The following is a 144179-nucleotide window of genomic DNA, read 5'->3' as shown; positions in this document are numbered from 1 at the left end:
TTATTTCACCTAATGAATATGCCAGCTTTCTGTTAATTTTTTCCACTAATATCAAAAGAAAATATATTCTTTGAAAACATAAATTTATATAGGTAAGTCAGTCATTTGTCCTAAAACCTGCCTTGAAATGATAGGAGTATTGTGATGGTCATCTAATTGTGTATTAGTCATTATTTTAGGAAGTGTAATTGTTATTTCTCATTGTTTCTTTTCAAAACAAAACTCCCACATATTGAAGTGCTGTAGTAAGTATTAAAAATAATGAACTAAGATACAGCATATGCAAAGTAACTGATACTGTAAGGGTATTCAAAAAATATTACCCTTATTTTGCATTTTCCTCACTGAGTTGTTCTGGTTGGAAAATATATGCAACTAGAACAACTCAATGTACTGTTGGTTAGAATAAATTTAACTGATCATCATGGTCATATATAAGTAAAAGCCATCCATCATACCTAATACAAATTATTCTCATTAGTAATCAGTTTAATTTAAAATTTTCTATATTTGTGATACACATGGGTAATGGCTTTTTTCCCCATTGTTGCCTTCCATGATGTTTACTGAATCATTCTAAATTAACCTTTGAAAAACTCTCATCAGATTTAATGGCTTCTGGGGTTCAAATATAAGAACCGTTTTTATATTTCAATTAAATTTCTTACATTTTTAATTTAAAATTTTAATGCTTCACTTATTGAAAAAAATGTTATGTTCTAGTTAAATGTAAAACATTGATTCTGGATGCTTTTCAAAGCTTCTCCTCAACCCAGATTGGAACTCAATTTGGTACAGGCACCGACAGTAAAATAATTGGAAATGGTCTGTTTTTTAAATTAATTTTTTTGTCTCTCATTTCTGGTTATTTCCAGGTTGAGGCAGTATTGTGTTGAGTTGATTAAAGGAAGGACTTATATTGTAATCATATTTGAATTTCTCTTCTGACTGCCAGAGTCCTGTTTATGGAAGCTGTCCAAACATAACTGTAGGCACATAGATAATTTGGAATGTCCTTATGGCAAACCATGCTTTTCACATATGCAGGGCATGGCTTTCCTTCCAGGGTGAACTTTTCTGACATGTCCATTAACTTTCAGCCCTAGTGGTATACCCCATGTCCTCTGATTAATGGTGCCTCCAAAATCTCTTAAGTGGATTTTTTAAAAGATATGTTATCAAAGAACCAACAGTCTCCTCTTGGCTCAGAAAAGACTCCTAAGATATTTTAGACTATATAAAAAGACAAAAGTGCAACCTGTCTTTGTTTTGTCACTATTTTTTGTGACATTGCAAACTGTTCAAGAGACAGTAAGATAACAGCCTTCTTCTCTTGCTGAGAAAGAAATAGCCTTCCTTTCTAACAGAAATGGTCAGTTAGTCTGAGTAGTTCTCAAGGAAAACCACCTCACTTTGAAATTAACCATATATTTAATACACAATTGAACTATTTATGAAATACATACATATATATACACACACAAATACATGCTCTTCAAATTTCTAGTCTTGATGTTCACAAGTTGCCTGAGGACTGTCCCACCACTCCCATCAAAGCTAATGCATGTACCCTCTAATGAAGAGTATAAGTGCAAGTTTTCCTTGTTTACATCTACCCAACTTTGTCCCTGCTCTGAGTCAGAGAATAAGATCCAGGCTTCTGGGGGTTCTGCAACCTAATCCAACACCTGAAACACCTGACCACTTCTACCAGGGAACACAAGTCAGGCATAAATCCCATCACAACCATTAAGCTGAATTTTACCTGCAAGCACCAAGTAGTTGCCTAGAGGCAAGCCTACATACCCATTGCAACAACTGCTAGCACAAGAGCATAATCCATGGTAACTAGAAGAGCTTCTCATGACTACTGCCATCACCCATGCCCACCCAGATGCCACAGGAGGTTGAGGGCCTGCTCCCCTGACTAGTACACTCCTAGCAATGACTACAATTGGCATCCAAGAAAGTTACCCAGAAGGCCAATAATCTGCCTGCTTAAAACTGTCAACGCAGGTGCCAGAATATGCTGCCCAAAGGCACAAGGATAGACAGACTTATCCCACCACTCCTACCACTGGAACCTGAGGAAGGACCCATCACGCATTCAGTCCCCAGCACAACCTTACCACAGCCCCTACCAATAACCACACTCTAACACACCAAAGAATGCACAGAAACCACTAAGGCTATTTACAGCAAATGAAATTACAGAGAATTATACAGCGTCACACACCCAAAAGCCAAGTCAGACAGCTCTACCCAACCAATATTATAGTAATATCGTCAAGAAAAAGTTCCCCTCAACAAAAGTAAATTCAAAAATAAAAAGAATATGCTGCTCTAGTTGTGCAGAAATCCACATAAAGATAAAGGAAACATAAAGCAAGGTACTATGAATGGCAAGTTTATCAAAGAGACAGATATAGTCTTAAAAAATCAGACAACAATTCTGGTAATAAAAATTTTTTAGAGGAATTATAAAGTATACTTGAAAGATTAGACAATAAACTATACCAAGCAGAAGAAAACAACAGCAGAATTTGAAGACAAGTGTTTTGAAATAATACAGTCATATTTTTAATACACATTTTTAAATAAAGCTTTCAAGAAATTTGAAACTACATAAAGTAATAAAACTTAAGAATCATTAGTATTCCAAAGGGGAGAAATTATGAAAAAAGTTTAGAAAACCTATTAACGAAATCATTGAAAAAACTTCCCAAATCTATCAAGAGCTTTAGATACTCCAACAGAGATGCCTAGCAATTTCTAGAAACAATACATTGCAAAAAAAGGACATCACCAAAAGTCATTGTTGCAGGACTTTTCCTTAGTTCAGCTAAAGACAGGGTCCTTGTTTCTCCCACAGCCACAAAAATTTATGCTTGCAGGTGTTTGAAGGGTGAGGAAAGCAGGGTTTTATTGGGTGAAAAGGAAGAAAAGGGGGAAACAGGGACTCTTGCTAGGCCAAAGTCCCTGCTACAGTGCTTCCCACCTAGCCGTTTGAATCCCAGGTTTCACACAGGAGGAGAAGGGACTCGTCCTTGCTGCAGATAGCATGAATTTCTGTGGCTCCACCCTAGCATGCATTTCCAGTGTGCAGGTCAGCTGGAGTATTTCTGGGGACCCCTCTCCCACCTGGCTGTCTCATTCCCCCGCTAAAGAAGTACATCTTACTGCAATTAAATCAAGTGTAAGAACAAAGATGGATCTTACCTGTTTCCTGTTGATAGGTGGCGCTGTCCTGGGGAAACGGCAGTCAGATCTCCCTCGGAGGCCTATCTAAGGGTTCCCAGCAGAAGGGACCATCATCAGAACCAGTTTCATGACTGTTTGGGTTCTCTTCCCCTGAGCCCAATACTAAGCCAACCAGTTTAAGGTTTAGGAAATTAACTCTTTCCAGATTGGAGGATGCACCCAATAGGAGTGTCACATAGTACAGAGACACAATTACCTATCAGTGAAGAGAGGAAAGAGGAGAAAAAATTAAAAAAAAAAAAAAAAAAAAAGGAAGGCATTTTTTCAAAGGAGTCCCACGGGTTCAGGATGCATTCTAAAGGTATACAAACTGAAGATAAATGGCTACCCATTTAGAAAGAGGGGAGTGGGCATCCCTGGTTTCCTTTTCTTTCAAGCAGATACCCAGGGAGCATGAGGGAGAGAAGGAAGAACATTCTTTTTTCCTTCTTCCACCCTTGCATTCCCGAATTCAAGCGACCTAGGCAGGTGCTGCCATGGTTGTTAAAGCAGCTTGCACCCATGAAGCAAGGAGGGCCTAGAGAATAGGAATTATCCACTCTAACCTATGTCTCTTACCTACCTACTGTCAGTAGCCTTAGAGTTCCCTAGATCTCATTTTTACCGTGGATACTAATGTGGTCTTTATCCATGAAACAGGAAGATTGGGGTTGGCTTATTGGCAGGAATCAGCCATGGTCAACTGTGCTGTGCCTTTAAACCTCTGTTGTCATTTGCCTCTGAATACCTCACATCCAGTTTTCCTTCCTAGGGCTTTGACCCGAAGCTTGGAATTGAGTTTGGGAAAAAATGTGCCTCAGGGGGTTGCATGGTCTTATCATAAGCTGAATGATAAGGTGAAACTGTGGAACTGAGTCCTTCTCCAACAAGGGAGAGGAAAAGATGTCTTGTGACCCACCCAGATAACTGGTGTCTATAGTTATGCCTGCTAAGATTTGGATGCATGAGGCTTAGCTCTGATTAGCTCCCTTGGTCTTACTTTCCCAAAAAGAAAAACTCCAAGTAATAGGCATCGCGTTTATTCTCATCAACTGTCAGGATTTGCAGGATAATTGTTCAGAACTAGAATATTGATCCAGATTTTTATATTACCCATTTCTTTTGTACTTTCTGAGTTCCAGCTGGAGATTGCTGGTAGGTTCACAGGAACAAGCAAGGTTAGTCTGAAATGTAGGTTAAAACTTAAAAACAACTAGTGAGTTTAGAATTTAATGAAAAATATATGATAAATTTTGACACATGATTTCTCTCTCTCCAGTCGTGTTTATTAAAACACAAATCATCATAGGACTGAGTGGCTTGCAAAATAGACTTTCGTTTTATACTTGGTCTGATTATTTGCAGAAAGTGCAGCAATAATAATTATCTCTACATAGGCTTTTGGGATTGGCTTTGATGGAAGTTCATTCCATAAGTAATCTCAGAAAAGGCCTTTTAAAGCCAAGCCCAACTGTGGGTTTGCATCCTTAGTTACCTGTGAGTTGGGTGATCCTTTCCTCTTAAGGCCCCATAATAAACTTGGAGCTCCTGGGCCTGTTAGAAAGTGACATTCTTTACTGACCACAGGTCAGACTCCCTGTACAGAGACTTCGTAAACAAGGGTTAGATGCCAATCTCCCCACGGGGCTTTTATTTAGTCTGCAAGTTGACATTGACTCCTTAAAAGGAAGCATATTTTTCCAGTAGAAGCCTTGGTAAAATAACCACTTTCTCCAATTCTGTTCCATAGCAAAAGAAAAAATGGATTCTTATTGCACTGATGTAAACAACTATATTTCCATAATAATACTCACAGGTAGTTTTCAAATTCTAGAGGAACAGGCAGAGAGAAACAAACATGCTCCAAATCTTGATCACAGGAGTATATGTTACTTATTTATTAAAGGCCATAAATAGTTCAAAACAAGTTTCCTTGAGTGTGAAAAACAAAACATGGATCAGCAATATTCCAAGCAAAAGTCAGAAAGTTTACTTTAGCTTCCTGAGTTCAGTTCACTTAGTTAACTCTTGTTTTGCTTGATATTCCTTAACATTTCAGCTCTTCATTAGTCCTGTATATTTTCCTTTATTCTAATGTTTCAATTTCCAATGTTATTGGAAGTCTGTATTTGAAAGCACCTTTTAAAGTTCTATAGTTTATTATAAACCATCTTTTGAAAATAATTAAAACAAGACAACAATTTTCTGTGTATAGCAAAATGTCCAGGGTAGTTGCAGTTATGAACACAATTGATAAAGAAGTTTAGTTACCTCTGTGGTTTAAAATAACGTAAAAACCTTAATTATGATTGACAGCATATACTCAGATATTAGAATTTTAGAAATCCCATACAATTTTGGAACATACATCAGCATTATTTACCAAGATATAACCTAAAAAAGATTGAGCATCATTTTGGCCATCCCGTGTACCTAAATGTGTCAGCTAATCCTGTTTAGTTCTCTTTTATGGACACTTCAGGGGCCATGTGACATATTCGAAAAGCCAGCTACAAGGAAAGACAATTTTGAAACTGAAGTTAGCTTTTGGGAAGGCTGCTAAATGTTTGAGGTTTGAAACACTTGATATTATAAAATAGGATTTCAGATTACCATAAATTATTTTGCCAAAATGATGACTCAGATATTTGAAAGAAGCATAAACCTTTTATAACCCTTTACAAATTTTGCCAAAGAGCACATTAGTGCCTTAGGAAAACCTTGTTATGCTTTTATTTGAATGCTTAATTTACAGAAAATACATATAATACCTTTTTAAAAAAAATTTAGTCAATATGTTCCCACGGAGAACCTCTTCTGCAAGATTAACTTCCACAGTTCTTCCATCTCTTCTTTGAACCTTCAGCTTTTTCCTAATTTAACTCAAAACAATTCTTTAATCCTGGGCAAAAGTTTACATTTCCATGCCTTCTTATAACCTTTTATTAAAAAACACATTTCAGTCAGGCGTGTTGGCTCATGCCTATAATCCCAGCACTTTGAGAGGCCAAGGTGGGTGGATCACTGATGTCAGGAGATCAAGACCATCCTGGCTAACATGGTGAAACCCCGTCTCTACTAAAAATACAAAAAATTAGCCAGGCGTGGTGGCAGGCACCTGTAGTCCCAGCTACTTGGGAGGCTGAGACAGGAGAATGGCGTGAACCCGGGAGGCGGAGCTTGCAGTGAGTGGATATTGCACCACTGCACTCTAGCCTGGGTGACAGAGCGAGACTCCATCAAAAAAAAAAAAAATTCACTGTTCAAATCTATTTTTAGTAGTTTTAGTTATCTCCTAGCGATTTTTAACTTTAAGGTAAAACCTGTTCAGTTTCTTTAATTGTGTCCTAAGTGCAGTCAACATTTGCCTTCTTAATTAGGGTTGTAGTTAGTTTCATATGTCCCCAGGCCCTACCAGTTGTGAAGCCGGCAAGTCAAATAGTTCTCAAAACCCAAAAAGCAGTTTGTTACCTTAAAACACTTAGCAAATCTTGCATCTGATCTGAATTTTACCAAGAGTCTTTAGGGAAGTTTTTATTTCTTAAAGGTTAAAGTCACCCAAAAAGAAGGGCACCACAGATTTTATGTTCCCTTAAAAAATATTAGATCCAAGCATTTATCTTTCTTTAGGCCAAATTAATTAGAGCACTTTTTACAGACATTAGACACATCACACACACAGACAGGGAGGGGAAAACCCAGTCCCCAGGTGGGTTTGTTAAGAGACAGGGCTAGGATAACAAGCAGGTATCAAGTCTTAAATAAACTTTCCCTAAGGCAGGATTGGTAAACAAAGTCTCCCACCAAAGTTACAAGCTATCCCCTCAGGATGTAAAACAAAATGGAGGCTTCATTTCACAACCAAAATTTCACAGGAAATATAAACAGTAAAAGTTGTGAGGCCTGGCCTAGTAAAAATGTCTTTTTTTTTTTTATTATACTTTAAGTTCTAGGGTACATGTGCACATTGTGCAGGTTAGTTACATATGTATACATGTGCCATGCTGGTGCGCTGCACCCACTAACACAATAGCAAAGACTTGGAACCAACCCAAATGTCCAACAATGATAGACTGGATTAAGAAAATGTGGCACATATACACCATGGAATACTATGCAGCCTTAAAAAATGTCTTCTAAGAGGAAAAAAAATTATTTAAAGGTTAACTGCTGTGGGGTAGTGAAGGGGAAGAAAAGAAAAGTGTAAAAATGCCTAGGAAAGAACCTTTTGTTCTTATGCAGGTGGTTCCTCCAACAGGGAAAAAAGTTTAATTACTGTCCAGTGGAGCCAAACCCCTTGGCAGAGGAAGAGAGGGTTCTGGTAGTGTGGTTGGAAACCAGCCAGCTGCCCCAGGCACCTTGGATCATGTAACTCCAACCCAGTAGAGAGGGGAGGGTAGAGGGGAGCTTCTGTTTGTCAGTTTTTTCCAAAAAAGAAAAGCCTGTGAAAAGGCCCCCAACCACCTGGAGTGATACGGGTGTGAGGGTGCAGTTTCCCGTAAGCTCAGATATCTGAGGATGAAAAGGCTTAGAAGCCACAGTGAGAGGTTTTGAGTCCCCATTTTATTCACCACTTATCAAGCCCCACATTGGGTGCCAAAAAATGTTGCAGGAATTTTCCTTAGTTTAGCTAAAGATGGGGTCCCTGGTAGAGTGCTTCCCATCTGGCTGTTCAAATCCCAGGTTCCACACAGAAAGAAAAGGGGCCAGGCTCCTCCTTACTGCAAACAGTGTGAATTTTTGTGGCTCCACCTCAGTGCACATCTCCAGTGCATGGGTCATTTGGAGTATTTCTGGGGACCCCCTCCCGCAAGGATGTCTCAATATTATAATCAGATTTTCTAAAGACAAACGGAAGGAAATAGTTCTGAAATCAGCAAGAGAAACATGTCCAGTCACCTCTAAAGGAAAGCCTGTAAGACTGATAACAACTGCTCAGCAGAGCCCTTACAGGCCACAAGAGAATAGGATGGCATATTCAAAGTGCTGAAAGAAAAAAACAACCAGCCAAGAATACTATGTGAAGCAAGATTAAACTTTATAAGTAATAAAGAAATGAAGCCATTCTCAGACAAGCAAATGCACAAGTAATTAATCATCACAAGATCGACTATACAAAAAATGCTCTAAGGTATTCTAAATGTAGAAATAAAAGACAATCAATATTCACCATTGTGAAAGCACATGAAAGTATAAAACTCGTAGATAAAAGAATCACACAAAGGAGAAATAGAAAGGAATCAATTGCCTTCACTATAGTATTCTACTTAACTTCAAAGACAGAGAAAAAGAAACATATAATTTATAAAACAAGTATAAAACACTTAACAATATGCAGAAACAAAATGTAAAAATCATTATTAACTTTGAACATAAATTGATTAAGTGGTCCCTTAAAATAGATTGGTGGAATGGATTTTTAAAAATCATCAAACTATATGCTGCTTACAAGAAACTCACCTTATCCACAAAGGCACGTAGACTGAAGTAAAGGGGTGGGGAAAGATGTTTCACACAAATGGAAACCAAAAGAGACCAGCAGTAGCTATACTCAGATAAACTACACTTTTAAGTAAAAAAATGTTAAAAAACTAAATAAATAAAAATAAATAAATAAGGTTATTATATAATGATAAAGGGACCAATTCAGCAGAGAGATATAACAATTCTAAGTATAAATGAATCCAACACAAGATAACTCAGATATATAAAATAAACACTATTAGATGTAAAGAAGGACATAGATGACAACAAAATAAAAGTAGGGGACTACAACACTCCAGTCACAACATTAGAAAACATTGAAAAAGAAAATTAACAAAATTAAACAAATTAAACTTTAGACAAAATGAGCCTAACAGATATTTACATAACACTATGCTCAACAACTGTAGAATGTATATTCGACACATCAGCGTATGAAGCTGAGAGACCACGTTAGATAACAAAATAAGTGTCAACAAATTTAAAAGAATACAATCATATCAATTATCTTCTCAGATCACAGTGGAAAAATCGAGGAATCAATATCAAAAGGAACTTTAGAAAATATACAGACATGGAAATTAAACATCATGCTTCTGAACAATCATTGGCTCAATGAAGAAATAAAGCCATAAATTTAATACAATGCAACAAATAAAAATGAAAACACAGCATACCAAAACATGTGGAATACAGCAAAAGCAGTGCTAAAAGAAAAGTTTATAGCATTAAAAACCTACATCAAAGAATCAGAGATTACAAATTAACAGCCTAATGTCACATCTCAAAGAACTAGAAAAGCAAGCGTTGTCAAACACAAAATTAACAGAAGAAAAAAAATAGTTCAGAGCTTAATTAGCTAAATAAAATAGAGACAAAAAAAACAGTTAAAGGGATCAATAAAAAAAAAGTTGTTTCTTCAAAAAGATAAACAAAAATGACAAGCTCTTAGGTAGACTAACCTAAAAAATAAGAGAGTTGCTCCAAATAGATGAAATTAGAAATGAAAAAGATGATATTACATTTGATGCTACAGATATACAAAAGGTTATCAGAGTATAAGAACAACTATAGGCACACAAACTGGAGAATCTAGAGGAAACAGACAAATTTCTGGAAACACTCAGCCTCCCAAGATTAAAGCAAGGAGATACAGAAAACCTGAAAAGTCTAATATTTAGTACAGATTGAATCAGTAATAAAAAAGTATTTGAATAAATAAAAGCTCAGGATAAGATGGATTCACAGCCAAATTCTAACAAATAAATGAAGAACTGCACCAATTCTTTTGAAACTATTCAAAAAAATTGAGAAGTAAGGAGTAATTGGTAACTCATTCTACAAGGCCAATGTCAGCTTGATATCAAAATCAGAAAAAAGAAAAAATAATGAAAACAGAATATCAACATCCTTCAAGGAGAAAGAGACAAAAACCCTCCAATATGGTAGCAAACTGAATCCAGCAGCACATGAAAAAGATAGTACGCCATAATCCAATGGACTTAAGCCAGGTATGCAAGAATGGTTCAACATATGTAAATCAATGCATGTGATACATCACATAAACACAATAAAAAATCATCAAAATAGATATATAAAAAGCACTTAATAAAATACAGCATTCTACACAGAGAAGAAAAATGACTCAATATAATAAAGATTGCATATGGCAAGGTGACACTCAACCTCATACTGACTGGGGAAAATTTGAAAACATTTCCTTTAATAACTCAAACCAAACAAGGATATCAACTTCTACCATTTATATTTAACATGGTAGTATAATTCCTAGTCAGAGCAATCAGGCAAGAGAAAAAAATACAAAAAACACAACCAAATTGAAAAGAGAGGAAGTCGAATATACCTGTTTGCTGAAAATGTGATGTTGTACCTAGAAAAACAAAACTGAAAAATGAAACATGCCTATATTTTATAAATGAATTCAGTAACCAATAACATCTCAGGATACAAAATTAACGTACAAAAAATCAATATCATTTCTATTCACCAGGATACAAAATTGGCATACAAAAAATCAATAGCATTTCTATACACCAATAATGATCTAGCTGATAAAATCAAGAAGGCAATCCCATTTACAATTGCCTAAAAATAACCCTAGGAATATACGTAAGCAAGAAGATAAAAGCTTTCTATAATAAAAACTATAAAAACAGATATATTGTAGATAACAAAAACAAATGGAACAATATTTCATGCTCATGAATTGGAAGAATTACCATTAAAATAATCACACTGCCTAGAGAAATCTACTAATTTAATATAATCTCCATCAAAACACCATTTTTTAAAGAAAATTAAAAGGTACCATTTTAAAATTTATATAAAGCCTAAAAAGAGTCTTTATAGTCAATGTATCCCAAACAAAATGAATAAACGTGGGGGCATCAGATTACCTGACTTCAAATTTTACTACAAAGCTATATAAGCAAAACAGCATGGAACCACTATAAAAATAGACATACAGAAAACGGTACAGAATATGAACCCCAGAAATAAAGCCAAATATTTAAACTCAATTGATCTTTGATAAATTCACCAAGAACATACACTGAGAATAGGACATCCATATCAAAAACTGATGCTGGGAAAATTGAATTGTCATATGGAGAAAAATGAAACTAAGTAACTATGTCTCAGCACATACAAAAGTCAACTCAACTCCTACTTGTACCTCTGGTAGAATTCGGCAGTGAATCCGTCTGGTCCTGGAGTTTTTTGGTTGGTAAGCTATTAATTATTGCCTCAATTTCAGAGCCTGTTATTGGTCTATTCAGAGATTCAACTTCTTCCTGGTTTAGTCTTGGGAGCGTGTATGTGTTGAGGAATTTATCCATTTCTTCTAGGTTTTCTAGTTTATTTGCATAGAGGTGTTTATAGTATTCTCTGATGGTAGTTTGTATTTCTGTGGGATTGGTGGTGATATCTCCTTTATCATTTTTTATTGCATCTATTTGATTCTTCTCTCTTTTCTTCATTAATCTTGCTAGCAGTCTATCAATTTTGTTGATCTTTTCAAAAAACCAGCTCCTGGATTCACTAATTTTTTTTAAGGGTTTTTTGTGTCTCTATTTCCTTCAGTTCTGCTCTGATCTTAGTTACTTCTTGCCTTCTGCTAGCTTTTGAATGTGTTTGCTCTTGCTTCTCTAGTTCTTTTAATTGTGATGTTAGGGTGTCAATTTTAGATCTTTCCTGCTTTCTCTTGTGGCCATTTAGTGCTATAAATTTCCCTCTACACACTGCTTTAAATGTGTCCCAGAGATTCTGGTATGTTGTGGCTTTGTTCTCATTGGTTTCAAAGAACATCTTTATTCTGCCTTCATTTCATTATGTACCCAGTAGTCATTCAGGAACAGGTTGTTCAGTTTCCACGTAGTTGAGAGGTTTTGAGTGAGTTTCTTAATCCTGAGTTCTAGTTTGATTTCACTGTGGTCTGAGAGACAGTTTGTTATAATTTCTGTTCTTTTACATTTGCTGAGGAGTGCTTTACTTCCAACTATGTGGTCAATTTTGGAAGAAGTGCAGTGCGGTGCTGAGAAGAATGTATATTCTGTTGAATTGGGGTGGAGAGTTCTGTAGATGTCTATTAAGTCCACTTGGTGAGCTGAGTTCAGTTCCTGGATATCCTTGTTAACTTTCTGTCTTAAGTTGACAGTGGGGTGTTAAAGTACCATTCCTTCTGAAACTATTCCAATCAATAGAAAAAGAAGGAATCCTCCCTAACTCATTTTATGAGGGCAGCATCATCCTGATACCAAAGCCAGGCAGAGACACAACAAAAAAAGAGAATTTTAGACCAATATCCCTGATGAACATCAATGCAAAAATCCTGAATAATATACTTGCAAACCAAATCCAGAAGCACATCACAAAGCTTATCCGCCATGATCAAGTGGGCTTCATCCCTGGGATGCAAGGCTGGTTCAATATATGCCAATCAATAAACATAATCCAGCATATAAACAGAACCAATGACAAAAACCATATGATTATCTCAATAGATGCAGAAAAGGCCTTTGAAAAAATTCAACAACACTTCATGCTAAAAACTCTCAATAAATTAGGTATTGATGGGATGTATCTCAAAATAATAAGAGCTCCCTGTGACAAACCCACAGCCAATATCATACTGAATGGGCAAAAACTGGAAGCATTCCCTTTGAAAACTGGTGCAAGACAGGGATGCCGTCTCTCACCACTCCTATTCAACATAGTGTTAGAAGTTCTGGCCGGGACAGTCAGGCAGGAGAAGGAAATAAAGGGTATTCAATTAGGAAAAGAGGAAGGCAAATTGTCCCTGTTTGCAGATGACATGATTGTATATCTAGAAAACCCCATCATCTCAACTCAAAATGTCCTTAAGCTGATAGGCAACTTCAGCAAAGTCTCAGGATACAAAATCAATGTGCAAAAATCACAAACTCCCATTCACAATTGATTCAAAGAGAATAAAATACCTAGGAATCCAACTTACAAGGGATGTGAAGGACCTCTTCAAGGAGAACTACAAACCACTGCTCAATGAAATAAAAGAGGATACAAACAAATGGAAGAACACTCCATGCTCATGGGTAGGAAGCATCAATATCCTGAAAATGGCCATACTGCCCAAGGTAAATTATAGATTCAATGCCATCCCCATCAATGTACCAATGACTTTCTTCACAGAATTGGAAAAAACTACTTTAAAGTTCATATAGAACCAAAAAAGGGTCCGCATTGCCAAGTCAATCCTAAGCCAAAAGAACAAAGCTGGAGGCATCACACTACCTGACTTCAAACTATACTACAAGGCTACAGTAACCAAAACAGCATGGTACTTGTACCAAAACAGAGATATAGACCAATGGAACAGAACAGAGCCCTCAGAAATAATGCCACGTATCTACAACCATCTGATCTTTGACAAACCTGAGAAAAACAAGCGATGGGGAAAGGATTCCCTATTTAATAAATGGTGCTGGGAAAACTGGCTAGCCATATGTAGAAAGCTGAAACTGGATCCCTTCCTTACATCTTATACAAATATTAATTCAAGATGGATTAAAGACTTAAACGTTAGAACTAAAACCTTAAAAACCCTAGAAGAAAACCTAGGCAATACCATTCAGGACATAGGCATGGGCAAGGACTTCATGTCTAAAACACCAAAAGCAATGGCAGCAAAAGCCATAATTGACAAATGGGATCTAATTAAACTAAAGAGCTTCTGCACAGCAAAAGAAACTACCATCAGAATGAACAGGCAACCTACAAAATGGGAGAAAATTATTGCAATCTACTCATCTGACAAAGGGCTAACATCCAGAATCTACAATGAACTCAAACAAATTTACAAGAAAAAAACAAACAACCCCATCAAAAAGTGGACGAAGAACATGAACAGACACTTCTCAAAAGAAGACATTTATGCAACCAAAAGACACATGGAAAAATGCTCATCATCACTTGCCATCAGAGAAATGCAAATCAAAACCACAATGAGATACCATCTCACACCAGTTAGAATGGCGATCATTAAAAAGTCAGGAAACAACAGGTGCTGGAGAGGATGTGGAGAAATAGGAACACTTTTACACTGTTGGTGGGACTGTAAACTAGTTCAACCATTGTGCAAGTCAGTGTGGCGATTCCTCAGGGATCTAGAACTAGAAATATCATTTGACCCAGCAATCCCTTTACTGGGTATATACCCAAAGGATTATAAATCATGCTGCTATAAAGACACATGCACATGTATGTTTATTGTGGCACTATTCACAATAGCAAAGACTTGGAACCAACCCAAATGCCCAACAATGATAGACTGGATTAAGAAAATGTGGCACATATTCACCATGGAATACTATGCAGCCATAAAAAATGATGAGTTCATGTCCTTTGTAGGGACATGGATGAGTCTGGAAACCATCATTCTCAGCAAACTATCGCAAGGACAAAAAACAAAACACTGCATGTTCTCACTCATAGGTGGGAGTTGAACAATGAGAACACATGGACACAGGAAGGGTAATTTCACACACCGGGGCCTGTTGTGGGGTGGGGGGAGTGGGGAGGGATTGCATTTGGAGATATACCTAATGTTAAATGACAAGTTAATGGGTGCAGTACACCAACATGGCACACGTATACATATGTAACTGACCTGCACATTGTGCACATGTACCCTAAAACTTAAAGTATAATAAAAATACAAAATAAAACCATAAAAAAACAGAAGTCAACTCAAGATGGAATAAAAATGTAAATGTATGACCTGATCTTCAAAAAGACTAGAAGAAAACCTTGGGAAATCTCTTGTGAACTTTTATCTAGGTGAATAATAGATGACTAACTTCTCAAGCACAAGCAATAAAAAACAAAATAGAAAAATATAACTAAATTAAACTCAAATGTTGCACAGCAAGAAAAATAATATGTAGACTGAACAGACAACCTGAAGAATTGGAGAAAATATTTGCAAATTATGCATATGGCAAGAGTCAAATATCCAAAGTACACGAGATACTCAAATGACTCAACAGGAACAGCAAAATAAAATAAACAGCCCCATTAAAAAGGAGGCAAAGAATATGAATAGACACTTGTCAAAAGAAGACATACAATGGCCAACATGTGTATTAAAAAAAGAAACTCCACATAACTAATTGTCAGAGAAATGCAAATTAAAACCACAATAAGATATCATCTTACCCCAGTCAGAATGGCTATCACTAAAAATGTCAAATATAACTGATGCTAGCAAGGCTATAGAGGTAAGGGAACTCTTATACACTGTTGGTAGGAAGGTAAATTATTACAACCATTGTGAAAAATAATATAGAGGTTTCTTGAAGAGCTAAATATAGAACTACAGTTTGTTCTAGCAGTCTGACTCGTGAGTATCTACCCAAAGGAAAATAAATCAATATAGGAGATAGAGCAAGATGCCTGAATAGAACATTTCAGTGATCATTTTCCCCACAAGAACACTGTATTGAACAACTATTCACAAAAGAAAGTACCATCATAAGTTGCAGAACTCAGGAGTATAACCACAGTGCCTGGTTTTTACATTATATCAAACAGAAGCATTGAAAGAGGTAGGTAAGACAGTCTTAAATTGCCTACACTGCCTCCTCCTATTCCCTGTCAATGCTATGTGGCATGGAGAAAAAATCTGTGTGTTTGGGAAAGGGAGAGCAAAGTGATTGGAGGACCTTGGGTTGGAATTCCGGGCTGCCTGTCACAACCAAACTCTTTCCATTTGAGGGGGAAAAAAAAGGGAAGATAATGAGGACTTTGTATTGCAACTGGGACACCAGCTCAGCCACACTAAAATAATGCACCACATAGAGTTCTGAAGTCCTGATTCAAGGCCCTAGTTCCCAGAAGACATCACCTACTGACTAAGGAGCCCATCAACCTTGAATAAACATTGGCAGTTTCTAGGCAGTAGTCACCACAGGCCTGAGAAGACTGTGGAAATTGAAAGAAACTCCTTCTGCTTATGTAAAGGAGGGAGAAAAGTAAAGATGACTTTGTCTTACAACTTGGGTACCAGCTCAACCACAGTAAAATAATGCAATAAGTAGATTGTGAAAACCCCTGATTCCAGGCCCTATCTCCTGAATGGCATTTCTAGATCTATCCTAGGCCACAAAGAAACCTGCTGCCCTGAAAGGAAAGGCCCAGTACTGGAAGGATTCTTCAGTCATCGCCATAGGACTTGGGTAAGATTCAGTAAACTGCTGGCTTAAGGTATGACCCAACATAATCACAGAGGTGGTGGCCACAAGAAAGCCTGCATTATTCCTACCCAACTTCAGGCAGCTTAGCACAGAAGAGAGACTAAATTTGTTTGAGGAAAGCTAAGAGAAAAGAACAACAACAACAAAAATCTGTCAGGTAATCCAGGGAATTCTGGATCTTACCCAACACCACCAAGGCAGTACTTTAATAAGTCTCCGAGAGTGACAGCATTACTGGGTTTGTGGCTTGGCCCTAATGCAGATATAGTTGCAGTGGCAAAAAAAAAAAAAAAAAAAAAAAGGTAGATCATAATACTCAAATCTCTGAATACCTGATAAGCCTTCTATAAAAGGACAGAAACAAAAATGCCCAGGCTTCAAATATTAGAATACATAACAGATTCTTCAGTGTCCAGGTCTTATAAGCATCAAGACCATCCAGGAAAACATAACAGAACTTAGCATGTAGAAGAAAGAATTAGTTAGATTGCAGACAGGCTATGTGAAAATACAGAGTCAGAGGAGACAAAAGAAAAAAATTAAAAAATGAAGCACAGCTACAAGATATAGAAAATAGCCTAAACTCGACAAATCTAAGATTAACTAATCTCAAAGAGGAGGTAGAGAAAGAGTTTGGCATTGGCATAGGCATAGAAACTATATGCAAAGAGGTAATAACAGATAACTTCAAAACCTAGAGAAAGATATGAATGTTCAAAAACAAGAAGGTTGTAAAGCACTAACTAGATTAAATTTACTTAAGAATACCTCAAGAAATAGTGTCAACAGGATTGCTACAATTTCTTCTTTGAAAGTCTGCTAGAATTCTGCCGTGACTCCATCTGTTCCTGGACTTTTTTTGTTGGTAATTTTTTATTAAAATTTCAATCTCACTGCTTGTTATTGGTCTGTGCAGGGTATCTAATTATTCCTGATTTAACCTAGTTTATGTGCCTAAAGGCGTTCATAGTATCCTTGAAGGATCTTTTATATTTCTGTGGTGTCAGTTGTAATATCTTCTATTTTGTTTCTAATTGAGTTTATTTGGATTATTTCTCTACTTTTTTTGGATAATCTTGCTAGTGGTCTATCAATTTATTTATCTTTTCAAAGAACCAGCTTATTGTTTCATTTATCTTTTGTACTTTTTTAAAAAAAATCATTTAGTTCTGCTCTGATCTTGGTTATTTCGTTTTGTCTGCTGGGTTTGGTTTTGTTTTATTCTTGTTTCTCTAATTCCTTGAGGTGTGATTTCATTTTTGACAGAATGATCATTCACGAGCACATTATTTTATTTCCATCTATTTGCATGGTTTTCAAGGTTACTTTTGGAGTTGATTTCTAGTTTTATTCCACCGTGGTCTGAGAGAGTGCTTAATATAATTTCAATTTTTTAAAACTGAGGTTTGTTTTGTGGCCTATAATATGGTTTATCTTGGAGAAAGTTATATGCACTGATGAATAGAATATATATTCTGGGTTTTTTGGATAGAATTTTCTGTATATACCTGTTAAGGCCACTTGTTCCAGGGTATAGTTTAAATCTATTGTTTCTTTGTGTTTTGATAACCTGTCTAGTACTGTAAGTGAAGTATTGAAGTCCCCAACTATTATTGTGTTGCTGTCTATCTCATTTCTTAGGTCTATTAGTACTCGTTTTATGAATTTGGAAGCCCCAGTGTTAAATGCATAGATATTTAGGATTGTGATATTTTCCTATTGGACAAGGTCTTCTATCATTATATAATGTCACTTTTTCATTTTTTAACTGCTGTTGCTTTAAAGTTTTTGTTATTTTTTTGTCTCATATAAAAATAGCTACTCCTTCTTGCTTTTGGTGTTGATTTGCACGGAATGTCTTTTTCCACCTTTTTACCTTAAGTTTATGTGAGTCATTTTCTGGCAGGTGAGACTCTTGAAGGCAGCAGATAGTTGGTTGGGAAATTCTTGTTCATTCTGCAATTCTGGAAGGAAGGAAGGAAGGAAGGAAGGAAGGAAGGAAGGAAGATGGGAGGGAGAGAGGGAGGGAAAGAGGGAGGGAAAGAAGGAAGGAAGGAAGGAAGGAAGAGGAAGGAAAATTAGTGTAAAAATAATGCTTTATTTAAAATCCAAACAACAAAGTTATACATTTGTATTAAATCATTATATTCTACCTAATAACCAACTTAATTATGTAACATTGTTTTCAAATATTGAAAACAATGGAATTAGTATCTGCTAGATTTAAGCAAAAGAGCTTTGGAAATGTGTATTTAATCAATTATAAAAAAGAAAAATATGTCCAAAAATGCTTCTGTCCGATTAAGAAATACCATTACATAGAGTAACTTTTAATACATTAATTCCAAACTATCTTTAAGTATTGCTTGACATTGTACATAATAAATCTGTGCTAAAAAGTCTCCAATGTCCAAGAACTTGTATAATATTGAAATGGACTCAATGTAATAAGAGAAAGAGCAATTTAAATTTCAACACTCAGAAGTCCGAGCCTACTGAGAAAACAACTTATTAGTAAACATCAAATGCTTCCTACAGAGAAACAATTTATTTCCCACAGAGAAAACAACATATGAACAGAAACCTCACTAAATACACAATCTGGTTCTAAGGAGCAGATGCTGATCAATAATTCAATATCTAAAATCAAATAATGAGGGAGTAATGGTAAACATTTATTTATGAAGTAGTAAATTGTGTCTTTGTCTTTCATGTCTAAAAAACAGAAAACTCTACAACATATGCTGTTTCCCTGTTTTCATACAAAATATACATTTAGTAAATTGGAGAGTAATTGTCAACAAAGTGAAATACATTTAAATATATATTATTCACTGCAGGGAGTATTTTCATTAAGAAGAAACTCAATTATTACTTATAATTTACTAACCTGATTGGCAGTAAAACTACTTTTCTGCTAACTCCACCAAGTAATAAACAGGTGAAGTCTGAACACAGAAGAGGGAAGCAGAATATTTTAATTTTGTCTTTCTAGCAATAAGGGCATTAATACATGCCATTTATCATAATTGGTGATACAGTTTTTACTGTTTCTTTCCATGTATTTTTATCTCAAGCTATATTTTGTAGTTGTGTAAAATAATTTAAAACCATGGCCATTAGAGGTAAACCATGTATTACCTCTAACACAATAGGTAATTAAAATACAAGGTGCTGGTCTTGACTTTCTCCAATCTTTGCATGGAAAATTTAACCAATCTGTAAATCTTACACTACAAAACAAACAAACAAACAAAAGCACCCTAATTTACTGGTCATGTCTCCACTTTGCAGAGTAGAATGTTCTTGGTTGGCTAGAATCATTCCACAAATATTTATTAAGAACGTATTATGTGCCAGATAGTGGCAGTGTTCAAGTCCACTGAGATATATAAGAGATTACATGTACCACACTGCATAAAGATGCTTCCCCAGGTAAGGTTAACAGTCTAATACAGAAAATAAATAAATAAATACATATAGCAAGCAAGAAGACTTTGTATTGTGTTATAAGTTGATAGCTCAAATGGAAAAACGGTATAGTAGGGGTGTTTGTTGTGAGGCAGGAAACAATTTGTTGTATTTTCATTTGGTACAATGTATAATGTCATTGAGGAGGTTCAAAGATGATTGAGATAGACATTCCAAGTATAGAAGTTTATTCCGTGTAAAGGAATAGTCAGAGCACAAATGTAAGTATGCATGAAGTATTAAAACCTTGGGTCCATCATGGTTAGAACCAAGAATACATGGGAAAAAGTATTACTAAATAACATTATTGAAGTAAATAATGGTGAAATTAGGCAAAGTATTGTAGTCTTTTTAATGACTTTTTTTCTGAGTTAAACCGGAAACTATTGTAGGATTTTGAAAAGAGACTACCATGATCTGACTCACCGTTTTTTTGTTTGTTTTGTTTTTGTTTTTTTTGTTTGTTTGAGACACAGTCTTGCTCTGTCACCAAGCTGGAGTGCAGTGGGGCGATCTCGGTTCATTTGCAACATCCACTTCCCAGGTTCAAGTAATTCTCCTGCCTCAGCCTCCCAAGTAGCTGGGACTACAGGTGTGTGCCACCAAGCCCAGAAATTTTTTGTATTTTTTAATAGAGATGGGGTCTCACCATGTTGGCCAGGGTAGTTTTGATCTCTTCACCTCATGATCTGCCCACCTCGACCTCTGAAAGTGCTGGGATTACAGGCATGAGCCACTGTGCCCAGCATGTGTTTTTGTTTGTTTGTTTGTTTGGGTTTTTATTTTTTTTAAATACATTAAAAACTTGATACTATGTGGAGAAGATTATGTATGGACAAGGGTTGAAGAAAGTACTGTTTGCTAGTAGGCTATTTCAGGCAATTAGGTGAATGGTAATTGTGTTTCATCAGATTTGTAACAGTGGGAATAGTGCAATGAAGTCACTATGTATATATATTGTGTATATATTATGTATATATTGTCATGCATTTATAAATATTTATAAATTATACGTATGTATTAAAAATCAAAAATTGCTTTTGGAATTTTTAATTATTTTAAAAAGTTTTGGTGGGTACATAGTAGGTGTTTATATTTATGGGGTTCTTGAGATGTTTTGATATAAGCATTCGATGTGAAATAAGCACATCATGGAGACTAGGGTCTCCATCTCCTCAAGCATTTATCCTTTAAGTTAAAAACAATCCTATTACGTACTTTAACTTATTTTGAAATATACAATTAAGTTATTATTGTCTATAGTCACCATATTGTGCTTTCAGACAGTAGGTTTTATTCATTCTTTCTATTTTTGTACCCATTAAACATCCATGCCTCCCCTCAAAATCCCCACTACCTTTTCCAGGCTCTGGTAACCACCCTTCTACTTTTTATTTCCATTAGTTCAATTGATTTAATTTTGGGATCTCACAAATAAGCGAGAACATGTAATGTTTGTATTTTTATGACTGGCTTATTTCACTTAACATTATGATATCCAGTTCCAACCATGCTTTTGCAAATGACAGAATCTCATTCACTTTTATGGGTGAATAGTACTCTACTGTGTATATGTACCATATTTCCTTTATACATTCATCTGTTCGTGGACACTTAGGTTGAGGTTGCTTCCAAATCTTAGCTATTGTAAACAGTGCTGCAACAAATATGACTGCAGATAGCTCTTCAATATGATGATTTCCTTTCTTTGGGGTATGTACCCAGCAGTGGTATTTCTGAACCATGTGTTAGCTCAATTTTTAGATTTTGAGGAACCTCCAAACTATTATCCATAGTAGTTGTGTTAACTTTCATTTCCATCAACAGTGTACAAGTGTTCCCTTTTCTCTACATACTCATCAGCATTCATTATTGCCTGTCGTTTGGATATAGACCATTTTAACTCAGGTGATATATCTTTTTGAAGTTTTGATTTGCATTTCTCTTACAATCATTGATTTTGAGCACTTTTGCGTATGCTTGTTTGCCATTTGTATGTGTTCTCTTGAAAAATGTCTATTTGAATCTTTTGCCCATTTTGATTGAGCTTCTAGATTTTTTTCTATAGAGTTGTTAGTGCTCCTTATGTATTCCGGTGATTAATCCCTTGCCAGGGGGGTAGTTTGCAAACATTTTCTCCCATTCTGTGGGTTGTCTCTTCACTTTTTCGATTATGTCATTTGCTGTGTGAAAGCTTTTTAACTTGTTGGCGTCTTGTTTTTCCATATTTGCTTTGGTTGCCTGTGTTTGTGGGATATTGCTCAAAAAATCTTTGCCCAGATTAATGTCCTGCAGATTTTCCCCAGTGTATTATTGTAATATTTTTGTAGTTTGAGGTTTATATTTGAGATGTTAATCAAATTTGATTTTATTCTTGTATAAAGCAAGAGATAGTGGTCCAGTTTTATTCCATTGCTTATGGCTTTCCAGTTTTCCCAGCACTATTTATTAAAGAGGCTGTTTTTACCCAGTGCATATTCTTGTCAACTTTGTCAAAAATGTGTTCACTGTAGGTGTGTGAATTTGTTTTTGGCTTCTCTATTCTGTTCCATTGGTCTATATGTCTGTTTTTATTCTGTTCCACTCTGTTCCATTGGTCTATATGTCTGTTTTGGTTACTATAGTTCTATAGTAACTATACTATACTCTAGTTCTATAGTAACTATACTATACTCTAGTTCTGTAGTAACTATACTATACTATAGTTCTATAGTAACTATACTATACTATAGTTCTACAGTATAATTTGAAGTCAGGTAATTTGATTTTTGCAGTGTTTGCTTGTTTGTTGTTTTGCTTATAGGTATTCAGGGTTCGTTGTGGTTCCATATAAATGTTAGGGTTGTTTTCTCTACTTATGTGAAGAATGTCATTGGTATTTTGATAGGGATTGCATTGAATCTGTACATCGCTTTGGGTAGTATGGACAATTCACAATATTGATTCTCTTGAACATGGAATATTTTTTCCATTTTTGATGACCTCTTCACTTTTCTTTATTAATGATTTATAGTTTTTATTATAGAGATTATTCACTCCTTTGTTTATTTTCTAGGTATTTAATTTTATGTGTGGCTATTATAAATTGCATTACTTTTTTTCTTTCTTTTTCACATTGTTCACTGTTAGCATATAGAAATGCTACTAATTTCTGTATGTTGATTTTGTATTCTGCAATTTTACTGAATTTGTTTACCACTTTTAGTAGTTACCTTGTGAAATCTTTACGTTTTCTCAAATATAAAATCGTATCATCTAGAAACAATGACAATTTGACATTTTTTGTCAAATTTAGATGCCCTTTGAATTTTTATCTTGTCTGGTTGCTCTATCTAGAATTTCCAGAGTTATGCTGAACAACAGTGGTGACATTGGACATCCTCATTAACTTCCATATCTTAGAAGGAAGGTTTTCAAGTTTTCCTTATGTAGTATGATACTAGCTGTGGGTCTGCCATATACAGCTTTTATTATTTTGAATTATGTCCTTCTATACCCAGTTTGATGAGGGTTTTTTATCATGAAGAGATGTTGAATTTTATCAAATGCTTTTCCAGCATCAATGGAAATTATAATATGGCTTTTATTCTTCATTCTGTTGATATGATGTATCATGTTGATTAATTTGCAAATATTGAAACATCCTTGCATCCCAGAAATGAATACCATTTGGTCATGATTAATAATCTTTGAAATGTATTGTTGAATTTGATTTGCTAGGTTTTTTGTTTGTTTGTTTGTTTTGTTTTAGGATATTCACATCAGTATTTATCGGAGATATTGGCCTGTAGTGAATGTTATTGCTGTTGTTGTTTTGATATGTTTTTGTCTGATTTTGCTGTCAGAGTAATACTAGCCTCAGAGAATGAGTTTGGAAGTATTCCCTCCTTTATTTTTTGTAATAATTTGAGTAAGATTTATATCAATTCTTATTTAAATGTTTTTTAGAAATCGGCAGTGAAGCCAGTAGGTCTCAGAAATTTCTTTATTGAAAGATGGTTTATTACAGCTTTGAATTTGTTATTGGTTACTGGTTTTTTCAGGTTTTTAATTTTTTTCCTGGTTCAATCTTGGTAGATGGTGTGTGTCTAAGAATTTGTTTATTTCTTCCAGAGTTTCCAATTTATTGGCATATAATTGCTCATAGTAGCCACCAATGAGCCTTTGAATTTCTGCACTATCAGTTGTAATGTGTGCCTTTTCATTTCAGGATTTATTTATTTGGATATTCAATCTTTCTTTCTTAGTCTGGCTTAAGGTTTGTCAATTTTGTTTAAATTTTCAAAAAAACATCTTTTGATTTTATTGATTTTTTATTTCAATTTTATTTATTTCTGCTCTAATCTTTATCACTTTTTTCCTACTAAGTTTGCTCTTGCTTTTCTATTTCTAAAGATGAGTTGTTGGATTGTTTATTTGAAGTTTTTCTGTTTTTTCGATGTAGGTACTTGTAACTATAAACTTCCCTCTGAATACTGCTTTTGCTTTATCCCATAGGTTTTGATATTTTTTTCATTATCATTTATTTCAATAAATTTTTAATCGGCTTCTTAATTTCTTTATTGACCTACTGCTAATTTAAAAGCATATGGTTTAATTTCCTTGCATTTGTATCGTTTCCTAAATATTTATTGTTACTAATTTTTAGTTTCATTTCATCATGGTCAAGGATGATGCTGCATATTATTTCAATTTTGTAGAGTAGTTTAATACTTGTTTGGTAACCTAACATATGGTCTATCCTTGAGAATGGTCCATGCACTGAGAAAAATACTGTGTATTTGTATCTCTTGGATGAACTCTCCTGTAAATATTTGTTAGATCCATTTGGTCTATAGTGCAGATTAAGTCTGATGTTCTTTTGTTTATTTTCTGTTTGGAAGATTGCCCACTGCTGAAAATGGGGTGTTAAAGCCTTCAGCTATTATTGTATTTGGGCCTATCTCTCTCTTTAGCACTAATAATATTTACTTCCTGTATTTGTGTGGTCCCATGTTGGGTGCATATATATTTAAAATTGTAATATCTTCTTCCTGAATTGACACCTTTATCATTATATAGTGACCTTCATTGTCTCTTCTTATAGTTTTTGTCTTGAATTCTGTGTTGTCTGTGCTTTTTTGATTTCCATTGGCATGGAATATCTTTTTTTCATTTGTTTATTTTTAATGTATGTGTGTCTTTATGGGTGAAGTGTGTTTTTTGTAGACAACAGATCAATGGATCTCATTTTTTCATCCATTTAGCCAGTCTATGTCTTTTGATTGGAGAATTTAGTTCATTTACATTTAATGTTATTACCGATAAGAACTTACTCCTGCCATTTTATTTTCTGTTTCTTTTGTGGTCTCTTTCTTTTTTTCATTTCTATCTTCTCTAGTGAAAATGATTTTCTTGGTGAGATGATTTAGTTTCTTGCTTTTTATGTGTTACATATCCATTGTATGTTTTTTGGGTTGAGGTTACCATGAGGCTTACAAATACTATCCTATAACCCATTATTTTAACCAGATAAAAACTGTTCACTATTTGCATAAACAAGCAAGAATCAAAAAGAAAACTTATGAAGAGTCTTCTTAACTGTTTCCAACTTTTTAACTTTTTATTGTTTCTATTTATATCTTTCATACTATGTCTTGAAAAATTATTGTAGTTACTATTTTTAATTGATTCATTGTTTATTGTTTATTCTTTATAATTAGGATAAACATAGTTTATACCCCACAGTTACAATGTTATAATATTCTGTGTTTTTATGTATACTTACTATCACAGATAAGGTTTTTTAACCTTTATGTGATTATTTATTCTTCATTAACGTTCATTTCTTTCTGATTGAAGTACTCACTTTAGGACTTTTTTTGTGGAATGGGTTTTGGTCTGGTATTTATGAAATCCCTCAGATTTTGTTTGTCTGGAAACGTCTTTATTTCTTATTCATGTTTGAAGGATATTTTTGTTGGATATACTATTCAGGTGTTAAAGTATTTTTTCTTTAGCACCTTGAATATGTCATGCCACTCTGTCCTGGCCTGTAAGGTTTTCTCTGAAAAGTCTGCTGCCACATGTATTGGAGCTCCATTTCATATTATGAGCTTATATTATTTCGCTGCTTTTAGGATTTTTTTTTAACGTTGATCTTTGGGAGTCTTATTATTAAATACTTTGAGTTACTTTTGTTGGGGTTAAATCTGCTTGGTGTTTTATAATCTTCTTGTACTTGGATATTGATATATTTCTCTAGCTTTGGGAAGTTCTCTGTCATTATCCATTTGAATAAACTTACTATCCCTATATTTTTATTTACCTCCTCTTTAAAGCCACTTAAGTCTCGGATTTGCTTTTTCTAGTATATTTTGTAGATATTGTAGGTGTGTTTTATTGTTTTTTTTCTTTTGTCTCCTCTGACTGTATATTTTCAAATAGCCTGTCTTAGAGTTCACACATTCTTTCTTCTGCTTGATCTATTCTGCTATTACAGGACTCTGATGGATTATTCAGTATGGCAATTGCATTTTCAGCTCCAGAATTTCTGCTTGATTCCTTTTAATTATTTCAATATATTTGATAATTTTGTCTGATAGAATTCTGAATTCCTTCTCTGTGTTATCTCAAATTTCTTTATTTCCTTAACACAGCTATTTTGAATTCTTTGTATGAAAGGTCACATATTTGTTGCTTCAGAATTGTTCTCTTATACCTTATTTAGTGACCTATATGTTGAGACCATGTTTTCCTGAATGGTGTTGAGGGTAACAGATGTTCTTTGATGTCTGGCCATTGAAGAGTTAGGTATTTATTGTAGTCTTCACTGTCTAAGCTTATTTGTAGTTATTTTTGTTGGGAATGCTTTACGTGATGTGATCTAAGCTGTTTACGATTTAGGGGGAGCCCAAAGCCCAGTAACACTGTGGTTTTGCAGACTCATAGAGGTACCATATTAATGATCTTGAATAAGGTCTGGGAGCATTTTCTGGATTACCAGGCAGAGTCCCTTGTTTCTTCTCTCAAACATAAAGAGCCCCCCCTCCCCCTCATTCTCTATCTCTCTCTCTCTTTGTTCTGAGCCACTTAAAGTTGTAGGTGGAGTGACATAAACACCTCTGTAGCCATCACCACTATGACTGCACTGGGTCAGAGATGAAGCCAACATAGCTCTGTGTCTCACCCAAGGCCTGCTGTAACCACTCCCTGGTACTGCCTATGTTCACTCAAGGTCCCGGGGCTCTACAATCAGCAAGTACCAAAGCCAGCCAGGCTGATGTTTTTCCCTTCAGGGCAATGAGGTCCCACAGGACATGGGTGGGCCCTGAAATACCATCAGGACTCAGGGTCTAGGATAGAAAAACTTAAGAGTCTCCCTGGTTTTCTATTGTGTTGGGACTGAGCTGGCACTCAAACTGCAACATGCAGTTCTTCCGATTCTTCTCTCCCCTTTCTACCGACAAAGGAACCTCACTTCATAGCCAACACCCACTCTGGCCACAGGGATTAGTACCAGACTACCACCAATGTCCTCTTAAGGCCCAAGGTCTCCGAAGTCAGTTTGTGGTGAATCCTTCCTGGTCTCATACTCACCCTTCAGGGTAGTGGGCACCTCTTTGGTCCAGGGCAGGTCACGAAATGCCATCCAAGAGTCAAGTCCTGGAACCAGGAACCCCAAAGCCACCTTTGTACTCTACCCCCCATGGTGGTATTGGTAACTTAGGTGCAAGGCAAAATTCCCTTTTACTTTTCCTTCTGCTTCTCTCAATCAGAAGGAGTTTTGCCCCATAACCACCACAGCTGGTAACCTGAAGTCAGAAAGTCTCAGAGGCTCACCAAGGCCCTTGATGTAGTACCTGGGAATTACCTGGGTCTCCTCACATAGCAGGTGATAAATGCTGGCAGGTCTGGGTCTTTTCCTTCAAGGCAATGGCATCCCTTCTGGCCCAGAGTGTGTCTAGAAATGTTATCTGGGAGATAGGGCCTGGAATGGGGGCCTCACAACTCCAACTGTTGCCCTGTCTTGCTGTGGCTGAGCTGTTATCTAGATGTATAAAAAAGTCCTCTCCACTTTTCCCTCTCCTCTCCCTAAGCAGAAGACAGGGGTCTCTTTTGGAGCCTTTTGTTGTGCAGCTTGAGTCTAGGGAATGGGTGATGCCAGCAATCCCTTGGCTGCCACAGCTGTTGTCTCAGTATGTCGTGTCCCCCGACCCTCAGTCCATTGTCTACGGGCCTAGTACAGCCCTAGAATTCAACTATATGTTGCAGTCCTTATGGCCTCCACTGCATTTCAGGTTTACTTCGAGGCTGAGATTATTTTGACCCTTCGTGGCAAGGTTTGAGCACTCAAATCTGGACCACTTGTATCAGCAATTGCTCTCTGACTAGAGATGGTTTAAATGCTCCCTTTGTGGGCAAGCACCTGTTGAGTTTGGTCTGGTTTATGTTTCCGCTTTAACAGGACAACATTGAATTCAGAGCCTCACAATTGCTGTGTTCTACTTTGCCTAGCAACCAGAGATGATCCCTGCAACATGCTGCTGTTGCTGGGAGTGGGAAAGAGGTGGCATCGACGGTTCAAGAGTGATTTTTCTATCTCTTCAGTGCCTCTCTCAACAATATGAAGTTCAAACCAGGTACTGAGGTAGTGGGAGTGCTCATCTAGTTTTTGGCTTTTAGTAAGTTGTTTTTTCTCCATAGATAGTCACTAATTTGGTGTGCTTGGTGGGAGGCTAATTAGTGGAACTTTCTATTCTGCCATCTTGCTCTGCATCTAGCCCCTACTTTTGGATTAGATGTCTGGTATGTGAGATAAAAATACCTAAATGACCCTAAGATCTTGTCTGAGTTACTGGACAGATGAACATAATGTCAACAATGTTAGGAAAGAAATACGAGTTTCAGGTTTCAACATGTTAAATTTGCTCTTTAATTCAGAGGTTGAGTAAGTATTTGATTATGTATTAGAAGTTTAGGAAGCATTCTGGAGTACTTCTTTAATAAAAAGATACTCCTTTGATTGTTCTTCAATAAGCCTGTTCTTTAACCAGGTACTGTGTTTGTAGTACAAGTCAGTGTTACATTCAAAGTTTAAATATGTATGATATTTTATTCTGGATAAAATAATGCAAATTTAATTTATCATATGAAAGTGTGCTTCTCACTTAAAGATAGTTTTTTTTTAATTATAATTGAAGTTCTGAGATACATGTTCAGAACATGCAGGTTTGTTACATAAGTATACACGTGCCATGGTGGTTTGCTGCACCCATCAACCTGTCATCTACATTAGGTATTTCTCCTAATGTTATCCCTCACCTAGCCTCCCACCCCACAATAGGCTCCGTTGTGTGAAGCTCCCCTCCCTGTGTCCATGTGTTCTCATTGTTCAACTCCCACTTATGAATGAGAACACGTGGTGTTTGGTTTTCTGTTCTTGTGTTAGTTTGCTGAGGATGATGGTGTCTACCTTCAGACATGTCGCTGCAAAAGACATGATCTCATTCCTTTTTATGGCTGCCTATTATTCCATGGGTTATATGTAGCACATTTTCTTTATCCAGTCTGTCATTGATGGGCATTTGGGTTTGTTCCAAGTCTTTGCTATTGTGAACAGTGCTGCAATAAACATACGTGTGCATGTGTCTTTATAGTAGAATGGTTTATAATCCTTTGGGTATATACCCATTAATGGGATTGCTGAGTCAGATGGTATTTCTGATTTTAGATCCTTGAGGAATTGCCACACTGTTTTCCACAATAGTTGAATTAATTTACACTCCCACCAACATTGTACAAGTGTTCCTGTTTCTTCATGTTCTCTCCAGCATCTGTTGTTTCCTGACTTTTGAATAATCGCCATTCTAACTGGTGTGAGATGGTATCTCATTGTGGTTTTGATTTGCATTTCTCTAATGACCAGTGATGATGAGCTTTTTTTCATATATTTTTTGGCCGCATACATGCCTTCTTTTGAGGAGTGTTTGTTCATATCTTTTGCCCACTTTTTGATGGGATTGTTTGCTTTTTTCTTGTAAATTTGTTTAACTTCCTGGTAGATTCTGGATATTAGCCTTTTGTCAGATGGATAGATTGAAAAAGTTTTCTCCCATTCTGTAGGTTGCCTGCTCACACTGATGATAGTTTCTTTTGGTGTGCAGAAGCTTTTAGTTTAATTAGCTCCCATTTGTCAATCTTGGCTTTTGTTGACATTGCTTTTGGTGTTTTAGTCATGAAGTCTTTGCCCATGTCTGTGTCCTGAATAGTATTGCCTAGGTTTTCTTTTAGGGTTTTTATGGTTTTAGGTCAAAGATGTAAGTCTTTAATCCATCTTGAATTAATTTTTTATAAGGTGTAAGGAAGTGGTCCAGTTTCAGTTTTCTGCATATGGCTAGCCAGTTTTTTCAACATTGTTTATTAAATAGGGAATCCTTTCCCCATTGCTTGTTTTTGTCAGGTTTGTCAATGATCAAATGGCTGTAAATGTGTGGTGTTATTTCTGAGGCTTTGTTCTATACCATTGGTCTATATGTCTGTTTTGGTACTGGTATCATGCTGTTTTGGTTACTGTAGCCTTATAGTATAGTCTGAAGTCAGGTAGCATGATGACTTCAGCTTTGTTCTTTTTGATTAAGATTGTCTCGGTTATACAGGCTCTTTTTTGGTTCCATATAAAATTTAAAGTAGTTTTTTTCTAATTCTGTGGACAAAGTCAGTGGTAGCTTGATAGGGATAGCATTGAATATATAAATTACTTTGAGCAGTGTGGTCATTTTCATGATATTGATTCTTCCTATCCATGAGCATGGAATGTTTTACATTTGTTTGTGTCCTCTTTTATTTCCTTGAGCTGTGGTTTGTAGTTCTCCTTGAAGAGATCCTTCACATCCCTTGTAAGTTGTATTCCTAGGTATTTTATTTTCTGTGTAGCAATTCTGAATGGGAGTTCACTCATGACTTGGCTCTCTGTTTGCCCATCATTTGTGTATAGAAATGCTTGTGATTTTTGCACATTAATTTTGTGTCCTGAGACTTTGCTGAAATTGCTTATCAGCTTAAGGAGATTTTGAGATGAGACGATGGGTTTTTTTTAAATATACAATCATATCATCTGCAAACAGAGACAATTTGACTGCCTTTTTCCTATTTGAATATGCTGTCTTTCTTTCTTTTGCCTGATTGCCCTGGCCAGAACTTCTAATACTATGTTGAATAAGAGTGGTGAGAGAGGGCATTGTTGTCCTGTACTGGTTTTCAAAGGGAATGCTTCCAGCTTTGACCTATTCGGTATGATACTGGCTTTTGGTTTGTCATAAATAGCTCTTAATATTTTGAGATATGTTCCATCAATACCTAGTTTATTGAGTGTTTTTAGCATGAAGGGGTGTTGAATTTTTATTGAAGGCCTTTTCTGCATCTACTGAGATAATCATGTGGTTTTTGTCATTGGTTCGTTTTATGAGATGGATTACGTTTATTGATAAGCATATGTTGAACAAGCCTTGCATCCCAGGGATGAAGTTTCTTGATCGTGGTGGATAACCTTTTTATTGTGCTGCTGAATTCGGTTTGCCAGTATTTTATTGAGGATTTTTCATCGACATTTATCAGGGATATTGGTCTGAAATTTTTGTTGTTGTTGTGTCTCTGCCAGGTTTTGGTATCAGGATGATGCTGACCTCATAAAATGAGTTAGGGAGGAGTTGCTCTTTATCTATTGTTTGGAATATTTTCGGGAGAAATGGTACCACCTTCTCTTTGTACCTCTGGTGGCATTCAGCTGTGAATACATCTGGTCCTGGGATTCTTTTGGTTGGTAGGCTATTAATTACTGCCTCAGTTTCAGAACTTGATATTGGTCTCTTCAGGGATTTGACTTCTTCCTGGCTTAGTCTTGGAAGGGTGTATGTGTCCAGGAATTTATCAATTTCTTCCAGATTTTCTTGTTTCTTTGTTTAGAGCTCTTTATAGTATTCTCTGATGATAGTTTGTATTTCTGTGGGATCCGTGGTGATATCCCTGTTATCATTTTTTATCGTGTCTATTTGATTCTTCTCTTTTTTCTTCTTTATTAATCTAGCTAGCGGTCTATGTATTTTGTTAATCTTCTCAAAAAAACAGCTTCTGGATTCATTGATTTTTTCAAAGGGATTTTTGTGTCTCTATCTCCTTCAGTTCTACTCTGATCTTAGTTATTTCTTGTCTTCTGCTAGCTTTTGAATTTGTTTGCTATTGCTTCTCTAGTTCATTTAATTGTGATATTAGGGTGTTGATTTTAGATCACTCCCGCTTTCTCCTATGGGCTATAAATTGCAGTGTCCCAGAGAATTTTGTACATTGTGTTTTTGTTCTCATTGATTTCACATAACTTATTTATTTCTGCTTTAATTTTGTTATTTACCCAGCAGACATTCAGAAGCAATTTGTTCAGTTTCCATGTAGTTTTTGTTTTTCAGTGAGTTTCTAAATCCTGAGTCCTAATTTGTGATTGCACTGTGGTCTGAGAGACTTTTGTTATAATTTTTGTTCTTTCGAATTTGCTGAGGAGTGTTTTACTTCCCATTATGTAGTCAATTTTAGAATTAGTGTGATGTGGTGCTGAGATGAATGTCTATTCTGTTGATTTGGGGTGGTTAATTTTGTAGATGTTTATTAGGTCTGCTTAGTCCAGAGCTGAGTTCAAGTCCTGAATATCCTTATTAACTTTCTGTCTTGTTAATCTGTCTAATATTAACAGTGGGGTGTTAAAGTCTCCTACTATTATTGTGTGGGAGTCTAAGTCTCTTTGTAGGTCTCTAAGAACTTGCTTTATGAATCTAGGTGCTCCTCTGTTGGGTGCATAGATATTTAGGATAGTTAACTCTTCTTGTTGCATTGATCCCTTTACCATTATGTAATGCCCTTCTTTTCTTTTTTGATCTTTGTTGGTTTAAAATCCGTTCTATCAGAGTTTTATCAGAGTTTAGGATTGCAATGCCTGCTTTTTTTTTTTTTTTTAGCTTTCCATTTGCTTGGTAAATGTTCCTCCATCACTTTATGTTGAGCCTATGTGTGCCTTTGCATGTGAGATGGGTCTTCTGAATTCAACACACCGATGGATCTTGACTCTATCCAGTTTTCCAGTCTGTGCCTTTTAATTGTGGCATTTAGATCATTTACATTTAAGTTTATTTTGCCCATTAGTTGATTCAGTTTCTTCATAGTGTCGATGGTCTTTACAATTTGGTATGGTTGTTCAGTGTCTGGTACCCATTTTTTCTTTCTATATTTAGTTCCATATTGACCCCTACTCTCTTCTAGCTGGTAGGGTTTCTGCAGAGAAATCCGCTGTTAGTCTGATGGGCTTCCCTTTGTTGGTAACCCAACCTTTCTCTCTGACTGCCCTTAACATTTTTTCCTTCATTTCAACCTTGGTGAATCTGACCATTATGTGTCTTGGGGTTGCTCTTCTTGACGAGTATCTTTGTGGTGTTCTCTGCATTTGCTGAATTTGAATGTTGGCCTGTCTTGCTAGTTTGGGGAAGTTCTCCTGGGTAATATTCTGAAGAGTGTTTTCCAACTTGATTCCGTTCTCCCTGTCACTTTCAGGTACACCAATCAAACATAAGTTTGGTCTTTTCACATAGTCCCATATTTCTTTGAGGCTTTTTTCTTTCCTTTCATTATTTTTTTCTAATCTTGTCTTTATGCTTTATTTCATTAAGTTGATCTTTAATCTGTAATATTCTTTCTTCTGCTTGATTGATTTGGCGCTGATACTTGTGTGTGCTTCACAAAGTTCTTGTGCTGAGTTTTTCAGCTCCTTCAGGTCATTTATGTTCCTTTCAAAGCTGGTTATTTTAGTTAGCAATTCCTCTAACCTTTTTTCAAGGTTCTTAGTTTCCTTGCATTGGGTTAGTATATGCTCCTTTAGCTCGGAGTAGTTTGTTATTACCCACGTTCTGAAGCCTACTTCTGTCAATCCGTCAAACTCATTCTCCATCCAGTTTTGTTCCCTTGCTGACAAGGAGTTGTGACCCTTTGGAAAAGAGGCATTCTGGTTTTTGGAATTTTCAGCCTTTTTGGGGTAGTTTTTCTTCATTCATGGATTTATCTACCTTTGGTCTTTGATGTTGCTGACCTCAGGATGGGGTTTTTGTGTGAAGGTCCTTTTCGTTGACATTGATGATATTGCTTTCCGTTTGTTAGTTTTCCTTCTAAAAGCCAGGCCCGTCTGCTGCAGGTCTGCTGGATTTGCTTGAGGTCCACTCCAGACCCTGTTTGCGTGGGTATCACCAGCGGAGGCTGCAGAACAGCAACGATTGCTGCCTGCTTCTTCCTCTGGAAACTTTGTCCCAGAGGGGCACTTGCCAGATGCCAGCTGGAGCTCTCCTTTCTAAGTTATTTGTCGACCCCTGCTATGGGGTGTCTTACAGTCTGGGGGCACGGGATCAGGGACCCACTTGAGGAGGAAGTCTGTCCCTTAGCAGAGGTCAAGCACTGTGCTGGGAGATCTGCTGCTTTCTTCAGAGCCAGCAGGCAGGAACGTTTACATCTGCCGAAGTTGCACCCATGGCCGCCCCTTCCCCCAGCAGCTCTTTCCCAGGGAGTTGGGAGTTTTATCTATAAACCCATGACTGCGGCTGCTGCTTTTCTTTCACAGATGCCTTTCCAAGAGAGGAGGAATCTAGAGAGGCAGTCTGGCTACGTGTCTTTGCTGAGCTGTGGTGGGATCCCCACAGTTCAAACTTCCCAGTGGCTTTGTTTACAGTGTGAGGGGAAAACCTCCTGCTCAAGCCTTAGTAATGGCAGTCATCCCTCCCCCTGCCTAGCTCAAGCATCCCAGGTCTACTTCAGACAGCTGTGCTGGCAGCGAGAATTTCAAGCCAGGAGATCTTAGCTTGCTGGGCTACGTGGGGGTGGGATCCACTGAGCTAGACCACTTGGCTTTCTGGCTTTACCCCCTTTTCAGGGGAGTGAATGGTTCTGTCTTGCTGGCATTCCAGGTGCCACTGTGGTATGAAAAAAACAAACAAACAAAAAACTTGCAGCTAGCTCGGTGTCTGCCTTATCAGCTGCCCAGTTTTGTGCTTGAAACCCAGGGCCCTGATGGTGTAGGCACCTGAGGGAATCTCATGGTCTGCAGGTTGTGAAGACCATGGGAAAAGTGTAGTATCTGGGCTGGAATGTGCCATGCCTCACAGCATAGTCCCTCATGGCTTCTCTTGGCTAGGGAAGGGAGTTCCTCAACCCCTTGCACTTCTCAGGTGAGGTGATGTCCCACCTTGCTTTGGCTTGTCCCCATGGGGTGCACCCACTGTCTAACCAGTCCCAATAAGATGAGTTGAGTACCTCAGCTGGAAAAGTAGAAATCACCTATATTCTGCGTTGATCTTGTGGGGAGCTGCAGACCAGAGCTCTTTCTATTTGGCCATCTTCAAAGATATGTTAACTAGAACTCAAAACAAATTTGTACAAACATTATATCTGATTACTGAAAATATCTATCCTAGAACATGAATTGTATCACTTTTGTATAGTTTTTTTGTTCTACCATTCATGGCATAGATTCTCAATTACTACAGAATTTCAACTTAAGCGCAACTATAATTATTAATTTTTACCACTACATGAGGTGTTTTTTAAAAATATTTTATGTATTGCCATTTCTTTATGATTTTAGCTATTATTCTCTAAATTCTTTCACAAATACTCACATGTTTGTGCACTACAGTCGTAGGTATTTAGACAATTTATCATTTAATTATGTCATGTCCAGCATCATTGTTTTCTGAAGCAGAGCAGTTTCAGAAAAATCTGCAAACTTTTCAAAATAAATAAATAAAAATTCTCAATATATATTAGCTTCAGGTAGTCTCACAACACAAGTTGAGCTCAATGATTGTAACCCCAAAAAGTACAATTAATACATTCTTTCTTAAGATTCTATTATTTTCCACTGAAATTATTTTTTTTAATTGTGGTAAGATTACTGGACATGAGATATACTGTCTTAACAAATGTTTAAGCCTACAGCACAGCATTGTTAACTATAAGAAGAATAATGTACAGCAAAGATTGAACTACAACTCCTTATTTCTCTATCCCTTTAGCTCCTGATGACCAATTGTTTCTATGCATTGGACTATTTTAGATACATTATATGGGTGGAATAATGCCTATTTTTCTTGCTGTGATTGGCTTATTTCACTTAGGATAATGAACTCAAAGTTCATCCCTGTAGTAGGATTTTCTTCTTTTTTAGTTCTGAATATTATATATATAGATATATGTAATATTGTGTGTGTGTATATATATATATATGTATATATATAATTTTCTTTATCCATTTATCTGTCAGTGGACACTTAGGTTTTTTTCCATATCTTGGCTAGTGTGAATAGTGCTGCAGGATCATGGAAGTACAGATATTAATATGATATTCTGATTTCAATTTATTTGGATAAAAACTTATAATTGAGATTGCTTTATCGTATGATAGTCCTATTTTAATCTTTTTAGAAACTCTTTCTCATAGCAGCCACACCATTTTACATTCTCATCAACAATGTAAAATGCTTCCAATTTCTGCAAGTCCTTGCCGAAACTTGATTACTTTCATGTTTTTTTGCCATAGCCATCTTAACAAGTGTGAGGTAATATTTCATTGTGATTTTGATTGTATTTCCCTGATTATCAGTGATGTTGAGCATTATTTTACTTACCTGTTGGCTATTTGTATGTCTTCTTTGGAGAAATGTCTACTCGAGTCCTTTGCCTATTTTTATTTTTTTCTGCTTTTGAATCATAGGTGTTCCTTATATATTTTGGATATTAATCTCTTATCAGGTATATGGTGTGTAAATATATTTTTCTAGTTCAGTAGCTTGCCTTTTTACTCTGATTTTCTTCTTTGCTGTGTAGAAGCTTTTTTGTTTGATGTAGTCTTTCTTGCCTATTTCTGCTTATGTTGCCAGTGCTTTTGATTGCCAAGACAAATGTCATGAAGTTTTTCCTCTAAGTATTCTTCTCGGAGTTTTACTGTTTCAAAAATCTTTCATTTAAGTCTTTGATAAATTGAGTTGATGTTTGTAAATGGTGTGAGATAAGGTCCAATTTTATTCTTTTGCAGGTGGTAGCCAGTTTTCCCAACTGGGCTTGTTTAAGAGATTATTCTTTTCCCATGGTGTGTTATTGGCACCCTTGTCAAAAATTAATTTACCGTATATAAGTAGGTTTATTTGTGGGCTGTCTATTCTTTCTTATTAGTCTATCTTTATGCCAGTACCATATTGTTTTATGTACTATAGCTTTGTATTCTATTTTGAAATCAGAAAACGTGAACCTCCAGCTTTGTTTTTATTTCTTAATATTGCTTGGGCTATTTTGGAGTTTTGCTTTTGTTTCCATTTGAAATTTAGAATTATGTATATATATATATATACACACACACACACACACACACATATATATATAATTGTATTTTGATAGAGATAGCACTGACTCTGTAGACAACCTTTTAACTTTTTAACAATATTAAGTAATACAGTTCATAATGCCGGGTTGTCTTTTATTCATTTGTGTTTTTTTTTTTTTATTCAACAGTGTTTTGTAGCTTTCAGAGTACAAGTCTTTCACTGCCTTTCTCGAGTTTATTTCTAAGTATTTTATTCTTTTTCATGCTATTATAAATGCGATCTTTTTTCTTAATTCTGTTTTTGGATAGTTCAGTGTTAGTGTATTAAAATGAAACTGATTTCTGTATTTGATTTTGTATAGTGCAACTTTATTTGTTTATTAGTTCCAACAGTTTATTGGCAGTGTCTTTAGGGTTTCTTACATACAAAGCTATGTTATCTGCAAACAGAGGAGATAATTTTTTCCTTTTTGATTTAGATGTCTTTTTTTTTCCATATTTAATTTCTCTGGCTAGGACTTCAAGTACTATGTTGAATAGAGTGGTGAGAGTGGGCATCCTAGTTTTGTTCTTGATCTTAGGGAAAAACTTTGTTTTTTAATATTCCAAGTAATATTATTTGTGGGTTTGTCATATATGACTTTTATTATGTTGAAGTATATTCCTTATATTTCTACTTTGCCTCATATTTCTGTCATGAAAGAGTGTTAACATTTTGTTAAATATATTTTCTGCATCTATTGAGAGGATCATGTGATTTTTATCCTTCACTCTGTTAATGTGGTCTAACATATTGATTGATTTTTGTATGTTGAACAATCCTTGCATTCTAGGGATAAATCCCACTTGGTCATGGTGCATGTTCCTTTTCATCTGTATTGAATTTGGTTGGCTAGTATTTTGATCAGGATTTTTGCATTTGTGTTTATCTGAAATGTTGTCCTACAGTTTTCATTCTTGTAGTGTCACTGGCTTTACTACCAGGGTTATATGAACATTATAAAATAAGTTTGGAAGTGTGTCCTCCTCTTTGATGTTGGAAAAATTTGAGAATGATTACTTTTGATTCTTCTTAAAATGTGGTAGCATTCAGCTATGAGTACGTCTGGTCCTGGCTCCTTTGTTGGGAAGTTTGGCTTACTGATTCAATCTACTTAATAGTTACTGGTTTCTTCAGATTTTCTAATTCTTCATGATTCAGTTTTTGTTGATTGTATGTTTCTAGGAACTTATTACTGTCTCCTATGTTGTCCAATTTGTTGGCATATGGTTGCTCTTAGTAGTTGGATCCCTTTTTATTTCTGTTTTCTTTATTTAACTCTCCTCTCATTAACTTAATGTTTGCCATTTTCATTAATTTTTCAAAAAAACAACTCAGTGTCACCAATTTTTTCTATTGTTTATCTATTTTAAAAATTTATTTCAACTCTAATTATTATATTTCTATTATTCAACTAAATTTGCGCTTAGTTTGTTCTTTAATATGATTTGGCTGTGTTCCCCCACAACCCCGAATCTCATCTTCAATTGTAGCTCCCATATTCCCCACATGTAGGAGGGACCTGGTGGGAGATAATTGAATCATGGGGGCAGGTTTTCCCCATGCTGTTCTTGTGATAGTGAATAAATCTCAGGAGATACTGTTTTATAAAGGGCAGTTCCCCTGAACACGCACTCTTGCCTGCTGCCATGTAAGATTTGTCTTTGCTCTTTCACCTTCCACCATGAGTGTGAGGCCTCTCTGGCCATGTGGAACTGTGAGTTCATTAAAGATCTTTTTCTTTATAAATTACCCAGTCAGGTATTTCTTTAAAGCCATACGGAAATGGACTAACAAAGAAAACTGGTATCAAATAGAGTAGGACACTGCTCTGAAGATACCAGAAAATGTGGAAGTGACTTTGGAACTGGGTAACAGGCAGCGGTTGGAACAGTTTGGAGGGCTCCAAAGAAGACAGAAGAGTGTGGAAAAGTTTGGAACTTCCTAGATACTTGGAGTGCTCAGAAGACAGGAAGATGTATGAAAGTTTGGAACTTCCTAGAGGCTTGTTGAATGGCTTTGACCAAATTTCTGACAGTGATATGGACAATGATGTCCAGGCTGAGTGGTCTCAGATGGAGATGAGGAACTTACTGGAGGCTGGAATAAAAGTCACTCATACTATATAGAGACTTGTAGCATTTTTCCCCTGTCCTAGAGATTTGTGGGACTTTGAACTTGAGAGAGATGATTCAGGTTATCTGGTGGAAAAAATTTCTAACTGACAAAGTGTTCAAGACCAAGTACAGCATAAAAGTTTGAAAAATTTACAGCCTGACGATGCAGTAGAAAAGAAAAATCTATTTTCTGGGGAGAAATTGAAGCCAGCTGCAGAAATGAATAAGTAACAAAAAGCCAAATGTTAATTGCCAAGACAATGAAGAAAATGTCTTCAGGGTATGTCAGACACCTTAGCAGCAGCCCCTCCAGTCACAGGCCCAATGCCTAGGAGAAATAAGTCTTCGTGGATGGGCCCATGGCCTACCTTCTGTGTGCAGCCTAGGGACTTGGTGACCTGCATCCCAGCTGTTACAGATATGGCTAAAAGAGTCCAAAGTATAGCTTGAGCTATGGCTTCAGAGGGTGAAAGCCCCATGCCTTGGCAGCTTCCATGTGGTGTTGAGCCTGTGGGTTCACAGAAGTCAATAATTGAGATTTGGGAACCTCAGCCTAGATTTCAGAGGATGTATGAAAACACCTAGATGTCTATGCAGAAATTTGCTGCAGGGGTAGGGCCCTCATGGAGAACCTCTGCTAGAGAAGTGTGGAAGGGAAATGTGGGGTTTGAGCCTCCACACAGAGTCCTAACTAGGGTGCTGCCTAGTGGAGCTGTGAGACGAGAGCCAGTGTCCTCCAGGCCCCAAAATGGTAGATTCACTGACAGCTTGCACTATGTGCCTGGAAAAGCCATAGACACTTATTGACAGCCCATGAAAGCATTTTGGAAGGGGGCTGTAGCCTGCAATGCCACAGCAGTAGACCTGCCCAAGGCCGTGGGAGCCCACCTCTTGCATTGACCTGGCCTAGAAGTGAGACACGGAATCAAAGGAGATCATTTTAGAGCTTTAAGACTTGACTGCGCCATTGAATTTCTGACTCCCATGGGTCCTGTAACCCCTTTGTTTTGGCCAATTTTTCCCATTTGGAATTGGTGTATTTACCTAATGCCTGTACCCCCATTGTATCTAGGAAGTAACTAACTTGCTTTTGATTTTACAGGCTTCTAGGTGGAAGGTACTTGCCTTGTCTCAGATGTGACTTTGGACTGCGGACTTTTGAGTTAATGCTGAAATAAGACTTTAGGGGACTGTTGGGAAGGCATAAATGGTTTCAAAATATGAAGACATGAGATTTTGAGGGGGTCAGGAGTGGAATGATATGGTGTGGTTGTGTGCCAACCCAAATTTCATCTTGAATTGTAGCTCCCATAATCCCTGTGTGTCATGAGAGGGACCCAGTTGGAGGTAATTGAATCATGAGGCAGGGTTTTTCCTGTGCTGTTCTTGTGATTGTGAATTAGTCTCAGGAGATCTGATGGTTTTATAAAGGACAGTTCCCCTGCACACACTGTCTTACCTGCCACCATGTAAGACATGCTTCTCCTTTGCCTTCCACCATGATTGTGAAGACTCCCCAGCCATGTGGAACCGTGAGTCCATTAAGCCTCTTTTTCTTTAAAAATTACCTAGTCTTGGGTATTTTTTTATAGCCATATGAAAATGGACTAATTCATTCTTCTTTTTCTGTTTCCTATGGTGTAAGTGTAGGTTGTTGACTTGAGATCTTTTTTTTTTTCATGTAGGCATTTATTACTATATACATCCCTTGTAGTATTGTTTATGCTGCATCCCACATATTTGAGTTTGCAGTGTTTTGGTTTTCATTTGTCTCAAGATATTTTCTAATTTTTCTTATTATTCTTCTTGAGGTAGTGCTGTTACAAAGAATTTTTTTATAATTTTCTTATGATTCTTTATTATTTTCATTATATTTTAACACTAAATCTGTACTAATTTTATTAACATAATTATAGAGTTCTAATTTGAATTAATGCACTGGGAATAGTTATGAATGAAATGCATACAGTTCTGCATTCATCTAAGTCAAAATACTGCATTGATTAAGAGTTCAATATGGTCATGTACCTATTTATATTAGTGACTCAAAAATACATATTCAAAAGTGTATGCAAATATGTCAGTGTTAACTTTTACTTAACAAATTGAACTAGAGGAATGTATGCATTGCATTTAACTCAAAATTTACTTTCATTTATAAATCACAATATGCTAAGCCCACAAGATGTGGTAGGATATCCTCTACCCTTAACACTCTTTCTTACACATAACAGTCATTTGATGAAAGTGTTATTAACAAGCAAATACTTGAAAAAAAATTAGAAAATATGACATTGGAGACAATTAGATATTGCAGTCACTACTTTGGACTTTACATGACATTTTACATTTATACATTCTTTGCCATGTTTGTTAACAAATTATTGTGTTTTCAAAATGAGGGAACTGAATGAAGTCCTTTGACAATTTTCTTGGTGAACCATATTTCTGCAGAATATTTTATAGATAACAAAATATTAGCCAGTGAAATTCGTTATTGATTACTTGGTAGAGGGAGAAGTATAACACATGATATAAATATTGCTAAAGATAAAATATATAAAATACATTCAAAATCTAAGTAAATTTGAAAGTAGTCAGACAACCTCATCATATTGTTTATTCTCATGCTTAGTAAATGTCTTGAACTTCTGAGTTTAGTCGTTCTGGAAAAATTAGGAATATTATGTAGAATAATTCCCTAAGGAAAGACTATTTCCAACCAATTAAGATGTGTAATTTAACATATGTATATTGTAAATGAACCTATTTTTGTTTATATTTATGTGATCAAGGGATAGGATCTTAACAAACCATTTTGTATTTGAAAATCAATTTTCAAAGCATATATATATATATTCATTCATACCACTGGAATCATTAAGAAAAACTAAAACACACATGAAACTTAGACTGCACTTAGTATTTTTTTAATTCTTAAATAATTATGGTGCTTATAATTTGTGTAAGCTATATATATATATTTACTTTTGTAAAATTTCATTGGTTCTATTATTGCGATTTTAATTGTAAATACATACAGCACATCCATGAGAAAAATGGAATATTTTACTCTTACAGTTAAAGATCGTCTATCTATGTCCAATCCTGAGCAGGGACTATCACTTTGTTGAGTCCTGCTGTAAGCACCATTGTGTTATTCTGCTTTCATGTAATCTAAAACTTCTAAGAAAAACTGTCTATTCATTTTATACAGAAAAATCTTTGTTGAGGCTTTATATCACACTGAGATATGCATGTCAGTGAGCCCAGAGAATATCGTGTTTAATCTTTGCTATATAAACATTTTGTGTGAAGATTACTGTTTGCTAGTTGGTAACTCTCAGATGGAATATGGTTGGTATATTCAAAGGAGCAGTTATTATTTATCAATGCTCTTTAATCTCTTTTGAAATGTTAACAGTAGTGTCATTGTAAAACATCCCTTTGACTGTGATGGGGTTGTTGTCCATAGTGGTATGAAAATTGCTCTTTATTATAGTCACATCTCATACATCAAGATAGTAAATTGTTTGGATTATTTTGTGGGAATAGATATCAGAAAAAATATGTTTTCCTTTTGTTTCGTTTCTTTTTAAAAGGAAAAAGTATTTTAACTGATTCTGTGGAACCTGGAAATTCCTTCAGGTGTGCATTGGAAATTAATTTAAAATTTTTCAAACAAGAAAGCTAAGCTAAACTAAAACAATTAGACATAGAAGGAAAATATTTTAGCCACTTTTCAAGTGCTGTTGGAACTGTTTATATTTATAATGGGTAAGGAGTTAAACCAAATTGTTCTTTATTCCTTGCTTTTCTTAGCATTATTTCTATTTTAGAAGGTAAATTTGACAGAAATCTACTCTTCATGGATCAAGAGAAAGTATTTATTCCCTAAGTTTCTTATGCTTGAATGCAAAATTCTGAGTGATTTCTACTACCCACTGACATAGAATTCTAACAAATATAAATAGCTATATGTCTCTTTAAATAAATACTTTTCATTTCAAATACTTCTGAATACATCCTTAATGGAAACTCCTGGGCTTCCATTATTTGGGGTAGCTGTGTCCATTCATTGCATTCAATTTCACCTTACATACATTGATTTCATATATACATAGAACACCATATTATGCTGCCAGATCTTGCACATTTTTGTTTGTTATTTTGTTTCTTAAACTATGCTACATGAATAATTTCTTAATAGTTAAATATGTAATCCATTTCTTCTTTAAAATATTTTAACTCTTAGTCATTTTCATAAACTAGAAAGCTAAATTTTTATCCATACATTCAGTTCAATGTTAACTGTTTGACAAAACTTGGTCTCACTATACTGCTGAAAACATGGTCTAATACCTATATTTATATTAAAACATAATTTCAGCTGTTCATTGAAAAGCCTAAAATCAAACAAAAATATTACCATTCTTGATAAGTCACCAACTAAAAAAGAGGTACCACGTTAACTTTCATCAGAAGAAAGATTGTCTCATGGTTCAAGAAATTAGGATTTTTCAAACAAAATATTAGGATAACACAATTATACATTAGCAAATAATTTTACCACCACTGTGCACATTATACATCCAAGGCTTTCAAAATTAACTTATCTATAGTATTTTGCAAGATGTCCATATTCATACCTCCCCCGCAAAATCATGAGCTAGGGCTGGTACAGTGAATAGCTAAAGGACAAACTGGGAGCAGCCAGGAAGACTGGCATTATCTTATGGCTTGATACTTTCAGTTCCTGAAAACATTACTTCTTACCTTTTCTACAGTTTTATAGTTGTACTTTTCAGGTGGCCCTATTGATATAAGTTATTCTGGTATTCTCTGAACTGTCTTTGATGTAACTATATATTTAACTTTTCTTTTCACTGTTTATTTTCTCTATCATATTCTTTTTATGTGATTTTTCACTTTATTATATCAAATAATGTATCAAGAAAGTAAAAATAAATAATCCACTATAATATCTATGTCATGATTTAACATACAGTTGTATGTGTGTATATATATACACACACATGTATATGTGTGTGTGTATACATACATCTGTATACAGATGTATAAACCTGTACATATATATATATATATATACACACACACACACACACACACATACAGGTATGTATATATGTGTGTGTATGTTTGTGGATACATAGATATGCATGTTATATTTATTGTGCAATATATAGTAAAATACTGCCTGGGCTCTATTCTTTCTCTCTTTTATTTCTATTATTTTAATGGCATTTGTGCTATGCCTTTAGTCTCAAATTTGCTTCTCTCCCTTATGAATTTTTATTTCCTCTTATTAATTTTAAATATGTAATTAATATGCTTCAAGGAATCCCTTGAGGTTTTATTTTTAATTGTTTTGCACTGATAGCTTCTTCTTTATAATTTACATTTTTTACAAAATTTTCTGTTTTTTATTTGTTAGTTTCTTGAAGATATTTATCATAATTTTTTCAAAATCTATATTTTGTATACTGAAAATATGGATTTATGGGTAGTCAATTGAGTTTCTTTTCACCAAAATATTTTTTCTCATTCTGACATGTTGTCTTATCTTATATGTCTATTTATTTTGTGAGTATGCAGGACTGTATTTAGAAAAAAGTTTGGATAAAAGATTTGAGGCTCTAGTTTACATCTTCCTCTCAATGAGTACATTTTTCTCTCATGGCAGGCAGCTATTCTGGTGACACTAGCAATCTCAGATCACCTTTAGTCAATCTGAGAGCAATGAAATCTGGGCTTTATTCTTGTGAGACTTTTTTCTATTTTCATTTCATTTATACCACTGAGATTTAGATTTTGAGATTCCTTCCCAAAACCTTGGATTTTTACCAGGTCACCTCCATCTTGTGTTGAACTCAACTCTGATTTTTCCTCTGCCAGACCAGTGACTGTGTTGTAAGTTCTACTTAGTATTTAGAGTAAAATAATCTTCTAAGGAGGTCAAAGAAGCTGCTACCTGATTTCATTTTTCTAGGCTTTTCAACTTTCTCAGATTTTGGCACAGAAATTTCTCAATGCCTGGGTTCTTTCCTTCCTTCCTTCCTTCCTTCCTTCCTTCTCACTTTTTTTTTTCTTTTCTTTTCTTCCTTTTTTTTCTTTTTTTTTTTTTGAGACAGTGTCTCACTTTGTTGTCCAGACTGCAGTGCAGTGTTGTGATCCAAGCTCACTCCGGCCTTGACTTCTGGGGCTTAGGAAATCCTTGCCCCTCAGCCTCTAGAGTAGCTGGGAAACAGGTGCAAGCCACCATGCCTGTCTATTTTTTGTGTGTTTTTTTGTCTCGAGACAGGGTTTCACCGTGTTGCCCAGGCTGGTCTCAAACTCCTGAGCTCAAGCGATTAACCTGCCTTGACTTCCAAGTGCTCGGATTACAGGCATGCACTGCTGCACCAAGCCAGTAGTTTTCAACTTATCCTTTACCATATATTTTGACAATCTAATTTTCTCTTTATCATATTATATTATTTTCATCATGGAGCATACATTGCAGCATAATTTTCTGTTAGGAATAAAGTGTAACACTGAGGTAGGTTAAGTTAGAAATGTATTGAGATATTCCTGAAATGGTAGAGACTCATGCTAAACTTTAAATAACGAGGCAAGAATGAAAGTCTCTCTCTCTCTCTCTCTCTCTCTCTCTCTCTCTCTCTCACACACACACACACACACACACACACACACACACACACACACACACAGATAGCAATAGAGAGGTGGGGGAAATTAGAAGCAACTATGCCAGTGTGTTAAAATGGTTGAATGGTTGAATCTGGGTCAATGTGTACATGAATATGTATCACACCATTTTTGTACTTTTCTATATTTGAATTATTTTAACCTTTGTTAAAATAAATAATACAAAATAGTCATAACTACAGAAGACTAGATCATATCTCATTGTTTCTAAGAAAGAGTTTCTAAATTGGAATACAATTATTTTCATTTACTCAAGTCTTTAAAAATTTATTTATATTCCTCTTGTGCCACTTAATACATTCTACCTTGTACTGTTATTTGTACATATCTGAATTCATTAGAGATTTGGGGGAAAATGTAAGTCAAGTATAATTGCAAAACTATGATTTTATTTCTCTATAAGGCTAAATGTGGTACTTTTAACATATTAAGCACCGAGAGCGTATTTATTTACTTGAATATATTTTCATCCACAAAGTGGAGTGTAGTAGACAGAGACAAGTGCCACTGAGAAGCAAAGTTTTAAAAATTATACACAAATACAAGGAGTGTGTTTAGCAGAGACCCACCAGCTGTTAGCCTTTCTAGAGTCAGCCTGGGCTGACTCTAGAACGATGTTCCTCTTCTGAAGTCACACACTTCCCAAGTTGACACGTAACTGACTTGGCTGAAGCTTTGTTGGACCTACGACAAAGTTCCACTTTTCACTGTGTCCAATACTGCTGCTTCTTTCGTTGCGAAGGTGTTTATTTCTAGTAAATGCCTTGTACTCAATTAGGGGCTTAAGTTTGTTTTCCCATCAAGGTTCATATTTTAAAGTTCAAATCCCCCTTGCCACACCTCAAATGTAACCATTTCTGAGAAAGTCTTTAAAGAGGTAATTAAAGATAAATGAAGTCATTATGATGAGCCCTAATACAATATTCCTGGGGTGTTTTTAAAGAGAGGAGATTAGAACACACATACAAACAGAGGGAAGACCACGTGAAGCCAGCCATATTACAAGTCAAATAGAGGGCCTCAGTGAAACCAACCAGGCAGACACCTTGATTTTGGACTTCTAGCTTGCCAAACTGTGAGAAAAGAAATGCCTGCTGTGGTAGCCACCTATGTTGTAGTATTTTGTTGTGGCAACTCTAGCAAATTAATACACACTCTGAACTATTTCAGAATCTCTTTCTTCAGAATCCAACCTGTGAAAGTTGGTATCAGAAAGAAACAAATAAATTAATTAGATGGACTTTTGCAATGGGACACTTCTTGCAAAGCCATTGTCAGAACTATACCACAGTCAACGTTCTTTCTCTGTTCAGCCTTGTCCCCCACTCATAAGTGCTAATCACTAATAAAGTCTTACAGCTGAAACTCTGACTTAGCATCCACTTCTAGAGAACATGGGGTGCACTTACATAGGAAATGTCACAATAATCAAATACATGAAACCAAGGAAATAGAGCTTCTACATATATTTTAATTTTTCTTTCACTCTATTTTTCTTTGTTACTGTGTGTGTGGGGGGGTGTATGTTTTTCTACAATATGCGTATACAAATTAGTAAGGTATAGTTATAGTGGTTAAGAAAGGGGTCTGTAGATTCACAAGACATTCCAAAAGCCTGTCTAGGATTCTGAATATATTTACTTAACTTATTGTAATGTTGTGATTAACTTATTGTAATTCTGTGATTTCAGGTGAGAAAATCTCTGTGCCTTGGTTGCTGCACCTGAACAAGGAAAATTATCTAGTTCATAAGGTTATGATTGAGGATTCAGTAAATAAGTAACACTTAGAATGGTTGTGGGAAAGAGAGTTTCTGGGAAGCCAGATGAGTTGGTCTGTCCTGTATGAGACAACCATGGGGAGCCATGAGCGGCCTCTGAGGACAAAAGTCTCTTTATTGCCTTCATGTCTTTATGCCTGGAGAGCATGACAGCTCCGCGGTGTTCCACAGGTTGCTCAGGGAGATAACACACCCTTGAAGCAGTGGAGTATAATCAAACATCTTGGCTTCTCCTGAAACCCACTCCCACCCATTTCAGCCCTGGTAAGTTAAAGATTTTAAGTAGTTTAGACACATGCCTTTGCTCAAGGAAATTCACAGAAACTGCCACTGCTATACATCTTATTGAATGACTCACCAGTTCTCCTTCATTGATTAATCCTTTTCCTCCATCTCTTCTTACCTCTCCCATCTGCCCTAAGAACAAAGAGCTTGTAAACCAATAAATTGGGCGAAGCGGAAGAGCTCTGGCCCATGAGCAAGCCTCTGACTCTCCTGTCCCCTGGACCCATCTTTTAAACTCTTATTCTGTCTCTTTCTAACTCCTTTGTCTCTGCTGGACTTGGGATACCCGCTGGGTGGTGTGGGGCTGGTTTCCCCAACAAATGTTGTCTATCCCATAGAAAACACTTAATAAATTATAATACATTTATAATTACACATTCCCTTTCAAATAAGCAGTTCATAGTTTATAAAGCTTGGTCTAAGCTTTAGTAAAATATATGAAAAGGAATTTGGTGTTTCCCAAATATTTTAGCAAAAGGAAGTGAAGGAAAGCAGATTAGAAAAAAAAATATTTGTGATATGACATTGGAAAAAATAGAACAATTCTCCATTTGAGGCTGTGTCAAAGCACAAAGCAAAATATTTAATGTGATATTTTAAAGTTTCTTTTAAATGGCAAATTTTAACAACATTGACTGTATCTGTCTAGATAGTGCTTGAAATAAATAGGTTTCAAAAATATTAACCAAGTAGCTGAATTATTAATCAATGCATAAATCAAGCTTATACTCTACATTTCCATGAATATATTGATAGTGAGTTTTCAAACAATTACGTTTTTAAAAAATCAAGGATTAACTTGAATGCAATCGTTAGACATAATAAAGACTGAGGGAATATATGTACAGAGTTCTAAATGATCAAATTAAAATAAATTTTGGGAATTTATTCAATGTTAAAATGTGAGGTTGCTTTTCTCTAAGACTTCACCAATTCATGTGCCTCCACACACATATGCTCAAACAAATAAAAATATATTCAATGTTATTTTTAACATACATGACATACACATATTGGAAATAAGTTTACATGACAAACATTTCTTAATTAAAATATGCCATTTATTTTAGGATATGTTTTAAGTAACATAGATATTTGCACTGAGAATCTTTGGGATTCTAGATTTCTTGTGAAAGCAATAGATTAAAATTGGCATTTTCATGGAATTTCCATCTCAAGCAGTTTTTTCTTTTCTTTTTTTTTTTTTTTTTTTGGTTGCCCTTTTTAGGCTAGTAGGCTAAGCATGAGGACTCATGCCTATAATCTGGGCGTTTTAGAGGCCGAGGCAAAAGAATGGCTTAAGACCAAGAATTCAAGGACAGCCTGAGCAATATAGCCAGACCCTGACTCTACAAAAAATACAAAATTAAATTTTGCAATCATGGTAGTGTACATCTGTAATCCTGGTTACTTGGAAAGCTGAGGTTAGAGGATTACTTGAACCGAGGAGTTTGAGGCTGCAATAAGCTATGATCCTGCCACTGCATTTCAGCCTGGGTGACACAGGAAGACCTTGTCTCTAATATATAAAATAAAAATGTTACAAATTTTAGATTTATCTTTGCTGATTTTATTTTAGACTTAATGGTCCACTTTTACCACTGTCTAATTTAAATGTTTATCCAAAAGCACTATTGACAATCAGCAAAAATGTATTACTTATCCTCCATCATATGATTATGTCATATGATGATGTACATGACTTAATCAGGGAAACAAAGTAAACATGAAACATGCCTTAATTACCTTGAAATAAAATTTGGTTGGTAGACTATTTATTACTGATTCAATTTTGGAGCTCCTTTTTGGTCTGCTCAGAGAATCATTTTTTTCCTGGCTCGGTTTTGGGAGATTGTTTATGGCCAGGAATTCATCCATTTCTTCTAGGTTTTCTAGTTTGTGGGCATAGAGGCATTCAAAGTAGTTTCTGATGCTTATTTACATTTCTGTCGGGTCAGTGGTAACGATTCCTTTGTCATTTCTCATTGTGCTTATTTGGGCCTTCTCTTTTTTCTTCTTTATTAGTCTAGGTAGTGGCCTATCTATCTTACTAAGATTTCAAAAAACCAACTCCTGGATTTGTTAATATTTTGAATGTTTTGTTTGTCTTAATTTTCTTCAGTTAACCTCTGATTTCAATTATTTATCATCTTCTGCTAGCTTTGGGGTTGATTTGCTGTTGCTTCTCTATTTCTCTCACTCTCACCCACTCATGGCTCTGGTAACCACCATTATACTTTCTGCTTCTATGAGTTTGATTTATTTTGATTCCACATATATATTAGGTTATGCACTACTTGTCTTTCTATGCCTGGCCTATTTTACTTAGCACCATGCCCTCCAGATTCAGCCTCAATTTGGTCTTCTAACGGTTCACTTGTTGTTAGAAAAGGGAGATGGCAATGCCAATCTAAATCAAAATGTTTTCATGAATATCATAGCCATAAATACACTGTGTAATTGAAAATAAATGTGGAATGACTTGTTTCTCCACTCCTGGAGGCAAAACAGGTATTTCTTTCTTCTTCCATAGCTAATATGAATGAGTCTTAATTCGCTTTATTAGAAATTGATTTTTGGAAGATAGCTTATAGATATAATCAAAGTCATAGGCAGCTGGGATCAGTAATATCAACACATAAAGTGATTACTGAAAACTGAAGCTACCATTTATATTTTCAGATTTTAGTTAGTGTACAGGCAGTGGTTTCCTCTTGCATTAATCCATTTTATATCCTGTGAAGTCAGCTTAATAAATTGTTTTATTTTCAAAGATCAATGCATATCAAAACTAGTATGTAAAATAGCAGATATTACAGCAAAACCAACCTAACATCTTAAAGTGACAGTTGAGAATATGTACACTTTGTGGCATAAACTAAAAAATGGAAGTGGTATGTGTGTGTATAAATATATAATATATATACACAAATGTATACCTATAAAATAGTGAATAATAATACATATTTACCTATGTATATATAAATATAAATAGTACTGTATATATCAAACAGTAAAGAGTAATTTTATGTGTTATATTTATATTATTTTACTGTTTATACTATTTAAATATACAGATATCATGTTACTTCTTTTTCTTTCTACTGTTTTTCTATACCCCAACCCCTTTCTGCATGGTTCAATAAATCAAGGATTAGCGTAGTAAAAAGAGAAAATAAGGCTTTGTTTTATTGTGCATATGTAATATACCAAGTGGATTCACCCTTGTTATATAGTTAGACATTTTTTTTGCTTCTTTGGAGCAGTTTTTTTTAATATCTATATTTCATAACTTTCATTCTTTCTTAGAGTTCTTACAAGCAACAAAAAATGAAATTTTGTTGATTTTAATAGATTATAATTTATTCTATTTTACAATTACCATTTGGATCCATTGAATTGTTATAAATCTAAAATGAATTGTGAGATCAGGATCTTATTTTTATCTATATTTTGAAAACATTTTCTATTTTATCATCCTAAGAATTATCTTAATGACTCATGATGGTTCATTGATTATTCTCAATTATGCTAAAAAAGACTGTAATAAGAAAAAAAGGAATGATGGAATCACTAAGGAGGAAGATGCAATCATGGAATAAATTGTCGTTCTTTCATTTGTTATTGTGTTACCCAAATTTGGCATCATCTTTCAGTAAGATATTCAAAATACTGGAGACACCATGTTTGTGGTCTGCTTTTAAGTTAACACAGTTGAAAATTAGAGGTTTTTGTTTTTCATGATGGCAAAGAAAGGTATAAGATTAACTTAATTAGATGATAAATGCAAAGAACAAGATAGCAGCATTCTAAGCTTTAAAGATATAATAAAATTTATCATATTAATTAAATTGACTATATGTCTTCAGATTATGATGACTGAAATGAATATTCTCAAATTTAAGAACCAATGACAAGTTATTTCCAAAGACAAAGTGGAAATACGGTATTCTCACCCAGTTAGTCAAAGGACTTCACACAATAGTTTGGAATAAGAACCTGGATAATTCCATTTTGTTAAAAGAATGTGTGACAATACTATTTTATCATCCATGGTGTTTGTGCACAAAAATTTACTGCATGACTTTTACTATGTTTAAAATTTATTAATATTTACTAGTTTATTTTACTATATTTTCCTTGTATTTGTAAATTACTTATAAATGACTTAAAATGAGAGCATTACATTAAACAAAAATGTTCTATGGGACCTAGATGGTAAACAATGATAATTATTTTTCTCGGAAATTTGATGATTAAATATTATACCTCATTATTTTTTAACAAAAATCCGGTGAGGACTCATTGTCTTTGCACTTCTATTTGGAAACTGAGATAACTTGTCTAAGAGTGTACAGTAAAAGAATATTATAGCCAAAATGATTCCCAAGATCTCTTACTGAAGGAATGAAACAAAAAAGATTCTTTAATGTCTAATGGAATACAAATATTAAAATCTATATTTTGTTATTACTTTTATATTTTAGATAATTATTTACTGAAAACTTTAAATGCACCTGTGGTAATGAGTAATGTTCAGATAAACAGAAAGGGCTGCTTGTGTTATGCTTGTTCTCAAATTTTTTTCTTTGTTAGGAAACAATGGTTTAATTTCTTGAAAAATTGTAAGAGTTTATAAGGAAGTTCTTGAGAATGGTACAAAGAAAATTATGTAGAAAGTTAGAAAGCAGGTAGATTAAAGAGGCTTAAATATCATGAAACAAAACACCTAAATATGAACTTCCCCTTACATAGGGCAAACATTGCATGGAAATATTAGACTTGAATAGAAGATATTAAGTTAACTCGTTGGCTAAACTTTGTTGTAAATGTAGAATTTAAGCAAATAAATTATTTTTTATTTGGAATATAAATGCCTATTACTTTGTTTTGATATTACAGGTTTTGTGCAAATATCTTCTGAGTGAACTACTTATTTGAAAAGACATCATTGGTTAATATTCCCTTTTGCTCATTGAAATCTCAAAGACTACAGGTTTGTCATTTCATACTAATACATACTGCATACATTAAATATACAATCAATTTTGTAAATATCTATTTTAAAATCAATTTCATTTGTTATTTTAAAAAGAAGAGACTTTTTAAAATACTTATTCTAAGTTTTAGCATATTTCCCTAGAGAAAAATCCTGAATTTGTTAATATATTCACTTATATGTTATTATTTTTATGAACTTGAATTAATTTTATATTATAAATAATGAGGATGTCTTTTATGTGGTAGGTATTATTTGGCAAATTGAATGCATATATTTGGATTGGTTTCAAAAATACAGATTGATAAAATTCAGTCAGTTTTATGACATGAAAATGCAATGTACATTTTAAAAGAATATAGTACAAAAATATGGTTGCTTGAGAAAATATTTTTAAACCTCTTAGTTTACTTTTAAAAGAATATATGTTTTACAAATCATGTATCTAGATATATGTCAGAGTTAGGACTGTCATCATTCTAACATTTAAGGCACTTTTATCTATTACTGTTCATATTGTAGAAATGACTTATACCCCTAAATCCAAGGGGTTAGAAAATGTATCTAAATTCATCTCTTGGAATGTTGAGCATTAATAGCCTGATAATAATTTGGTAAATATAGTAGTTAATCTTGAAATATATCTATCATACTTTAATTATTTTCAAAATACATTTATTTGGTAAGTGAATATCCAGTTATAATATTGCTGCTTGTGGTGGTAGCTAGTGTTTGTTTATTATATACTGGGTATTTTGTTAGGTTCATAATTGATCCAGTTTAAATTTCCCAGCCATATGGTAATGTTGAGGGATAGATTTCAGTATGAAATGAGATATTCAGGGTAGGAATCATAGGAGAGCCCAGGTCTAGGCAAAGACTTTAAGGACGTGAGGTAGTAATCCTTGTGAATTCCTGGGATGAGAAGATTCTAAGTATAAAGAAAACAGTGGTTGTGCAGGCTCTGTGGTGTAGGTGTGTGCCTGGCTGCATGGTGGGTTTGAGGAAGAACAAATAAGCCATTTTAATGAGAACAGATTCAGTACAGGAGAGGATAATGATGGCAACAGTGGTCAGAAAGGTAACGGGGGAAAATAATAAGGCACCTTGACAGTAGCGTGTTGAAACATCCTACTTGTTCATGCCAATTTATTTTTAGGTATATTGTTCTGTCATTAGTACTATAAACAATTTCACTCACTAATCTGGATTGAATCATAACTTATATGGTCACCCTACTTATCAGCATTATGGGTATCTTGGCTTTTATACTGAATGTAAAGAGTAGCCATGCAGAGTTCTTAGAAGAGAGATAGCTCTGACTTATCTTCTAAAAGGCTTACTTTGGCAGCTTGTTTTGAGAGGTCTACGTCCTTGGATATTAGCAGAGAAAACTCTTATGTGACTATCATGGAAATCCAAGTGAGAGATGATGGCTCAGACCAGTGGTTTCAGGAGACGGAGAGAAGTGCTTGAAATTTGATATATTTTAATGTAGAGCTAGCATGATTTTATGATGGTTTGGTTAGCAATTTTACTCATTTCGCTGACTGGTGTTTTGTTTGTTTTAAAACATTCTAGGATGAAATAAAGATTTTTCTTGTACTAAAAAACTAAAAAAAGAAAAAAATCTGCCATCAGCTGAGACAGTGAAGGCTTCAGGTAGATGAGATTTAATAATCCTGAGTTCATATTTGAACATGTTAAATTGCATGTATCTAAGAGAAAACCAAATGGCAATGGATATAGGTTTTGTGTGTAAGGGTCTGGAATTCATTTAAGAAGTCTTTGTTGGCGATATTAATTTGAGAGTTGTAAATTTATGGGTGGTGTTTAAGCCATGAGGATGGATAAGATACTTAAGAACTTGACATTGGGCCCCTTCAATTTTAAAAGTAAGAGAGAAGGGAAACATGTAACATCAAAGATGAGAAGAAACTCCCATGATATGAGAGAAAATTCAAAAGTGTTCTCAGTGCTGTAAGTCAGTTGAAGTAAGTGTATCAAGGAGAAGAGATCTGTATTAAATGCTTCTGATAAATCAATTAAAACCAGCATGCAAATAGACCATCACATTTAGGACGATGTATATAATTGGTAACATTTGATGGAATCAGATTCAGTGAAGTGATGAGAATGAATGTGAATAAAATTAAGAGAGAACAAAAGGAGATAAATTACAAACCTCAAGTTTCATTTCCAGAAAAAGAAAACTGACCAATAAAACAAAGCACAATCTTATTTTTACCCATGAAGAACCAAGTTGCAGCGAGGATGGTTCAAAGTATTTATTTTCTTCCTTGGTCCTTTTCCTATTTCCACCATGTGTTAAGTATGTAACATTAAAGAAGATAGTAACTTCTCTAAATCTAAATTTATTACAAAGTGCATATACTATTATTGTCTCCTATAGAGTGTTGAAGAGTTGTTTATGCTTTATAGAGTGAGGTCACCTACTGAAAACATCTAATACGTAAGTTCCCAAATGCAGACACTATTAGAGTTGTTTTTCTTATTTTTACTATTATTACTATTTCCTTCAATTATTATTCAGTTTTTACTTAACAACATAGGAGTTGGTAGGTAGTGTCCTGACCCTTCTTTCTCTTCACATTTGTATTCTCTCCTTCTTCCTCCTGTCCCCATTCTGCCAACATCTCTTTCTCTGAGATCAAAAACAAACACACAAAGTAAAGATACAAACTTTTTGCTTATCTATGGAAGGAGACTTCCACAGATATTCTTACATTATTCTGCATAGTACATTCATGAAATAAAGAATTACCTTTATTGAAATTTTGTATATCTTATATCACAACTTTCTGCTAGGGTAAGGCTGAAGCAGAAACATAAACATGAAGGAGGCAGATTTGTTAGCTGTATCTCTAACGTTCGACACTTTTCTGGTTCTATATATTTTTATCTGCTGCACACCTGCTTAACATACCTACCTCCCTCTTTTTTTCACGAATTCTTAGTTTACTCCAGGTTGCACACTTTAATATCTTTCAAACTAGAATGCAAATTGCACCTAGCCCACATAAACAATGTATGAGTACTGAACATTTATATAACCTCATTGTTTAGGAAATTGTAGTGTTGAATGTGGAGAAGACAAACAATAATATGTTTTGGACAAAGTGCCCATCCTCTCCTTTTTTCCTTGTTCCTAGACCCCACAGAAGACATTCTGACATTCCCGTCTTTGAAATGAATGACAGCAATGATAAATATGGCTCACCTCCAGAGACACAGATCTCATAACTTCATATTTTTAATATAAATTATTAATCCGTGGTATGATTAGTATTAGCATCTTTGGTCCTTTCACTAGATGGAATTCATAGATTGTAAGATATATTGTGTTTATCTTGTTATACTAATAACATACTGTTTGGCATATATTTAGCATTTTTGGTTTTAAACTAAGTTTAATTAAATTATATTTCATTAAATCTCTGAAATAGAACCAGGCATGGTAGCTCATGCCTGTCCCAGTACTTTGGGAGGCAGAGAGGTAGGATGTTTGCTTGAACCCAGGAGTTTGAGGCTGCAGTGAGCCAGAATCATGCCTCTATACTCCAGCCTGGGAAATAAAGTAAGACCCCATCTGTAAAAAAAAAAAATAGTAAAAACTAAAAACTGAAAAAAAATTTAAAAATACTCAAGACTTTCGTATAAATCTTTCCTATATTTAAATATAATGATAGATAATTCACATATATACTATTTTATATTACTGTGACTTCACTTCTTATTTTATAAAGTAGTAGCATAAAACATTTTTCATCATTATTTTTGTATTCATGTCAGGCGATAAATTTTTCTTTGAGTTGCAGTCTTAAAAGAAGTCTCAAATTTTCTATAATGACATTTACTGAAGAAAAAATCATACTGTTGCTCAGTGTTTACTCTATTGACTTATTTGGTCACAAGTTCAGATATTTTTATTGATTGTTACATATTGTTATGAAGGCACATGTTGATTTGTGTAAGATAATAGTTTATGTAATAACATGATGTTATAATGTTAAGTTCCAACATAGGAAATAAATGATGTTCAAAGATCTTAACATGTTAAATAGAGCTACCACAATATCTCTATGACTTTTAAATAATCCCTAGTCATCAACCCTTTACTTCTAATTCAATCCTTAAAAAGTAGAGGAGGGTAATGGTGCTACGAACTGTCCAAATATTATTTTTCTTCTCCCCATGAAGAAGACAGAAGGAATACCTAACTCAGTATCAAAAGAATTGCCCTGTGTCAAATCTAGCTTGTGGCTTTATGAGATGCTATGTATGAAGACCCACTCTAGAACTTCCAAGAAAAAGGAATTTGGTAGGATTATTCTCAGAGATCTACAGGGAGTTTCTCTTAACGTTTGGGAATATACATGAACATAGAGACTGAGGGCCGATTCTGATGTAAAAATTACTGAAGATGAGAGACATACCGACAGTCATATAAACAATAAGAAGACCATAGAACTCTCTACATTTTAGTTTAGTTGGAGACTGCAAAAGAATTTTCTAGTGTTTATGGCTCCTGTGAAGTGATCATATTTTCCAGATCAGTATAGAGTACCAGCAGCAGATGGCATCAGATGGACATCTGAGCTGAGCTGGAACTGAGATACCTTGTTTCCATGATTAGTGACGCTTTCTATTAACTATGTATGTTGCCTTCCACTCCTTACCTTCAATATCAAAATAGATTGGTTTTCAAAAGGGAAGGGTTTGAGTGTCCTAAAGTCTTACCCTTTTATCTCCCCAACCTCTATTACTATTAAACTAAGGGCATGGGTTCAAGCCTGCCTTTGAGGGAGTGATACTATATGAAATTTAAATTGAGTTTGAGACAAAGTTGTGTATTAGACTTTAGTTTTCATAAGCAAAAGTGACCCAAAAGTTATGGAATTTGTCCAGATAATAATTTAAGGAATGAGAATATGATATAGAACAACTAGATTGGAAATACAAATAACATTTTAAATATATACTATCTTTGAAATTTCTCTATAAACTAGATTATACCTAATTCAGGAGTACATTATATGGCTTACAAAAGGAATGAGGGAGAGAAGGTGAGAAAGAGAGGGTTAATGTTTAAACAAACATGTTTTATTAAAACATCTGCATACTAAATAAATCATAACTCTTTCCTACATGTGATTTGTAAGATCCACTGGGAATATATATTTTAAACCTACAAGTTAAAACATTTTGTTAGTAATCTGACCTCAAGGATACCCTGTTTTATTCTTAAAAAAAATCCTTTGTAGGTTTGATATAACAAATTTAATATTTATATTAATTTTGTGAGAATATTAAGTGAGATCATGACATGTTTTCCGAGAGTTAATTCGCCAAGTTTTCGAATCTACACTGGGAAACACAGTGATTATTTAGCAACTGAATGGACAACACAAATTTCCTTCTTCCTCCTATTTCTCTTCAAGTCAGACCTCATTCAAAAAAACTATATATCACTTCAGCAAATGAAAGTTCATAATTCTAAGATGAATAATTATTTTTAAAACTTTACTTCTTGAAATAAAAATTCTTCCCTTTCATGATCAATTTGTACTCTTCCTTTATATTTTCCCTCAAATGAATTGTTTGGACATCAGCTACCAAGTTAACAATTATTTTATTTCTAACATTACATTTTTGGAAGTTTTTAATATCAGTTGTCATTCAATGTTCAGAACTTACTATGCTGTGCTTGTACACTAAAATATGAAAAGATGACTGCTTCTGGTTCAGCTTCAGGAACCTCAGCTAATTGTTTTTGGAGTTTATCAAAATAAATGGTATTTAAAAATCATGTACTAGGAAGTAATAGATAAAATATTCTCTTGTCATGTTATCATTTTGAAATGTTATACCACAATACATTCAAGCTCTAAATTTTAATTTCACATAAACTAAAGATTTTATTTTAAAAAAGGAAATATTGTAGCTGTTATATATTACATATTAAATATTTGTTGGGATTCACCCTTTTGTTATATAATTAATCTAAAATTATTAAAAACTTCAAAGATTAGTGGGACAATAAATAACCAATTTTGTTAAAATAATGTAGGTATACTTTTATTGAGTATATCTGAATCTGGAATTTGGAAAAAAAACTTTAAAAACAGTGAAAAGGTTATAAATTAAGTTAAAGTTGCAAAATTAACCATGAAATACTAAATGTAGAAACTTGATTTCACAGTCATGACAGTCATGTAGCAAAACTAAGGAGGTAAATAAGTGAGCCAAATTGACTGTAAATATTGTTTTATTTTCCATTTGGGACAAAAGGAAAAGTGGCTGAGTTTCCAAATTTGTGAATGTGTCATTATTTGAATACACAAAGAACAAAATGATTTCTAAAATCATCAGAGCCAACTAACATTAACTAACATTTAATGTAAATCTACATTTTTAAACCACTGTTTAAATAAATTTTTAAATAATATTTAGCAAAGTGGAAGCCAAAAAAGCCAACAGGTTTACTTGAAATAAATCTAAGAAGAGCACATTTAAACAATTCAATGCATCTTGCTTTTTCTTTTTTTCTCTCCTATTTGGCTTCTGTAACAAATATTTGATGTAAATATATGCAGATTTCTCACTAAAATGGTGATAGTACATACTGTCATCCCTAAAATAAAGTTGCAACATCATTAGAATGAAGTGATAAGTATTGCTTTAAGTGAAAGTAATTACTAAGTACTTACTAATTTATTACAGAAAATATTAAGCTTTATCCTCAGAGAGAAAGATATTCATAGTCCACTACCCTTTTTTCCCCAAAAGTTAATGTCAATTGTTTCAATACAAGCTTTGTAATTATTCCTTTTATTAAAATTTTAAAAATCTATTCTAAGACATAGTGTATTCATAATTAATTTCCATACATTCTATGCAAGTAGAAAATCTGTAAAATGAATTTTTGTAGAAACCGAGTAAAAATAATTCAAATATAAAGGAGCACATGAATAAAATTGACGTTTCCTATAGGATCTTTTTCAGTATCAGACTTAATTTACACGTAATGCTTGTGAGAAAAACCATCCACATCTAAGAGATATGTGGTATTGTGGCATTTAAAAAATGACCTTTATAAGACTTCTCAGAAACATTTCTCCATCATGCAATTCAGGAGAAGCATTTTTATGTTGAATGTAGTCCCAGTCTCAGTCAGAATGTTTTCAGTTATTTGTTATATTGAACATCCTAGACAATTTATAGGTATATTTGATAGATCTTGCTATCATCTATTGGTTGCTAGGGGATAGGAAGATAAGCCCAAAGCAAGGACAACTCTGGGAAATTCCAGAAGTAAAACTGAGAGTACCAGACTTAGGTTTTATAACCATTTCTAAATTATTTTATAGATACCAAAACAGAATGAGGGTTTTGAAAGCATATTTCAGAAATCATCTGCATGAAAATGAGAACTTGATTGAAATGTCCTGGGATGCACCTCACAGCCTCAAATCAGAATCTTTAGAGATTCTTTGGGTTTCTAATATACACTCACAGTTGGAAAATATTTACATAGGAGTTCAATTCCAAGAAATGAATTATTTCTAGCATGTATAACTTAAAACAGACAAACAAAAAACCTGTTCTTCCCAACTCTAGAAGATTTTACTCTAACACTAGCCCATCTGCAGGATGGGGAGCTTGAGGATAACAGCGTATCATGCAGTGCAAGACCTTTGCTTCTAATAAGGTTTTACTTGGGGAATGACAGTCATATAAAAGCTAACACTGGTATTTTTTTATTTTGAGTATTTGTTGTTTGTATGTCTATTTAATGATTCTGTGCTCTCCTATGGTTAAGGCCAGAGCTGTAAGATAAATAATGAATTTTAAGGGGCATCATATTTTCATAAATGTGCAATTTCCACTGCATTGCTTCAGTGTGTGGGGGGACAGAGAGCTTAGGGAGAACATAGAGCTACACATAACTCGCTAAATGCATTCATTGGTTTAAAAAGTTTAAATGCTTGGTAGTTTGTACCAGTAATTTAGTCACTTTTCTAGAAAATTTGGTCAGGTTTACAGATAAATTAGACATAGACATCATTACCATGCAGCCTAAAATTCTGTTGTGAGGAGAGAAGAAATAACTATAAAAATAAAAATAATGAATGTATCTTACTTTTCAAAGATCATATTTAACTTATTCAATGATTTGCTTTACTCTTTTTCCCTATTTTGTAGATATAAAATTGTGCTTCTCTGTATGTGTTACAAATTACTATGCTGTGGTTGCCTGTTCCTTTTCTTCATAGTACCTTTATCAAATTTTTAAAATTTACGTAGAATAATATAGACATACTTTTGGTGCACAGTTTATGAACTTTAACAAATGTTTATATCTGTGTAATACTAATAGCCTGCACAACCAACGTACAGAAAAGTTTCATCACCCCAAACAACTCCTTTTTCTTTTTTACTTTTTTTTTTTTTTTTTTTTGAGACGGAGTTTCCTTCTCCTTGCCAGGCTGGAGGGCAATGGCGCGATCTCGGCTCACCGCAACCTCCACCTCCCAGGTTCAAGAGATTCTCCTGCCTCAGCCTCCTGAGTAGCTGGGATTACAGACCACCACACCTGGCTAATTTTTTGTATTTTTAGTAGAGACGGGGTTTCTCCATGTTGGTCAGGCTGATCTCAAAATCCCGACCTCAGGTGATCCGCCCGCCTCGGGCTGCCAAAGTGCTGGGATTACAGGCGTGAGCTACCGTGCTGGCCTTGCTTTTTTTCTAGTCACAATTTTTCCTGTAGTTAACCTGTTAAAAACATCGACTGTTTCTGCATCACTACAATTTTCCTCTTTCAGAAAATCTTGTGAACAGAACAGTACAGTATGTAACCTTTTGACATTGGCTTCCTTCACTAAACATAATTTGAGATTTGAGATTCATTCACATTGTTGAATCAGTAGTTTATTTCTTTTTATTGCTGAGTAGTGTCACATTTTGTTGATCCATTGTCCTATTGAAAAACATTTGGATTGTTTCTAAGTTTGTGTGATTATGAATATAATCTGCTATAAACATTCTTTAACAGATTGTTATGTGAACCAAATTTTCATTACTCAGGGGTAAATACCTAGATCATTAGGTCAAATCACTAGATTATATGATGCATTTATTGAACTTTATTGGAAACTGCCAAATACTTTTCTAAAGTGGCATTACCACTATACAGGAGAATTCCAGTTTCCCTTTACTCTCACTAGCACTTTGAATTACCAGCAATTTTTTTTCGCCACTTCAATAGGTATGTTTGGTATATCTCAGTAATTTCTCTCTTCTTTATATTTTGTCAGTATAGCTAGAGATTTACCAATTTTATTCATCTTTTTATAAAGCCAGCGTTTGGCTTAATTTTCTACTTCTTATTTAATTTTTTCTGATCTTTAATATATCCCTTTGCTTCATCTGGTTTTATTTTATTCTTTCCTTTATAATTTCTTGAGATGGGAGCTCAGATTAGTTCTCTAATATATATATTTTTCTAATCTAAGCATTTAATGCAATAAATTTCCTTCTAAGGCTGCTTTAGCTGTATCCCACAGATGTAGATATGCAATATTTTCATTTTTATTTAGTTCAAATGCCTTCTAATTTGTCTCAAGACTTATTTATATATCTGTGGGTTATTTAGAAGGTTATTGCTTTGTTGTTATTGTTTTCCTTGTTTTTAGGATTTCTCTGTTATCTTTATGTTATTGATTTTTAGTTTAATTCCATTATGGTCAAATGACCTGTCTTTATGATTTCAAATGTTTTAAAATTTTTAAGTGTATTTTATGACCCTAGGTACAGTCTGCTTTGATGAGTGATCTCTGGGTGCTTGTAAAGTTTTCTGCTGTTTTTGCATAGTGCTCTATGAAAATTTATTAGATCCTGTTTGGTGGTGGTATTTAGTTCTATATCCTTTCAGATTTTCTAGTTATTAGTCCGACTGAATTTAGAGCAGAATGTTGAAACCTGCATCTCAACTTGTAGATTATTCTACTTCTCCAGTCAATTCTATTTTTACTTTATTAATTTTGACCTCTGCCATTAGGTGAATACACATTTTAAATTGCTAGGTAAATTTTGTATCTGCTAGGTAAATAGATACATTTATCATTATGTAATGTTACTCTATAATGTTGGTAATTTTCCTTATTCTTAAGTCTACTCTATGTTAATATAGCCACTACACCTTCCCTTGATTAGTCTTTATATGGTGCATCCTTTTTTCTATCATGTTAATTTTAACTTACATATGTCATCATAATTGATGTGAATTTATTGTATGCTGATTAACTTAGGTCATGAGTAAACTATCCATAGTTCAGTTCTCACAATCTATGATACGTTGTTAGGGTCATGTCTAAACATATGCTCCTTCATCATAAGCTCAGGAGTTTAGTATTAAGTTTATGCAGCCACTTCCTTGAGCTCCTCCCTTTTGATGATCTCCCTAGTACATTAAATTTACTTAGTTTTCTCTCCTTCTGGCCTTCCCACCACAGAGCTTCAGCTTTACTTATTCTACACTGTGGGGGCATTTCACTTAGCATATACAGGACCAAGTAGTGGGAGGACATACCAAGATAAAAGGCACAAGAAATTTGTCCCACTCTCTTTGTACTATAGTTTGTCTGATCAAAGAGGACAATTTCATTTGTGCAGTTTTATAATAGATGCCTATGGCCTACTTGGACTGAGGCATTAAAGAATATAGAACATGCAAGAAGACAGAAGAGACAGAGAGAAGAGAGAAGAAAAAAGAGAGAAAAGGAGAGAGAGAAGAGAGTGAAAATTAGAAATAGAGAATTTTCCTCAAGAAATGGGTCTTCAAATTTATCTGAGTATTTGGAGACTCCTTTATTGATTCTTGTATCAGAGCAGAGAACTTCTCCTGAAGCATTTTCTGTCTACACTGACATCCTTCTTCAGGTTTTAGGCTGTGATGAGTCTGTTACTGGTGATTACAGAGGGGAAAAAAGAAACAAACTCAATGCTGGCTCACGGATACTTTGAATTCAAGTCTTTTGTCTAAATTCACCTACTGGCAATTTACTTTTCAAGAGGTATCAAATAGCCCATTCATTGTGTCCGAGTTTTAAAGCTGCACTGAGCAGGAGAGACAGGGTGGAATAAGATTACTGTATCTTAATATGGAAATAAACCTCTTAATAGTGTCTTTGGATAAATAAGTTCTTGATTTTAATGGAGTCCAAATTAACATTTATGTGTGGGGGTGTGCGTGTGCCTGTGCTGTGTGGATGTTTTGTGTTTAAGGTATCTTTCCTCCCAGAAACTATGAATATATTCCCCTATATAATCCTGGAGAAGTATTATTGATTTACCTTTCAAGATTAGAGGCTCAACTCATCTAAATTTAACTTAGTGTTAGATGTAAGAAAGTGTTCAAGATGTGTTATATTTCCATACAGAAAATTAATAAGTTACCATTTACTGAAAATACTGATACAGAATAGGGAACCAAGAAATAAAGCTGTAACCTTGCAGGAAACTGACCTTTGACAAAGTTGACAAGAACATACACTGGGGAAAGAACACTCTTTTCAATAAATGATGCAAGGACAGTTGAATTGCCAAATGCCTGAACCCTTAACTCTCACCACATACAAAAATGAACTCAACACAGATTAAAGGCTTAAATGTAAGATCTTAAACTATAAAAATACTAGAAAAAATAAAAACTAGGGAAAACTCTTCTTGACATTGGTCTAAGAAAAGAATTTACAATTAAGACTTCAAAAGGACAGACAACAACAACAACAACAAAAATAGACAAATGGGACATAATTAAAGTAAAATATTTCTACACAGCCAAAGAAATAATCAACAGAGTGAAGAGACAATCTGAAAATCTGGAGAAAATATTTGAAAACTATGGATCTGACAAGAGTCTATATCCAGAATACAGAAGGAACTCAAATAACTCAACAACAACAAAATAAAATAACTCATTAAAAAGGGAGAAAGGACTATAGATTGACATTTTTCAAAAGAAGTCATTAAAAATGACCAACAAATATATAAAAAAGTTCAACATCATAATCATAAAAGAAATGCAAATTAAAACCAGAATGAAATATCATCTTATACTAGTTAGAATAGCTCTTATTGAAAATAATGAATGTTGCCAAAGATGCAAAGAAAAGGGAACTCATATACTCTTGGTGGAAATGTAAATTAGTACAGTCATTATGGAAAATAATATGGGGATTTATCAAGGAACCTAAAATAGAACTACCATTCATTCCAGCAATCTTACTAATGAGTTTCTATCCAAAAGATAATAAAGCAATTCATCAAAAAGATACCCACACTTCTATGTTTATCACAGCACTATTCACAATAACAAATATATGGAATCAACCTCAGTTTCCATCAATGGATCAATGTATAAAAAAATGTCGCACACATAAATACAATGGAATACTATTCAACCATAAAAAATAATGAAGTCATGTCTATTGCAGTAGCGTGGATGGAACTGGATACCATTATCTTAAGTGACAACAAGTCAGACACAAAAAGACAAATATTGCATGTTCTCACTTATAAGTGGGAGCTAAATAATATGTAAACATGGACGTAGAGTGTGGAAAGACAGATAGTGGAGACTTGGAAGGGTGAAGAGGTGGGAGGAGAGTAGATGATGAGAAATTACTTAATGGGTACAATGTATATTATTTGGGGGATGGATACATTAAAAGCCCTGACTTTACCACTCTACAGCCCATGCATGTAACAAAATTATGCTTTTACCCCCATACACTTTTACCAAAAAAATAAAAAAATAGTAAAGACAAAATGATGATAGTGAGTTAGAAACTACAAGTACTTATTTTCTCCTACATTTTTTCAGCTTCCATGATAGTTGGGGCCCATGACTGTGTTAGCTAATAGACTCTAAAATATAGTGCCAAAATAGTTACAAGATGATGTTCTGCCTCTATATTTTCTTATGGTTACTCTGAAGGGTACATATATATTCCACATATCATAGCTACAAAAATGGTCTGAGGCTGGTCTCTTGACTGCTATCACACTGTATTGCAAAACTATATGTTTAGCCCCTAAGATTTGGGAGTTCATTGAGACCACAGCACAGTCTATCCAATGCTATTCCATATAGAAATGATCGAAAATAGTATATTTCTGGTACACAAATGAAGTGCCACCGTAAGAGAAACATAATACTTGACATTATATATATAGTCAGGTGTCAAACCGGATGGCGATGTGGAAGGAGGAAAGATGATAGTCTTTATCATGTAGTACCACAGTATTTGGCAAATTATTCACCATGTAGCTAAAATGAAGAGTTGGTAGACAGACTGGCAAGAATATTTTGGTGAATACTGATCGATTTCGGTAAGTTATTATGACAAAATGAGATCATAGAATAATTGACCCACATGCAAGTAGAAATGATGGGAATACATAAATTTCATATTTTACAGATTTGCATGATTGGAAAGATAGATAGTTTCATCCGAACTAAATAAAAACAGTAACAGATGAGACTGTAAGAGGCATTGAGTATTATTGTACAGTAAAATCTCATCTTGTGCAAAATTACTTAATGTGAAAATAAAACTAAGGGTGTGTCCTTAGTTTTTCAAATCATTTTTCGGTAGCTTCCATTAAATTACAAGAGAGAGATACGGAGGCTATATAACAAAGAAATAAAGTGTATTTGAAATTGCATCTTCAAAAATTAACTGTGGATTTTTTTTCTCTTGGAACTAACTAGGAGCAAACAGATTAGAAGCCTATATAATTTTTGAAAGATACTATAAGCCTAGATTTTTTTTTTAAGTATTTTACTGGACCATATTAAAAATAATCCTACTGTCAATGTGCAGACAAGAAATAGGGGAAGGTATTTCCCATTGCTAATGGCAGGTCCTCCTGGAGAATAGAATCAAAAAAAAAAAAAAAGAAAGAAATCTCCTCATTGAATGAGCCAGGACTTTGGGAACTATTGCAAAATCATGATTGTGTTTTGAAATGTGAGGATATGAGATTTGGTAAGGGCCAGGGGTAGAATGCTATGGTTTGGCTGTGTCCACACCCAAATCTCATGTTAAACTGTAGTTTCCATAATCTCTATGTGTAGTGGGAGAGACCTGGTAGGAGGTAATTGAATCGTGGAGGTGTTTTTCCCCATTCTGTTCTCATGATAGTAAGTTCTCAAGAGATGTGATGGTTTTATGAGGGGCTTCCTTCTACACTTAACTGTCATTCTTCTCCTTCCTGCTGCCATGTAAAGAAGGACATGTTTGCTGCCCCTTCTGCCATGATTGTAAGTTTCCTAAGGCATGCCCAGCCATGCTGAACTGTGAGTCAATTAAAGCTCTTTCCTTTAAAAATAATCAGGACTTGGATATGTCTTTATTAGCAGTGTGAGAATGAACTAAGAAAACCACCGACCAGAAAAACCCTTGGATCATCTATTTTTCACAGCTGAATTCTACCAGACATATAAGGAAGGGCTGGTATCAATTATAATGAAACTTTGCAGAAAAAATTGAAAAGGAGAAACTCCTCCCCAGCTCATTCTATGAGGACAGCATCGTTCTGACACTAAAATCTGACAGAGACAAAGCGACAAAGGAAAGCTGTGGGCCAGTATGCCTGATGAACATAGAATAGCAAAAATACTAAAAAAAAAAAAAAAAAAAAAAAAAAAAACCCAACAAATTGAACCCTGCAGCACATCAAAAAGCTAATCCACGCTATTCAAGTAGGCTTTACTCCTGGGATGCAAGGTTGTTAGAGGCCATTCTCCTAAGTGAATTAATGTAGGAACAGAAAACCAAATACCACATGTTATCACTTATAAGTGGGAGATAAATATTAAGTACACATGGACACAAAGAAGAAAAATACACACAAGGGCCTACTTCAGAGTGGAAGCAGGGAGGAGTATGTAAATGTAAAATCTATTAGGTTGGTGCAAAAATAATTGCAGTTTTTGCCATTGAAAGTAATGGCAAAAACCTAATACCTATCAGGAACTATGCTCATTCCTTGGGTGACAATACAGTTTGTACACCAAACCTCTACAATGTGCAATTTACATATATAACAAACCCGCACATATGTACCCTAATCCCAAAATTGAATTTGGCAGGAAAAAAATCAAATGCTTTCTTATATAGTGGCAATGCACAATCAAGTTTAAAGATTGAATCTATCTATCTACCTATATGTATGTGTTCTTTATAACAGATTGAAATAAAATGAGGTATGTAGATATAGATCTAAGAAATATGTACAGAATATGCCTATGGCAAACAACAAAACATTTATGAAAGTAATAAATAAGAACTAAATAAATAAATATACATATTCATGTATGGAAAGACTCAGTATTTTGGCTGTTCATTCTTTGTCACTTGATCTATAGATTCAGTACAATTATAATTAAAATCCCAACAACATATTTTGAAGATATTAAAGAATTGAATCTAAAATAAATAAGAAAAAGAAAACACGAAGAAAAGCCAACAAGATGCTGAAAAAGAAAAATGAAGTTGGAAGACTCAGAAGATCCAATTCTGACAAATAGTCTAATACTATAGTAATTAAGACATCATGAAATTGATTACAGAATAGACACGTAGATCAATGGATAATATAAAGTCCAGGACTTTACCCATAGGGGCATATTCAACTGATATTTGATAACGGTACAATAGTAAATCAATGGATAAATGATAGTCTTTTCACCCAATGTGGCTGAAAAATTTGGATTTGTGTATACAAACAATGCATCTAGACATAGACTTTACACCTTACCTAAAAGTATCACAGATTGAAATGTAAGGTATAAAACTATAAACCTTCTAGAACAAATTATAAAAGAAAATCTGTGCAATCATGGGTTTGGCGATGAGTTTTAGATACAATATCAAAAGGTCAAATATACACCAAAAATAAGTAGTACTTTATTAAAATCAAAAAATTTGCTCTATGAAAAATATAAGAGAATGAAAATATTTTTCCTCGCCAGTGATACAGTATTTCCAAATCACATTTGGATAAAGGACTTATGTCCAGCATATAAAAATTGCTCTTATACTTCAAAACAGATAAACAAAAACCAAAATAAAAAATGGCGAAGTCTTAACAGACACATCACCAAAGATGATACACTTATGGCAAAAAGCATATGAAAATGTGTTCAATAGCATTTGTCATTAGAGAAATGTAAATGAATACAAAACTGAGATATCCATTAGAATGACTAAAATCAAAAAATTAAAAAAAGTAAATTTGTCAATGCCTGCTACCAGAAGGGATGCATAGCAACATGAACTCTCATTTATTTCTGGTGGGAATGCAAAGTAATGGTACAGCCACTTTGAAAGACAATTTCGCAGCTTCTGACAAAGTTAAATATAGTGTTACTATATGATGCAGCAATTGTGCTTCTAATGATATAATAATAAATACAGATTTAAGTTAATTATTTAATAAAAATTATTTGAACTCTTATATCCACACAAAACCTGCATGTGAATATTTATATTATCTTTATTATAATGTATAAACACTGGAAACAACCAAGATATTCTTCATTTGGTGAATGGGTAATGTACCTATGGTACATCCACGCAATGAAATACTATTCAGCAATAAAAAGAAATGAGCTATCAAGCCATGTAAAAACATGAACAAAATTTAAATTCTTATTTATAAGTGAAAAAGACCAGTCTGAAAAGGCTATGGAGTTAACAATTTTATTTATATGAATTTCTGTAAGGCAAAACTGTAGAGACGTTAAATAGATCAGTGATATGGAAAAGGTGAAGGTTGAATATATGTGGCACAGGGGATTTTTAGCTGGTGAAATTATTTTGTATGCTCTTGTAATGGTGAATACATAACACCTGGGATTTGTCAAAATGCAAATAGAAATTTGCATAGAACCTTAACAAATTACAGCATAAAGAAGAGTGAAGTTTAACAAATGCAAATTTTAAAATATCATTAGGAAGTCCAGGAATCCCAGGGTAACATGCAAACTGTGATGATTAAACCTAAATATATTACAAATGCATGAAGTAAATTTATTGAAGGGAGAGAAGGAAATGTTGTTATTCTAAGTAACTTTGTAAATAAGCTGAGAATTTAAGACTGTGTGCCAAAGGAAATTTATATAAGTACTGGGTTCGAGTTGGGAAATTGTTCCCCATGGGAGTATTGCTTAACAATTCTGAAACCACAGTACATATATGGTGGAATTGAACAACAAAGTAAAGTGATAACAGATGGTAGAAGGAAAGCTTCTCATTGTTGGAATGTGAGGTGTTAGACAAAAAGAAAATAATAATTCATATGGTAATGTATTAGAGTTGAAAACATCAGTATGAACACATGTTTAGCTTAATATAGAAATATTTATAGATATGAGTATATACAAACATTACAAAATTATGTACATCATACAGAGATATATGATCTCAGCTCTGTTAAGTGAGAGGCCTAGAGGCAAGGACAGTGCAGTAGTAGCAGCACATCCAGCTCTCAGATACTGGTTTCTAATATGATTCTCTAATAAACGGAGCCTGGGTTCCTTACTAAATAATTGATTCCAGGGCTGGGTCCGGCAATGAGTATAGAGTATCTTGTAAGGTTAGATAAGGAAGAATTCACCAAAATCACAATATAGGGGTATGTTAAAGGGACACAGGCACTAACTGAAAGAGCTCACAATGGCCAAAGCCAAAACCTTTTGAGCAATCAAATAAGTAGTGCATTATTATTATTATTATTATTGTTTATTATTATTTGGTGGGGGGAAGCAGGGAGGGAGGAAGAGAATGAGGAGGACAGCAGTACATTATTAAATAGTAACCTCATATATAAAGTAATTATTTTTTAATACCTAGTGAAATATATAATTGGATAAATTAATAAATGTGAGAGAATAGACAGATTCCCAGTGCAAAGGAATCCAAAATCCCTCAGTGTGGGCTGAGCAGAGTGAATTATTTCAAAGAATAAAGTATACAAAGAGGGAAAAAGAGTAACTTTACAATGTGGAAGCTGACGAGCACTACCTCTGTCAGGTAATCAATGTTAGTATCAACAGCCGTAAGACATAACTTAGATACAATTTCATGAGAATGGCAACTTAGTTCTGTAATCATCCTCCCCAAAACTCATAACCCCAGTCTAATCGTGAGACTTAAATCAGAAATAACCCATGTAGATATTTTGAAAAATATCTGACCAAAAACTCTCTAAACTATCACGGTCATAAAAACAAGAATATGTTACAAAACTATTACAGTCTTCCACTACACATAATGTTCTGTCAGTGATATGAAAACTAAATGGCATCCAGGAAGGAGTCCTGGAACAGAAAAACATATATATATTAGGGAATAAAGTATGGACCGAAGTGAATTATGTCTGATCATTGGTTCATTAATTGTCATAAAGGTACCACGCTAATAGAAGTTATCAATAATGAGGGAAACCAGGTGCGGGAAACAGGTGAACTTTCTGTATTATGTTCATAACATTTTTGTAAATCTAAAAGTATTCCAAAATTTTTTAGAGTTTATTTTAAAAGATTAAAAGAATAGGTATGTTAAAGGGACACATTAGCCAACCTGAAAGAGCCCTCAGTAAACAGAGCTGGATCAATTTAAGGAATGAATAAATAACATACTATTGCATTAAAAACCAAAATAGAAAGTATATATTCATGAGTCCATATAAATATTAATTAATTAATAGGGAGGAGTAAAATTTTCCTTACAAGACTTCATTAATATATGTCTATGTACTCTTCTTCAGGAAGTAGAACTTCATTATATTCCAGGCCCTGCTTGAGGGTGGGCTACACATACTGAATAATTTCCAAAGAATAGATTACAGAAAGGCAAAAGTAGTCATTTTCACAGTGTATAAATCTGGAAAATGCTACCCTAACCTTTAAAGGTTAACATCCCCAGTGATATTATGTATCACCTGATATGATATGATGTGATGACAAGGGCACTGTATAGTATTTTTTCCCAAAAACCTATAATTTCAGTTTAATTATGGAAAAAATATTAATATCAGACAATTCCAGGTTGGGGACATTATACATAAAATACCTGGCCAATGCTTCTAAAGACAGTCAAGGCCATGGAAGACCAAGAAAGACTGAGAAACTGTCACAGATCAGAGGAGACATGACAACTGACTACAATGTGGTGCTCTAGATTTCAATCTGAGACAGAAAGAGAATGCTAATGGAAAAACTAGTAAAGTCCAAATAATGTCAGAAATTAGTTAATATTAATATATGAGTACCAGTTTATTAATTTTTATACTTGCTCCATGGCACTATATTATACAGACAATGGGAAAAACTGGGTTTGAGTTACATGAGAACTCTCTGTACTAGTTCTAAAATTTTCTGTAATTCTGAAAGTATTCCAAAATTGCTAAAAGGTTTATTTAAAAATATATAAACATTATATATACACACACATTTTATATATATGTCTATTATATAGAGAGACACAAATTTATTTATATAATGTGTATTATACATGTCTATTATATATGTATATTATACACACATTATATATAACAGACATACGTAATACACATTATATTAATAAAAAGTTTCTTTAAAAATATATGAACATTATATATACACACATATATATTCTTTATATAATGTGTTATATATGTCTATTATATATGTGTATATACATACATTATATATATATAATAGACATATAAATAAAATATACATTATATACATATAATAAACAGTATTACTAGCTGTGGTAGAATAATAATGAAAACATTTTACTTCATTCCCCCACCAAGAGATAAGGTCTATTTCTCAAATTTCTAAACCAAGCTAAGCTTGTGAATGATTTGTGGAACAGAAATATATTGGAAATGACACTGTGCCTGTTCAGGACCTAGTCTTTAAGAAGACTGGAAACTCCTGCTTCTTCCATCTTTGAGCCCAAATGTCATGTGTGAGTAAGCCCAAGCAACCACATGAAGGAGAATTGAGGTTCCCCGCCAGGAGAACTGAGTTTCTCAATGACAAATCAGCACTAACTTGCCAGCTATGTGGATACGAATATTCCAGCCTCATTCAAGTCACTTCAGCTAATACCACATAAAACAGAGACAAGCTATTCCCACTGAGCTTTGATTAACTCACAAAATCATGAAAAAAATATGTGATTGCTGTTGTTTTAAGTCAATAGGATTTGGGGTGGTTTTTCATTCATAAATATGTAGCTAAAACAAAATTTGGTTTTAGAAATGCTTTGTTGTTGAAACAAAAGCCTAAAACACATGAAATTACCTGTAAAACTGAGTGATAAGGAGAGTACTCAAGAAGATTGTTGGGAAGGTTGGAAGGACAGTGATATTGTTATTGGATATAGGAGGAAAATGGAGTAACATTGGTCAACAATATTACTTGAGATATTCCAAAAACAGCAATGATATCTAATTAACTTGTGGATATGGCCTAGGAGATTTTCAGGCAGAGCTATGCAAGTACAAGCTGTTGTCTTTGAGACTGTTATGATAAATGTAAACTGAAAAAAAAGTGAAAATTAACTGTTCATTTTTAAAGTGTAATTTAAAATAAATATAAAGGACCAAGGATACGTTCGAAAATAAAACTCTTTTCTATTCCAGGTCTGTAAACGATAAGCTACTAAAATAGTTAACGGCTTCCGAAAAAGATCAAATTCAGTGTTACTTTAATTCCAATAAAAAGTTGTTTCTGAGTCAAATATATCAATGGGAGTGCTTGTTTAAGACCCTTTGCTAAGACCTCAGAAAGATTTAAGGTTATGTCTCACAGACTCATGCACTTAGACAAAAGAATTTCTAAGCATTGTAAGAGTATTATCCAATAATACCCTCAATTATGACCTAAGAGAGAGAAGGGCTCACCTTCCAAGGAAATGGGGGCTTGACTTTTGTCTAATTGAGTTGAATATAAATTGTGTACGAGAAACTAACAAAGTTTTCAAAAGATGATTTCACTTGGACTGAAAAGGACAGAGAAAGTTCAAAATGAAAAGGGATCTTTAGGCCCTTAGCATTCTATGAACATGAACCAAATTGAGAAAGCTATTCAACTACAAATTTAACATATTTCTAATGGAAAAAGGCAGAATCAAGAGCTCAAGGGGTGAAACCAAGAGCCACAGAAAACCATTCTAAGGGAACAGAACTGAGTTCTAATTAAACAACTGGTGATATTTGCTCAGATGGATTTTAGAATTGTCATGAAGCAATGACTTCTTTATGCCTCCTATATCCTCCTTTTTGAATTAGTGTTCATTGAACTCTCCCTATTTTTGTCATTTTATTTGAGTATATGAGGGGGACACAATTTTTTATTTTACCACCGTAATTTTTTTTTTAATCAGGAGGAACCACACCTAAAAAACCTCCACACCTGGCCCTCCTGATACTAATGAACACATTTTGGATTTTGAGCATGATGAATAATTTGTTAAATCTTTAGTTAGATTTATTGTAAGAATGGATATTTTCCATTTGAGAATTATGCAAATAATTGTGTCTTGAGAGTAGACTGTTGCATATTGAAAGGAACTCTACATTCTTTACCACTATCTTCAGATAAATGTTTTGTCTATTTCTCTACCTTGATATGGACTGATCCTGTCACTGTTTGTTCAAAAGAATACGGTAGAGATGACTCTGCCAGGTTCATGTCTACCTTTTAAGAAGATTGTTAAGTTCTGCGTCCTCTTTCTGAAAACAGCTTGCCATACTGTGACAAAAACAACAAAAACAACAACAAACCAGGTAGCCGAGTGGAAGAGATTTTAGAGTCTCAGCTAAAACTCCCAGATGAGCCACCAGCCAACAACCATTCACAAGAGTAAACCATTTTACAATTATATTTTTACCCCCAGTTAAGTTGTTCTACTTAGAATAGAGATGTGCTCTTCCCATTGAGCACTGATCAAATTGAAAAAAAAAAATCACAAACCAACAAACTATTGTTGCTTTAAAACTTAGTAATTAGCACAGATTGTATAAAGCAGTAAATAATCAAAATACTAGCTCTCACCTCTTTCTGTTTTGTGACACTGACAGAAAATTTAATGTATGTTTGGGTGCATTAGGATGAAACACTATCTTTCTCTTAGCATTTTTAAAAATAAATAATACAGGTGAGTGACAGAAATAATTTGAGTATCTGCTAAATCTTGCCAATATATTTTCATCCTCTTTTGTAAATTTGGAATTTTTTTGTTAAGCCAAATTACTTTCATTCATTTGGTATTCATCTCAATGTAACAATCTTCTAAATTAACTATTTTAGAACTCCAGAACTTCTATAAGTTATATCCAAATTAGTGCTTAAAAATAAAATTGTTATTTTCCTCTTAGTTATTTAATCATGGTGATTAAAAATAACCTTGAAGAAAACCCTTAAATAATAAATTTTAGTTTATTTTATAATTATTGGTTCTTCACGTTGATGATTTATTTTACAGTTTACACATTTGTATTTACGTAACAATTCAATTTTGTCTATTTAGTACATTATTTATTTTTACATATACTATGCCATCTAGTGACAAGAAATTAAAAAGAATAGGCACTCTTTTAAGTCATCTTGAAGAAAAACATTATATATATACATATTCTTCTTAAAATTATTTTAAATGGGAAGTTATTTTAAATGTCATCGCCTTCAACATACTTCATTCTATATATATTCAATAAACCTCATGTCTGTTACAATTCAATTCAACTGTAAGGAGAAAGACCTAGTATTTAGTATATTCTGTCAAATAATTATGATTTGTACTCTAATTTAGTTAAAAGTCTTATTTATAATTGATGTTTTCCTTATTTTATTAAATAGAACTCACTGCCTTATCAGTTAACAAAAATATTTAACATATGTTGTTTCTACAGAGTACTCTACAACAGCAATGTTTTTCTTTCAGTAAACTATATCCTTAATAGTAATATGTACATGGTTTAATATATTCCAGAGAAAAAACATTATTTGTGTATATCATATTTGCTCTTTCTCTGGACAATTTTATAGATGTGGATTTTGAAACTCAGAGAGAATGTGGATTGTCGCTGATATTACGTGGCAGAAATAGTACTTGAAAAGCGACCTTCTCACATAAAAATCAAAATTAAAACTCTACGATGCTAATACAATTTCAAATATAAAATGTACTACAATATTTGACATATAGTTGGTTGTTGTCTTATTTTTCCTTATCATCTTAAGCTTCTCATACATTTTTATAAGCAAATGCTTGACCATCTTTTAAGGGAGGATAAAATATGTGTATTCCATGGAATCTCCCCTAGTTTACTATGTGGCAAAGAACTTACAAATTTAAACAACTTAGAGAAAAATTTGTAAAACTGTTTTTATGTTATTATTTGTTCGACTTCTTTAAGGTTCTAATAAAATGTGTGCAATCATTCCCCTAAAAAAATTAAAAAATCACTCTTTTAAAGCCTATCTAAGATATCATTAGGGACATTACATTAAGGAAGACTGACCTTGAGGATTAGCTAATTTCCATGCCACTATCAAGCTTCTTTAAAATTGAATGAATACTAGAACCCACTGATTTCCCCGTTTTTAAAGAATTCCAAACAAGCGTCCCTTTAAATGTGATGATATCCCTAAAAAAATAATAATAAAAAATAAAAAAGCACCAGCTGAGAATTCAGCTCAATCTATATATTTAGGCACCATAAGAAATATATTGAAATAAATACATATATATGTATACACATATTAATTTTAAACTCATTTTTATTCTGAAATATTATAAGTAATTATTTGAGTCATTTGATTCATTTTCAAGATGGCAAAGAATAGAATATTGTTACTTGAATTTTGAGTATAAAACTTTATGAAAATAAAAACATTTTATATTTCTCTTTTTTTTTTTGCATTATCATATCGAGAGCCTAGATTGCAGAATTTAACCTGTAAAAGTTCTCAATCATATAGTAAAAGGCAAGGGAGAAAGAGCATCTGCCCTGGTCCCAGGGGTTTGTATGGCAGAGAGCACAGATAGAAATAATCAGCTAGGCAGACGCCTTGATCTGACTTGCATAGGTTTTAAAGCTGAGTGAGTGTAAAGGTATTTTTTATATTTTTAGATACATTACTTCTAAGATTTTTTTAAGGAAATACTTTGTACCATGCTGTTCTCCAACATAGTGGGCTCTAGGAAATAAAACAAGGAAGATCAGATGTGCTGTTTTGCAAGAGGTATTAGCTGGCAGTCTTGAATATTCTTCAGTTTCCGTTTAGCCGAGTGAGACCCAGAAATCTCCACATGCCTTTTAGGATTGGTAAGTGTAGCCAAACTGAAGCCAAGATGACCTCCATTCATGCTCTACAGCTAGCAAGGGATAATGTCACCTTGATAAAGAGATTGGAAACTGCGTAAACAAGAATCCAAAGGTGGAATACAGTAGACCATTAGAGATAATGGCCAAAGGATGATCAAGCAGCAAAATAGTTTACTAATAAGGTCTGCTCAAATTAAAGAAGCAGAGAGAGAAGACCCACAATAATCAAGCCACGAATATCAGACACATTTAGTAGATGAATGCTTAAGAATAAAATTCAACAATTCTCTCTTGAATACATCAGCCAGGAGAACCTAGAGGACACGTATAGAGGGAGAGATTCTGTATTCTTTCCACTTCACATTTCCTTTCTATCATAACAGTCTTTTTATACTATTCCACTCTATACACAGTAGGTTGAGGGAACAGAATGTTGAATGCATGAAAATTTTTGAGGGAACAAAATATTGAAAGCATGAAAAGTGTTTACCAAGCAGTGGTTGCTTATAAAACTTTAAAATAAGTTATTGGATTTTATTCTTACTCTTTTTTTATTATTCTTATACTTTAAGTTCTGGGATACACGTGCAGAGCATGCAGGTTTGTTACATAGGTATACACATGCCATGGTGGTTTGCGGCACTCAACAACTCGTCATCTACATTAGGTATTTCTCGTAATGCTATCCCTCCCTTAACCCCCCACTACCCGACAGGCCCCAGTGTGTGATGTTCTTCTCTCAAACTCCAGTGTTTGGTTTTCTATTCCTGTGTTAGTTTACTGAGAATGATGGTTTCCAGCTTCATCCATGCCCCTGCAGAGGACATGAACTCATCGTTTTTAAATGGATGCATGGTATTCCATGGTGTATATGTGCCACATTTTCATTATCCAGTCTATTATTGACAAGCATGTGGGTTGGTCCAAGTCTTTGCTATTGTGAATAGTGCTGCAATAAACACACATGTGCATGTGTCTTTATAGGAGAATGATTTGTAATCTTTGGGTATATACCCAGTAATGGGATTACTGGGTCAAATGGTGTTTCTGATTCTAGATCCTTGAGGAACCACCACACTGTCTTGCACAATGGTTGAACTAATTTACACTCCCATAAACAGTATAAAAGCATTCGTATTTCTCCACATTCTCTCCAGCATCTGTTTTTTTCCTAAATTTTTAATGGTCACCATTCTAACTGGTGTCAGACAGTATCTCATTGTGGTTTTGATTTGCATTTCTCTAATGACCAGTGATGATGAGCTTTTTTTTTCATACCTTTGTTGGCTGCATAAATGTCTTCTTTTGAGAAGTGTCTGTTCATATCCTTCACCCGCCTGATGAGGTTGTTTGCTTTTTCCATGCAAATTTGTTGAAGTTCCTCATAGATTCTGGATATTAGACCTTTGTCAGATCGATAGATTGCAAAAATTTTCTCTGATTCTGTAGGTTGCCTATTCACTCTATGATAGTTTCTTTTGCTGTGCAGAAGCTCTTTAGTTTAATTAGATCCCATTTGTCAATTTTGGCTTTTGTTGCCATTGCTTTTGGTGTTTTAGTCATGAAGTCTTTGCCCATGCCTATGTCCTGAATGGTATTGCCTAGGTTTTCTTGTAAGGTTTATATGGTTTTAGGTCTTATGTTTAAGTCTTCAATCCATCTTGAGTTAATTTTTGTATAAGGTGTAAGGAAGCGGTCCAGTTTCAGTTTTCTGCATATGGCTAACCAGTTTTCCTAACGTCATTTATTAAACAGGAAATCCTTTCCCCATTGCTTGTTTTTGTCAGGTTTGTCAAAGATCAGATAGTTTTAGATGTGTAGTGTTATTTCTGAGGCTTCTGTTCTGTTCCATTCGTCTCTATATCTGTTTTGGTACCACTACCATGCTGTTTTGGTTACTGTAGCCTTTTAGTGTAGTTTGAAGAGAGGTAGCATGACGCTTCCAGGTTTGTTGTTTTTGCTTAAGATTGTCTTGGCTAAACAGGCTTTTTTTTTGTTTCCATAAGAAATTTAGTTTTTTTTTTTTTTATTCTGTGAAGACAGGAGCTGGTTATTTGAAAAGATTAACAAAGTAGATAGACCACTAGTCAGACTAATAAAGAAGAAAAGAGAGAAGAATCAAATAGACACAATAAAAAATGATAGAGGAGATATCACCACTGATGCCCCAGAAATACAAACCAACATCAGAGAATACTATAAACAACTCTACACAAATGAACTAGAAAACCTAGAAGAAATGGATAAATTCCTGGACACACACACCTTCCCAGTACTAAACCAGGTAGAAGTCGAATCCCCAAATAGATCAATAACAAGTTCTGGAATTGAGGCAGTAATTAATAACCTACCAAACAAAAATGTCCCAGGACTAGACGGACTCACAGATGAATTCTACTAGAGGTAAAAAAGAGGAGTTGGTACCATTTCTTCTGAAACTATTCCAAACAATAAAAAAGGGACTCCTCCCTAACTCATTTTGTGAGACTAGCATCATCCTGATACCAAAACCTGGCAGAGACACAACAAAAAAAAGAAAATTTCAGACCAATATGCCTGATGAACATCGATGCAAATATCCTCAATAAAATACTGGCACACCAAATCCAGCAGCACATCAAAACCTTATCCACCACTATCAAGTCAGCTTCATACCTGGGATGCAAGGCTGGTTCAACATAGGAAAATCAATAAATATAATCCAACACATAAACAGAACCAATTACAAAAAACAAATGATTTTCTCAATAGACTCAGAAAATGCCTTTGATATAATTCAACACCCCTTCATGCTAAAAACTCTCAAAAAACTATGTATTGATGGAACATATCTCAAAATAATAAGAGCTATTTGTGACAAACCCACAGCCAATATCATACTGAATGGACAAAATCTGGAAGCATTCCCTTGGAAAACCGGCACAAGACAAGGATGCCCTCTATCACCACTCCTATTCAACATAGTATTGGAAGTTCTGGCCAGGGCAATCAGGCAAGAGAAATAAATAAAGAGTATTAAAATAGGAAGAGAGGAAGTCAAACTATCTTTGTTTGCAAATGACATGATTGTATATTTAGAAAACCCCATCATCTCAGCCTTTAAGCTGATAAGCAACTTCAGCAAAATCTCAGGATACAAAATTAATGTGCAAAAATCACAAGGATTCCTATACATTAATAATAGACAGAGAGCCAAATCATGAGTGAACTTTCATTCACAATTGCTACAAAGAGAATAAAATACACCTAGGAATACAACTTACAAGGAATGTGAAGGACCTCTTCAAGGAGAACTATAAACCACTGCTCAAAGAAATGAGAGGACACGAACAAATGGAAAAACATCCTATGCTCATGGATAGGAAGTATCAATATTGTTAAAATGGCCATACTGCCCAAAATAATTTTTAGGTTCAATGCTATTCCCATCAAGCTACCTTTGTTCTTACTCCTTTATGTCCCTAAAAACACTTATGTTTTGTCTGCTACTAAAAACAACTTGAGGGTAGAGAACTCATAGGAAATAACATATCAAATAACAATAAATGAAAAAATTGAATTTTCTCTTAATATCTGAATATGGAATAAGTTTACTGACTCTACTATATGCCTAAACACTATGTTATGTAGCTCTTTCAGGGAAAAGCTCAATGAGAATATAGATAAAACTCTCTCTCCTATCAATATATGATTATAGTATATTAGAAATTATATTATTATAGGGTATTAGAAATTATATCATTCATTTTTTTTGATTAGTATATTCCCATTTGGATACTCTGATTCATCTCTGATTTTTCAACTGGCCCTTGTTCTATAAGGTTATGAAAATATAAGTGGCCACCAAATAATTATTGTAAGCAACTACTTAATACAATAAAATTGAGACATATAACTATTAGTAATTGTCACATTATCTACAGAAATTGATATAAAACAAATGACATGAGTGAGTACTAGCTAAATTGCAGTAAGTATCTAAATTAATGTCCTTATTGCCGGTAAATGTTTTACCAATAACATACTCAAGATGTAGCCTTACAAAATATTTTAAAGGTAATCACACTTTGACAGTTGCCTAATTAAGACATTTATGAGTTAATAATAATTTATTTTTAAATGTTCCAATATATTATTTTAGATTTGCTACTTTAAAGAGTTTTCTACATGCCAATTTTTGTTTAAGTGCCTACATTGATATATATACATATATTAAATAAAACCTGTGACAAAGTAAATTGTATTATAATGCCGACTTCAGAAATGTGGTACCTGAAAAACAGAGAGGTTAAGTAATTTACCCAAGGTTACATAGCTAATAAATGGAAGATCCAAAGGGTCTAGCTTCAAAATCCATGTTACTTAAAACTACACTATATTGCCCCTTGTTATATTTTGTAATACAAATCTTGTTACTGCTTCCCCAGTATTTAGTCCCCTTCACATCATAACTATCTAAATTTTAGTGTATTCTAGTTACGCATATTCAGAAATTTAGTAGAATGCAACTTTAGTGTACCATACAGCTCATGCCTAACAGAACCCACATAATAACATTCCTTGACAACCATTATTTGTTCATATTTAGAAACATGACCTGTATTTGGAAAATGAGGCATGAGAAAATATTTTGCAGGAACTTCTGAAAACAAGCTTTCTTATTTTTTTTGAGTTTCCAGATGCAGAGAGAGATAAGACCCATGATAATCAAGCCATAAACAGATGCATTTACTAGCTGAATGCCCAACAGTGGAATTCAACAAATCCATCTTGAGCACGGCAGCCAGGAGTACGTAGATGGCATTTTATGGATATCCAAATACAAAATTATATTGCTCCCATTAGTAAGATTGCTGGCAATCTTACTATGTAGCAACTAAAATACAGGTTAACCACTTACATTTGAATTTCAGATAAACAGTCAATAATTCTGCATAGGATATACTTATACTAAAAACTATTTGCTGTTTATCAGAAATTCAATTTTAACAGGATGTCCTATATTTCGTCTGGAATCTTACCCTTGTTTCATGACAGAATAATGCAGATCTGGGAGCTCTTAGCAGGCATTTTGTAATCACAGTAAAAAGTCAGTTTTCAGAAGTGGCAGATGGCAAAAGAGAAAGATTGGAGGGAAGAAGACAGTGATACTATGCTTTAGCTGAGGAAACAAAACAGTCTCCACTCCTTCTTATCTCCTATTTTAACTAGCCAATGTATTTTATTAGATTTTGGCAAGGTTCATTTGGGTATTATGTCACTCTATTTCAATATAACTACTCTGATACACACTAAAGAATTACCATGAAGTATTGTTAATCTCAAAAGTTGTCACTGTTTTCCTGAATATGGTTCAACCATTTCAAAGTTATATACTCTACAGATGAAAAGAGAAGTGACTTGGGATGTATCAGAAATGTTATGTCACACAACGGAATTCCTTAGCTTTACCTGACTGATAAAATCTGAAAGTTCAAGACAGATGTATGAAGGGTTAATAAAAATTCAATTTATTTTATATCATGCAATGAAAACACAAATCAGTACCAAGGCTAGCAATATTCAAATATAATATTTTGATCTTAGAAATGTGTGTAATTTGTTCCACTACTTCACATGAATGATAATGTTTTGCTGTTGTTGTTGCTGTTTTGGTGTTTATTGCTTCTCTCAAATCACCTCTTGAGTGCATCTCTCTTTGTTAATATTGGGTCCATAATTTAACTGGTATCTTCATTATCAGCTCATTATCTCACTGATGAAATGATGTTTCCGTGGTGAAAGAAACTGACCTACTTGGGTTTTAGTTAGAATCAGATAAACTAGGAACCAACAACTTTTTATCTTTGTAAAACGTGTTTCGATGAAGGAATGTTAGACGTAATAGAGAGGAATGTTCAGTAGTACTTGCAGTTTGAGTAAAAAAATTAAGGTAATCATTTATTTTATTCAAGTAACCAGTTTTGTTTTAACACAGCTTGAAGGAATTCAGCATAGAAAAAGACTAGCAAATAAGTGTAGCAAATAGCATGTGCTTATTCAAATGCAACCCTATTTTTTCCTCAAATTTACAGACATGAGACAAATATACAAAGATATACAGATTGATCTGGATACATAATAGATACATAATTTATATAGATTTATTCCTTTCACCAACCCATGTAATATATTTTTTCAGTATAAACATTTATGATAGTTGGCTTTTATAATGAACAGTGCTGTGAAACTGCATTTAAACACAAAACCTCCTCAATTCTACATCCAAATTATATTCTAGTTGCATAATTGTTTTACTTAAAGTATATTTTACTTTGACCTCATCACTCAATGGTGACTTATTTCTAGGTTATTTCAATAATGGATATGTTTTTTCTCATTAGCTTCTCCTTTGAGATAGTGAATGTATACTCTCCCAATGCTTATGTTTCTATTTACTCTTTCAATTATGAAAAATAAATATTTCCATAGACTTCCTTTATACAGAAAGTGAAAACAATTTATACACATTTATAATGTATTTTACTATTTACTTCTATGAGTATATATGATCAACACTGAGGTACAGTGAATAATCACAAAACCTCAGCTATTTGCAAAGTAACAGTGCAATAGTCACAGGCAGTGATTTTGCTGGCCAAACCCAGGAAAAAATGCATGGCAACATTGGATATGAATGAAAATTTTATTGAAGGAGTAAGTTACTCCCGTAAGCAAACACAATAGTTCTGATATTTATTCATAAGAATATTGACATTTTCTATTAAAATAACTTGTGATACTCTATTAAATGCTTATTATAATTACTTAACAAAAATTATAAACAAATCAGAACAAATCAATATGATTAGCCTGATGGTGTTGTAACTATATAATTGTTTTATCAAATGGTTAGGTAAACATACTTGGACTAGACAAGCACAGAACTATTATCAATGAGATAAAAATATTAAAAGAATTTTAGCTTTCAACACCAATACGAATAAACATTATATTCAGGTAAATAAATAATGGGATGTATCTTTATACTGTAGTACTTATAATCTGCCTATTAAAAAATACTAATATTAAATATGTACCAGAAATGATGGAGTATGAACACACACACACACACACACACACACACACACACACACACATATATATACACAGTGTGTCTGTGTGAATATACATGTATATCATATACATACTTATGTTTATATATGAATACAAACATATAAATACTTATATTTGGTGCACAGTATTATTTTGAAAATTATTAACCTATCATTGATTATCCCACATTATCATGAGAAAGTGTTGAAGGCAACAATTTTGTTGCAAAATGATAGACAAAATTATGAAAAATTTAGGAATTGTAACCACTGTAATTATGCTAGGGTTAAAAAAATCCAGGCTTATTTAAACATGCAAAAAATAAAAACATGTAGAGGAAGAAATTTCAAAAGTTATTGGAATGGTCATTTCTTTTGGGAGACATCCTGCAGTGATATCTTTCTTATTTCTTCCAGAAGAAATATGCTAAACAGAATTTGTCTCACAAAGATAATCATGAGCCATGATGATAATTGACATTTTTCAGGAATATATTCCTTGCCACTTCCTAAATAAAACTTCTGAAAATTCCAGAAAAAGCAAAAAGAATATGAGGATAAATAACCATGAAAAAGAAAACAAGCTAATAATATACTAAATATGTAAGAAAAGAATGAGAAAATCATGAGTATATGTCAAAGAGGTCACTTACTTCCAAGGGGTTGCCACAAAAGATATAAAAATTACATATTCTTGTTAATTTTTTTAAAGTGAAGGAATTATGTTTATGTAAGTGAACAAATGAGACAGTAAAAGTCTAGAGAAGCAATAACAAAAATAACAAAATGATATAGAAGAATTTTAAAATATATTTAGAAAAAAATAAGCCATTAGAAATATAAAACCTAATGCAGAGCATAAAAAAAGAATAAACACTTCTAAAAACATAGCAAGAGCTTGTAGAGCAGAGCCAAAAACACAAACCTAATTACGTTGAAACGAACTGAATTTTACATATAATTGGAAAGAATGATAAACCAGCAAAGGGACCTTAGTATGCACATTATTAATATCTTTGAAAGAGAGAACTGAAATAATTAAATGAAAATATGATCAAATATAAAAAATTTAGGAAACTTGAATAAAAGAATTAAATATGGATAATGTAATCAAGAAAAATAGAAGAGCAGCTTCTATGGGAATGAAACAATTATACATTTTTAATTTGAGCAGTTCTTCTGAGACTTGATCCCTGGCAAATAAAATAACAAAATATAAGGAAAAAAACAAGTATTGCTCTTGAAATATTTTCATAGTAACCATAAATTAGAATCAAGATGACCACGAATCAATAAAGAATAAAAAGAATTATTGTGTTTTAAATATTTAAAATAATAATTTAGAACTACACCATATAATGCTTAAGGAACTCCATCAAGTACTACTGAAAGAGAAAAGCTAGATATACAACATTATGTAATATTTCATTTTTATAGAATCAACAATTAAGAAATAAATATCCCATTATATATAGAGTTTTGCTTCTTTTTTCTTTGTATTTTCTATATTTTCTAGAGTAAACATGTACTTTTGATAGTGATAAAAATTTGTTTTTGAAAACATAACTTCCAACACATTCTGCATCTGAATATGCATAATCAGATGCAGAAAACTGACCACCCAATCTTCTATATATTATTTAATGTATCTATTTTGATAAAACTTTAGGACTTGTTTGGTTTGTTTCTTATAATTTAATTTTACAAAATAAAAATTTTAAGAGGTATTGCAATTGAAGAATAGTCTCTTTGAAAGCAGAGGCACAAGTTTCAGTAATCCCTTAGTATATGATATATGATATAAAGCTTTTAATAGTTATTCTCAGAATCAAACAGTTTCTGCTCATTAATAAAGTAAAATTAAAAGTTAATTTAATGTTTTGAGACAATACTAGTAAAAGATTAATGAAAAACACATTTGAAAAAAGCATTTAATATTAGTAATAGCTGCTTAATCTGTTTTTCTCTCACTTTCTGACTTTAAAAGACAGAAAATCATAGCTTCCATATTTTGAAGAAAGATTGAATTAATAGCATTCTGAGATAAACCTGCTGGGATGAACAAGGCTCTTTAATGGAGGTGACTTCTTAAGGTGGAAACTGTGTTTGACTTCACATCACCTTTTCATTATCTCCCTCTCTAGTCACTTATGAAATAATCAAATGAACCAACTTAAAAATAAGGAGTATTTGTAAAGACTGCATAATTAACATGGGCCATGGGTTAATAAGCAGAAATAAGCATCATTTACATGTTGGCTTTTTAGAAAATGAAGGGAAGTTATTCAATTTGACAGACTAGCCCAATATTCTTATTTAGCTGATGGCTGAGATACCTTCTTTACACATTGAAATATGTTTTTTAAAAGTTATTCTAAAGCCTTTATAACATTGTACTTTAAACCTTTCTAGATCTTATTCATCATTCCTGAATTTATTAGTCAATATTCAACAGCTCAAGCTTATTTCTCTCAATGATTATTACTCTCAAACCTGTGTTATGATAAATGCTGGCAAAGAAAAACACATATTTTGTCCACTTTACTTCACCATTTATGATCCATTGTACTACAACATATAAAAATTTATTGTACTAAATATGAATAAATAATAATCAAATAAGTAATAAAATTATTCAGCATTCATTTCTTAATTTACTGGGTTAATATTTAAAATTACTACTACTTATATATTTCAGATGTGTTTTTATAATACTGATGTTACTATCCACCTGAATATATATCATCATGACTTAATTCCTAGATATCATATCCAAAACTATATCTGAGATTTTTGACAGTTTTTATTTATAGCTCTCATTTATCAATAATCCTTTGTATTCCTCAAAGTAAATGCTACCACTGCCAAATAAAATGTGTTCTGCATTTTGAATTTATATATCACCTTTTCATATATATCATACATATCACCTTTCATATATATCATATATATCACCTTTTTGGAAAAAGTTCAACAAAGAAAGACAGCCACTAATACATTATTTCATACAGTTTTCATAGTATAGCTTTAATTCAATATTACTATTATGCTAGAAACTATTTATTGTCTTTCCTCTGTCAAAGGTTTGTTGTAAAGCCATTTTTATTTAGTTGCTTTACTGTTTCCTATTTTACCAAAGCCATAACAGACAATAAGTTCTAACCAAAAGGTGTTCTACACATATAAAAACTTCAGGGCATTGAGAATTAGATCCACATTTCTCAACTCAAGGGGGCCCCTCCAAACTTTTGGGGATGAGCAACCACTGAGGCCTCAAGATAAAGTTGACCAGGGTTGTTTTTTCCACACAAGCAGATGGCGTTCTAGAAATAGAATGATTTTCCAAGATCACAGGTTTCCTCTGTCACCATGAAGCCTTTTCCCTTTTTCCTCTTTTCTTTATTTTTTTATTTGTCGCAACATAATGAAATACTTAATATTTCATAAGCAATAGCATGCTCAGGAACCTTAATTAAATATTAGATATGTCATGTTAAACCTAAATGTCTACATAATCTTAGAGATCCACTAGTTCATCGTTTAACAGATTTATTTCACTTCCAGTGTAATTATAGGTTGGCGCAAAAGTAATTGCGATTTTTGCCATTACTTTTAATTGCAAAAACTGCAATTTCTTTTGCACCAACCTAATATTTGTTCAAATTGAACATCTAGTACTTTCTATAGAGTTAGGTTTTTAGATTAACATATTCAGATTTCTTGTTTAAATTGAACAGTTGACAAAATCTGTAGTGAGTGTTTTTCAGTTAAATTATGTTAAAAATTGAATAAGAAACCAAAAGAAATATAATTAAACAGCCTGTAGACGAATTCATAACCCTAATCCTTAAATTGTTCATAGACTTCAACTACACCATGATTTAATGGTGGAGGCTTGGTAAAAAAATAAAAAAGTTACCAGTGCTTCCCTACTGATGATCCCCTAATGCAAAAGGCATCCCACAGGGGACTGTCTGTTGTGCACCTAGAGGGTATATTTTTATTTGTGGAGGATTTAACAATTAACCACATGTATGGGCAACTTCACGTCTTCTTAAGTGAAAAATAAGGGGCAAATGTAGATTATGGATTCTAAGGGTACCACTGTCACTCAATTACCAGTTGGAACTGAACATTGAAATTTACCTCTTATTTTGCACTGTGGAATAAAGAGGAATTTGCCAGCAAGAATAAAGTCCTCTAAATGACCACCTTTTGGTAGAATGTTGTTTCTCTGGATCAGCATAAATGCAAATGAAGTTATTATTACAGAACTGTCTCAAACTTTAGCAACTGTATAGCTGATTCTACTGCAAAGGCTATAGCTATCCAGAACGCTTCTTTAAATTCTTTTGCTAACGTTGTTTTAGATAAGAAGATTGCTTTGGACTACCTTTTGGTGGGTGTATGTGATAGCTTACACTTCTTGCTGCAGTTTGATAAATATTTCTGATATGCTGGAGACTCAGTTGCAAGAAATTACAAACAAACTATTTGATCATAACTAGATTTGTCTTCTGGCTCATTTTGTATCTATATTATTTTAATTAATTTTGTTCATATAGGCTCCTATTAAGAAGCACATTTTAGTCTCTTGGTATTATCCTGCCGATAGTCATTACAGTAGTCTCACTATTGTGCTATATTCTCTCAAATGTCATAGATGTTTGCGTGCAGCCATCCACAGTGTGTCACATGGTCTCTCTCTCATTAGAGCAAGATACTATAAAGTGGTCATATTGACCTAACATTATGAACTGTGAATTCCACACTGAGACCAAGCAAGCCCATTATGATGATGACAGAGACTGGCATCAATGCCCAAATTTTTGGTCAATCTCTCAAAACTGAAAGACTGACCAAAAGGAACAAATTGTCAAATTAACTTAAATTTGGCCTGAGGCTACTTTCATACATAAATCCATATACAGTGAAATAAAAGATAACTTAGTATGTAAACAAACTGACACCTAACTTAGGAGTATAACCAACAACTGAGTTTCACCTAGTCACAAGCAGGTGAGCTTCAGTCAATTATAGGCAGCCAATTCATCATGCCATGCAATGCCCATTAAGGCAAATGCCTCATCCCACCATGACCAAGTAATGCAGATTCCTAGCATAGCCAATCAGGTGATTTATTTACTTTGCTCTTGTGTTGGGTTTATAAAACATCTCTGTTCCCACTGTTGAATAGAGTTCATTGACCCTTTTCTGGTTCTAATTAATGCCTAGTTCATGAACCATTCTTTGCTCAAATTCTGCTACATTAATTTGTCTTTTTTCTTTAAGCACGTATAAATTAAAACATAATAATAATAACACAGAGAAAAAGCTGTCATTTTTATTATCTGTTAAGAATGTGTACCTTCTTCAAAATGTAATGGAATACAATCAATCTATTAACTTTTTTTGAAATTATACTTTAATTTCAGGGATACATGTGCCCAACATGTTGGTTTGTTATGTCTGTATACATGTGCCATGGTGGTTTGCTGCACCCACCTACCCGTCATCTACATTAGGTATTTCTCCGAATGCTATCCCTCTGCTAGCCCCCCAGTCCCCGACAGGCCCCAGTGTGTGATGTTCCCTTCTCTGTGTCCATGTGTTCTCATCGTTCAACTTCCACTTATGAGTGTGAACTTGCGGTTTGGTTTTCTGTTCCTGTGTTAGTTTGTTGAGAATGATGGTTTCCAGCTTCATCCATGTCCCTGGAAAGGACATGAACTCATCCTTTTTTATGGTTGCATAGTATTCCATGGTGTATATGTGCTACATTTTCATTATCCAATCTATCATTGTTGGGCATTTGGGTTGGTTCCAAGTCTTTGCTATTGTGAATAGTTCTGCAATAAACACACGTGTGCATGTGTCTTTATAGTAGAATGATTTACAAACTTTGGGTATATACCCAGTAATGGGATGGCTGGGTCAAATGGCATTTCTGGTTCTAGATCCTTGGGAAATCGCCACACTGTCTTCCACAATGGTTTAACTAAATTACACTCCCACCAACAGTGTAAAAGCATCCCTATTTCTCCACCATCCTCTCCAGCAACTGTTTCCTGACTTTTTAATGATCGCCATTCTAACTAGTGTGAGATAGTATCTCATTGTAGTATTGATTTGCATTTCTCTAATGACCATTGATGATGAGCTTTTTTTCATGTGTTTGTTGGCCACATAAGTGTATTTTTTTGAGAAGTGTCTAACTTTTTAATTTTTTATCTTCAAAGAGAATTTAATATACATATAAGTCCAAATAAAATTCATCAAGGGAAACGTGTTTGTCTTTCACTTCTAAGTGTTTACAATCTAAAACAAGTATGACATTAGAAGCTTCCAATTACTTCAATATAAATTAATATTTTAGTATTATTTTAATTTTAATAAATTTCAACACTAGTTTATTCAATTATAATAAATTTTAATATTGATTTGATGCTGTGGCTCATTTTGTACATTAACTCGTTGTCCTTTTAAAATTTCGTCTGCTTTCCTATGTATACTACACTGGATTTCCCAAGCTCCCCTGTAGATAAATGTAGGCATAACACAGTTCAGACCAATGAGAAGAAAACAAACCTGCTGGTATTGCTTCGTGTAACATTTTGTTTCTGTCCTTCTAACATGAAGATATGACGTGTGGATACAAATCATTTTGCCTTTCCAAATACTTGAAATCACTCCCTTTGCTCAAAATGTATTATGACTAAAAATGTGAACTTCAGAAACCCAGAACAAACTGAGCCAGGGTTTTACTCCCAGAAATTCAAATCCTCTGTGTATTGACACAGAAAATTTAGCTCATGTTATAACAGCTATCTCATAAACAGGATGTGATATGAATCAGAAAAACAGTACATTAATGAAGAAGTGGACCTCTAAAAGACTTTTGGTCTAGGTTTTTCAGCAGCAGTCTCAGCTTTGAATGTTCCCTGTAGACAGTTTATTTCATCAGTCTGATACTCGCCTATGGTTTGCTATTATATTAGAATTTTCTAATATTTAGGAAAGAGTGCATTTCTAAAGGCTGAATTTGTCATTAATATGATCTATGCATAATGTATGAGATGGTTATATATGTATGTGCATATCTGCACATATGCTATACCTGTTTAAGAGTTGCTTTATATATACATGGAACAACAAAATTTACCTATGTGAACCTAAAAGGTACCAGATATAAGCATAACCTTTACTATAAGTGCCAGCTAAATCACCATTCCATTCTTGTATTACTGTTTCATTAATCAGAAATGCACATAAAAGTAATAGCTGCTAATTCTGTATATAAGAAGGTAAGCTAATGCAAATGTTGTTTTAACAATAGAAAATAATAATTATTGTAACATTGCTAGAATTATTTTTATTTGTCTATACTCCAAATAATGTGCAAAATGCTTTGCATGCATTGTTCCTAATAATCTGTCCAATAAATAGAAGATGAATCATTTTTAAAATGATTTTTTGAGTCTCACACAGTTTAAACAACTCGATCAAGTAGATGGCAGATATTTCATTTTAGGCAGTTTTATTTGATTCCAAAGCTCAATTTCATTAGGCTTCCCCCATTTCCTAAGATGAGGTGCTTCTATAATCAAGCTTATGAGTTTTCCCGAACAAGGTATATAGGTTCTATATCATGTCTTTCTTTCAAATAACTCCCTGCACATCCACATTTACATTCTACCTCTATCTAGCAGTTGAGGAAAGATATATCTAGCAATTCTAATATTTCAGGACTCTGTATTAGTCAGAAGTGAAAGTTGAAATAATTAAATCTAGAAGACAAAGAGGAAGCGGAGGAGAAAAAAGGAGGAAGAGGAGGAGGAGGAGCAGAAGGAGGAGGAAGAGAGATGGGGGAGGAGAGAGAAAAGCCAATAAAAATTAAAATTTCCAAAATGTAAAATCTATTTCTGCCTTTTTTTTTAAACACTTGTGTGGCTGTGGGCAAGTGATTTAATTGTTTTCAAACAGTATTAGCATATTTAAATTGAATAGGAATGCGTAGTTAACCTCAGAACTCTTAATTTTTAAATCCCAAAATTAAGTATTTCTCAAACAATACCACAATGTGTGGATACAAATCATTTAGCCCTTCCAAATGCTTGAAATAACTCCCTTTGCTCAAAATGTGTTATGACTAAAAATGCAAACTGCAAACAACCCAGAACAAACTGAGCCAGGGTTTTACTCCCAGAAATTCAAATCATCTATGTATTGACACAGAAAATATGGAGCTAGGTAATCAGAAACCTAAAGAAGCAATCTATTACTGTCTATTTGTCTAAATCCAGAATTATTTTTATTTCTAGCCTCCTAAATACCTGATTATTTCATATTTCTTTAATTTCATAGGATTTTCTTTCATATTTTCAATACATTTTTATTAACTTGTTGTAAGCAAAGATACACTAACATTACCAGTGCATATAACAATTAGAAATTCTGGGAATTGAGTATAAATTCCTTATTTTTATTATTTTAGTCTTTACTCAATATCAGCATCAGGAATAAACTTCCACTTATCCTCATTATTGCCCCACCATTCAGAAAGATGCTCTTTCTAATACAGGTACATTTTCTTTCAATATCTGTCTGAGTTGTCCTAGGATTCTATTTAAATGCTATTTTAATACTCCTCTCTTGATCATATTTCAGAATATGTTATCATGTATTTGCATAGTGTAATTTTCAGCATATAGTAAAAAAATCAGCTTACAGTGGAAAAATATTAAGTGACAATAGAAAATTAAAATAAAAGCAGTATTAATCACAAGAACCTTTACACGTGAAACTTTTTTTTTATTATTATACTTTAAGTTCTGGGATACATGTACAGAATGTGCAGGTTTTTTTCGTAGGTATGCATGTGCCATCATGGTTTGCTGCAGCCATCAACCCATTATCTAGGTTTTAAGCCCAGCATGCATTAGGTATTTGGCCTAATGTTCTCCCTCTCCTTGCTTAACCCCTCAACAGGCCCTGATGTGTGATGTTCCACTCCCAGTGTCCATGTGTTCTCATTGTTCAAGTCCCACGTATGAGTGAGAACATGTTGTGTTTGCTGTTCTGTTTCTGTGTTAGTTTTCTGAGAATGATGGTTTCCAGCTTCATCCATGTTCCCGCAAAGAACATGAACTTCTCCTTTTTTATGGCTGCATAATATTCCATGGTGTATATGTGCCACATTTTCTTTATCCAGTCTATCATTGATGAGCATTTGGGTTTGTTCCAAGTCTTTGGTATTGTGAACAGTGTTGCAGTAAATGTTTGTATGCATGTGTCTTTATAGTAGAATGATTTATACTCCTTTGGGTATATATCCAGTATTGGGATTGCTGGGTCAAATGGTATTTCTGATTCTAGATCCTTGATGAATCTCCACACTGTCTTTCACAATGGTTGAACTAATTTACACTCCCACCAACAGTATAAAAGCATTCCAATTTCTCCACATCCTCTCCAGCATCTGTTATTTCCTGACTTTTTAATGATCACCATTCTAACTGGCATGAGATGGTATCTGATTGTGGTTTTGATTTGCATTTCTCTAATGACCAATGATGATGAGCTTTTTTTTATGTTTGTTGGCTGCATAAATGTCTTCTTTGAGAAGTGTCTGTAGGTATCCTTTGCCCAGTTTTTGATGGGGTTGTTTGCTTTTTTCTTATAAATTTAAGTTCACAGTAGATTCTGCATATGAGCCCTTTGTCAGATTGATAGATTTCAAAAATTTTCTCCCATTCTGTATGTTGTCTGTTCACTCTGATGATAGTTTCTTTTGCTGTGTAGAAGCTGTTTAGTTTAATTACATCCCCTTTGTCAATTTTGGCTTTTGCTGCAATTGCTTTTGGTGTTTTAGTCATGAAGTCTTTGCCCATGCCTATGTCCTGAATGATATTGCCTAGGTTTTCTTGTAAGGTTTTTATGGTTTTATGTCATACATTTAAGTCTTTAATGCATCTTGAGTTAATTTTCATATAAGGTGTTAAGGAAGTGTCCCAGTTTCAGTTTTCTGCATATGGCTAGCCAGTTTTCCCAACACCATTTATTAAATAGGGAATTATTTCCCCATTGCTTGTTTTTGTCAGGTTTGTCAAGGATCAGATGGTTGTAGATGTGTGGTGTTATTTTTCTGAGTGTTCTGTTCTGTTCCATTGGTCCCTAAGGACTTCTTCCTATCTCATTTTCTGAAGCCAGGATCATCCTGATACCAAAACCTGGCAGAGACACAACAAAAAAAGAAAGTTTTAGGCCCATGTCCGTGATGAACATCAATGCAAAAATCTTCAATAAAATATTGGCAAACTGAATCCAGCAGCACATTAAAAAGCTTATCCATCACAGTCAAGACGGCTACATTCCTGGGATGCAAGGCTGGTTCAACATACGCAAAATAATAAATGTAATCCATCACATAAACAGAACTGATGACAAAAAAAAACATGATTATCTCAATAGATGCAGAAAAGGCCTTCAATAAAATTTAACACCGCTTCATGCTAAAAAACTATCAATAAACCAGGTATTGATGGAACGTATCTCAAAATAAGAGTTATTTATGACAGACTCACAGCCAATATCATACTGAAATGGCAAAAGCTGGAAGCATTCCCTTGGAAAACTGGCAGAAGACAAGGATACCCTCTCTCTCCACTCCTATTCAACATAGTATTGGAAGTTCTGGCCAGGGCAATCAGGCAAGAGAAAGAAATAAAGTGTATTCACATAGGTAGAGAATAAGTCAAATTATCTCTGTTTGTAGATGATATGATTGTATATTTAGAAATCCCCATCATATCAGACGAAAAACTCCTTAGGCTGATAATCAAATTCAGCAAAGTCTCAGGATACAAAATCAATGTGTAAAAATCACAAGCATTCCTATACACCAATAATAGAAAAACAGAGAGCCAAATCATGAGTGAATCCCCATTCACAATTGCTGCACAGAAAACAAAATACCTAGGAATACAACTTACAAGGGATGTGAAGAACCTCTTCAAAGAGAACTACAAACCATTGCTCAAGGAAATAAGGGAGGACACAAACAAATGGAAAAGCATTCCATGCTCATGGATAGGAAGAATCAGTATCGTGAAAAATATCATACTGCCCAAAGTGATTTATAGATTCAATACTATTCCCATCAAGATACCGTTGACTTTCTTCAAAGAATTAGAAAAAAAAAAAACTACTTTAAACTTCATTTGGAACCAAAAAAGAACCAAGACAATCCTAAGCAAAAAGAACAAAGCTGGAGGCATCATGCTACCTGACTTCAAACTATACTGCAACTCTACAGTAACCAAAACAGCTTGGTACTAGACTCATGGAAAAGAACCTTAACACATGAAATATTTTAAAATATCTGTAGAGAAGAGAAAGATTTTTCTATCCATGATGGAGAGAAATTGAGATAGACTCCGTTGATCTGCATACAACATTTAAGAATTAAATTAATATTTATTGGGTGAATATTATGAACTAAATGTGTCCCATACAAATTCATATGTTGAAATTTTAACCCCCAATATGTGGTATTAGGAGGTAGAGCCTTTAGGAGATAATTAGGTCATGAGTGTGGAAAACTCATGAACGGGATTAGTCTTGCAAGAAGAGGCAAGAGATCCAGCTTGTTCTCTTTTTGCAAGAAAATAGAAAATATATATATATGAGGACACGATGAATAGCTGGCACTCTGCAAACAGGAAGAAGGCCATGACCCAGCCACACTGGTCCTAGCATTTTGGACTTCTAGCTTTCGGAACTGTGAAAGATATTTATTTGTTGTTGTTTATTAACCGTCCATTCTGTGGTATTTTGCTATAATAGCTCAAACTAAGACAGTGAATGATTAAAGGAATGGATGAACAGATGGTGAAGACAGTAGAAATGTAAAAGTTACTCATATATGGATAAACAGGGTCTTAGCAATGGCAAATTGACCATATGTAAAATTAAATAGAAAGTTCAGATCTCTATCTGGTAGCTAACAGCCAATGAGGGAGGGGACAATAAAGAAAATTCAGTTATTCACATGGAAGGTGGAGATGATATGATAAATATCTTCGTTGTGGAGAAAATATTTCAAGATCTCAAATAGAATTAAAGACAAGCCAAAAAAATAGTACAGTAGGAACCAAGGCTAGAGAAAGTATGTCAAAGAATGGTCCTTACCTCATTCATTGCCCTTGATTTTCCTCCTAAACAGAAGTTGTCTGGTTAATATATCCTGTCAAAATACCAAAGAATTTGAAATTGATAAATAAATGACTGATGAAGCTTCTTTCCTTGTCTTTATTGTAATCACCTATGATAAAGTCTTTTTATTTTTGGAAATGCCTTATATAATTATACATCATTATATCATGCAGTTAATATAAAGTGTATTTAAAATCTAATCAATAAAATTTTCTTCAATAACCAGAAAAGTATCTCTATTTGGATTTTTTGGATGATCATGTTTCTTTTCAGGTACTACTATTAACTAAATAATTAGAATGTGCCATGGAGTAAACCTAATGCTTTGTCATTCTTTTCTTTTATTGCCTTTATTTTCAGAAGATACATTATTCCCCAAATGTACAAATATTTCTTGTAAATAGTCACCTATTCATTTCCCATGAAAGACAGAACAATTTTACTCTTATTATATTCATTTTTAAATACAAACATTATAAGCTCCCCATTACGTCCACAGAATTGTAATCATTTTTTTCTTTTTTTAGTTTTTAGATTGATGCTTTGTTGGTTTTTAAAAGAGCTGGGACTATGTGAAGACATCTGTATTTTATATATTATTTTATTTTTCTTCTGTAAAGAATAAGCTGAATTGGAAACAAAATTAGCATAGACCTTTCATTAACTACAGTACATTGCCTGTTGGATACCACTCTCAGCAACTTTCCATGAGGGACTATTACAAATTATAACTCTAATTTTTTATACCCTTGGAGAAATAAGCCTAATAGGTTGTACAAACTTATTTTTATTTAGAACACTAGTTTAAAAATAAGAAGTATGTAATACATGTTAAAGAAACTAACACATGCTTATCTATCCAGTACTTTTTGAAAGTGATGAGATATTGAATCTCATCTGTTTCTTTTGTTGAAAGACTCAGAAAAAAATATTTAGTACTGGGATCCTAAAAATATCAGTCAAGAAGGTAAGGGAAGATAGAGACTATTGCATTTTGCAGATATACATATAGATATAGATATAGATATAATTTAGTTTTAAATGTGACTGGTGCTTTGTAATTGTTTATGGAATCTTATTTTTCCAAATGCAAATATATATATAGGACTGAATCTCAGAAAGGTTACAGTAGCAACCTTTGTTTTTAAAATGGTTTACTGCTTTTAAAAATAACATTTTTATATATTGTTTAATTTGCTACAATAACCCTGTGAGGTCTTCATAACTTCAAACTCAAGAAAGCATTTACCAATTATATACAGAAGAGATAGGCTTGGATTTAAAGATAAAACGAGAAGGGGAAAGGCTACTACTAGTGCCTTTAAACTGCTACTATAGACAAGAATGGTTCTAAACATGGTATGTTACATTTGTCATTGAATATAATTCTTCAAATCAATAGATTTTCAAATTTTAATCTTGAGAATCCTGAAGTCCAAGAAGAAGATAGAATATTGTTAATACCTGGTGAAGCTGGAATTAGATCAATCTATTTAAAGTCAATCTTTTCACTATAGCACACTAACTGTAGATGTCAGGAAAATACATGCATATTTGTAATTGCTCAATTTACATGTAAAAATATTACTTTAGAAAGTGATTTCTAAGAAGAAAGAATAAAGAAGGAGATTCAGAAAAAAAAAAACATGTATTTGACTATAGATATTGTCTCTCCATTTCTATTTCCATGATCATGGACATTAAAGATAAGCCTGAGGGTCAAAAAATTATCTAGGTTAATAGTCGTTAACTTTGGGGCTGCAATTAAAAACAGTTTGTCCGAGGCAGGCCCAGTTTGTCTACATTAAAATAAAATTATCCATGTGTATCAAATTCACGTATTTAATTGAAAACTATTGGTCAAATTTATCTTAAATGCTTAAGCTACTGTTTTGTCTGAGAGAAAGTGAATAGGTTTATTTTTAACCAATACATCTATAAAAATTAAGACCTGGCCGGGCGCGGTGGCTCACGCCTGTAATCCCAGCACTTTGGGAGGCCGAGGCGGGTGGATCACGAGGTCAGGAGTTCAAGACCAGCCTGGCCAGGTTGGTGAAACCCCGTCTCTACTGAAAATACAAAAATAATTAGCCAGGTGCGGTGGCAGGAGCCTGTAGTCCCAGCTACTCGGGAGGCTGAGGCAGGAGAATTGCTTGAACCCAGGAGGCAGAGGTTGCAGTGAGCCAAGACTGCACCATTGCACTCCAGCCTGGCGACAGAGCTAGACTCTGTCTCAAAAAATAATAATAATAAAATAAAATAAATTAAAAATAATAATAATATATAATAAATAAAAATTAAGACTTTACTATGAGTCAAGCAGAGCTGTAAAGTGGTAAATGCTTTTATCCACATGACTTAAAAATTCCCATTAAAACTTGATGAGGTTGGTATAATGATTACTTTTATTTCATGAAGGAGTTTATGTAGCTTCCCCAAGATCACAAAGATCATACGGAATGAACCCAGTATAGGAAACTATGCAGTGTTCTTAAATACTAGAAGGCAAAGTTTAAAATAGATGTGGAAATAAGGGAAATAAATCATACTGCTAAGTCAGCCATGTATATGGAAATGTCCTTGGATGTTTACTAGCAAATTACCCTTATGATTATTCTAAAGACATACTGTGTTAAGTATAATGTAATATCAATCAAAATATAAACTTTTGGATATTTCTAGTTTGTTAAATATATCATTTTCTTTCAAATATTTTCAGTTAATTTTAATATCTAGATGTAATGAAAAAATTTTAGTAACTTTGAGAATTGGTTATATACCTAAAATGTTTTAATATACTAACGCCTTCCCAATTACTCATATGCTAAGTTCTGTGGAAAACCTCCACATTCTCTAGAAAGGCATTCTCTTGTGACAGTTCTAGCAATCCAAAATAATGATTCTGAAAATTCATGAGTACTTCTCAATTTCTTCCCTATGTTATATTGTATAAAGTGCTGTATAAAGTTCTTCTCAGAGGGGAAAAGTATGCACAGGAATATGGACTGCATAGACAGAAAAATACATCAATTCATGTAATAAAGCAAGCACTCTGCTTACCACCATTGGGTGAGAATTTTTTAAAAAGTATGGAACTTCCCTCAACTTAAAAAATAGTAATGTACAATTCTTAATGGTGCTTACATTTCTAAATATCATTTAATCAAATTTTGATTATTAACTTTAAAGAAAATAATATTTTACAGACTCTTTTTAATCTTATGCATAAACATCTCTGGGAAATGTTGGTTAATCACAGGCTGTACTGGCACGATCTTAGATTTTCCCTCGGCAACCCATTTCAGCTGTGAAATTTACTGCTCGGTTTTGTAATTATTTGGTCAATTTTTGCCAGTATCTACAGTGAACATACTTTGAGATTAAAAATTCTATACTTTTATTCTTGGGCATTCATCTACTAAATGTGTCTGATATTCGTGGCTTGACTATTGTGGGTCTTATTTCTCTTCTGCTTTAATTTGAGCAGACCTTCTATACTTTCTTTATTCCTAGAATAATATTCCTTCTTTTAGCTGATAAATATGTTGTTATACCTGCATATAAAAGCAGTGTCTGGCACATAATAGTTATGTAATTAATATTTGTTGACTGATAGAGGCCATAAAGTATGTGCAAAAATACATAGTTCCTTTTTTATATTATATTTATATTATATTTATATTATTGCATTGTATTTTTATGTTATTGTATTAGTATATTTAAAAACATTAAATCTTGTGTTTTGACAATTTTTAAAAATAAAAAATTATTTAAGTCTTCTAGGTATATAATCTAAGATGGGAACTTAAATGTCAGTGAAGCAAAGAACCTGCACTTGGCTTTAGGTTAGTGCCAGAGAAAAACTGAATATAGGCATTGAGGATAGAAAAAGAGAAAATTTAATTTTTCTCAGAAGAAAGTTAAAATCATTGTTCTTTAAAGAATTCTCAGGGAAAGGAAAAGTATGTATTCAACTCATTTAGTTTATGGGCACATAATATTTTATGCCAACGTATGTACCCCATATATTACAAAATGTCAATATTTTTAATATTTTCTATTGGACTGTAAGTGACACATGACTATAAAATACCTGTCTTATGTAGTATAGTATCTTCAATATAAAAAGAAGGACTGCCATGTAACAGGCATGGAGTAGGTAGTTGCTGAGTAATCAACGAGTAAAGTTTTATATTTATGGAATATAGTTAATGGGCAATGGTTCTGATACAATATTTATTGGGAAATATTTACAACTGAATGTAATTAGAGATATATCTAGTTTTGGAAGCATTTTACTTTTCATACATTTTAACATTATGAATTCTTTATTTGTAGTACATAATCCACATATATACTGAAATCTATGTATTTAGTAAGTGTTACATACTACTAAAATCAAACCTAAAGTTTTTGTACGATGGACATCTTTATATATACAGATTTATAGAAAGATTGTAGATGGTCTACTAGAACTGTTGCTTGTCAACCTGTTTAGCTGTGTCTCTGGTTAATTCCTTTATCTTACATTAAGTTCTAGCGTAGTAAGCATTGTGCAATGATGCGTATGTATTCTTTTCTTTTGTCCCTGTGTACTTGCATGCCTGGTTCTCTCTCTCCATTCATCCACTTCTCAATCTTTTATTGTCTTCTCACAAGTGACATCAATCTGAGCTGCTTATTATGACACAGAATGAGGGAATTAATAAGATAAATCATACAACTTTAAATTTGTTTTACTTTTTTCTTGTGCCATTTTTCTAGCAGTGGTTAACAATTCCAAGTGTCACTGAATCAGCAAATAATTTCAAAATAAAATAACTGGAATCAAAATTATATAAAAATGAATGAAGCAGGATTGATTCTCTAGCTAAGTTTTGCCACAAAGATGATTGTCAATTTTCAGTAACAAAAGTATGTGATCTAAGAAGTGTTAAATATTGCCTGTCAGGTTCTTTGTTGTTTTTTTCTCTGGCAACAATTTCAAATTGTGAAATGTTGATGTTTTTATGTGACTAATATTATTTACCAACCTTTCTCGTTAAATGTAGAAGGGATGGAAAAAATGAAGCCTAGAGCAGTGGCAACTACAGTTGACCTTGAAAAGTGTGAGTTTAAATTGTGTAGGTACACTTATATATGATTTTTTAAAATAAATTTATTGGAGAATTTTTGGGTATTTACAATTTGAAAAATCTCACAGGTAAACTGTGTGGCCTAGAAATATTGAAAAGGAATGTGAAAGTTAAGTATATCATGAATGCATAAAATGTACATAGATACTAGTCATATATATCTATTTGATCATTTACACAATTCTACTATAAAAAGTTAAAATTCATCAAAACTTACAAACACAGACGACACGTATTGCCATTTGAAGTGGAGAGAAATGTTAACAAATTGAAAAATGCAGTATGAAATCATAATTGCCTAAAATTAACTGAAGTGCATACTGTCCTACTGTAATAATTGGTAATAAATGTTGTATCTGTTTAAACTTGTGTGACATTAATCCCTTAACATAAAATTTGTCTCTCCTGTAAATTGTGTGCTGTAGTAAAAAGTAATATCTCGTGAGTATCATGTATTTATCAATGTGTTTAGTGCAATACCATGAACTTTGACTAAAATCACTGGATTCACAGAAAGTGCCACTAGCGATGCTGTAAGTGCTCTGAAGAAGCAGAGAAAAATAAAGTAATGACACTGCAAGAGAAAGTTGAATTGCTTGATATGCACCATTGATTGAAATCTGCATCTATAGCTGTTCACCATTTTAAGATAAATGAATCCAGTGTAAGGACCATTGCAATAAATGAATAAATAAATAAATAAATAAGTTTGTGATGTCTTCATTACAGCAAGTACGAGCACAAAACCTTGTACTTTTTTATGCAATACATTTTTGTCTGGTATTGAAAATTCAGCTTTTAGGCAGGTAAGGAATTGTTATAAGAAAGGCATACCTGTGGACTATAATATGTCTTGAAAAGAAACAAAGTCATTATATGATAACTTAAGGCAAAAAAGTAAGGTCAAGGATCTAAAGCTGGAGAATTTAACACCATCGAACGACAGTTTGATAATTTTAGGAAGAAGTTTAGCTTTTATAAAAGTCAGGAAAACAGGAGAAGCAGCTTCTGCGGACCAAAAAGCAACAGAAACCATTAAGAAAATCACTGAAGGGAAAGGATATCTGCCTGGACAAGTTTGTAATGCAGAAGAAAGTCATCTATTCTGGAAAAAAAAAAAGTACCACAAAAAAACATTTACTAGTATTGAAAGTAAGCATCAGAATTTAAGGCAAAAAGGTAAAGGTTAACTTTACTGTTTTGTGCAAATGCAGTAGGATTTATGATCAGTACCACCCTTATCCATAAAGTAGTCAGCCCTCAAGCCTTGAAAGAGAGAGATCTAGCTGCCAGACTTCTCACTGTAGAACAAGAAGGCCTGGACAGTGAGAACACTTCTTCTGGATTAATTCTGTTGATGCGTTGTCCCTGAAGTCAGGGAGCCTCTTGCCAGTAATAAACCACCTTTTAAATTTCTTTTGATATTGGATAATGCTCCTGGTCACCCAGAATGACATGAGTTCAACACAAGTGTCAAAGTGGTCTACTTGCTTCCATACACAATGTCTGTAATTAGAGCTCTAGATCAGGTGGTCATAAAGACCTTTAAAGCTCATTACACATGTGGGCCAGGCACAATGGCTCACGCCTGTAATCCCATCACTTTGGGAGGCCGAGGAGGCGGATCACCTGAGGTCGGGAGTTTGAGACCAGCCTGACCAAAATGGAGAAACCCTGTCTCTACTAAAGATACAAAATTAGCCAGGCGTGGTGGCGCATACCTATAATCCCAGCTACTTGGGAGGCTGAGGCAGGAGAATTGCTTGAACCCAGGAGGTGGAGGTCACAGTGAGCCGAGATCGTGCCATTGCACAGCAGCAGCCTGGGCAACAAGAATGAAACTCTGTCTCAAAAAAAAAAAAAAACAAAAACAAAAACAAAAAACCTCCTTAGACAGGTGACTCTAAGGAAAAGATTGTCAATGCTATAAAGAGAACTCTGAAAGAGAGGACATCATGAAAGCTCAAAGTTTGGACAGATTACACCATTGAAAATGCCATCATTGTTATAAAAATATCCATTAAAGCCACCAAGCTCGAATCAATAAATTCCTGCTGGAGAAAATTGTGTCGAAATATTGTGCATGACTTCACAGAATTCACAAGAGAACCAATCAAGGAAATCATGGATGAAATTGTGGGTATGGAAAAAAAGGTGGGAAGTCATGAAGTGTTTCAACTATGGATTCTGAAGAAGTTCAAGAGCTAACAGTCAGAATTTTAGAACAGTGCCAGATCATGAGGAAGAATACATGGAAGAGGCAGTGCCAGAAAACAAATGGACATTAGACAATCTGACAGAAGAGTTTTGATTATTCAAGACTGCTTTTGACTTATTTTATAACATGGACCCTTCTATCATATGGGCGCTAAAGCTAAAGTGAACAATAGAAGAAGGATTGGTTCATATAGAAATATTTCTGGAAAAATAAAGACAAACATGTCAGACGAATATTACAATGTATTTCTGCGACGTTACACCTCGTATTCCTGCCTCCTCTTTCAGCTCCTCCATCTCTTCCTCCTCTGCCACCTCTGAGAAAACAATACCAACTCCTCTTCTTCCTCCTCCTCCTCAGTCTACTTAACATGAAGATGACAAGGATGAGGATCTTCATGATGATTCACTTTGTCATAAATATAAATATATTTTCTCTTATTATTTGTAATAACATTTTCTTATCTCTAACTTACTTTACTGTAAGAATAGAGTATATAATACATATCACAAATAAAATTTGTGTTAATCAAAACATTTGAAAAATAAAACATGTGTTAAATATTTGGTAAGGCACTCCTGTCTTCTTCTGCGTTGTTGCAATAATCTCATAATCAGATTTATTGCTCCCAATCTTGCCTCCAAAGAGTCTATTCTCCACCCAAAGTGAAATGGGTAATTTTAAACTATAAGTGTTCATACTCAAATCTGTCACTAAATTTAAATTATTTTAAGTCAGTGAGACTCCCCTAGACCTGGCTTCAATCTTAATAATTAAACTCATCTCCTCTCATTTGCTTTATTTCCCTTATACCCATCATTCCACTGCAAGTTTGATAGAGGCTTAAACTTTCTGTCTTTCCTGCATTCTCATCCAGAAATTCTCTTCTCTAATATAACTACAAAAGTAGTAAAAGTTGTGTAATATGTATTTAGTAGCAGACACTAATCTATATGATTTACAGGCATTAATTCATTTAAGCCTCATAACAATCTTGTGGAAATATACTATCATTCACCTACTTTCCAAATGGGAAAACTGAGACATACAATAAGGTAACTTTCCTATGTTCACACACTAATATCTGTATTTATCTGACGTGGCAAAATGGTATATAAAATAACTCCAAAATATCAGTTGCTGAGAGTAACAAAAAGTTTGTTTCTTGCTTTAGGTGTGGTGCAATTCCATTAGATGAAAGAGATCTACACATTCAGAAGCACATGATTCTTCCCCCTTCCATGATTCCAGTGGCCAATAGGTAATCAGAACTTCTCTGTTCAGCTAAAAGACAGAAAAAGAGCATATGAAAGATGTATTTTCCCAGAAGTGCTCATCCTGATTACTGTGTACAGCACTACTGCTCATATTCCATTGGCCAATATTTAGGTAGATAACTTCACTAACTACAAGGTATGCTGGGAAATAAAGTCCAGGTATGTGTGACATTATGCTCCACTTTTTTTTTTAACTTTCTATTCATTTTTTTCTTATCCGTTTGTTAGAAAGATTTTCCATGAACATGGAACTTAATATATCGAAAATCACCCTACCATTCACTGTGTAACCCTATGTGATTTTATTCATAACATATATCACTAAACACAATTTATTTCATTTGTTTATTTTTATTCTCTGTGCATGGGTGTGTGTGTGTGTGTGTGTGTGTTTGTGTGTACACTTGAAATGCAACAAAACAATACAATCATATCCAGCTGTTAAATTAATGAACAAGTAGAGTTGAGTACAACATGACCCAGCCATCCATATTTTCTGAGGCCTGGAAAAAGCCAGTCCCCAAAATAAGACATTGGCTGGTTTCAGCCCCTCATATCTGTAATCCCTTGATACTTCACCTGACGCTTACTGAAATTATAATAGAAGCCACATCAAGTCTGGATAAAGAAAGTGTGGAACCCCTTTTCAAGGCTATTATATTTCAAAGAAATGATTTTTTATATATTTATATTTTTACTTATCTATGTATCTAAGTTTCAGAAATTCTGTTAAAATGAAATATGTTGAATATACCAGCAAGCTGATTTTAGAGGAGCTAAACAATCTAAGTATCTTTGTCTCACAATTTTGGCAAATTTAACCTCTGTGCTTTGCTATTTATTTAAATTACAATAATTTATGGTGTCTTACCAGATGTCTATTGTTATTTCCCATTAGGACAGAATGACATTAAGGTGATTGTGTATTTATAAAACAGAATGGGGGAAAGCAGAACAAGATGGCCAAATAGAATCTTCCAGTAATCATTCTCCCTGCAAGAACACCAAAATGAATAACTATCCACATAAGAAAACATCTCCACAACAACCAAAAATCAGGGAAGCACTCACAGTACCTGGATTTAACATCATATCAAGGAAAGAGACACTGAAGGGGATAGAAAAGACAAGCTTGAATTGCCTTCACCACCACTTCCCATGCCCCAGCAGTGGTGCAGAGAGAGAATCTGTGTGCTTGAGGGAGGGAGATTGCAGTTATTGTGGAACTTTGCATTGGAACTCAGTGCTGCTTGTCACAGCAGAAAGCATCATAGGGCAGAATTTATCTAGCACCCATGGAGGGAGCATTTATACCAGCCCTAGCCCCAGGGGAACCATCCATTCTAGTGGTCAAAACCCAAGTTCCAGCTGGCCACATGACCATGAGCTAAAGTGCACTGGGGTCTTAAATTTGAAAGTCAGTCTAAGCCAAAAGTACTACAATTCCTTGACAAATCCTTGTGCTGTGCTGTGCTTGGAACCGGTGGACTTGAGTTACACACAACATAGTGAGACACCAGCTGGAGCGACCAAAGGAGTGCCTGCATCACCCCTCCCTGAACCCTAGGTAGTACAGCTCACAGTTCTGGGAAAGACTTCTTCCTTTCTCTTTCTCTTTCTCTTGAGTAGAGGAAAGGAGAGAATAAAAAGGGCTTTATTTTGCAACTTGGAAACCAGCTCAGCCACAGTAGAATAAGGCACTAGGTAGAGTCCTGAGACTCCTTCCACCCATAGCTCCTGGCTGACATTCGTAAACCTACCATGGGCCAGAAGAGAACTTGCTGCCTTGAAGAGAAGGACCCAGGTCTGGCAGGATACATCACCTGCTGCCTAAATAACACTTGAGCCTTGAATACCAATTGTAGCCAGGTATTAGTAGCCATGACCCTTGGATCCGATCCAGTGTGATGCTGGCTTTAGGTGTTATCCAGAATATTACAAGCTGTGATGGACACAAGCAGAGATGCTTTCTGCCTGAGAAAAAGAAAGGGAAGAGTAAGGGGACTTTGTCTTGCAGCTTGAGAACCAGCTCAGCCACAGTGGGTTGGAGAACAAAGTGTGCTCCTGAGATCACCACCAATTCATGGCTCCTGGACAGCATCTCTAGACTTAGCTGTGGGCAAGTGGGGAACCCACTACACTTAAGGGAAATATCCAGGTGTGGCAGCATCTACAACAAACTGACTGAAAATGGCTTGGCCCTTAAATGAACATCAATGGTAGCCAGGCAGTACTTGCTGTGGGTCTGAGGCAGTAGTGGCAATGGGGAGAGACTCCTCCTGCTTGAGTAAAGAATAGAAAAGAGTGAGGATGACTTTGTCTTGTGGCTTGGGCACCAGCTCAGCTGCAATAGAATAGAGCACCAAGAGCATACCAAAGGCTCCTAACTTCAGGCTCTGGTTCCTGGGTGCCATTTCTGGACATACCCTGGCCCAAGTAGAAGCTCACTGTACTGAAAGGGAGGACATAAGGCTTGGCTGAATTAGCCATCTGCTCATGGAAGAACACTTGAGCCTTGAGTGAACATAAGCAGTAGCCAGAAAGTGGCTGCCATGTCTTGGGTGAGACCCAGTGCTGTGTTGGCTTTGGCTCTAACTTATTGCAGTCACAGTGGTTATGACCATAGGATTGCTTATATCAACTCAACCACAGTTCCAGGCAGTTCAGCAGGGACAGAGAATTTTCATTTGTTTGGGGAAAAGTAAGGGAAGAGAAGAGTCTCTGCCTGGTAATCCAGATAAATATCTTTGATATTACCGAAGGCCATGTTGATGGTACATCTCTCACTCTGCAAGACTAACATGTTACTGGATTTGGGGTGACCCCTTATGCAAATATGGCTCAAGTGATCAAAGAGTTATATCACTACACTGAATTCTCTTTGAATATTTGGAAAGCCTTCCCACGAAGGATGGGTTCAAAGGAGCCTAGACTGTGAGGTCTACAATATATACCTAACTCTTCAATGCCCAGACATAGACAAACATCCACAAGCATTAAGATTATCCTGGAAACCATGGCCTTACCAAACAGACTAAATAAGGCACCAGAGGACCAATCCTGGAGTGACAGAGACATGTGAACCTTTTGGCAGAGAATTCAAAATAGCTGTTTTGAAAAAGTGAGCAATCTACAAAATAAATCAAGAAAGTAATTATATTCACAATAGCTACCAAGAAAATAAAATGTCTAGGAATAAACTTTACCAAAGAATTAAAAGATATCTGTCATGAAAACTATAAAATATTGATGCAAGAAAATGAAAAGGACAGAAAAAAGGAAATATATTCAATGATCATAGATTGGAAAAATTAATATTGTTAAAATGTCCATATTACCTTAAGCAATCTACAGACTCGGTGAAATTCCTATCAAAAGGCCAATGACATTCTTCACAGCAGTAGCAAAAGAAATCCTAAAATTTATACAGAACCACAAAAGATTCAGAATAGCTAAAACCATTCTGAGCGATAAAGTGTAAAACTGGAGAAATCACATAACCTGACTTCAAATTTTATGACATAGCCATAGTATTCAAAACAGTGTGATACTGGCATAAAAACAAATAGAACAATGACACTGAGTAGAGAATCTAGAAGTGAATCCATACATCTAGAGTGAACTCATTTTTGTCAAAGGTGTCAAGAACATACATTAGGGAAAGCAAGTCTCTTCAATAAATGGTACCGGGAAAACTGAATATTCATATGCAGAAGAATAAAACTAGGTGCCTGTCTCTCACCACATATAAAAATGAAACAAAAAAGGATTAAATTTTTAACCATAAGACCTCAAACTGTGAAACTACTGAAGTGGAAAAGTAGGGAAACTCTCTAGGATATTGGTTTGAGCAAAATATTTCTTATTACCTCAGAAGCAGAGGCAATCAAAGCAAAAATGAACATTTGAGATCATGTCAAGTTCAAAAGCTTCTGCACAGGAAAGAAAACAATCAACAAGATGAAGAGACAACTCAAAATCCATCTGACAAAGAATTAATAACCAGAATACATAAGGAGGTCAAACAATTCTATAGGAGAAACATCTGATGATCTGATTAAAAAACGGGCAAAATATCTGAATAGACATTTCTCAATAGAAGACATAAAAATGACCACCAAATATGAAAAAGTGTTCTATATTATTGATCATCAGGAAAATGCAACTCAAAACTATAATGATGTATCATCTCACCCCATTTAAAATGGCTTTCATCCAAAAGACAGGCAATAACAAATGCTGGCAAGAATGTGGAGAAAAGGGAACCTGTGTATACCATTGGTGGAAATGTAAATTAGTACAGCCACTATGAAGAACTGTATGAAAGTTCCTTAGAAAACTAAAAAAAGAACTAACATATGATCCAACAACCTCACTGGTAGGTATTTACCCCAAAGGAATAAAATCAGTATATCGAAGAGGTATCAGCACTCCCATGTTTATTGCAGCACTGTTTACAATAACCAAGATTTGGAATCAACTTAAGTTTCCATCAACTGATGAACGAATAAAGAAAATACGGCACATATATGTAATGGAGTACTTATTCAGTCATAAAAATAATGAGATCCTGTCATTTGCAACAACGTGGAAGGAACTGAAGGGCCTTAAATTAAGTGAAATAAGCCAGGCACATACAGACAAGCTTCCTATATTTTCACTTATTTGAGGGAGCTAAAAGTTAAAATAATTTAACTCATAAAGACAGATAATACAATGATGGTTACCAGAGGCTGGGGAGTGTAGTGCAGGCTGGGCAGAAGTGAGGATGGTTAATGAGTACGAAATTATAGTTACATAGAATAAATAAGATCTATTTATTGATAGCACAACAGAGTAATTGCAGTTGATAATGTTATTGTAAATTTAAAAATAACTAAAAGAGAATAATTGAAATGTTTAGAATGCAAATAAATGATAAATGCTTCAGGTAATTAACCATTTACCCTAATGTGGTTCTTATTCAGTATATGCCTGTATCAAAATATCACGTGTCCCATAAATATATATATGCCTACTATATAACCACAAAAAATAAAAAATAATTAATTTAAGAAAAGAAACAAAAAACCCAGGACAGGTTCTTCTCAAAGAGTCACTATCAGATTGGTTCCTAAGCACAGGAGAATAACATTTAAAATTAATATTTAGAGAAAATTGAAAGCTAAACATTTAAAATTTAAAGGTGAAGTTTTCATTAAAAATAATCTTTCACCCTATACTTATGTTGAAGACCTCCTTAATCTAGGTAGCTCTATCCCATTGAGCTGCCAATTATGTAACCAAGGCAACCAATAGTGCAGAAATATTAAATGTTAGATTACTAAAGCATGTGAAAGAATTTCTCCCTCCCTATTTTTTTCTTTCTTTCTTTCTTTCTTTTTTTTTTTTTTTTTTTTTTGTTTAGACGGAGTCTCACACTGTCTTCTGGGCTGGAGTGTGGAGTGGGGTGGCGCAATCTTGACTCACTGCACCTCCGCCTCCCAGGTTCAAGCGATTAAGTGGCTGGGATTACAGGTGCCTGCCACCACGTCCTGACTAATTTTTTTGTATTTTTAGTAGACACAGGGTTTCACTATATTGGCCAGGCTGGTCTTGAACTCCCGACCTCATGACCCACCTGCATCGGCCTCCGAAAGTGCTGGGATTACAGGCATGAGCCAATGTGCCCGGCTCCCTGTTTTCTTGACTACTGTCTCTGCTAAGTTTGCTCATCTGCTATTCCTCTTTCAGGAACTCCTACTAGACCTGGTTGAAGTTTTCCATTTTATCTTACTTCCATTAACCTCTTTTGTGTGCTTTCTCTATCTCCATTTTATGTACTGTATTCTATGTAATTTGTGATTACTTAATATATTTACAATCTTTAATTTAATATAATTAATATGTGTTAACATATTAATTTTAGTTTTCTCTACTTAAAATTAGTTTCTCTACTTAAAATTCATGCCTACTTTTTTCATTTCTACATTTTCTGTTTGCTTGTTTATAACATGTTTAGTACTATACTGTGTAATGAATCATAAACCATTTTACTGAATGCTTTAAATATGCTTATGTAGAAATGCATTTCTGGCTGCACTGTCACGTGCTGTTTTGGAAGTATAAATTTGCCCATGTATTTAATTTGCTGATTATCTTTCTTCTTTGGTTATTTTTATATCTCTTCCTCAAAGAAGGTTTGTATGTGTGTATATGTGTAGTTTTACATATATCCTGAATATTGGCATTTCTGTTTAGAAGATTTTTGCATTTTTCTTTGGCTGAATTTAGTTAGGAAGAATGTTTTATTTAATTTTTCAGCTATGTGTTTCTGAACATTACTTTTTTTTCTTTTTCTCTTTCTTTCTTTTTCTTTTTCTCTTTCTTTCTTTTTCTTTTCTTCTCTTCTCTTCTTTTCTGTTTTGTTTTTTTTGGACAGAGTCTTGCATTGTCGCCCAGGCTGGAGTGCAGCAGCACAATCTTGGTTCACTGAAACTTCCGCCTCCTGGGTTCAAGCGATTGTCCTGTCTCAGCCTCCCGAGTAGCTGGGATTGCAGGCATGTGCCACAACACCCAGCTAATTTTTGTATTTTTAGTAGAGACAGGGTTTCACCATGTTGACCAGGCTGGTCTCGAACTCCTGACCTCAAGTGATCTGCCAGCCTCGGCCTCCCAAACTGCTGGGATTACAGGCATGAGCCACCGTGCCCGGGCTGGACATTACTTTTAATAAAAATAAGGAGTCTGTGTCAATGACTGCAGTATATCTTGTGTGTGTGTCTGTGTGTGTGTGTGTGTGTGTTTTACGAGTTTTTCTAGAGGCTTTTTAAAGAGTAAGATCCATTCTCTTTATGCTGGCTCTTATGCTCCAAATTTGGTTTTTGCAACACTATTTCTTCCTATCACACGGTACTCACCAGAATGAATGTTGTTCCTATCAACTGAGTAGTCTCATCTTATCTTTGCATATATTGTCTCCAAAAGGAGAAATTTTATCCCCTAATGAAATCCAACTTGGCTTCATTTTATCCTGTAGCCTTTTCTGAACATTTAAGTTCACTCTATATCTATTATTTAAAATTTACTTTTATCTACATTTGTGTTAAAAATGAATCATTATTTTACATATTAAAAATTAACTATTGGCCGGGCGTGATGGCTCACGCATGTAATCTAAGCACTTTGGGAAGCCGAAGTGGGAGAGTCATTTAAGGTCAAGAGTTTGAGATGAGCCTGGCCAACATGGTGAAACCCCATCTCTACCACCAGGCATGGTGGTGGGTGCCTATAATCCCAGCTATTTGGGAGGCTGAGGCAGGAGAATCACTTGAAGTGGGGAGGCAGAGGTTGCAGTGAGCCAAGATCGCTCCACTACACTCCAGCCTGGATGATAAGAGTGAGACTCTGTCTCAAAATAAATAAATAAGAAATTAACTATTATAAGCATATAGTTGATATGATTATATCAGTAACAAAAATATAGTGGTGCTAAATCAGTTCTAGATATACTATTTTTATTATTGTTACATAAGAAATTCCTTGATTGAAGACTTAACTCTGCATTGCTTATGTTTACAAATCCTCTCAATGTGCCTACAATTATAGACTGAGGAAAAACCAAGTGAAAAATCTTTTAACTAAGTTTTCAAGAAAATTCAAAAAAGAAAACATTTTATGGCCATGAACATTCTCATTGGGTTCTATGTAGGAAAATGATTTAGAAAGTCAGTAAACAAGTAACCATAAACTATTTTGTAATTGCTGTTTATCATTTTTGGAAAATGTCAACAGCTTAACTTTCCTTTAAGATGGTGTATTAAAAAGAATTATCACTGCATGCAGGTATTCTAGTTTTCTCCTTCGTTATCAATCAATATTTGAAAGAAGTTGAATACTGTTAAGATAATTTCCCAAAATAATTTTAAGACTTTGTTATCTGCATGTCTCTTGCATCACTTTTGTATGGTAAAATGAAATGGTGCAATAAAAAACTACAGGGATTTCATTGTGTTGTCCAGCACTAAAATCAGCACTCAGTTAATATTCTTCTTTTAAATAGTCAGAATTTTTTTTCAACATGATGGTTCCTTAATTTAAAATAATTTAATAGCTTTTGATTAACATTCTTTTTATGGATAATTTTCTTTATTTGATAATCATTGTTCATAGACACACTTTATACTTATGCAAATTTTTGTGAGTTGTTATCTTGCAGACATAGATAATACTAACATCTTTATGTCTGTTAATTTTCTTTTAAATGTAAGATGGAGAGTTAGGCAAGAAGGTAAGTTGCATCTGTTTTGTCACTTGGCTCTGCACACAATTACCAAGAGATACATAAAGCTTCCACTTAAGCCTTAGAATCATAAGAATAAGAGTTATGACATACTGTGCACCAGCTTAAAAGCATCTAAAACTCCAGAGTGTGGAGCCTAACTGATTTTGTTCAGTACATTAATCAAAGCACCTTTGACAACTAGAATTATGTTGTTATTTATGTGAGGCACTCAAAACTGTTCTTGATACCCCAGTGGTATTTATTTCACTATTCTGGAGTAGTGACAGAGGGGGAAAATAAAGAAAACATCTCAGTTAAAATATCAAAACAGTAAATAAAAATGGTAAAATATTCATAATCAAACATACATGAACTACTTGACTTTTAGAACCAAACATTAATGCTGCATATTATCTATAATATGTTGCAGAAATAAGCTACAAAATATTTTATATTTGCTGTTTTCTTCCTAAGTAGTAAAATTATGTTTATATTATCTTTATTTTTATAGTTTGTAATATTATATGTTTTTAAATGTAGTCTCCTTCCCAATAAATGAACAGCAAACTAAAACTAAAATTTTAATCAATATCAAATATGGCTATATTTGTGTATTATTATTAAAAGTAATTAAAAGTTGAAAAAAATTCTGGGCTCAAAAAGAACACAGTTGTAGAAATAAGTATTTGACCATAGAAAATATAGAGAACTGAATAATAGCTGTTGGATTTAACTTTAGTATTTTTGTGTTTGCAAATTTAACAGGAAAGTTGCAAATTTAACAGATATGTTCTGCTATTATGCTTATTAAACCTGTACTATGTTACCAACAAAGTCTTAATTGGGACACCACATTATGATCCCTTGCCTCAACTACACTAATTCTAAATAACAGTGAACTGAATCCTGAAATCCAGAAATCTAGAGATCTGCCTTTATTTTTCTTTGATTTATACTTACTTATTGTTACTGTAGAAAATCTACATATTTCAAGATTTTCAGGACAGAAGAAGGCTGTTTTGAGGGAAAATATGTAATCAAATCCAGGAATGTTACTATGAGGGAAAATGGAAAGATGCGTGTGCAACTAGATATTTGTTTAGGGAACCATCTAATTATCCTAAACAGCATTGATAAAATTGCTTAGCTTATCAAAGTCAAATACAATCTCAAGTCCAGAACTAGGGCTATAACCACTTCTGTTTGTGGATAAGAATATGTACAACAATCATAGGTGGCACAATCACATTAATTAAAGTTTTAACTAAATGTAATAAACAAAACTTATAATCTCAGTATGCTTATATGACTTGCACATTGCCATTTATCCCATATATATTAGCAAAATATGTTACTATAGAGGGACAATATGTCTCTGGCACAGCTCCAAATCATCCTTTTTTTTTTTTTTTTTGAGATAAGATCTCAGTCTGTCATCTGGGCTGAAGTGTAGGGGCATGAATATGGCTCACTGCAGCCTCTACCTTTACCTTAAGTAATCTTCCTGCCTCAGCATCCCAAGTAGCTAGAACTACCAGTGTGTGCCACCATGTTTGGCTAATTTATTTATATATTTATTTTTTGTAGAGACAGGGTCTTGCCATATTGTCCAGGCTGGTCTTGAACCTTTGGGCTCAGGCAATTCTCCTATCTTGGCCTCACAAAATGTCAGGATTACAGGTGTGAGCCGCCATGCCCAGCCTAAATTATACTTTTGAATAAAAAAAATTTAATGCATGAACTATCTTCCATTCTAAAATTTCTAGTTCTAATTATTTATGTCATCTCATTGTTGCCTATTCTGGATAATTAGCATAATATTTAAATTTTAATACTGAAAAACAAATTCTCTACTTTTCCATAAATTAATCAATCCTTACCTTCAAAAGATGTATTAAATCAATTAATTATGACTTACTTTCCAAGATTTTTCAATTCATTTACGGAACATTTAAGTTTTATTTTAAATTTACTAATTTTATCCAGGGAAAAAGGCACATTCATGTCTAAGACGGTCTCTGTGCGACAGTGAGGACTGGACTCACCCCAAGTTAGTACAAATACCTAATTTTTTATAAAATGTTAATATTTAATGTTACAAAGTTGGGTTTTGTGAAACAGTGAACATTCTAAAGTGGTTGATTACAGATTGTGTTTTAAACAGACATAACTTTTCTCTTGTGAAGGCTAATTATATTTTACTAAATTTTAATTATTTTGTTACAAAATAGTTTTTGTTTATTTTAACTACATTACCTAGGAACGCTGTAAACAGCTCTCTATTTCTCTTTCTCTCAGAGAAACTTAAAAAAATCAGTAACTACCCTCTTAGTTAATGTCAAAATATTGAACCTTTTCCCCGTAAGACTGTGAACAAGGTGAATATCCTCATATATTCTACTTACAATCAGCGTAGAACTTGAGATACTAGCCATTGTAATACAGCCAAAAAAAATGAAATAGAATAAAGCTCAGAAATGAAAACATGTCTTTAATTCGATGGCATGATGATTAATGTAATAAATCGTAAAAATTCTACAAGACAACTCATAGATTAAGATAAGTTATCATGGTCTCAGAATACAATGTTAGTATACAACACCTGACAATACATTTCAATTCCAGTGATGAACAATTGTCAATGAGTTTTAAAATTCTATTTACAATAGCATCCAAAACATAAAATGCTTACAGATAAACTTTCTAAAAATATGGTGCACATTATTTCACATATTATTTTTAGAATATGTGTATGATATCTACACTAAGTGCTTCAATGCATTATCAAAAGAAACTTTTAAATACTTACATAAATAAAGTAATATCATGTGTATTAAAAGACTCAATATTGTTAATATGGTAATCCTCACCACATCTGTCTATTGATTTTAATTTAAATGCAGGTTTAATTTCAGAATTACAGTAGATTTTCTGTTAAAATGGGAAAGCTGATAGAAACGGGTATACACATATGTAGTTATCTTATTTTCAACCAAATTATCAAAACAGTTCAATGTAGATACACATTTAATTTGGAATAAACAGGAGAAAAAAATGGAACAACCCTTACCACACCTCAAATTAAAAACTAATTTCAGATTGTGTGTTCGTCCATTTTCACGCTGCTATATAGAACTGCCAGAGACTGGGTAATTTATAAAGGGAAAAGGTTAATTGACTCACAGTTCAGCATGGCTGGGGCGGCCTCAGGAAACTTACAGTCATTGCAGAAGGCTAAGGGGATGCAAGACACATTCTTCACAAGGTGCCAGGAAGGAGAAATACTGAGCAAAGAAGGAAGAGTCCCTTACAAAACCATCAGATCTCATGAGATTCACTCATTATCACAAGAACAGTATAGGTGAAACTGCCCCCCCATGATTTACTTACCTCCACCTGGTCACTCCCTTAACATGTGAAGATTATGAGGATTATGAGAATTACAATTCAAGATAAGATTTGGAGAGCAACACAAAGCCTAACCATATCAGATGGGTAATAGACTTAAACCTAAAAAAGGAAAACAATAATATCCTTAGGGTGGACAGCATAGGAAAACATTCGTGACTGAGGTCTGCGAAGACAATTTTTTAACACAAGAACAGAAACAAATAACCATTACATGATAAATTAGACTTCAATAAAATCGAAATCAGCTCAATAAAAGACAATGTTAATTTATGTATACTTTTTCTTTTATTCTTATGATTTTTGTGTTTTCTCCAAGAAACTTTTGCCTGACCCATGATCACATAGGTGCCTAATATCAAGTTGAGAGAAATCTTACACTACAAATTTACTGAGAGTTTGCACCATGAATAAATTCCAAATATTGTCAAAAGGTATTTCTGTCAGTTAAAATGATCTTATGTTTCTTATTTTATGTTACTTTGAAGAATTATACCACTAGGTTTTAAAATGTTAATTAACTTTTCAGTATTCAGAGAAACCTACATGGCTATAATGTTTTAACTTTAAAAAATATTGATGGATTTATTTGCCTGTATTTTAGCTATGGATGTGTGCCTTTGTTCATGACAAATCTAGGTCTATAATTTATTTCCTTATTTCCTTATAATGTCTTAGTAAGGTTTTGACATTAGAATTATGCTGACACCATACAACAGTTGAGAAAGTTTCTTCTTTTTCTGTGTTCTGAATGTGGTTCTTCAGGTTTGATGTGATGTCTCTTACATATTTAAGACTACAGAATGTTTCTTACTGTGGTCAGATCCCACTTTATGAAGGGACTTTATCTTTGGAACTTTTCTTTTACTGGGAAATTATCCCTCAGTAATTCTACGTAGCAACATCCAAAATGGGCATTGGGGAATATGTTCCTGGGATCAGCAGAGTTTTTGTGTCCTATTCTCTACCATGAAAGGTAAGGGTAAGATTAATTTTTATACCCAAATAGTCATAGTTTTTTAGTACTGTCATTTGACTTTATTTACTTTGAGTGGAAAGGGTGGTCAGGTAAGAAATTTTGTTTTTGGTGGTGGTGTTGGTATTTTTTGTTTTGTTTTGATTTGAGTTTGTGATTTTCAAATCTTTTGATGTAAGTTTCTTGTACCAATAATCATAGTCATAGGTCTTTTCAAGCTACTTTACCTGTTTTTTTGTTTCTTTTTGTTTTGTTTTTGTTTTAACCTTGTGCTTGTTGCCTAATGGGAAATAGTGGCAATATGACACTATTTGAGAAGGATTATCTGTAGATCAACAAGGTTGTTTATTCAAAATTAGCTTCAGTAAATAACTTGGAACAGAGATCTCATATTCAAAATTAAATGTTAAGAAAAAGAAATTGCACTCAACATTACTTACTCTGCAAATCTGTTGAATCACCATTGACTTAAACTATTAATCATAGCAAAATGCATTTTCAACTATTTATAGTTTTATATTTCTTAAGGCCTTATACTTAATGGGTATTGAAATCCCTCATATATTTTTAAGTAGGAATAAGTAATTTGACTTTTTTCTTATTTAAAATTTTCTTGAAAACTAAGCGGAGAATTTCATTAGAAAGTACCTAACCTTATTGGATAAATGTTAATGATGTATTTTTTACATTAATTGTGTTATAATACCTTTGGAACAAAGAAAAAGAGTGAACAAATTAGAAGAAAGCAGGATTAATTTTAAAAATCTAAGTTTATATGCTCCTTTAAGGTAAATGCATGCAGGAGAAATTTAAAAATTGGGTGCTATATATTAGGCTAGCAGTTTCCAGTTTACCGTTAGATAATAAAAGTAAGATCTGCTTTTGACAAGGGACTGATTAGTTCCAGAAAGATGAAAAATCCATTCTTCTCTAAGAATCTTCTCTGCCAAGATGTATCTATTAAGGCTGGCTGCTTCAACCAGATCTTTATAGTACACTCTAGTGGAACTGTGGATCACAGTCATATTTAAGTAAGTTCACTTTAAATCACATAAAATGATAAAATAATGCTCAACTGGGATGATGGAAAACAAAATCAGTCTATGTTTATCAGAAAATAGGAATTTCACTATAAATAATAAAGGCAATCATTGATTATAATATGAACACCAAGTGGGCATACATGTTTATATAAAATATATATTTAATATACATGTGTATTATGATAGTAGTAATCTAAAACAAAATATGAAAATGTTCTATTTTTCCTCATATTACTTTTATTAAAAATGCAAAGGAATTGGAGTAACTAGAAATAAATCAGATGACAGAATTTAAGTTTAGAATAAAACAACAGATCATCTACCCTTCAAAAAGATAAAAAGGACATGTCTGCAGCCATTAACATACAACAAAATATCCATTCATTGGCAAAAAATAAATTTCGATCACTTTTATTAAATTCCAACATTTTCTATTTATTATTTATTCCTTTAAAAGCACTTGGAAAGTCAGAACAAAATCTAAAAACAATTTTGTAAAGGGATAAAAGTGTTTGTGAACGCCTGAATCCAACACACTCTTGTGCCTATGATCTATTGAGAAACATGTCAGGCAGTGAAATTTCTTTCAGTCTTTTAAAACCTCCACAGTGTTATTGTTAATAATATATGATCTATATAAAGGTGATGACAAGTGATGAAAGGAACAGCTACTTAGAAAGAAATGCCAATTTCCTCTTGATGATGTGTTCTACTTGCTTCTGATGTCAAGACAGTAAAGCCCATTAATGAGAACTTTAATTTTGTGTTACTTTAAGATATAACAGGGTAGCTAGGTCTCCCTAACCTATCCTTCCACCCCTGATTATTTTGTCAATTTGATTTCCTTTGAGTCAGTGCTATTCTACAATCTTCCTGTTTAGCATTTGCTTTTATGGATTAGGCCTTTCACTCTCATCTTTCAAACTTATAAAAAAGTAGATGTTTTCTAAAAGTGGTATTCACATGATTGAATTTTTATAATAGTAGAAAACATTATAGATGTCACCCAATGCCTTGTTCTTAGACATTTGCACTCTGACATTGATGAAGTATTTTCAAAGAAAAAAACAGTCTGAAGTCAAAGATTACCATAGTCATTACAGGCATTATACAAAAGTTGTGTATCAAAATGTAAACTATGCGAGTGCTACTAGATGCTAATGAGTAGTATCTACAAAGGTTAAATATAAATGCACATAATTATAGCTTTCTTGTGACAAGAAATTATTACTTTCTTTCTTACCCACAAGACATAGCTTTAAAATAACAAACTGAAATGAAAGTATATTTATTCTGCAATCATAAGAGAACTAGCAAATGTAAAAATATAGCACAGCATTTGAGACAGTTTGAATATGTATTGCTACTGCCTGTAGAGAAGATTAAAAATTTCTAACTGATGAAGTTGTATATAATACCACATTTGAATTTTGAAATTTAAACTGGTAAGAAAATATATATTTTCATTTATGTCAAATTTATTACATGATCAGAGTGAAAATCTTAGAAAACGTCAACTAGTTCCCAGTTAAAATCTATAATGAAGTATTGTGAAGCAAGACTACCAGAGTAAAAGATTGTTTCATAAGAATAAATTAATCATGAATTAATTTTCCTGCATAATAAACATAAATTATAAATCACTATAAGATGTCCTGTGTTGAGTTTAGAAATGTAAGTTGCATTATTGAGTTGATTAATAGGCAGTTGCTCTATAATGTAGTTGTAGATTTAAGTTTAGATTAGATATAATCAGCATGATTATGAAAATGAGGGATACCAATAAATGTTAAGTGAAAAAATAAAAATTGGATTTTATAACTGTAATTAATAAAATCTGTGTATACATATGCATAGACACCAGGCTTGGAGAGAAACATTTAAAAGAAAACAACAATTTAAAATTTATAATAAGAAATTTATTTCTTTTGGGTTATTACTACAATAATTTTGATGAAGTAAATTTATTTTGGTAAATAAACTTCAGTAATCTTTTGAAGGTACTAAGAGGCCAATAATTTATAACATATAATACTCATAGAAATTAAAGTATAAGGATAATTTGAGGGACAATCTTGGATAATTAAGTTACACTAATTATTTCATACTTGCTGACTGGAAATAGGACAATTACAGTTCAAGAGTTTTTTTATGCATGACAGTTTAATTTGTTAGGGATTGCATATTTTTTCAGGTAAATATAATGTACTCAGAAGGCAAATTGTCCCTAAAGTCTCTCCTCTTACTTTTTAAGTTGTAAAATTTGCACCTTTATCTTTCTTTTCTAAAATGAAATAAATATACATTATTATCTAAAATCAAAAACAAATACAAATTAATGTAAGTTCTTAGCATGGCTTACAAGGACTTATAAGATCCAGACCCTTGGAAACTCTCTGATCTCTTTGCCATTCATTATTTTTATATTTATTTATTATCTATATACTTATTTACTTAACTTGTTTTTTTGTTTGTTTGTTTGTTTTTTGATGGAGTCTCTCTCTGTCAGCCAGAATGGAGTGTAGTGGCGTGATCTTGGCTCACAACAACTTCTGCTTCCCACATTCAAGTGATCCTCCCACCTTATACTCCTGAGTAGCTGGAACCACAGGTGCGCACCTCCACGTCCATCTAATTTTTGTATTTTTGGTAGAGATGGGGTTTTGCCATGTTGCCCAAGCTAGTTTTGAAGTCCTGAGCTCAACTGATCCTCCCGCCTCAGCCTCCCAAAGTGTTGTAACTACAGGATAGAGCAACTGTGTCTGGAAATTCATTATTTTTCACTGGGATACAGCCACAATTTTTGTCCTCCTGTTCTTTGAGCACTCCATGTTTGATCTTGCCTCAGGGGACGTGCACTTGCCCTTGACGTTGCCTTGAATGCTCCCCCAACCCTCCATATGCCCATCTGCCAGTCTCTTTCATTTTGTTCAGGTCACTATGTTTATGACAAACCCTCAGAAATAATATTGCTAATTATTCTATAAAAATAGTGGTATTTGCATTCATAGTTCCCTAGCATATTTTCAACCTTTATGAAAGATCATAGAGTCACCTTATTTTTATATGTGTGAATGTGTATGTTTGTGTGTATATGTGTGTGTGTGTGTGTGTGTGTGTTTCCTATCTACATCCTAAGGAATATCCACAGGGACATTTTCTGTCTTGTTTGCTGCTGTAGCCTAGAAGAGCATCTGATGGATATGCAGTGTTGAATACATATTTATTTGAATGAATTGATAAGTCAGTTAAGAAAGGCTTAATAGTCCAGGGTTCAGCAAAAGTGATCCCATCATTCTTTTATTCTCCCAATCGCTATTGTGAAGAGGTATAAGGAAGAACCAAGAAACAGTATTTAAGTTATGTACTGCATCCTTTGGCATTGATGTTACAGTATTTCACGAAAGGCCCGAGGTAAATAGACGTTTTACATTTTTAATTCTGGGAACAATAGAGAATAGTTATATGACCATAAGTTTAAATGATACTAAATGTCAGCTATCATTGGTGCCGTCCAACTGCGAGCCAATCATAAAACTGATTACAAATGTACATGTATGCTTAAATCTAGTTATAAATATGCGCGTGTGTGTGTGTGCATGGAATTTTAACAATGCCTTGTAAAGACTTATTCATAACATTAAATATGACATTTCCATAGACATGATAACTTATTCTTAGTTTTACATAAAAAATATGCTCACTCAATCTCTTATTCTTAGACATTTGGGATGTTTTTCTCACCTTTTCTCTTTCATAATTCACTACTATTGAACTACTTTTTTTCAGGAATTCTAATTGGAACAGACAAAAACCCAATACATGTTTAAGCAGTAAAGTATTCATCAGGTCACAAAAAGAGGAGCAAGAGGAGCTGACTCTATGTCATACCTTGGCCTTATAATTTGATTCTTTGCCAACATGCACAGTTTTTCTCCATAGGCTGTGCATTGGGGTAGGTTCGAGAGCCACCAACTAATTCAATTTTATGTCAATCCAACTTAAAAAAAAAAGAAAAAGGGTGAACATATTGCAGTTTCAGAATATATAAATATTAGGAAAAGCAATGCTTGATCCAGTTTAGACTAAGTGTCTATTTCATGAACAAGTCATTGTTGTCTAGAAGAAAGCCAGTAGCCACCCTTGTAAATAGAGCTTGTGCAGATGTGTCTGATATCAAATGGAAAGTTTCAATAATGTGGTATAAGAGTAGCAGACAATGAAGTAAAGGGATGCAATGTGCAGAAAACCTCATTCTAAATCACCTTACACCAAATTTTTATGAATCATTATTTATTTTCGTAGGATATATTGTTAATATTATAGTATTAAAATACTAATCAAATAGATTTATTTCTATAACATGTAGTATGCATCATTGTGGATTTGATACTTAATATGTTTACTTAACACTATAGACAAACTACAATAAAGCCATGCCCTGACTGGATGTGCCTAACATTTGTCTGGTGCTTAAAGGAGTTGGCTGCATGCATGGGTAAGTTATATAATTATTATATGATATTATATATATTATTATATTATATATATTATTAATTATATTATAATTAATATTAATTATAATATATTTTATTATATATAATAAATTATATATATAATATATATATAATTATATTAATTATATTATATTATATATATTATATAATATATAAGTGAATATTAATATATATTTAAATCATAAAGCACAACGCTGTAATGAAGAATTAGTAAGAATTTGAAAGATAGGATATGATGGAAAACATATTTTATTTCAAAGCCACAAGTTAGTATGTTATCCTGCTTATATAAGGAACAGTTTTGGTAGTATTCATAAGATAAAATTTGGCATATAATTTGAATTTTAATACTTTTTAAAAATTTTAAGATGCTTAAATTCAAATCAAATATCTAATTTTTCACATAATACAAATATCTACAAACCTTTATTACTAGGTGGTTAATGTTTGCTGAGATATAAAAAAAAGGCTTATACTTTTAAAGAGCATATATTCTACTTGAGAAGACAGAAAAAACAGAAAACCCACAAGCAATGAAAAAAAAAATGCATATGTGCAATGTGGGATGCCAGAGGGATCTGCTCCACAAAATTCATCAGAAACCCAACCTAACTGAGGTTCCACTAACTTGGGACTGTACCAACTGGAACACAAAGTCTTTTCGGGCACCACAACAGAGGAACATAGAGCCAAGGGGGTGTGGGACCTTTTAATGCCTAAGAACTTCACTCCTGTTTACATTGCATTGGCTATGTTCATAGCACGAATTAGATGAATGGATGTTTGAAAATATAGGGAGACAGTTAAAATATTGATGAGAACTGCTGTTTCTGTCATTCTGTCAAATAAAGAAAAAGATGTTTCTTTTATAATGCAATGGTCGTATAAATGGAGAAAAAAATAATGAATAACTCTACCACACATGTGCTCAGTTCTTTCTATGAGGACATTATTAGTATGAAGCCAAAACTAGACAAATACATCACAGGGAAAAAATAGACTGCTATAAATGAAAGTAAAAATACACCTATCCGAATTTGGGAGACACACTAAATAAATGCTTAAAGAAATAAGTTTTAGCACTCTATGCATATATTGGAAAATTTGAAGTCTCAAATCAATACTCTAAAGTCCTACTTCAGGAACCTAGCAAAAGGAAAGCGAAATAAACCTAAAGCAAGAAGAAGGAGAAAAAATAAGGATAAGATCATATATCAGTGAAGTTATAATGAAAAAATAGAAAAGCCTTTTCTTCAGAAAATATACATTTTGTATAAAAGAGGTTAAATTTAATTTTTATCAAACATGTTTATGGGAAAATAATTCTCATTTTTAGTAGAGAAAATGATGAATCACTTGCAGTTATTAAATCATAAATCACATGATACAATGATTTCCAAACACATTTATGTTAAGTATTCTACAAAGTATTAATTATATTACATTATAAAACCTAGAATGGAGAAGGAAAACAACTTTTTAGTTTCCTAAATGCTCAAAATAGTTAACAATAATAAATTAATTCATTTTATTATCTAACAATAAGTATTCTGATATAATAGCAATAAAAAATTTAAATGCTAATGAATATCAATAAGACTTGCATTGCTGCCAACAATATTACTTAGAAAACATTTATACTTTACTATCAGTTGGAAAGTCTGTAAAAATGTCTTGAACTTGGCCTGTTCTCTGATTCAGGATGGAGAAGGATTCAACATTTAATGGCAGTTAGAATCAAATTTTTTTTTTTTTTTTTTTTTTTTTTTTATTATACTTTAAGTTTTAGGGTACATGTGCACATTGTGCGGGTTAGTTACATATGTATACATGTGCCATGCTGGTGGTATATCTCCCAATGCTATCCCTCCCCCCTCCCCCCACCCCACAACAGTCCCCAGAGTGTGATATTCCCCTTCCTGTGTCCATGTGATCTCATTGTTCAATTCCCACCTATGAGTGAGACTATGCGGTGTTTGGTTTTTTGTTCTTGCGATAGTTTACTGCGAATGATGGTTTCCAATTTCATCCATGTCCCTACAAAGGACATGAACTCATCATTTTTTATGGCTGCATAGTATTCCATGGTGTATATGTGCCACATTTTCTTAATCCAGTCTATCATTGTTGGACATTTGGGTTGGTTCCAAGTCTTTGCTATTGTGAATAATGCCGCAATAAACATACGTGTGCATGTGTCTTTATAGCAGCATGATTTATAGTCCTTTGGGTATATACCCAGTAATGGGATGGCTGGGTCAAATGGTATTTCTAGTTCTAGATCCCTGAGGAATCGCCACACTGACTTCCACAATGGTTGAACTAGTTTACAGTCCCACCAACAGTGTAAAAGTGTTCCTATTTCTCCACATCCTCTCCAGCACCTGTTGTTTCCTGACTTTTTAATGATTGCCATTCTAACTGGTGTGAGATGATATCTCATAGTGGTTTTGATTTGCATTTCTCTGATGGCCAGTGATGATGAGCATTTTTTCATGTGTTTTTTGGCTGCATAAATGTCTTCTTTTGAGAAGTGTCTGTTCATGTCCTTCGCCCACTTTTTGATGGGGTTGTTTGTTTTTTTCTTGTAAATTTGTTTGAGTTCTTTGTAGATTCTGGATATTAGCCCTTTGTCAGATGAGTAGGTTGCGAAAATTTTCTCCCATGTTGTAGGTTGCCTGTTCACTCTGATGGTAGTTTCTTTTGCTGTGCAGAAGCTCTTTAGTTTAATTAGATCCCATTTGTCAATTTTGGCTTTTGTTGCCATTGCTTTTGGTGTTTTGGACATGAAGTCCTTGCCCACGCCTATGTCCTGAATGGTAATGCCTAGGTTTTCTTCTAGGGTTTTTATGGTTTTAGGTCTAACGTTTAAATCTTTAATCCATCTTGAATTGATTTTTGTATAAGGTGTAAGGAAGGGATCCAGTTTCAGCTTTCTACATATGGCTAGCCAGTTTTCCCAGCACCATTTATTAAATAGGGAATCCTTTCCCCATTGTTTGTTTTTCTCAGGTTTGTCAAAGATCAGATAGTTGTAGGTATGCGGCGTTATTTCTGAGGGCTCTGTTCTGTTCCATTGATCTATATCTCTGTTTTGGTACCAGTACCATGCTGTTTTTGTTACTGTAGCCTTGTAGTATAGTTTGAAGTCAGGTAGTGTGATGCCTCCAGCTTTGTTCTTTTGGCTTAGGATTGACTTGGCAATGCGGGCTCTTTTTTGGTTCCATATGAACTTTAAAGTAGTTTTTTCCAATTCTGTGAAGAAAGTCATTGGTAGCTTGATGGGGATGGTATTGAATCTGTAAATTACCTTGGGCAGTATGGCCATTTTCACGATATTGATTCTTCCTACCCATGAGCATGGAATGTTCTTCCATTTGTTTGTATCCTCTTTTATTTCCTTGAGCAGTGGTTTGTAGTTCTCCTTGAAGAGGTCCTTCACATCCCTTGTAAGTTGGATTCCTAGGTATTTTATTCTCTTTGAAGCAATTGTGAATGGGAGTTCACTCATGATTTGGCTCTCTGTTTGTCTGTTGTTGGTGTATAAGAATGCTTGTGATTTTTGTACATTGATTTTGTATCCTGAGACTTTGCTGAAGTTGCTTATCAGCTTAAGGAGATTTTGGGCTGAGACAATGGGGTTTTCTAGATAAACAATCATGTTGTCTGCAAACAGGGACAATTTGACTTCCTCTTTTCCTAATTGAATACCCTTTATTTCCTTCTCCTGCCTGATTGCCCTGGCCAGAACTTCCAACACTATGTTGAATAGGAGCGGTGAGAGAGGGCATCCCTGTCTTGTGCCAGTTTTCAAAGGGAATGCTTCCAGTTTTTGCCCATTCAGTATGATATTGGCTGTGGGTTTGTCATAGATAGCTCTTATTATTTTGAAATACGTCCCATCAATACCTAATTTATTGAGAGTTTTTAGCATGAAGGGTTGTTGAATTTTGTCAAAGGCTTTTTCTGCATCTATTGAGATAATCATGTGGTTTTTGTCTTTGGCTCTGTTTATATGCTGGATTACATTTATTGATTTGCGTATATTGAACCAGCCTTGCATCCCGGGGATGAAGCCCACTTGATCATGGTGGATAAGCTTTTTGATGTGCTGCTGGATTCGGTTTGCCAGTATTTTATTGAGGATTTTTGCATCAATGTTCATCAAGGATATTGGTCTAAAATTCTCTTTTTTGGTTGTGTCTCTGCCCGGCTTTGGTATCAGAATGATGCTGGCCTCATAAAATGAGTTAGGGAGGATTCCCTCTTTTTCTATTGATTGGAATAGTTTCAGAAGGAATGGTACCAGTTCCTCCTTGTACCTCTGGTAGAATTCGGCTGTGAATCCATCTGGTCCTGGACTCTTTTTGGTTGGTAAACTATTGATTATTGCCACAATTTCAGCTCCTGTTATTGGTCTATTCAGAGATTCAACTTCTTCCTGGTTTAGTCTTGGGAGAGTGTATGTGTCAAGGAATGTATCCATTTCTTCTAGATTTTCTAGTTTATTTGCGTAGAGGTGTTTGTAGTATTCTCTGATGGTAGTTTGTATTTCTGTGGGATCGGTGGTGATATCCCCTTTATCATTTTTTATTGTGTCTATTTGATTCTTCTCTCTTTTTTTCTTTATTAGTCTTGCTAGCGGTCTATCAATTTTGTTGATCCTTTCAAAAAACCAGCTCCTGGATTCATTGATTTTTTGAAGGGTTTTTTGTGTCTCTATTTCCTTCAGTTCTGCTCTGATTTTAGTTATTTCTTGCCTTCTGCTAGCTTTTGAATGTGTTTGCTCTTGCTTTTCTAGTTCTTTTAATTGTGATGTTAGGGTGTCAATTTTGGATCTTTCCTGCTTTCTCTTGTGGGCATTTAGTGCTATAAATTTCCCTCTACACACTGCTTTGAATGCATCCCAGAGATTCTGGTATGTTGTGTCTTTGTTCTCGTTGGTTTCAAAGAACATCTTTATTTCTGCCTTCATTTCGTTATGTACCCAGTAGTCATTCAGGAGCAGGTTGTTCAGTTTCCATGTAGTTGAGCGGCTTTGAGTGAGATTTTTAATCCTGAGTTCTAGTTTGATTGCACTGTGGTCTGAGAGATAGTTTGTTATAATTTCTGTTCTTTTACATTTGCTGAGGAGAGCTTTACTTCCAACTATGTGGTCAATTTTGGAATAGGTGTGGTGTGGTGCTGAAAAAAATGTATATTCTGTTGATTTGGGGTGGAGAGTTCTGTAGATGTCTATTAGGTCCACTTGGTGCAGAGCTGAGTTCAATTCCTGGGTATCCTTGTTGACTTTCTGTCTCGTTGATCTGTCTAATGTTGACAGTGGGGTGTTAAAGTCTCCCATTATTAATGTGTGGGAGTCTAAGTCTCTTTGTAGGTCACTCAGGACTTGCTTTATGAATCTGGGTGCTCCTGTATTGGGTGCATATATATTTAGGATAGTTAGCTCCTCTTGTTGAATTGATCCCTTTACCATTATGTAATGGCCTTCTTTGTCTCTTTTGATCTTTGTTGGTTTAAAGTCTGTTTTGTCAGAGACTAGGATTGCAACCCCTGCCTTTTTTTGTTTTCCATTGGCTTGGTAGATCTTCCTCCATCCTTTTATTTTGAGCCTATGTGTGTCTCTGCACGTGAGATGGGTTTCCTGAATACAGCATACTGATGGGTCTTGACTCTTTATCCAACTTGCCAGTCTGTGTCTTTTAATTGGAGAATTTAGTCCATTTACATTTAAAGTTAATATTGTTATGTGTGAATTTGATCCTGTCATTATGATGTTAGCTGGTGATTTTGCTCATTAGTTGATGCAGTTTCTTCCTAGTCTCCATGGTCTTTACATTTCGGCATGATTTTGCAGCGGCTGGTACCGGTTGTTCCTTTCCATGTTTAGCGCTTCCTTCAGGAGCTCTTTTAGGGCAGGCCTGGTGGTGACAAAATCTCTCAGCATTTGCTTGTCTGTAAAGTATTTTATTCCTCCTTCACTTATGAAGCTTAGTTTGGCTGGATATGAAATTCTGGGTTGAAAATTCTTTTCTTTAAGAATGTTGAATATTGGCCCCCACTCTCTTCTGGCTTGTAGGGTTTCTGCCGAGAAATCCGCTGTTAGTCTGATGGGCTTCCCTTTGAGGGTAACCCGACCTTTCTCTCTGGCTGCCCTTAACATTTTTTCCTTCATTTCAACTTTGGTGAATCTGACAATTATGTGTCTTGGAGTTGCTCTTCTCGAGGAGTATCTTTGTGGTGTTCTCTGTATTTCCTGAATCTGAATGTTGGCCTGCCTTGCTAGATTGGGGAAGTTCTCCTGGATAATATCCTGCAGAGTGTTTTCCAACTTGGTTCCATTCTCCGCATCACTTTCAGGTACACCAATCAGACGTAGATTTGGTCTTTTCACATAGTCCCATATTTCTTGGAGGCTTTGCTCATTTCTTTTTATTCTTTTTTCTCTAGACTTCCCTTCTCGCTTCGTTTCATTCATTTCATCTTCCATTGCTGATACCCTTTCTTCCAGTTGATCGCATCGGCTCCTGAGGCTTCTGCATTCTTCACGTAGTTCTCGAGCCTTGGTTTTCAGCTCCATCAGCTCCTTTAAGCACTTCTCTGTATTGGTTATTCTAGTTATACATTCTTCTAAATTTTTTTCAAAGTTTTCAACTTCTTTGCCTTTGGTTTGAATGTCCTCCCGTAGCTCAGAGTAATTTGATCGTCTGAAGCCTTCTTCTCTCAGCTCGTCAAACTCATTCTCCATCCAGCTTTGTTCCGTTGCTGGTGAGGGACTGCGTTCCTTTGGAGGAGGAGAGGTGCTCTGCGTTTTAGAGTTTCCAGTTTTTCTGTTCTGTTTTTTCCCCATCTTTGTGGTTTTATCTACTTTTGGTCTTTGATGATGGTGATGTACAGATGGGTTTTCAGTGTGGATGTCCTTTCTGTTTGTTAGTTTTCCTTCTAACAGACAGGACCCTCAGCTGCAGGTCTGTTGGAATACCCTGCCGTGTGAGGTGTCAGTGTGCCCCTGCTGGGGGGTGCCTCCCAGTTAGGCTGCTCGGGGGTCAGGGGTCAGGGACCCACTTGAGGAGGCAGTCTGCCCGTTCTCAGATCTCCAGCTGCGTGCTGGGAGAACCACTGCTCTCTTCAAAGCTGTCAGACAGGGACATTTAAGTCTGCAGAGGTTACTGCTGTCTTTTTGTTTGTCTGTGCCCTGCCCCCAGAGGTGGAGCCTACAGAGGCAGGCAAGCCTCCTTGAGCTGTGGTGGGCTCCACCCAGTTCGAGCTTCCCGGCTGCTTTGTTTACCTAATCAAGCCTGGGCAATGGCGGGCGCCCCTCCCCCAGCCTCGCTGCCGCCTTGCAGTTTGATCTCAGACTGCTGTGCTAGCAATCAGCGAGATTCCGTGGGCGTAGGACCCTCCGAGTCAGGTGTGGGATATAGTCTCCTGGTGCGCCGTTTTTTAAGCCGGTCTGAAAAGCGCAATAATCGGGTGGGAGTGACCCGATTTTCCAGGTGCGTCCGTCACCCCTTTCTTTGACTCAGAAAGGGAACTCCCTGACCCCTTGCGCTTCCCAGGTGAGGCAATGCCTCGCCCTGCTTTGGCTCGCGCACGGTGCGCTGCACCCACTGGCCTGCGCCCACTGTCTGGCACTCCCTAGTGAGATGAACCCAGTACCTCAGATGGAAATGCAGAAATCACCCGTCTTCTGCGTCGCTCACGCTGGGAGCTGTAGACCGGAGCTGTTCCTATTCGGCCATCTTGGCTCTCCCCCCTAGAATCAAATTTTTAACTCAAGAAGGCAGAAGGAATCCACCGAAATGTAAATGTTTTCCTAATAATAAACTTCAAATACTAATTTAAATTAAAAATATTATGTTAGAAATGAATGATTAACTCAATATTAATTCCTGTGCTCCCTTGCATTACTTGATGTTTCAGAAATGTTGGAAAGGCACCGAAAATAGTTCTCCAAGTCAGAAGCGGTGCAAAAGCTGCCTCAGCTCTTGGTGGATTTTCAATTTCTCCCAGCCATCTCTGTTTCTCTAAAGGTTTCTGAAGACAGTGGGTATGTGGCAAAATTCTGCAATTCTATATTAAGATAAACTGTTAGATCAATTATGTGTGTCATATTATCTTCCTTCTGCAGAGTTTGAGAATTACATTTCTTACCTGTTTGCTTCAGGGACAACTTGTTTGGAAAAAAAAAGATCACCCAGGGTTAAACATCATATTCTTTAGAACCCAAAAAGCATTGATCCATTTATATCCAGCTTCAAATACCATGCTAGTATTCCCCACTTAAGGGCCACCATATTGATGCATGCTAATGTGCCAACAGTTTCATCCACTATTTTATTTTATTTATTTATTTATTTGAGATGGAGTTTTGCTCTGGTCACCCAGGCTGGAGTTCAATGGCATGATCTTGGCTCACTGTCACCTCTGCCTGCTGGGTTCAAGTGATTCTCCAGCCTCAGCCTCCCGAGTAGCTGGAATTATGGGTGCCCACCATCATGCCTGGCTAATTTTTGTATTTTTAGTAGAGATGGGGTTTCGCCATGTTGGCCAGACTGATCTCCAACTCCTGACCTCAGGTGATTTGCTCACCTCGTCCTCCCAAAGTGCTGGAATTACAGGCATGAGCCACAGTGCCTGGCCTCACCCACTAATTTTTAGACACCATTAGTGTAAGTGTCATCAAAATAAAAAAGACAAATAATCTATTAATATTATGTTACTGTAGTTATGTCCTCACAGACCCTCAGGAAGCTTCTGGGGACCATCATGGTCCCACAGACCATTCTTTGAGAATTGCTATCACAGAGAAAATAAACCTTTGACACATCATAACTGCACTCTAAATACAGGATTTGTATATGCTGAAGAATTTCAATAAAGATCTGGAACAGCAGCTGCAATTAAGAGTTGCCATTATATCAAACTTTTTATAATAATTTATCTTCCATCCCCAAGATACACCTATAGTCAAATTGTAAAATCTATTCAGGGAGGTGTTATAACTCATTATGACACTGAAGCATTTTTCAAAACTCTAATGGTTTTGCAGCCCTCAGGATCATGGCCTTGCTTTCTTCTGGTAGGAAAGAAGTTCCAATGATCCTGGCTTGCTAAATTTGCCATCATATTTTTAACCCTGTGGATCTGGGAGCCACCATAGATAATTTGTTTAGATCTAGACCATATTGAGTCTATTGAAAGGTGCATATTGGTTCAAATTAGTGACTATCCATAAGCTTCCATTCTGAGTAATAAACCAAAATTGTTTTATGGGTTGTCAAAAATTACTTTCTGTCAGTTTTTACTGTCCAGTCATTTAAATATTGGATATTTACTTTTCCACTATGATTACCTTATTTAATATCCACTGGCCACTATCAGGGAGACTTAGAGAAAATATTCACCGAATGTAACTATGGTATTATTTCAACAACTCTTCTTCATTCAAGTTGTTCAGCATGGGGAGATTTATGGCAGAGCTCTTAAAAGTGAGTGACTTTATAATAGTGACTGTATTCATTGGAACTAGAATTTTTCATTTATAAAATTAAGATGGACATTTGTCAGCTGCTCATCTTTTCAGGTCCTGGACATCTTATGATAAATTAGTTGATTCAAAACATATTTTGATGTTAGACTTTTCCGGTAGCCATGCTAGATTTGCTGCCTATTGTGCTAATTATTCCTACTTTGCCTCAATATTGCTAACTCTAATATTTGAGTGTATGCGTTATGAGATCTTGCCCTTATCAAAAAAAAAACTAGTGACCATTTCAACTATTACATCTCACTCAAGCAACCCTAGTCTTCAGAAAACATATATTAAATACTTTTCAAAGATGTAGGTTGACTCAAAGTCAGTATTTTTCTCAAGCCTTGATGAAGGATAAAGCTTCTAGAATAATTTGAGATAACATATTTGCAGAGTTAGGAGGTAAGATTTCATACTTATCTATACATTATTCCAGGAATATATATAATCTAAAAATCATTTAGTTTGCATCACTTTAGTGCCCATCTGGGGAAATTATAGGAACAGTGTCAGCTGTATAAACTACTACATTCAATTCAATAAATATCAGTGTACCCATATATTTATCTTCATAGCTGAAACTAAAACTATATTTTTGTGTATTTGGCTTTTTCTAAGAATTGATTTCTACCATGTATTATCCAAATTTTGGCTGATATTAATTAAAAGTATTTAATTATGTGTCATATATTTTAGGTTTGACTTTGTAAATGAACACAGTGCATGCTGAAATATGACTTTAATTATATTTCTAGAGGAAAAAAAGACAAAGTCAAAGAATAGGAAATGTGTGCCATAAGGATAATTTGCTTTTATTCTTTCTGGACGGTATTTTTCTCATTTTAGAAAATTAGAACATCTTTTAGCAAGAGAATAAATCAGGTTTAGAAGACAAGTGAGACTCACAGGGGACTGTGGTTTGGAATAGTCAATGTCCTTACAATTCTCTCATATAAAACTTTTTGAATTCTCAGGGTCTGAAAGTTTCTTAAGAAATTCCTTATCTTGTGCTTAGTGAAACTCTAAAGTCTACTGAGATTATAAATTGGCATTCTGAAAGATCAGACCTTGCATTTGCTTTTGGCTACCACAGCCCTGCAGCTCAAAAGAAAAGCTTTTAGCATGTTCACAGGAAGTCCAGCTTCTCAGTCTCTGCTTTGAACTAGACAATTTATAGATTCAGTCTTGTGATTCTCTTTTTTCAGAGTGCCTATCAAAATTTGATGTGAACACTTCAATTCACAATCCTTGCATTACATAACATTTATGGCAATGCTGGATGAGTCCTTGAAAGCCATGCTTTCAATGTGATTTCATTTAAGATGACAACAGCCAATTATTTAATTAGCTATTTTGACATGGAATGACTTGGGTTGCCCGGGTCTCATTCCTGATTATTTTCTGTATTTTCCCTTAGTACTTTCATCACATTCAGTTCCTAAAAGACCAGGTAATGTTTGTTAGCATATTTTTTTTAATCTATAATTCCCTACTGGTACCAATTTCTATATGAGTCCAGTTTATTGGTTACACATAAAAGAAACTATGTATTCCTAACTTAAACACGGAAGACTTCAACAGAGAGATATTTTTGTAGCTTATGAGAGTAAATAGAGATGTCAAAGTACTGAGCTTGGAACATTATCTGGAACCAAAGAAAGCAAGGAAGTCAGAACATGTAATCTACTTAGAACGCTGTTTCTGGCAGTGAGATTTCTTTATTAAGAGTGTTGGTTAAAATCTGTCTTGCCAAAAAGACAAAAATAACATAAGCATAAATCAGAACTAAAGTTCTCCAAAAGAACTTAGTTAACAGTAAAATGTTAGTGTCTGTGTGCTCCAAATATCTGGTGTCTGGGAGTCAATTTTTAAATACTTAACAATTATTCTTGTCCTTAAATATTCCAATGAAATAATGCAAAGTCTTATCCTCTATAATGGAGGCAGCTCCTTGACAAAACTAATTTTTTACACATTCCTGAAACTTACCTTCATTTAGACAACGTGGCTGTTAATAAGTAAAATATATAATTTAATTATTTGAAAATAATCAGAAATTATTTCTTATGCATAGGGAAAATTACTAAATATACTATTACTAATCATTTACTAAAAATATACAATATTAATGTCTATGGCCTTTTGCATAATGTGCAAGATCTTGGTAATACACCTGTTAACAATCCATTGCCATATTTTCCTCAAAAGTTTCAAGATATAGATCTAGCTTTTATAAGTTATTACTGAATTAAATGTATTTAATGATAAATTTCAGTGACAAAAAATTAGGAGATTTCTATTTTGTGTACCTATAAATAGCATGTCCATGTAAAAAATTACAAATCAGAATTGGAAATAAAGAGATGCAACAAAAACTTGTAAGTATCATCAACACAAATGTGCCAAAGCTCTTACCCACAGCCCCTCTATAATTTTTTTCCCAATTAAGGATTATCTGGTTATTGTTTCATCATGTTAATCAACATCTATGTAGCATAAAATATTATCTAAAGCTTAATAGGTATAATGTATATATACTGATTGTTTCTTAATGTTTGCCAGCAGTGTTGTAAATTGCTAATATTTCCGTTATAATTTTGTTTCAATTTGATAATTTCAATTTGATAATTTTTTGTGGTACTTAGCTTATTTTCATAAGTATTTTATTTATTTTTAGATTGTATTTGACAAGCTAGACTGAATAATAAATTATTTCTTATCTTATTCATTTTCTGAAATTGTTTAGCATAGGGCTTTTTAAAGGATTAACCCCCAAAAGCAGTCGTGCTAGACATTTATATGAGCAACAATTACCATCTTACTCATTTTCTTCCAAAATTAACATGTTTAAACTTCCTGATTATTTTTGAAGTTTGATACCACTTTAATCCTATTGTCATTCTAAACATTAAAATATTTGTATCTTCAGTCCCAGCAGTATAACTTGATAATACTTTCAAAGTTGGAACTTTCTTATTTCAAATCTTACCTCTATGAAAAATGTTGCTCTTCTATTTCAAACATTTCTTAAGTTTTATATACAAATTCTAAATCAGACATACGTTATTATTCTACACTATTTAACAATTAACTTTAAGTTCAAAAAACTGTCATATTCAATAAAAATAAAATAACTTGACTTTCAAATCATAGGCTAAGTGTGTAAATGAGCATAATTATTAATTTTTTGTATGGTTTGTGTTAGGAAAAATGGCTTGACCCATTTTGCAACCCTTAACAGAGATCTTTAAGGGAGATAATTTATATTGTAAATAATGAACTTGTAATATATTTGTAAAGCTTTATTAGAAAAGATGACCTTTAACAGTTATAGTTATTTTTATAAAGTTGGGAGCACTTTTTCAGTGATTGCTGCTGCTTTTTCAAGATAACCCTCCTGTGGATAATCATTCAATTGCTGCTCCCCATCTCAGAGCACAGGCAGGCAGCTTCATTTTTAACCATTGTATAGAAACTAGCAACAAATAACAGTTTAATGTGAAATTCACTGAAACAAATGTATGTGACAGGATTTGTGACTTACCGGGTTTTAAAAGTTTGAAATAGGGCTAAAATAACAAACGGACAAATAACAACAACAATAACAACAAAAATAGATTAAAGGCTGAATGTGGCATGAAGATAATAGCATACTAACCCTCACCTACTTAGTAATATATTTGAAGACAGAGATTTTTGTCTTTCTCCTTCATCTCTGCATCTGTCTGAGGTTTAAATGTAGCAGATAAAGCTATAAAGTACTTTCTGGCTGCTTCAAACTGCTCTTTCTTCCAAGCTAGGCTAGAGTATATAATAGTTTACCAACATATTTGGGTCCTAGAATCCCGAAATAGAAGCTTTGATTATTAATTTTAGATGCTTCTTCCTAATATATGCATTTAATAATTTTCATTTCAGTACTGCTTTCATAGCATCCAACTAATTTTAATACATTTGATTTTGTTCTTCATTTATATGTGTATGTGTGTATGTATTTCTCTTAAGACTTCTTTTTAACCCTTGAATTATTTAGAAATGTGTTTATTTCTTAATGTTGGGGACTTTTCCAACTACCTCTTCTTGGTTTCTTTCTAATAAACTTCTGTTTTAAAAAATACATTATATTATTTTTATTCTTTTAAATTTCTTAAGATGTGTTCAATATCTCAGTTGTTATACCTTTGTGATTGTTCAATGTGAGCTTGACAAAAATGTATATTCTGCTGCTTTGGATTGAATGTCTATAAATGTCAATTATATCATGTTGACTTAAAGTGCTATTTGTGTCTTCTGTATAATTATAAATGTTCTGCCCTTTTTTATATCAATTATTGACAAAAGGTAGGGAAGTCACCAACTATCATAGGGATTTCTATATTTTTCCATTAAACTCTATCAGGATTTTTTTAAACATATATATTTTGAAGTACTGTTTTAAAAGCAGAGATGCCTTGAATCATTATGCTTTCTTGGACAACTGACCCCGTTAACATCATGCTCTTTATTCTTGATTAACTTCATTTGAACTCTGTTCTGAAATTTATATAGCTATTCTAGCTTTCTTTGATTACTGTTAGCATGGTATATTTTTTATCATTCTTCTACTTTTAATCTGTCTGAGTATTTACATTTAAAATGAGTTTTTAAATAAACAACAGAATTATTTTCACTTATGCACTCTGATAATCCTTATCTTTTATTTGGATGCTTACACAACTATATCTAAAGTGATTATTAAGAATTTCAGTTTCAACACCAACATGTAAAGAGCTTCTGAAGTTGTTACTTCACTTAATTATTTTAAAGCTGAGCAAATAGAAAATTATTTACATTTTTTGAACCCATCACATAAGTAAGGTTGCAGAGCAATCTACCATCCTAGTATTTGGAGAGAGAGAAATTCTTTAGTCCTAGCCAAGATTTGCATACCTGAAATAGATCTTGCTAAACCAAGAACTGGTAGAAACCTTTAAATGACATTTTAAAGAATTACTGGAGGCTGAGTGTGAACTAATGTGAGACTGAGAAACTTGCCCCCTTAGGATGCCCACAACGCTTTAGTGAATGCTATCATGAGAAACTCCACTAAGTGAAGAATCAGGAAAGATCTCCTCACTGTACTGGAAGAAAAAGAGAAACATCAACCATTGTGAAATATGCTCACTGTGTTCTTCCTAAGAAAGGCCTACTTTCTAGGGAAAAAGATTTTAACAAAGTCTGATCTGACATGAAGGAGAAACATTGCTCTGACTGCAGCCCCTTTTAACCTTTCTGTTTTACATAAAAGGGTAAAATGAGCTAAGAAACACTGTGGAGGACTGTGCCTCAGAAAATAGGCCGTTAAATGATGGATCTAGTCATAAGATTATAGAATGCTTCCCTTTAGTCATCCCTTTACCATTAATTATGATGCCTCCAATACAATAACAGTGGATTACAGAGAAGAGAGCTTCAGGAAAAATACTCTCCTTTAAGGGAAGTACTTAGTGAATCCCAAAGACAACAAGATAGACAAATACATATAGTTGAAATCGCTGGCATCTATGGCTACAGAAAACAGGTCAACTCCTAGCCACAGTAACATCGATCCTTACAAAAAAGCTTATTTTCTCAGTTCTTGTTACCTGACACAAAATGACCAGCTTTCAACAGTAAAATTACTAGTCATTCTAAAAGCCAAGTACAGTCTGAAGATGCATAGGACGCATCAGAACCAATCCCTTCCTTACACCTTATACAAAAATCAATTCAAGATGGATTAAAGACTTAAACGTTAGACCTAAAACCATAAAAACCCTAGAAGAAAACCTAGGCATTACCATTCAGGACATAGGCATGGGCAAGGACTTCATGTCTAAAACACCAAAAGCAATGGCAACAAAAAACAAAATTGACAAATGGGATCTAATTAAACTAAAGAGCTTCTGCACAGCAAAAGGAACTACCATAAGAGTGAACAGGCAACCTACAAAATGGGAGAAAATTTTTGCAACCTACTCATCTGACAAAGGGCTAATATCCAGAATCTACAATGAATTCAAACAAATTTACAAGAAAAAAACAAACAACCCCATCAAAAAGTGGGCGAAGGACATGAACAGACACTTCTCAAAAGAAGACATTTATGCAGCCAGAAAACACATGAAAAAATGCTCATCATCACTGGCCATCAGAGAAATGCAAATCAAAACCACAATGAGATACCATCTCACACCAGTTAGAATGGCAATCATTAAAAAGTCAGGAAACAACAGGTGCTGGAGAGGGTGTGGAGAAATAGGAACACTTTTACACTGTTGGTGGGACTGTAAACTAGTTCAACCATTGTGGAAGTCAGTGTGGTGATTGCTCAGGGATCTAGAACTAGAAATACCATTTGACCCAGCCATCCCATTACTGGGTATATACCCAAAGGACTATAAATCATGCTGCTATAAAGACACATGCACATGTATGTTTATTGCGGCATTATTCACAATAGCAAAGACTTGGAACCAACCCAAATGTCCAACAATGATAGACTGGATTAAGAAAATGTGGCACATATACCCCATGGAATACTATGCAGCCGTAAAAAATGAGGAGTTCATGTCCTTTGTAGGGACATGGATGAAATTGGAAATCATCATTCTCAGTAAACTATCGCAAGAACAAAAAACCAAACACCGCATATTCTCACTCATAGGTGGGAATTGAACAATGAGATCACATGGACACAGGAAGGGGAATATCACCCTCTGGGGACTGTTGTGGGGTGGGGGAAGGGGGGAGGGATAGCATTGGGAGATATACCTAATGCTAGAGGACGAGTTAGTGGGTGCACCGCACCAGCATGGCGCATGTATACATATGTAACTAACCTGCACAATGTGCACATGTACCCTAAAACTTAAAGTATAATAATAAAAAAATAAATAAATAAATAAATAAAAAGAAAATATCTACAAATTAAAATGGAAAAAAAAGAACCAGATTCACATATGACATTGACTTTGAATTTATGAGACAAGTAATTAAAAATAACTACAGCTAATATATTAAGGGCTCTAATGAAAAATGTTAACAACATGTAAGAACAGATGGGTACTATGAGAAGGGAGATGGACGTGTTCAGAAAAAAAGTCAAAGGAAATGCTAGGAATTACAAAAAAAAATACAGAAATGAAGAATGTCTTTGATGAGCTCCTCCGTAGACTGAAAAAATTATGAAAATAATCATGAGCTTGAATATAGAAAAGAGGTTTATAAACTTAAATACAAAGAGAAAAAAAGAACAAACCAACAGAGTTCCTATTAGCTTATTGTTCCAGAAGTTTTTGCTGCAAATAAACAGATATCAATTGCCACATCTTTTTGCATATACCTATCTTTCTACATTTCAAGGCTAGCAATTTGCCCTGTGATCTCATTTTTTCTGACGTGTTCAAGACATTGATTTTTTTAAAATTTTTTGATAAATACAGGAGTCATAACTTTCAAACTGTGTCTATGTTAGTGCTGAACATGAAAGTAGATATTTATATTTTCAACCATAGTTTCTGTTATTCTTTAAAAGTCTATTTAAACCTGACACAATAAAATGAAGGAAAACGCTTTCTACATACTTCCACTTTATGAAAATTTTATATGTCCAGGCCATTGAAATTTTCAAATCCAAAACAAATATATGTTTCTATGTTTATCCTAGGAAGTGGTTACTAAATTTTTGTGGTTTTTTTCATAAATTATTCATCCATACAACATGTATAAACTTTTAAAATATTTCTTACAGTTTATAAAAAGTTATTTAAAAATAAAACATAAAATCACATACAGTTAACAGATACATCTGAGATAGAATTTAGCTGCTTAAGTATTTTTAACCATCTTAATCATTTATTCTTTTGTGGAGGAAAGAAATCCAAATTTGGAAGGTGACTTCTGGAGTAGCTGTTCAAGTTTGTTTTGTTGTGCATATGCTTTCCATTTAAACAACCAAAACTGGTAAAAAGTAGAAAAACAAAGAAAACATGTAAAGTCTCTGAAAATTTTCCTGAAGCACGATACAAGGTAAAAAGAAACTAGAAAATTTAAATCTCCCTAAGAGCAGCAGTAGTCCATAATACTTGAGATATGACCAGCTTCCTTTATTACCTCCCTAAGTCAGCATGGCCAAAGCTTTACACTGGGTGTATAAAAGCAAGGAGATAGTGTTCCTTTTCCCCAGCTTTCCTGTTAAGGGCTACAGTATCTCACCAGAGGGGCAGACCACCAGCATTTCTCATCTACCCCAGCTCTGTGTTGCAGAAGTTCTCTCCCAAGAATGAATAATCATTATTCTGGGACTCTCTTTCTCAGATAGAGAAAGAGAGATCCCATGGCTGGGACCTCAGCCATGTCATGTAAACACAGCACTATAAAGCTTTTCCTAAGGAAAATGATTTTATTTGGAACAGATAAAACTTGGGTAAGTTCACTCTGAGTTAAGTTAAAGAGATCAGGATACTCTAAAACAATTCAAGTTTGGTGGTAAGCAATTGCCACCAGGGAAATGCAAATCAAAAACCACAACAAGATACCAACTAACACCTACTAGAATTGAAAATCAAATAATACCGTGTTGAGGGGGATGCAGAGAAATCAAAACCCTCATATACTTCCAGCAGATATGTAAAATTTTGCAACTGCTTTGGAAAACAATGGTCAGTTCCCCAAAGTTTATACATGGAGTTATCATACAACCCAACAATTTCCATTCTAGTATATACCCAAGAAAATTGAAAACAAAAGTCCACACAAAAACGTGTGCACAAAATGTTTATAGCAGCATTATTCATATAAGCCCAAAATGTCATCAAACTGAATATTCATCAATTGATGAATAAATAAAATGTGATATATTTATATAATAAAATATGATTTGACTATATAAAAAATTAAGCACTGATACATGCTACATATATGTATAAATTTTAAAAACATTATTTTATGTGAAATAATTTAGTCACAAAAGACTACATATTACAAGAGTCTATCATCTATCTGTCTATCTATCTATGTATCTATCTATCTATAAAGAATAGGCAAATCAGTAGAAGCATAAATCAGATTAATTATTTTCTGGGACTGATGATGCTGAGGGAAATGGAAGGAGATTGACTGCTAATGGTGATGGGTTTTTTTTTTTGGGAGGCATAGTGAAAATATTTTAAAGTTAATTGAGGTAAAAGGTACAAATCTGAACATATTAAAAACCATTAAACTGTAAATTTTAAATGAGTGACTTGTATGGTAGATGATTATACATCAATAAAGTTATTATTTAAAAACTAAGGTATTATTATTCTAAAATTATTTTATAAATAATTACTTTCTTTTTTCTCTTACTATTAGAAACTACTTTCAATATCTTAAAACCACATTATAAATAGGCAAGATATAACTTCTTTGTTACAGTTTTACAGATGATGAATTAAGCTCAGATAATTTAAATTTTCCAGGCTCTCATGGGAGCATCTGTAGGATATAAATTTAGGACACTGCACATTATTACAGAAGTTGACCACGGAAATCATGGGGTATGTGAACAAATAACTAAAAGATGGGCATGATGGCTATAGGAGGATTTCACTCAAATTAAATAAGTTCAACTTTAACTGCTTGCTGTGGAAGATAGAGCCATTAAATTTTGAAGGTAAAATTAGAGACATAAATAATGATAAACAATACTGATAACCGTTATTCACACATTATTGGTTGAAATATAATTTTGTAATTATTTTTGGAGTATAATTTGATGGTTCCTTTTTAAATTAAGAGTTTAAAATTAAGCAGTATGCTTGTAGAAATGTATTCTCCATAGTATTGTATCTCTAAGACATTAGTTTGTTTTTCACCTTGACTACCACCCCAACATATACGTCCCTGTCATTTTCAACCAACCTTCTCAAAAGTCAAATTACTTCTCTTTTGCTCCTAAACATATCCGTCTTTAATCATTTTTAACCATATAGTCAGAAAGATTGTAAAAATATGTAAAGCAAGTGATGTGATCACTTAAAATTTTCAAAGTTCTTTTGAATTCACTTACAGAATGCTAACTCCTTACCATTTCCTACAAGGCAGTACATGACCTGGCTCCTGATCTACACTTTCATTATCCACACTAAACTTCTAAACACAGTAACTTTTTTACTTTTATTTAAAAATTGGTCATCCTTTTTAGTATACTACCTTAACACGGTTCCCTCTGTTTAGAATACTACTCCTCTAGTATGTAGCGTAACTAGCTTATTCTCTAGTTTATTGATATTTTGAGCTGTTGATTTTGTTGACATTTTATTAGTTTACTGTTTTTGATTTCATTAGATTTTGCTCTGATTTTTATTCCTATTCTTCTCCTAACTTTGTGCTTAATTTGCTTTTATTTTTCTAGATTCCAAAGATAACTGCATCCCACAAATTTTAAGTTATATATTTAGTTTCATTTAGTTCAAAATATTTTAACATTTCTCTTGAGACTTATTTTGATCCATGTGTTGCTTAGAAGTATTTTGTTTAATTTCTAAGTATTTGGAATTTTTTAAGCTATCTCTCTGTTATTGTTTATTTTCATTATGTCTGAGATAATATTTTGTGTGATTTCTCTTCTTTTAAATTTGTTATGTTGCATTTTATGGTCCCAAATGTGATCCGTCTTGGTGAATATTCCATGTGAGATTGAGAAGAATGTGTGTTCTGACACTGTTGTATAAAGTATTGTATATATGTCAATTAGAGTTATTTGATTGATGGTGCCATTCAGTTCAACCATGTCCTTATTGAT

The 144179-nt window shown here is 34.0% G+C and overlaps 2 long non-coding RNA genes across 3 annotated transcripts; both read left to right on the top strand.

The window, feature by feature from the left end:
* The first annotated feature begins 28502 nt into the window (after positions 1 to 28502).
* Positions 28503 to 110152, top strand: LOC109026181 (uncharacterized). 2 transcript variants are annotated; one of them, XR_008678093.2, is made up of 4 exons: positions 28503 to 28567; positions 53180 to 53273; positions 105531 to 105617; positions 106532 to 110152. It is a non-coding gene; the product is annotated as an uncharacterized lncRNA (long non-coding RNA). The 2 variants fall into 2 exon arrangements; XR_008678094.2 differs by lacking the exons at positions 105531 to 105617; positions 106532 to 110152 and adding exons at positions 55690 to 55749; positions 56450 to 56574.
* An 11683-nt stretch (positions 110153 to 121835) lies between these two features.
* Positions 121836 to 123193, top strand: LOC129532375 (uncharacterized). Its single transcript, XR_008678096.1, has 3 exons — positions 121836 to 121934; positions 122650 to 122737; positions 123113 to 123193. It is a non-coding gene; the product is annotated as an uncharacterized lncRNA (long non-coding RNA).
* The last annotated feature ends 20986 nt before the right edge of the window (positions 123194 to 144179 follow it).

This window comes from Gorilla gorilla, chromosome 2 (assembly GCF_029281585.2).
Source record: "Gorilla gorilla gorilla isolate KB3781 chromosome 2, NHGRI_mGorGor1-v2.1_pri, whole genome shotgun sequence".
Lineage (NCBI taxonomy): Eukaryota > Metazoa > Chordata > Mammalia > Primates > Hominidae > Gorilla > Gorilla gorilla.
This window is presented reverse-complemented; position numbering and strand designations above follow the sequence as displayed.